Genomic DNA, 141,625 nt, shown 5'->3' on the forward strand with positions numbered 1-141,625 from the left:
ATGTGGGGCACCTTCTAATTCAAAGAATGCCCTGACTACTCAGGTACAGGCCACTGGACTCCATGCTGTGCAGGGGTAAACTGAAAACAGACAATCTATGAAGTTAACAATGTGGGGGTGCATACCTATAATCCTGACTACTTAGAAGGCACAAGCAAGAAAGATCATGAGTGTGATGCCAGCCAGCACAAGGTCAGCAAGACGTTATTGCCAAAACAGTAAAATCAAAAGGGCTGGGAAATGGCTCAAGTAGTAGATCATTTGCCTAGCATGTGGGAGGCTCTGGGTTTTATCCCCAGCCTTGAGAAAGGAAAAAAGGCCACTGATTGGACTTACGATGAACAGATCAAGGCCTTCCAGGCTGCGAGGCAGATGATGGCAAAATATGTCCAAACACTCCTTTTGTTGATTCCAAGGTCCTTTCATGACACTGTGAGTTCCATGCAGAGGGCAACTGCCATTCCTTTTCATACAAGGGATAGCAGTCTATCATCAAACAATTAACCAAACATCACACGCTATCTTTGCAGATGACCCAGGTTTTAAAAAGCCTCTGAAAACTAATATTAGGAGTATTGATTGCCACTTACTGAGCACTGACCTCTAGCTGTCAGAAGTTGAGCTTTATGAATGAGCAGCGTTATAAGGTTGCTTTATAGTAGACACCATTCTCCCAATTGAATACTGGGGGAAAAATGATTCAAAGAACATTAGTCATTGGTTCAATGTCACCCAGTTAAGTCAATGAGACAGCTGGGTGCCAGTGGCTCACGCCTGTCATCCTAGCTACTCAGGAAGCTGTGGATCAAGGATCAAAGCTAGGCTGGGTAAGAAAGTCGGTGGGACTCTTATCTCGAATTAACCATCAAAAAGGCAGAAGCAGAACTATGGTTCAAATGGTAGCGCACCAGCCTTGAGTGAAAAAAAAGGCGGGGGACAGCGCCCAGGCCCTGAGTTCAGGCTCCAGGGTCTGCACAACATAATAATTATAACTAGACGCGCAAAGAGAACGCGACTTCCTGGAGAAACGACTACGGGCGAGGAGGAAGCGCTCCGCGCGACCTCCCCGTCGGAGCCCCGAGGGGGCGCCCTCAGGACCCGCCCCCAACTCTCAGCGGTCGCCCTCCCCCAACTAAGGGCAAAACCAACATGGCGGTGCGCAGCCGACGTCGGAAGTGCCCGTCGCGTATACTGACATCACTTCCGCTCCCCACCAACCGCCCCGTGAGAGAGAGGCCGGGCTGACCAGCCGGACTGTCGAGCGCGGGAACTCGGGTAGATGGCATTGGTTAAACCGTGTTCGAGATTTTTTTGTAACGCTGCCCTTGTTAAGGGATTTTTGCAGTAGAGGCGAGAGATACAGTAATGAGCAATTCGAAATTTGTGGGCAGGGATCCGCCCATAAAATCTATACAAGGGTGGCAGGAATACTGTCCCCTTCCATGTCTTCACCCCTCAGCTCCCGTGGGCTCACCTGTCCTGGCACCTAGATTTTTCTCTGTTCAGGAGTAGCCAGCCAGAGCTTCCCTGCATTCAAAGCACTGCACGTTGCAGAAATCAGAATAAGCAATACCTGTACGTCTGTCCAACAGAAACTAGGTGACAATAACCATGTTGTCTTAATACACTGATTTTGAGCCAAAATTAGAAAGCTACATGTGTATAGACATGTAAAATATCTTTGTATGTATATAAGCGGGGATTGAACCCAGGACTTCATGCTTGCTAGGCAAGCATCCTACCACTTGCAGCAGACCTATACCCCTGCCCTTTTTACTTTTCTTTGGTTTTTTGCCAGTACTGGGGCATGAACTCAAGGCCTGAGCACTGTCCCTGAGCCTCTTTGTGCTCAAAGCTAGCACTCTACCACTTGAGCCACAGCACTACTTATGTCTTATTAGTTTATTGGAGTTAAGTCTCATGGGGACTTTTCTGCCCAGGCTGGCTTCTAACTGCAATCCTAATCTCAGCCTCCTGAGCAGCTAGGATAACAAGTGTGAGCCACCAATGCCAGACTCCAACATATTGGGTAGCCTGTTCTGTTTTGGAGTTTGGGTTTGTGTGTGTGTGTGGTAATGCTGGAATTGGAACTCAGGGCCTGCCTGTTATTAAGCTGTTGTGCTCAAGGCTAGTGCTTTACCACTTGAGCCATAGCTGCACTTCCTGCTTTTACTTTATGAAATACGGTCTTGCTAATTTTGACTGGACTGGCCTGTCCTCAAATTTACAATCGCTGGGGCTGGGAAGGTGGCTCTGTGGTAGAGTGCTTGCCTTGCATTCATTGAGGTCCTGAGCTCCATTCCTCAGCACCACATTGTTAGGTTTTTAAAAAGAGGTAGCTGAGTAAGAACAGCACCACCCACATGGTATTCAGGTAAGGGATAGGTTTATTCAGTAGACCTGCTGGGACCAGGCCAGGTTGGCACTCCATGCGGCTGGGAAAGACCTGAGAAAGAGAAAACTGGGAAAAGAGGTGGGAAAGAGAGAAAGCTGGGAAAGAGAGCAGGGAAAGAGAGAGCTGGGAAAAAGAGCTAAGAGAGCTGGGAAAGAGCTGAGAAGGAAAGAGCTGAGAAAGAACGTCTAGGCCTGGGCTAGGCCTTATCTAGGGTACGGGTGGAGAAAGGTGTGGCCACATCAAATTCAGCTGTGACCTCAGCGGATGCAGATGTGACCTCTTCCATGTGTGCCAGTTACCTAGGTAACACAGGTACTGGGTGGAGACTTTGCTGCGAGGAGGATGGAGTCTGCTCATCATCCAGGATTAGACCTTATGCACATAAGCAGAAAAAAGCTAGAAGTGGCATTGTGGCTCAAGTGGTAGAACGTTAGCCTTGAGCTGAAGAGCTGAGGGCCAATGCCCAGGCCCAGAATTCAGGCCCCACGACTGACCCTCCCCCCCCCAAAAAAATTCACAATCACCCTGCCTCCACTCCCAAGCAGCTAAGACTTGAGGCGTGAGGGGCCATGTTTGGCAAATTATTGCCTGCCTTTATACAAAACAATTCTATTAAGTAGACATTTCATAATTTTCCTTTTTTTCTGTTTAACTGGGGCGGAGGAGGTAGGAGAAGGGGTCTCCACCTACAGATGTTCCAATTCTAGCTTCTGCGTATCTTTGACAGCTGTCTTGATCATGCATTTTGTTGAAAAGGTTCAAATTCAGCCAAAATGCCAACTGGTGGAGAGGTAAAGAGGATCAAAAGATGTTATACACACATATATAAACATGGAATAGGCAGCATAATGTAACCCACCAGACAAGGTTTGAAAAAGGAGGAAGGGAGGAGATAAGGGAGGAATGGTAACATGATGAATGTATCCAAAGTATACTATAGCATACATGTATGAAATGCATGCTAATTCAAAAATATTAAAAGGTATGTGTCACCAATTTAATATATGTACACATTTTAGCTATTAACTTATAAATATATATTTATAAATATATAGACTAGGACCAACTAAACATTGATGAAGAAAAAGATACAAAACAGAAAGATAAGCCAGGCACTGGTAGTTCATGCCTGTAATCCTAGCTACTCAGGAGGCTGAGATCTGAGGATCACAATTCAAAGCCAGCCTGGGCAGGAAAGTCCATGAGATTCTTTTTTTTTTTTTTTTTGGGTCCGGTCGTGGGGCCTGAACTCTGGGCCCGGGCACTGTCCCTCAGCTCTTCAGCTCAAGGCTAGCGCTCTACCACTTGAGCCACAGCGCCACTTCCGGCTTTTTTCTTTTTGCTTATGTGGTGCTGAGGAATTGAACCCAGGGCCTCAGGCATGCAAGGCAAGCGCTCTACCACTGAGCTACCTTCCCAGCGCCGAGATTCTTATCTCTAATTAACCACCAGAAATCCAAAAGTGGCGCTGTGGCACAAGTGGTAGGGCACTCATCTTGAGCTGAAGAGTTTAAGGACAGTGCCAGGCCCAGAGTTAAAGACCATGACCCAAAAAAGGAAGAAAAAAAAAGGTATCCTATGTTTGTGGATTGGAATGATTAATATTATAAAAATGACCCTACTCCCCAAATTGATTTAGGGTTATATCTAATGGCATCCTTTCCATTCCAAAGATAGTTTTTTAATCCTAAAATTCAAACAAAACCATGAGGCTGCAAAAAGCAAAAGAAAACAGGTCTTGAGCAAGATCTATCTACATGAAAGCATCAAATTTTCCAAATTCAAATAATATCCCAAAGCTACAATAACTGTAACAGTGATGTACTGGAATCCAGGTAGTAGATCAATAACATAAAACAGAAAGCTCACCAACAACCATTTTTGACAAACATCCAAGTACAGAGAAGATCCCTTGTTAATAAATGGTAATGACAAAACTAGAATTGGACCACTATCTCCATGAGGCAATAAGATCATAAATGGTTAGAGAACACAGGGAAAGTATCATGACACAGGCCTTTGCCATTTTTTTGGAGTTTACCTAAAGGAGAGTCAACAGAAGCAAAAAGAATCACATAGGAAAACAAACTGGTAGCCAGGCACCAGTGGCTCATACCTGTAATCCTAGGTAAGAAAGCTGAGATCTGAGGATCGTGCTTCAAAGCAGGAAAGTCCCGGTGAGACTATTCCAATTAACCACTCAAAATCCAAAAGTGGTGCCACGGCTCCAAGTGGTGAAGTGCTAGCCTTGAGAAAAAAGAGCTCAGGGACAGTTCCCAGGCTGAGTTCAAGCCCCACAACTGACAAAAATACAACAAAAAGGGCTGGGAAGGTGGCTCAGTGATAGAGCGCTTGCCTTGCATGCATGAGGCCCTGGGTTCGATTCCTCAGCACCACATAAGCAAAAAGAAAAAAGCCGGAAGTGGCGCTGTGGCTCAAGTGGTAGAGCACTAGCCTTGAGCAGAAGAGCTGAGGGACAGCGCCCAGGCCCAGAGTTCAGACCCCACGACCGGACCCAAAAAAAAAAAACATGAAAACACACATACATGAAAAGGGCAACATGTGGAATGGAAAAAAATATTGGTAAACCATACATATAATTATGGGTTACATCATATACATGAATTATATAATACTTATCCTTAAAAGAGATGGAAATTCTGCCATTGGGAACACCAGAGATGAACCCAGAGGACATCATGCTAGGTGAAACAAGCCAGACACAACCAAAAATACCATGCTACATGATTGTTCTTAAATCTGGAATTTAAAAGACAAACCTTAGCCAGGCACCAGTGGTTCACACCTGTAACTCTAGGTACTCAGGAGGCAGAGATCTGAGGATAGTGGCTCAAAGCCAGTCTGGGTAGGAAAGTCTGTGAGACTATTCAATGAATCACTCCCCCAAAAAAAAGACCAGAAGTGAGGCTGTGGCTCAAGTGGTAGAGTGCTAGCCATGAGTGAAAAAGATAAGAGACAGTACCTAGACTCTGAGTTCAAAGCCCCAGTACTGGCAAAAAATAAAAGTCAATCTCACCAAATGAAAGATATAATTGGGGGGGCTGGGAATGTGGTTTAGTGGTACAGTGTTTGCCTAGCATGTATGAAGCCCTGGGTTCAATTCCTCAGTGCCACATACACAGAAAAACCTTGAAGTGATGCTGTGGCTCAAGTGTTAGTGCTAGCCTTGAGAAAAAGAAACTCAGGGACAATGCCCAGGCCCTGAGTTCAAGCCCCAGAACTGGCCAAAAAGAAAAAATTGTGTGTGTGTGTTGGGGTGGGTAGGATGAGGTCAGTCAATAACAACATCCTGTATATCTGAATCTGCTAAAACAGTGGAAAGTATTTCACAACCCCAAAACTAATGGGCCACCATATCACATATAAGATACTTCAATTATCCTGACTGTAGTAATCATTTCAGGATGGTGTGTGTGTGTGTGGACAATTCATTCTACATCAGATAGTATACCCTAAATCATTTCAGTTCAATTATCATGGATAATTATCCTGACTAGTAATATATACCACATCAGATTGTACCCTCTATAATTTTAGTTTTCAGTCACACCTTGGTAAAGATGAAAGAAAAGCTAAAGAGAATAAGAAATTACATTTTCAAACTGGTCACAAATACATATTTTCAAAACATTTCAAATATTGAAAGTGCAGGTAATCAAAATACATTTATAAAGCCATCAGTGAAGCCATGTCTCTGTCAGCTTAAAGGACTCAGGATTTCTTTCACTTTCTCTCAGTGAGAATCCTTGCCTATTTATTAAGGAATGATGTTAAGACTGGAAAATAAAATAGTGACTTCCCCACATTTCATCCTTTCCTAAGGACTTTCTCAGTCAACCATCAAAGAACTATGCAGAACTACACCTTGGCCATTCTCTATCAGTAGCTTTCTCTTCAATGGAAGGTATCATGTGTTTCTTCAGCTCCCAAGAAACAGGTAGGGCTTTCCATTCCTGACATGGCACAGCTGAAAGATGTGTGCTTGTCACATGGACTTGAACAGACTCAGCTTTTCCACACTCCTCCAGGTCCTGGGACAGGCAGAGAACAGGTTCTCCTGGGGACCCTGCAGTGATGGGGGCCTGAGGATACTGCAGAATGGCTTACACTGACAAGCTCTCTGGCCACTGTGAATCAGAATGCATTGTCAGGGCAAAAGGACTTCCTAAAGCCGTGTCCTCATTCTTTCCACCCAAAGGGCTCCCCTCCAGCGTGGTTACGCATCCTGCCAGAGGGGAAGCAGCACCCCGAGCTGGCCCCAAATCCTCACCTGGCTGACATCTCTCTGTACTGTGAGTCCGCACATGTTTATTGAGGTGAGAGTAAACAGCGAAGGCCCTGCCACAGTCCTTGCACGCATAGGGCTTCTCCCCCGTGTGCGTGCGCATGTGGATATGCAGGTAGGGAGAGCATGTGAAGGCTTTCCCACACGTGCTACACTCAAAGGGCTTCTCTCCCGTGTGGATCCTCAGATGGGCGATCAGATAGGATGATGACGCAAAGGCCTTCCCACACTGGTCACACTCGTAGGGCTTCTCTCCCGTGTGACTTCTTATGTGTTCCATGAGACCGGAGGAGGTGGTAAAGGCCTTCCCACACTCCTGACACATGTAGGGCTTCTCTCCCGTGTGGGTTCGTGTGTGTTTTGTGAGGCCTGAGCGCACTGTGAAGGCTTTCCCACACTGCTCACATTTATGAGGCTTTTCCCCGGTATGAATTCTCACGTGCTTACTCAGGTGTGAGGAGACCGTGAAGGCTTTCCCGCATTCCTTACACACGTAAGGTTTCTCCCCAGTGTGAGTCCGGATGTGGTTGTGGAGGTAGGAGGTACATGCAAACGCTTTCCCGCACACATGGCACTCGAAGGGGTTCTCTCCCGTGTGAGTGCGCAAGTGCTTCGTGAGACTCGTGCGCTCCGTGAAGGCCTTGCCACACTCCTTGCACGAGTAGGGCTTCTCGCCGGTGTGTGTGCGCATGTGGATACGCAGGTAGGAGGAACACGTGAAGGCTTTCCCACACACCTTGCACTCAAAAGGCTTCTCTCCCGTGTGAGTCCGCAGGTGGGTGATGAGGGTGGAGGAGGAAGCAAAGGCCTTCCCGCAGTGGTCGCATTCAAAGGGCCGCTCTCCTGTGTGACTTTTCATGTGTTTGATGAGGCCCGAGGTGGAGGTGAAGGCCTTCCCGCACTCCTTGCACTCGTAAGGCTTCTCTCCGGTGTGGGTAGGCAGGTGTTTGCTCAGGCCAGAGCGCCCTGTGAAGGCTTTGCCGCAGTCCTTACATTTGTAGGGTTTTGATCCGGTGTGAACGCGGAAGTGATCGTTGAGGCAGGAGGAACTCCGAAAGCACTTCCCACAAACTTGACATTCAAAGGGCTTCTCTTCAGTGTGGGTTTTTAAGTGCTGAGTTAGTGGGTAGCACCGAGAAAATGCCTTCCCACATTCCTTACACTGGTAGGGCTTCTCCCCTGTGTGGATTCGCATGTGGATATTAAGGTTGGCAGCATACTTAAAACTTTTCCCGCACTCCTTACATTCGTAGCGTTGCTTCCCGGGGTGTGCCTGAGCACTCGTAGTGTGGCTCATGGGCGGGGCCAAGGCCCCAGGCTGCTCTCCCCACTGGAAGGCCCCATCGTCACTACCAGCTCTCCCAGGTGGCTGAAGGTATAACCAGCCAACCAAGGCAGGCCCAAAGGCACCACATCCGAGGGATCTGGCTTGCACACTTGGTGCCTGGTAAGCATCACCCGAAGTCAGACTCGAGTCTTTTCCACATGGACTGAATGCCGGGAGTTGGTGTGCACCCATTTCCTGATGCAGAGTAGGAAAGTCTTGTCCACACTGGCTGCAGTCATCAGTGGCCCCTCCATTTTGAGGACTCCCATGCATCAGGGGACCCAAGTGTTCTCTGATGAGTTCCTCATGAGGCTTCAAGTCACAGAGCTCCTTTCTGTCCTGGCTATGGGCCTGTCCATGAAAAATGAACAGTGAGTAAAACGTGATGATGGTGATGATAATGGTACTCACTCATTCTACTCCAGAATTTCTTGTGGGTCCTTCAAGTGTGATAATCAGCATGGCCCGGGGTTGGCCCGGCCTGCTGGAGGGGGTGGGCCATCAAGAGGCTGACGTCATTGACCCACAGGGCGAAAGGGGGTGGGCATGCTGCTGGAGGGGGTGAGGTGTCATGCCCCACATGAGCTGCCTATTGGAAGTGATTGGACAGTAGGTAGCTTGGGAGAGAGCATGAATGGCAGTTGGAAACTATTAGTGGGGGAAGGGCACAGCCTATATATAGGCTACATGTTCCAAGCAATGGGGAAGTAGTCTCATTGGAGAGGAGTGGAGTAGAGAGTACAGGGGGAGTAGAGTAGAGTGGAGTGAAAGGGAGGTAGGGGGAGGTGAGACAGCAGGAGGGGAAAGCCTGTAGGAGCAGAGTAGGGCAGGCCAGTAGAGGTCAACCTGGAGAGGTCATTCAGGGCCTCCTCCAGAAATCATTTGGGGCCTTCCTCTAAAGAGGAAGGTATAACCACCTCTCTGTGAGAGGCACCTCCCAGAGCAGAGCAGGGCAGGCCTGTGGAAAGTGGAGAGGCCTGCAGACAAGGAAGAAGGGAGGAAAGGCAAAAGCCTTCCCCTTTGGAGGTCTGAGGTTTACAGACCGACTAATTGGTGTTTTGCAGACCAACTAATAAAGGTCAGGCTGCCCATTGGAGGCGTGGAAGTTTGGTGGTTGAGGCTGCTCTTGGTTCTGAGTATCTAGCCGAGAACAAGGTAGTCAAGGGCCCCCTTTCTGGTGTAAATCGTGTAAATAAATGTTATCTTTAACTGTAGCTTGATGGATTGTCTCGCTCTTTACAGGTCATAATTCAAGCATGCCCTATTTTTTTTTGCCAGTCCTGGGGCCTGAACTCAGTGCCTGAGCACTGTCCCCGAGCTTCTTTTGCTCAAGGCTAGCACTCTACCACCACTTTCGGCTTTGCTGTTTATATGATACTGAGGAATTGAACTCAGGGCTTCATGCATGCTAGATAAGCACTCTACCACTAAGCCACATTCCCAGCCTGAAATTGTTTTAAGAAGGGAGAAAAGAATGAGGGAGATTAATGGGAGGGGGAGGGGTTGTTCAGGGTTCATCAGACACATGCATAGAAATGTCACAATGAAACCCCCTTATACCATTAATGTATGGAAGGGAGGGAGGGAGGGAGGGAGGGAGGGAGGGAGGGAGGGAGGGAGGGAGGGACTCCACAAAACTCATTATCTAGTTTTAAGGTGGGAACATGTCCTTGAAGAACTCAATTCCCCTGCAGATTTGGGGCATCTCTCCAGAGACCCCATTCCCACACTCTCCAGTCTCTCTTTCTCTCTCTTGCACTGATATCATGGAAGACCCAAGCCCCCCTGAATTTGGAAAACAAGAAACAAGCCTTGTCTTACCAGCTGTATCTCTGCTAACATTTTTAACCAAAAAGTATCCCGCTGAACTGCTGTCTCTTTGGTGTTAAGTCTCATTGCCCATTCTGAAGTGGAAACAGAGAAATATACAGTTGCTTACAGAGGAAAGAGATGAGAAAAGTTAGGAATGATAGAACTCATTTGTACTTGTTTTCCTATTCAACACAATAAATTACAAAATTACAAAAATAAAATGATGATAGCTTTTGAGTAGTCTAGTTATTGCTTCAAATTTTAGGGACTGGGGAGGTAGCCCTGTGTGAGCATGTCCAAAGCCCTGAGTTCAATCTCTAGAATAATAATAATAATGTCACAATCATAAGAACACAATCAAAATCTAGAAATCTAAATGATGCCTTGTATTTTCTGAAATCAAACGTCATAGTGATCAGAAACTATTAGGTAAAAGAAACAGGGAAAAATAATTAGAAAATTATTAGGAAAAAGAACATATATATGAACTATTAACTCAAAAGTGAAGCCTGGTTGAGACTAAGAAAATTCTGGACAGTTGCAAAAGTACTACAGTGTTAGTGTTGATGACATGCCCAAACTTCTGAGTCCAACAGCTCCAGCTAACTCAAAGGCTATATTCCCTCAGCATAGAACACATGCCTGGCATGCTCACACCCTATTCTCAGAATCACAAAATACATATTACACACATATGTGCATACATATGTATACACATACATATGCACTCCACTATACTATACACACATCCAAGGTATACAGTATAATATATATACACACATACGTGTAAACATGCATGTGTGTGAACTGTATGTACATATATGTATTTTAGATTTTTTAATTCCTCATGCTCCAAAGGTTCTTAACTTCACATTGACTGCAGATGCCTTTCACAAACACTTACCTTGGAGAACACTTCTCTCTGCTGTCCTTAACTCCTCTGCCTCTAAACAGGAGATCAGGCTGGGCTTGACAAGCTGATATCCTGAATATTAGAAAGATACAGTCATGGAAGTAGCTCACACAGGACATGACAAACTCCCATGATTCAGAAATGATTATCTCTTTATTGTTCCTTTTTTCATTCATTCGTTTTCAATTTGGGAAACTACACTTTTTTTTTCAGTCCTGGGGCTTGAACTCTGGGCCTGGATGCTGTCCCTCAGCTCTTCAGCTCAAGGCTAATGCTCTACCACTTGGGCCACAGCACCACTTCCTGTTTTCTGGTCGTTTATTAGAGATAAGAGTCTCACAGACTTTCCTAACCAGGCTGGCTTTGAACCGTGATCCCCAGATCTCAGCCTCCCGAGTAGCTAGGATCACAGGCTTGAGCCACTGGCACCTGGCTTGGAAATTACACTTCTAATGACAGCCGTAAAGTGACTACTTAAGTCCTCAATACGAAATATCCCTTCAGTGGAGAATCAGTAGCTGACTGTCATCCTTGCTGTGGCTCAGGTTGAGAGTGTTAGCCTTGAGCAAAAAAGCTCAAGGACAGTTTCAAGCCCCAGGACCAGCACACTTGCACAGAAAAAAAGAAATGTCCCTTCATATATGTGTAAAGGCACTGACTTCTGATCTCCAATACCAATGTGATAGTTATGTAGACATTCACAAAGTATTATGGTTCTTTCTCTTTTAATTATTTGTCTTTTAGTTTTTGTTTTTTTCATATACACTCTCACTATGTAGCACAGGCTGGACTAAAACTCATGATCACTCTGCTTTGGTAATCATTAAATACTGTAGGCCCAGTGGATTCAAGTGTAAGGATTATTAAAACACAGATGAAGCCAGGCACCTATGGCTCATATCTATAATCCTAGCAACTCAATAAGCTGAGATCATAGTTCAAAGCCAACTAGGGCAGACAAAACTAAAATTTCTTATCTCCAATTAACCAGGAAAAAAACAGAAGTGAAGGTATAGCTCAAATGATAGAGCACCAGCCATGAAAGGAAGGCCAAACAAGAGCTTGAGGCTCTGAATTCAAGCCCCAGTAGCAGCATTAAAAAAAACTAAAAACAATAGCCGGGCGCTGGTGACTCACGCCTGTAATCCTAGATACTCAGGAGACTGAAATCTGAGGATCGCGGTTCAAAGCCAGCCTGGGCATGAAACTCCATGAGACTCCTATCTCCAATAAACCACTAGAAAACCGGAAGTGGTGCTGTGGCTCAAGTGGCAGAGTGCTCACCTTGAGCTGAAGAGCACATGAGCAGCACCCAAGCCCATTGTTCAAGCTCCACGACCGACAAAAAAAAAAAAAAAAAAAAAAAAAAAAATTAAAAACAAGAAAAAGACACAGATAGGGCCCAACTGAAGATTTTCTGATTCAGTATGTCATAAGAGGAGAGGTACCATTTTGAGAGACTAAGAGGGATACAGTTAACCCCAAGACCATACCATGAGAACCACGAGCTTGGGTAGAGTCTAGGCCTCACATTTTCCACTGTCCTCAGAGCTGACCCCACCAGTCCAATAACACAGTAAATAGGTAAGGGTGTGTGTGTGGGGTGTGTGTGTGTGTGTGTGTGTGTGTGTGTGTGTGTGTGTGTGTGTGTGTGTGTGTGTGTGTGTGTTCGTTTTTTAATTAGTCGTGGGGCTTGGGTGCTGTCTCTCAGCTCTTCAGCTCAAAGCTAGTGCTCCATCACTTGAGCCACAGCACCACTTCCAGTTTTCTAGTGGTTTATTGGGGATAATGGTCTTGCAGACTTTCCTGCTTAGGCTGGCTTTGAACCATGATCCTCAGATCTCAGCCTCCTGAGTAGCTAGGATTACAGGCGTGAGCCACCAGCACCTGGCTGGTGATATACTTTTGTTTCCTAAGAGGCTACAGGAATGCTGGCAGCCTTACCTACTGTGGCCAGGTGCCCATAGTTTTCCAGCATCACTTCCCAGTACAGCCTTCTCTGAGTTGAGTCCAGGAGCATCCACTCGTCCTTGGTGAAGTCCACAGCCACATCCTCAAAGGTTACCAGGTCCTAAACCATCACACACACACACACACACACACACACACACAACTGGTTTAAGCCAAGTAACAACTCCATCAAAGTTCATTAGACAGCCTAGATACTCAGGAGACTGAGATCTGAAGTGGTAGATGCTAGCCTTAAGCAAAAACGTTCAAGGACAGCACCAAGGCCCTGAGGTCAAGCCCAGAACTGTCATACCCCCACACACAAAAAGTTCATTACAGAATGAACACAAGGATCTCAATCCCTAGAGAGAGCGGAGAGTCCTCCCACTCTCCACCATAGGGTTCACTGGCCCTCAGGATAATTTGGTACCTACATTCATTGCTTCATCTTCTCCACTCTTCTAATGAACAACAAAAACAATGAACACCCATGACCAGACACTCTTCCTCCTTTTATGTGTCTCTCTATGTAAATATACTTGATAAGGGCGGTGAGGGAATGAAGGCTTCCCAAAAAAAAAGGGAAACATTCATCCACCTTATCACCTGTCAGAACAGCCAGAAAATCAGAGATGTAGAGACTGCGCTGTGGGAATGAAGATTCATGAGGAATTACTGAAATGCTGGGATGATTTTCAAAGTAAGGCTCCACCAATACAAGAGGGTCCACTAGCTGGGGAAATACACCTGAGAACTCAGATCTGAAGTATGCCTTTGTTTCCTTCCAGAAGCCCTAGAGACAAGTCAGCCTAGGTGGAAATGTGACTTCCTGGTAGATGCAAACATGCCATTCTGGCGGATAGCATTCATTCATTCATTCATTCCTACCTGATAACAATTTGTCAGCTGGTTAGCCACTGCCCTTTTGGCCTCTTCATGAAAGGAGACTGGACTTCTAGAAAACAGACCTAGGATGGAGGAAAAAAAGAAGGTGGCAAGAAGCCCCAAAGCTAAAACATAATCCTCACATTCATATGCATGGCTATTATTACAGCCTAGCTGGAAACCATGGTATAATCCAGCACACTCAGGAAAACACATACACACTACTGCCCCTATCCCTAAGCAGTCAGCCTTGTCCATAGGCAGAGAAGCCTTGGAAAGCTTTGCTACATAGGTGGAGTATAAGCATCTCTTGTACAGATGAAATGAGAAGTAAAAACCCCGAGAAGTATGACTTTATTTGCCCACTGTGATTTTTAAAAAAAAAGGGGGAGGGGGGCAGGCGCTGGCAGCTCACGCCTGTTATCCTAGCTATTCAGGAGGCTAAGATCTGAGTGCCGAGGTTCAAAGCCAGCCTGGGCAAGAAAATCACTGAAACTCTTATCTCCAATAAACCACCAGAAAACTGGAAGTGGCACTGTGGCTCATGTGGCAGAGCGCTGGCCTTGAGCTAAAGCGCTGAGAGACAGCACCCGGGCCCAGAGGCTGCTCAGCTCAGACCACTAGCATCCCTTCTGTGTGGGAAGGATAGCACTTACCAGGGGACACAAGGAGGGTTTCCATGCTGGAAGGCTGATGCAGAAATGCACCTTGATGCTCTCTTCTGTGACTCCAAGGACCACCAGGCCGCCTATGAATCCAGGAGGGCAGTGGCAAGCTGCTCCTCTTTGTAAGGTCATTTGCATTCCTGCAAAAGATTTACCATTCGATAAGAAGCACTAGTACCAATCCTCAACACCAGAATTACCTCCATCTCCGTAAGATGTATGTGAAAGCCCCTAGAAATGACCACTGGGTAACACAAGTAGTTCCACTAGGAGCCTTTACATATAAAGTATATGTGACTGTGCCTATATATATAATATACACGTATATATATTATATATATTAAGTCGGGCGCCGGTGGCTCACACCTGTAATCCTAGCTACTCAGTAGGCTGAGATCTGAGGATAAAAAGTTCGAAGTCAGCCTGGGCAGGAAAAGTCTGTGGGACACTAATCTCCAATGCCCAGCAAGTGGGGTTAGGGCTCAAGTGGTAGAGAGCCATCCTTGGGCAAAAACGCTAAGGGACAGCACTCAGGCCCTGAGTTCAAGTCCCAGGGCTAGCACAAAATAATAATGTCAACTGTAAGCACTGTACACACCTTTGGTCCTCAGCTCTACCCAGCCCTGAGCTCCTCCCAGCCCTGGAGTTCCTGCCAGACAGCTGGCCCCTCCCTCTCTCCACTCAGACCCACCTGAGCTCCCACCTACCTTACTTCCGACCCCCAGACCCTGCTGCTACCTAGATAGTGGAGGCGGCCATGTGCTCCCTATCTGGGGGAAGCATGGCTCCTCTAATAAACCTTGTAATAATCTTTCTCCTGGGCCTGCCTGCCTGCCTCTGCGTGGTCTCCTGGGATGGATGCGATGGATCCTTTCAACAACAATAATTATTACCGGACGCACAAGTTGGACCCGACTTGGTGGAGAAACGATTATTGGCGAGGTCAGGAGGATCAAGGGCTCCGGACGACCTCTGCGCCGAGCTCCGTGGGCAGCGCCGGGCGCCCGGGTGGAAGGACGCAGCCCCGCCGGAGTCCGCGGAGCTGCAGTCAGGGAAGATGTTCCTCCTTCCCGGGCTGGCGGGGGGTCACGACGGCAGTGGAGAATTCTGAAGAGGCGACAACCGACTTTCCGCGGACCCCGAAGGGGGAGTCTTCAGGTCCGAGCTGACAGCGGACGCCTCCCACGGGCCCGCCGCGCCCCCCCACACCCAGGGCAAAACTAACATGGCGGCGCGCGAACGGCGCCGACTTGCGGCGCGGTTGTGACGTCACCTCTCTCCCGGGCCCAACGGCCAGGTTCGCGCGAGACTTTGCTATAAACCAGAGAAACAGGTTTGTGGGAGCCTGGCTCCGGGACGCTTTGCCAGGCTGTCAAGCGCCGGCCCTGACTCAAACCCCCACCTAACCACGTTAGCTGTTTGTCACTGATGCCCACACTAGGAATAATTTAATGGGACTTTTTGCAGTAGAGAAACAGCAATGTGTAATTAAGAATTTGTGGGCAAAGATCGGTGCATGGGCAATTACTAAGGCAGAGGATGAATGGCTCAGATAAGCTGTGCTAAACGATTCTTGCTGAAGCAGATCAAAGTGATCTAGGGAGCCCGTCAGAGGGGCTGGGGTGCTGCTTAGAGAGCATTTGTCTTACCATGTGCAAGGGCCTGGGTTTGATCAAACCTTTTTTTTTTTTTTCACTTTGTGCCAATCAATAATGGGGCTTATATTCCAAGGCCCTGTGCTCTCACTAGGACTTTTCAGCCTCTGTTCTAGCTTTTTACTGTTTAATTGGAGGTAAGTCTCCTAGATTGGTTTGCCAGGTCTGATTTCAAACTGAGATGGTCAGATCTGTCTCCTGAGTAGCCAGAATTATATTCATGAGCCACTGGCTCATTAAAAAAAAATTTATATTTAATTTTTTAAAAGTTGAGGATGTAAATCAATAACAGGCCGTTTTTGGGGGGGGGGGAGGGGGGTTCGGTTGATGGACTTGAACTCTGGGCCTGGGCACTGTCCCTCAGCTCAAGGCTAGGGGCTCTACCACTTGAGCCACTGCACCATTTCCGGCTTTTTCTGTTTATGTGATACTGAGGAATCGAACCCAGTGCTTCATGCTTGCTAGGCAAGCCTCTACCACTAAGCCATATTCCCAGCCCCAGGCCAGATATTTTAAAGCAAGGCCACTACCTTCCATGGTCCCCCTCTCACACAGCCATTTCCTTTTCTGCTTTTCTGCCACGTTGAGATGATTCAGTCCATGGGGGGAGGGGGAAACTAAACACAAGGGGGTGTGAGATCTTGGATTTCCAGCCTCAGGTACCTTGTTATAACAGTGGAAAACGGACTGGTAAACCTAATCAAAATCTCTATGGCAACTAGGTACAATCTGGGCAGAGAATCCCCACAAGCTTTATCTGGAATTCTCACCACAAAAACCTTGGAGACCTATGCTTTGTAAGAACCTAAGCTTACTGAGACAGCAATGTATGAAAAAACATTCTCTAATCAAATGGTTATCTTTGAGTTAGAGAAGGGCAGGTTTTTTTGTCTGTCTTTTTCACTCAAAATTAGAGGGCTGGGAGCATTTGCTTAAATAACAGCACAGAAAAAAGTTTTCCAGTGAAGTTCATCCATTTCTTTCATCTACCTCTGATTTATTTACCCAATCTTCTGTTGATTCACATTTGGTTTGTTTCCAATTTAGGGATAGGTCAATACTGGTGTGAGCCAGGTGTGATGGCACATACCTGCAATCCCAGTACTCCGGGATCTGAGGCAGGAGGAACATGAGTCCAAGGACAATCTGAGCCACATAGCAAAACTTTGTCAAAAGAAAAGAAGGAAAAAAAATATGGGAGGAGGAGAGGCAGAAAAAATAGAAAACAAAAGAAGACTGGCCACTGGTGTCTCACACCTATAATCCTATTCAGGAGGCTGAGATCTGAGGATCACAGTTCAAAGACAGCCCAGGCAGGAAAGTACATGAGACTCTTATTTCCAATTAACCACTAAAAAGCCAGAAGTGATGCTGTGGCTCTAGTGGTAGAGCGCTAGCCTTGAACTCAAAAGCTCAGGAACAGTTCAAGTAACAGCCTTGAGTTCAAGCCCCAGGTCCAACATAAAAATTAAAATAAAATTGGAAGAACAAAAAGGAAAGGAAAGGACAAGAAAAAAAAAACTAAAGTGTGAACTTTGATCTTGATACATAAAAATGTAGGATTACCAGAGTCATAAAGCACACAAATGGCAGCTTTAATATACACTGCTAAGTTTTTGAAATTATTTCTCCAAAGTATTACCCCCAACAGAAGTAAATGCATTCTCATTAACTGTCTATTTAGAATCTATAATGACTTTTTCCACCATGTCCAGCGAGCTATATAACATTTACTGTTTAAAACAGTGTACTTTGTGACAAAGAACATATATTAGACATCAAGAAGAAAGCTAAATGAAAACAGTGATCCATTTAAAGGAAAAAAGGGAAAAATGAGATGACCTCAGTAAAATAAAACCTGTCAATACTTACATAACTGCACTGTGCTTCCACTAAATAAAGTTAGTGTTTGTTGTTTCTTTGTGCTGCTGGAGATAGAATTCAAAACCTTATACATGCTAAGTACGCTACCACTGAGCTGCTGCTGTTGCCTGATTCTTTTATCTCCTTTCACTTTCAGTCAACACCTTATGCCCTAAGGTAAAGCAAGCATACAGGTAAATATATCCCATTTCTTGATGTAGATTTTTGATGGCCGAAGTTAGTCCATTCACATTTAAGTAATTGTTAAAAGAACCACACACAATGATCAAGTGACATTTATCCCTGGTAGATGGAAAGATGGTTGAACATAAGCAAATAAATGTGCTATATCATGTTAACAAAACAAAGGGAAAAAATCACATTACCAATGCAAAAAATGCATAAAAATTGACAATATTAAACAACCTCCTATAACAATTCTTAACAAATAAGATATTCTAAAAGGCACCTCAACTAAGTAAGGGTCATATAACAAGCCCAAAATTATCATCACAAATGGTGACAAGCTCAAAATATTTCCTGTAAGATCAAGAACAAGACCAAAAAGAGCCCACAATTGCCACCCCTATCCAATCTAACACAGCAAGTCCAAACCACACAACTGTACAAGAGACAGGCATCCAAATCAGTCTTCATAGATGTAGAAAACAGTAGAGTGTATGAAATAACTACTTGAACTAATACAAATTCACAAAAGTTGAAGGGCTCAAGTCAAACATAAAGCATGGGGGTTGGAGATGCTCAGCCTCCAGTACCACCACACACATACAAACAAAAAAAAAAAAAAAAAATCAGAAACGTCCCTATACACTGTCAAGAAAAAACAAGAACTTACAGAAGCAATTCTATTTCCAATAAATAGCAAAAACAATGAAATAATATTTATGGTAGGTTGAAATGAAACCAGTACAATAAAAACTATAAAACACTGATGAAAGAAATTAGACACAAATAAATGAAAAGGACACCCTATGCTTATAGATTGAATGAATATTGTTGAGACACCCACATTCCCCAAAGAAATCTACAGATTTAACATGTCATCCCTTTCAACATTTTAATGGTATGTTTTCATGAAATTTTAATTTTTTTAATTTAGCACCAAGTAAGACTGAAAAGCCAAAGGAACTGAGAAAGAACAAAACTTGAGGCATTATAGTTCCTGATTTCAAATTATGCTACAAAACTACAATAATCCAAATAATATTGTACATGTATGAGGTCCTGGGCTCAATACTCAGTAACCCACACACACAAAAAAAAGTACTGAACTGGCATAAAAATAAGACATAGAAAGTTCAGAAATAAACATGCATATACAGTCAAGTAACTTCCAACTAAAGCACCAATACACAAATGGAGATAGTATAGTCTCATATAAATGTAACAGTGAAAACTGGATAATGTATATCCTACAGAACAAACTGGACCATGGTCTTACATATATGAGTCCATACTACGTAGGTTAAAGACTCAAACCTCAGGCTGTAAAGACCCACTTTTTATCCTAAAAAAAACTCCTGAAAGAAAATGTTTCTTGGCAATTTTTTTTAAGTTTTCACCCAAATTAGAGGCAAGAAAAAAATTGAAAAAGCTAGACTATATCCTTAGTGATGCAAAGGAAACAATCAAATGAATGACAAGGCAAAGAATGGAATGGGACAGAGTATTTGTAAACCATGCCTCTGGTAATATGTTCACACCCGAAATATGTAAGGAACACACATAAATCAACAGCAAAAGTCCCAACTAACCCAACTTAAAAATAGGCAAAGGACCAGGGTATTTAACAAGGACACACAAATGGCTATACAGGTATATAAAAAGATGCTGAGTCAGTGGTCACCAGGGATATACAAATAACCATGATGAGGTATCACCTCACACATTAAGATACCTATAATTGTTTTAAGTCAACAGTATTTAATGTCAGTAAAGATGATTTTTTAAGAAACACCTCAGTATATTGTTGGTGGAAATACAAGTGAGCAGTCTGTGCAAAAGGGGATATGCAGGCTCTTCATAATAAGAGTAAAGCTACAGCTGAGCCTCACTGCCACACACCTGTAATCCTAGCTACTGAGAAGGCTGTGATCATTAGATCACAAAGCCAGCCTAGGCAGGAAATCCATGAGACTCTTACCTCCAATTATCAAAAAGCCAGAAGTGGAGCTATGGCTCAAGTGGAAAGCACTAGCCTTGAGCAAAAAGGCTCAGGGACAGGCCCTGAATTCAAGCCCCAGGACTGGCACAAAGAAAAAAGGAAAGCTACAAAACTGTCCAGCAAACTGATCTCTGGATATGTACACCTAAGGAAATAAATATGTTCCTGCTGAAGAACAATTGCAGAAATACTTTTTTGTGGGATGGGAGCTCACTATGTAGCCCACAAGCCATACATACTCCCGCCTCATCCTCCAGAGCAGATGGGACTACAGGCACATGCCACCACGCACGTTGAGCTCAGCACCAGTAACTCCTAGGAGCCAAGGTATGGAAAAACACCTGTTGCCCTCAACACATGAACAGATAAGACATGGTGTATATATAAAATTTAATATTGTCTTTGGAAAAAGAAACTCTGCCATTTTGCAATAGCATCAATGATCCAGTAGGACATTATGTTAATACTAATTGAAAAAAGGCAGATTAAAAAAAAACCTAAACTAAAAGTATAAGTGTGGTGGCACATTCCTGTAATCACAGCACCAAGGAGGAGATGGGAGTATCATGACTTCAAGGCCAGTCTGGGAAACAAAACAATACCTACTTCAAAAACCCAAAACAAAACAAAACCAAAAACTCTTAAGACCACACCTAAAAGTGTCAAACTCACAGAAACAGATTGGAACAATGATTACAAGCTGGAGTTGGGGGGTGAACAGGGGAGGAGGAGATTAAAGGTACAAATTTTTACTCACTAGATGCATAAGTACTAGACATTATGCTATCAATAGTAACAATGTGCTATAAATATGGAACTTTAGACAATAGAAAGTATTTTTCGGGCATAACATTTCAAAGAATAGGAACTGGGGGAATAGCTCTGTGGCAGAATGCCTAACAAAGGTCCTGGACTGGAGCCACACCCACCCCACCCCCAACACTCAAAAATCTATCTGGTAGAGAAGGTGGTAGGGATGTAAGAAGATGGAGTTGCTAACTAGCTTGAGTAGGTTTATAATTTCACGTTTACATATATACACATCAGATTGTGCACCTAATACAATGACTTATCAATAAAGATGCTAAAAACAGAAATTAAAACTGTAGTGGAAATTATATAACCAAAGTTAAGAATACATACTCATAATGAAATATATAAAATATCCAAAACATTAAAATTTATCTATAGAACCATCTAAAAATCCAAGTCTGTCAGCACATAAGACTTCAGGACACATGGAAGCACTGCCCATATTCCACTCACGCAGTGTCTCTTCAGTGTGAATCACATCTACTAAAAGGAATATGTAAAAAAGAAACTTTCTAACTTTCATAAAGTCACTGTGAGATCAACCAGTAAACAACTACAACTTTTGCATGTATTATTATCTTACATCAATAGGATTTTACTCCAGCAAGTTCTCTATACCATAAGTGCCTCAGGGCTGAGTTCTTCCATCCATGTTGGATTGTGGGGAGATTCCAACAGCTCTCCTATGTTCATTATATTCATAGAGCAGAGTCAAGAGTCAGGTCTCCCATGTCTTCAAAGTGAACAAAGACATCTGAATGCTTTATACCTTGATAAGGTTTCTCAAGACTGTATTCAAATATGATTATTACAGACTGAGCACTTTACAGACTTTCCTCATTCCTTACATTCAAAGTGTTTTTTTTCATGGATGACTTGTGTTCATTAAGATCAGAGGAGCTAGTGAAGGCCTTCCCACATTCCTTCCATTTAGAGAGTTTATGCCTGGCATGAATTTTTAAATGGGTATTTAAGTGGGTGGAAGCAGTGAAGGCTTTTCCACATTCATTACATTCGTAGGGTTTCCTCCCAGTGTGAGTTCTTACATGTTTAGAAAGGCCTGAACACTCAGTAAAGGATTTCCCACACTCCTTACACATATATGGTTTCTCTCCAGTGTGTGTTCGCACATGCCTGCGAAGGTAGGAGGAACAGGTAAACGCTTTCTCACACACTGAACACTCAAAGGGCTTCTCTCCAGAGTGAGTCCTTAAATGGAGATGAAGAGATGAAGAGGAGACAAATGTCTTCCCACAGTGCTTACATTCAAAGGGTTTCTCTCCTGTGTGGCTTCGGAGATGTTGGATCAGGTAAGAGGAAGTACTGAAGGCTTTGCCGCATTCCTTGCAATCATATGGCTTCTTCCCCGTATGAGCCAGGGCATGGGTAGTAAAGCTGGTCCGCCCGGTGAAGGATTTGCCACAGTCCTTACACTTATATGGTTTTATTCCAGTGTGAATTCGAAAGTGAGTCTTAAGGCATGCGGAATTCCTAAAGGATTTTGCACATACTTGACATTCAAAGGGCTTCTCGCCAGTATGAGTTTTCATGTGTTCAGTGCGCTGTGAAAAGCTAATGAACGCTTTCTCACACTGCTGACACTGATAGGGCTTCTCCCCAGTGTGGGTTCTCAAGTGTTTAGTGAGGCCTGAGCGCTCACTGAAGGCTTTCCCACAGTCCTTACACTCGTAGGGTTTCTCTCCAGTGTGAGTTCTCATGTGCCTGCGGACGTAGGAGGAACGTGAGAACGCTTTCCCGCAGACTGTACACTCAAAGGGCTTCTCTCCAGTGTGAGTCCTCAAGTGCACAGTAAGGTAAGAGGAAGAGGCAAAGGCCTTACCACACTGGTGACAGTCAAAGGGTTTCTCTCCTGTGTGACTTCTCAGATGTCCAATCAGATGTGAAGACGTGGTGAAGGCCTTCCCACACTCTTTGCACTGATATGGCTTCTCCCCAGTGTGAGTCAGTATATGCGTAGTAAAGCCAGTATGCCCAGAGAAGGCTTTGCCACAGTAATTGCATTTATAGGGTTTTACTCCAGTGTGAATTCGGAAGTGCTTTTTAAGGCATGAGGAATTCCTAAAGCATTTTGCACATACATGACATTCAAAGGGCTTCTCGCCAGTGTGAGTTTTCATGTGTTCAGTGAGTTGACGAAAGCTAGTGAAGGCTCTTCCACACTCCTTACATTTGTAGGGCTTCTCCCCAGTATGTGTGCGGGAGTGTATGTTAAGGCATGAGCGCACAGCGAAGGTTCTCCCACACTCCTTACACTGATAGGGCTTCTCTCCCGTGTGAGTTCGCATGTGAATGCGAAGGTACGAGGAGCGAGTGAAGGTTTTCTCACACATGGTGCACTCAAAGGGCCTCTCTCCAGTGTGAGTCCTCAAATGTGCGATCAGGTAGGAGGAGGAAGCAAAGGCCTTCCCACACTGGTCACATTCGAAGGGTTTCTCTCCTGTGTGACTTCTCATGTGCTCAATAAGGCCTGAGGACTTAGTGAACACTTTCCCACATTCCTTACAGTCATAAGACTTCCTATTATGACTTCGTAAATGAGCAGTAAGGGCAGAGTGCACAGTGAAGGCTTTCCCACATTCCTTACATTCATAGGGCTTCTGCCAAGTGTGAGTTCCCAAATGATTATTCAGGTACAAAGGATATGTAAAGAAATCTCCACATTCGTAGGGCTCCTTTACAGTGTGTGACTGAACAAGGGCGGAACAGCTAGTGGACTGAGTAAAAGTTTTCCCACTCATATGCTCCCATTCATAGAACTTTTCTCCATTGTGAGCTGTGTCCTGGGCCTGAAGATGTGGTTGATTAACAAAGGCTTTTCCCCAATCACTGCACTCAAAGGATTTGTCTCCTGTGCATGTTTTCTGGTAATCAAGGTTTGGAGCCAGGGTGAAGGCTTCTTCCCGCTGAATCAACAGAGAAAATTTCTCTTCACTGGGGCTTTCCTGGACCAGTGGAAGGAAGTCTTTTCCATACTGATTACACTCAGAAGTATTCTCTATATTTGGAGCACTCATGTGTGTTTGCAGATCTGAGTGTCCAATAAAGACTTTTGTGATTTCCTTGGAGTCATAGAGTTCCTCTCCATTGTTGCTTTCTGCCTGTTAGTAAAGGGATAAATCAAGATCAAAGAACTTTCTAGACTTTGAGAGGAATGTATACTTGTGGGAACTCTGAAGTACCAAGCCTCACACTAGGTTTGAACATCTCTCCCTTGCAAGTCATGATCATTTCTTTCTTGTAGCACTCATTTGTACTGATTTTTATCCAGAAATTTCAAATCTTCTGTGAACTTGAAAACTAAAAAATATCCCTTATGGCTGTGTGTGGTTGACTCATGCTAACAGGCATGTTCAGGGGACTGAGATCTGAGGATCATAGCCCAAAGTCAGTGTGGGCAGACAAATCCAATTAACCAGTAAAAAGCTGGAACTGGAGGGATGGCTCAAATGGTAGAGTGCCAGCTGTGAGTGAAAAAGCTGAGTGGAACTGGGATTCCCTGAGTTCAAGCAGAATGAACAGAGGGAGGGAGGAAAAGAGAGGGAGGGAGGGAGAGAAGAATGGAAGGAGGGAAGAATGGATGGAGGGAAGGAAGGAGAGAGAATAGTCCTTGTGAATCTTACCAGTTGGATCCCGTTTGATGCATCTGACCAAAAAATATCCTGCTCAACTGCTGTCCCTTTGGTTTTAAGGCGCATTTCCCATTCTGTAATGAAATACAAAAACATTTTTAAAGATTTATAAAGGGTTACACAACCCTGAGAGCTTAAATGAGTTAAAAATTATAAGGCTGATTAGTATTATTTTCAAATGAAAAGCAATGGTAGAAGAAACAAGAGGGCTGGGAAGGTAGCTCAGCGGTAGAGTGCATGCCTTGCAAGCATGAGGTCCTGGGTTCAATTCCTCAGCACCACATAAACAGAAAAAGCCGGAAGTGGTGCTGTGGCTCCAGTGGTAGAGCGCTAGCCTTGAGCTGAAGAGCTGAGGGACAGTGCCCAGACCCAGAGTTCAGGCCACATGACCGGCAAAAAAAAAAAAAAAAAAAAAAACAAGAGAATCAGAAATGCAACACAGGAAACAGTTGCACAAATAGTTTCCAGGGACTAGAACAGGGACTGTTGAGATCACAGGGAAGATGGCCTAAAGTAAGCAACAGAGAACAGGGAGTTGAAGATACCCCACAATGTGCAGTCCCAAGACCTCAGCCTTCAGATACAAGGTGGGCTTTAAAAAGTCTTCCCACAGCCAGGCACCAGTGACTCACACCTATAATCCTAGCTACTCAGGAGGCTGAGATCTAAGGATCACAGTTCAAAGCCAGTCTGGGCAGGAAAGTTCATGAAATTCTTATCTCCAAAAAGCCACCAGAAAACCAGAAGTGGCACTGCGGCTCAAGCACTAGAGCACTCACCTTGAGCAACAACAACAACAAAAAAAAACTTTTGGGAAAGTTTTGGGAAAGACTTCACAACCTGGAACTTATCAATGACAGTATGACAAGGGAGAATACCATAGTTAACTGCTGAGAAGGGATGCTCTGGAGAGTGAGGAAAGTTCCAAGCAGCGGAGGAGGGGACTGGCTATCACTAACTCTGGATATATCTCAAATTATGCAAGTTTTCAAATCCTTCACCCTCTCAGGGGCTGTGAGCTGAATAGGTGGGCATGAGTGGGAGGAGGGATCTGAAGGGACACCAAACTGTTCTACTTATTACTTTCCCTCCATCTTCCGCCTATCCTGCCATGTCTACCACTCACTCAGCCCCCTTTTCTGGCTCCCTGACCTTCCAGATTTCCTGATGATCACTTTTATTTCCTTTTAATGTATTTATGCTTTGAGTCTTTCTTTGGAAGTTTCTATAGCTGAAACAACTCCATTCTGCTTCCAGCAGCTCTAAGGTATATTCCACTTCCCTTGGGGAAATGTACTACTTGTTTGGGGGTGGGTTTTTTTCTTTGCTTTTTTCTCCTCCTTTATTTGGGAAGGAGGAGGAACGGGGATAGGTGGTGGATTTTGCTTTTTTTTTTCTTCTTGATGTTTGCAAGCCAGGTGCTCTTTTTTTTTCTCTTTTGGTTGGCCATGGGGCCTGAACTCTGGGCCTGGGCACTGTCCCTAGCTCTTCAGCTCAAGGTAAGTGCTCTACCACTTTAGCCACAGCACCAATTCCAGTTTACTAGTGGTTAATTAGAGATAAGAGTCTCAAGGACTTTCCTGCCCAGGCTGGCTTTGAACCATGATACTGAGCTCAGCCTCCTGAGTAGCTAGGATTACTGGCATGAGCCACTGGCCCCCAGAACTACCTCTTTTTTTTTTTTTTTATTGTAAAGGTGATGTACAGAGGGGTTACAGTTACATAAGGAAATAAGTATCTTTCTTTTCATACAGTTACCCCTCTCTTGACAGAGTGTCTTGTGAGTAGCTTTTTATTAGCTCATTTCCAGAAGGTATAATTTTTTTAATGTTCCACAAATATAGTTTTGAAAATTAAAAAAAATTAAAAACATGTCTTTCACACTTACCATGAAGAACACCTTGCTCCATTATTGTTAACTTTACTTCTTCCTACAACCAAGATATCAACTTGGGTTTGAAGAGCCGACCTCCTATCCACAAAAAAAGGTACATCAAAGGAAAAGTCTCATATAAGATGACAAGTATTACCATGCAAGAGGAATTAACTTCTAATGAAACTGTGGGGGCATGGGGTGGTACTGGGGACTGAGCTTGTTAGGCAAGCACTGTATCATTTGAGCCATGCCCCTACATCTATTTGCTTTTCAGATCTGATCTTATATTTTTGTCAGAACTGCCCTGGACCACAATCATCTTACTTATGCCTCCTCTGTAACGGAGAATGCATAGCTGAAAGTGCATAGCTAGGACTGCTACCATGCCCAGCTTTCCTTGTTAAGATGAGTTCTTTTCTAATTTTCCTCCTAGGCTGGCCTAGAACCACAATCTCCCTGATCCTGAGAAGTTAGGATAACAAATGTGAGCCTAAAATTATTTTTAAACAGCATAAAATACAAGTATTCACTTTATGGGTAATCTCTGACCCCCTAGAACACATTCAGGCTTAAACACACATGTAAAAGTCATTAAGACTTTCCCTCAAGTTGGATATAATGAAGGAAAAGATCTTCCTTCTTTTAGGAACTTATTCCAGTAGTTATCAACCTTAGATAAAACATATTCATATGGGAGAATTATTACAACACAGGTGATTCACCATGTCCAAAGTGCAATCTCAAACTGCACATTTCTAAGAGTGATGGTAATGCTATCATAATCACCAACAATATATTAAACATGTTAGGGCAGGGACACTACCTCTGTTGTTTCCCACTGTATTCAGAGATGGCTTCACCAATCCAGGAATCTTTCTACTCCATATGGAATGTTTCTACTCCATAAGAGGCTACTACAAGAAATAATGACAGTCCTACCAGTTGCTGACAGTCTCCAGCATCACCTCTCTGTACAGATCTCTGAGGTGGGTCCAGCGGAATCCACTCTTCCTGTGTAAAGTCCACAGCCACATTCTCCAAGGCAACCAAGTCCTAAATCATCACACACACGCTACCTTGAGCCAAGTAGCTTCTTGACCAATAGCCACTGGAAAATGAGGAAGTAACACTGATGCCTATCTAGGATTCTAAGGTCTCCCAAACAATATCCCAGGGTTCAATCTTTCTAGGACATCTCTCTTTACACTCACTTGCTATTGTTCTCCCATCACATGGCTTTTGGCATCTCTTACATGTAAACTTATCTCATCACAACTAGACTGGGAGCTCCTCTCATCTTATTTCCCTGTAGTGGAGTACATTCCTACACACAATGTCTTTTTCCAGTAAGTTCTACTTAGAAGTATCTATGTATTCCTCCTTTAAACCTTTAACTTACATATAAAGTAAACAAAAATGTAATAAGGAACATAAACAATACCAATGATAAAACAGGAATCCTTCAATAGCACCAAAAGGGGGAAGAAAGAGAAAGAAAGAGAAGTGATCAAACAGAAGAAAATCTCAGAAGACTAGTTTGTTTTCTCTGCCAGTCTTGGGGTTTGAACTTAAGGCCTGGGCACTGTCCCTTAACTTTTTCACTCAAGGACAGTGCTCTACCACTTGAGCCACAGCTCTGCTCTGCTTCTAGCTTTTTACTGATTTACTGGAGCTAAATCTCATGGACTTTCTGCCTAGGCTGACTCCAAACCGAGATTCTCAGCTCTCAGCCTCCTGAGTAGCTAGAATCATAGGCATGAAACACTGGCATTCAGCTGGACTAGTTATAAAATACACAAAGGAAAAAATGATTGATGAAACTTTATATGGTATTTGTGAGGTGGAGTCAAAATGGAGACAGATACAGATAGAAGTGGTAAAATACTTTCCTAGCATGCACAATACCATGGGTTTGAACTCCAGAAGCATAGAACAACAGAAAAAGTCTTACATCTGGAAAAAGATGCTATTCCTCTCAAGATTCTCCAGTAAAATCAATGGGAACAAGCTATGAAATTATTATAACCAATCAAAAATCAAAAGCAAAGTCAGATACTGGTGGCTCACGCCTGTAATACTAGCTACTGAGGAGGCTGAGATCTGAGGATCATGGTTCAAAGCCAGCTTAGGTAGGAAAGTCCATAAGACTCTTATCTCAAATTAACCACTAGAAAAACAGAAACGGCATTGTGGCTCAAACTGGTAATGCACCAACCTTGACCACAGAGTTAAGAGATAGCGCTCAGGACCCACAATTTCAAACCCCACAACTGACATAAAACAAAGCACAAAAAAAAAAAAGCACAGAGGTACATGCTGAAACCAGCATGAGGGGGGAAAAAAAGCAAGTAACGTGAAGGACTTCCAAAAACAGCCACTAGCAGAACTATGACTTAGGAACTTATAGGCCAGGACAGAGTGGGAGAATATATAACAAGTGCTGAGGGAAGGGGAGTGGGGGATTACTAACCATAAAAAAAAAAAAAAAAAAAAAATCAATCTTACTATGCTAGTCCTTCAAAAATGGCAAAATATGTTGATAGTATAGGAGTGAGCAAAGCTGCCTTCCAAAATGACACAGAAAGACTTTCCAAGAAAAAGCACAAAAAACTCATCACCTTCCACAAGTTCGATGGCTGCTAATTACTAATGTAATAACCTGTGAGTGAGAAAAGCCACAGAGACAAGGACAAAAGTGACAAAGAAGTTTTATTTGTTGGTCTGCAACCCTGTCCTGGGTTATCTCAGAACCAGAAGCAGCTCCAACCTCCAAGGGGGCAAGTGTTTTTCCTTTTTCCTTCTTCCCACAGGCTTCTCCACTCTCTGCAAGCCTCTCTGCTCTCCACAGGCCTTTCCACAGGCTTTTTCACCTCTCTGCAAGCCTCTTCACCTCTTCACAAGCTGCTTCGCCTCTCCGCTCTCTGCAGGCCTCTCTCCGCTCTCTGCAGGCCTCTCCGATCTCCTCAGGCCTCTCCAATCTCCACAGGCCTCTTGCACGCCTCTCCGATCTCCTCAGGCCTCTCCTATCTCCACAGGCCTTTCTGCCTCTCAGCAGGCCTCTCCCATCTCAACATGCTACTCCACAGGCCTCCCCTATCTCCCCAAGCCTCTTAGCTCTTCACTGCCCTCTACACAGGCCTCTCGGCTTTCTGCAGGTGTCACTGTTCTTCACAGGCCTTTCTGTGGGCCTTTCTGCAGGCCTCTCCAACGGGGGGGGGGGGGGGGGGGGGGGGCGCGCCTGGGAGTGGGGAGAGGGACATGAGATGCGTCTCTTGCAACCTCTTGTGTCTCCTCTATCCCCCTCTTCAGAACACCCAGCATATATAGATATATAGATATATATATCCATCTGCACACCCAGCACCCAATCCGCCCTTTGACGCCCCCCACCACCACCCCCAGCGGCATAGCATGTGTGGCAGGACTTCCCACCCCTCTGGTTCTCACACTCACATAAAAACATAAGAGGGTTGGGATGTAGCTCAATGACAAAGTACTTGCCTAGCAAGTGCAACATCTTGCATTCAATCCCCAGTACCAAAAGACCAAAAATAAAAAATAAAAAAAGCCTATGACTCACAGATAAAAGTACAAAATTAAACTCAGAATACTCTATTACCCTAATGGTGGCATATTAGTCACATATAGTCTTTCTGTGAAGACTTAAAAAGCCAAACTATTGAAAATACTAATAGCTACATGATTTGTTAGGAGATATACAATATTAAAACACAAATTGTAAAGCCAAAAGTAAAAAATGTGAGAAAAGGCAGTTATTTTGCCAGGTGCTAGTGGCTCATACCTATAATACCAGCTACTCAGGAGGCTGAGACTTGGAGAACTAGGGTTGGAAGCCAGTCCAGGCAGAAAAGTTTGTAATAATTTATCTCCAGTTTAACAGCAAAAAGCCAGGCTGGAAGTATGACTCAAGTGGTAGACTGCTACCAGTGAGGAAGATAGCCAAATGAGAGCACAAAGCCCTAAATTCAAGCCTCAGTAGTGGCACACACACACCCCAAAATTGTATAGTTATGCAAGCAAAATTGGATAAACCTTTTTTTATTTTGATTTTCTGCTGGTCATGGGGCTAACTCAAGGCCTGGGAACTGTTTCTAATTTTTTTTTCTTTTTTTTATTGTTGTTTTTCTTTTTTTGCTCAAGGCTGGCACTTTACCACTTGATTCATAGCTCCAGTTCTGGCTTTCTGGTGGTTAATTAGAGTAACAGTTTCAGACTTTCCTGCCTGAGGCTGTCTCAAATCACAATTCTCAGATCTTAGCCTGAGCCACCAGTACCTAAGATTAAGTTTTTATTAAGTTTTTAATCACATTAAAATATGGCTATAAAATGTTTTATATAAGCTGCAGAACCAAAAAGCAAAACCTAATGGAGATACACAGGAAAAAAAATCACTAGCAAAAACAACACAAATCAAATCAAGAAACCAAGAAAAGGGAAAAAAAAAAAAAAAAAAAAGACCTTCAAAATGGCATTATCAGGTTTTTACCTACCAATAATTACCTGGAATACAATAGAATTACATTCCCCAATCTAGGATGCAGATATAGCTGACAAGGCCTTAGGTTTGGTCCCCACAAAAACAAACATAAGCACAACAGAAAATAGTATACAGGATTCTCAAAAAAATTAGAAAAAGCAGGGCACCAGTGGCTCAGGCAACTCAGGTGGCTGAGATCTGAGGATCTGGGTTCAAAGGCAGCCTGGGCAGGAAAGCCTGTGAGACTCTTGTCTCCAATAAACCACTCATAAAACTGGAAGTGGTGCTGTGGCTCAAGTGGTAGAGCACTAGCCTTGAGCTGAAGAGCTGAGGGGCAGCATCCAGGTCCAGAGTTCAAGCCCCACAACTGACCAAAACAAAAACAAAAAATAAAAAAAAATTAAAAAAAGAAGTTCCACAAAATTCAACAATTCCTGCATGTGTATTTTCAAAGCATATGACATCACAATGTCAAAGACATCTACACTACCCATTTATTACAGAACTACACATGAGACATTTCAGCAGCCCAAGTACACATTAAGATATGTTTAAAGAAAACACAGTATAATACTTATAGTAGATAGTTTTTAATAAGGAAATCCCCAACCTGTAATCCTAGCTACTCAGGAGGTTGTGATCTAAGGATCACAGGTCAAAGCCAACCCAGGCAAGAAAGTCCATGATACTCTTATCTTCAATTAACCCAGAAAACCAGAAGTGGCTCAAAGTGGTAGAGTACTAACCTTAAGCAAAAAAGCTCAGGGACAGCACCCAGACACTTAGTTTACGCACCACAACCACCAAAAAAAAAAGGGGGGGGGGGAATCCCATTCCAACTTCAGTACTCCCAAAAACACAAAGAAAATCCTAGGAAATCAGGAGGATGTCACTTTGAGGCCAGCCAGATAAAAAGTTACAGAGAACCTCTCCTATTTCAACCAACAGCTGGTGACATGTAACTATTATCCCAGATACAAGGGAAGTGAATAAAGGGAAGTGTAAATAGAAGGATCAAGGTCCAAGCTGGTCTGGGCAAGAAGTGGGCACGCTATCCAAAAATAACTAAAGCAAAAAGGGATGGGCGAGGCAAGGCTCAAGTGGTAGAGTACCTACCTGCCTAGCATGAGATCCCAGTACTCTCAAAAAAAAAATCTGTCCTCCCCTCACATTGACAGAGAAGCAATGCCAAGTTTGAGTTTAATCAACTCTTATCTATCCTGCCAGGCAGATGAGGACCCAAGGAATAAAGTGAGGATATGTTGGGATCTTTTTTAGAACTGTTGATTCACTAGTGAGTCAGTCAAGGAGAACCAAAAGGAAGACATGCAGCCAGGATCATCTTAATATACTGATCTACTTAGTTGCCCAAGTATAGCTCCCCATCTATTTGTAGGAAAGTTAAGAGATCAAGAAATTTTTTTAACATTCTAACATATTCTATTCTGTGATGCTTTAACATTCATTAAAAAATGGATTGGGATGTATACCACTCATGACTTAGATTGTGTACATGTTGAAACTGAGTGAGTTGGGTGGCAGTGGCTCATGCCTGTGATCTAGCTACTCACCACACACTACACACCACACACACACACTGTCTCTCTCTCCTCTCTCTCTCCCTCTCTCTCACACACACACAAACATACACACACACAAAACACAACACACACTGAGTGAGACAGACTAGCCACCAGACAAGATGACAAATAGAAAGAATGACACTCAAAAGCCAGGTATGGTGGCTCACACTTGGAATTCCAGCACTCAGGTGCCTGAGGAAGAAGGATTGGGATTCTGAGGCTAGCCTGAGCTCTGTACATAATAATACCCTGTCACAAAAACAAAGACAACACAAAAATATTAGATATATGACAACAATTTGGAACTCAGTCCACAACCAGGTAACCCCTTTGTCAAAAATAGCCAGGAAAATACATTCAGCATCTCTGAAATTAAAGGGAATCTTTTAATGCCCATTATGTTATGGCAGCTCTTTACCTCACAGCTTATATTCTTTGTACTTTGTACTATATCTGGGTAGGTACATAGAGCGGGAGGTACGCTAAGCTGCACAGAACCCTCCTTCTCTGCTAACATTCAGTCAAAGAACCAGTTACCTAGTTTTGTTTGTGGTTCTCTCTCTCTGTCTCTCTCTCTCTCTCTGTCTCTCTGTCTCTCTCTCTCTCTTTCTCTCTGTGTTGGGGTTTGAACTCAGGGCTCATGCTTGCTAGGCAAGCAATCTATACCACACCACACCTCCAGCCCTTCTATATATTAATTGTTTTGGAATAGTCTTGCTTGTTGCTCATTTCCTCACCTAGACCACGATCCTTATATTTATGCTTCCTGCCACAGCCAGGATGACAGGCCTGCACCACCAAGCCTATATTCTTTCACCAAGATGGAGTCTTGCAAATATTTTTTACCTGGTCTGACTTAAACGATATTGTTGGGCTGGGATCACAGGCATGCACTCCTGCTTCCATCTATTGATTGAAAGGGGGTCTGATCAACTTTTTACCAGGCTAGCATCAAACTGCAATCCCCTCCAACTCAGCCTCACAAAGTAGTTGCGATTATAGATATGAACCACCATACCCAGCTTCCAGTCCATTTGTGAAGTGGACTCAAGTCTGCTGCATAAAGTACATGCTGCCAGCAAGTACCTAAACTAAAAGAGACTTAGAAAGCTGTTGACCACTATGAGTTGACTTGATTAGACAAAGGCTGCCAATGTGTGATATGTCCTAGTGATAAGAAAAATAGTACATTTTCAATAGAGGGAAAATGGATCCCCAGAGGATGCAGAACTCTGGGCATCTCCAATGTACCAACTGCACATCAGGGTAGGATTTCTTTCACAACAGTAGCTATAGAATGGGTAAAGGAAAAAATCCCTAAGGGGTTGTGCTCATGAGTTTAGGCAACCGATAGTCCCAATGGAAATATCACAACTTAGTTAGTAGGAACATCAGTATACTCAAGGAGAAAGGAGGTGTTCTGGTCGTGCCTAATATTGGAGCTTTAGTCTTTATACAGAGGCTTATGTAGTTTTTATTTTATTTGGGCTGTGAGGTAAGATTCCAAGAGTACTTTTTCTTGTTTTTGCTTTGTGTACTTAAGGAGGCATTATTAGGCAATTACAATGTTTTATAATAAATGAAGAGAGGTGAACACTATGTTGCTTGAGGTATACAATAAGTTTTGCTCCCTATGTCAAAGTCCTAAAGGATGACACCATCAACACTCCATATAATTGGCACTCTGACCACCATGTATATTAGTTTGCATTCACATAGTCCAGGAACTACTGTTGTTGTAGTAGTGGCCCTCAGGAGAAGGTTCAAAAAGGGCTTCTGAGGCCCTCAGGAGAAGGGTGACCTCCTCCAGTACCCTAGCACCTGCCAAGTGACCGAAAATAGGGAGACACTCTCTCCTGCAGCTGCAGTAGACCAGAAGCTCCAAGTATGGCTCCATACCAGGCTAGACAGGCCTCCATAGCCATTATGGAGTACCTACGACACAGCACAGGAGGCAGCTGGGTAGGGAGAACATTTTCCAGTACAGCCATTGCTGTTGTCAAACATATGGCACGTAGCCATGAGGGGTAATTTCCTCCATCAGAATCCCTACAGCAACCAAAAGTCAGTGTAACTGCTCTCAGACTGCAGGAGGCACAAGACAAGGTTACCAAAGCTTTTAAAGTTGAAGATGCTTTTCTTTCAATTTTTGAATCTTGCTAGGTAGCCCAGGCTTGCTACAAATTCACAATCTTCATGCCTCAACCTCCAATCGCTAGGAATACAGGAATGTGCCCCTCACTAGGTTAGATATACTGAAGGAGTTTCTCAGGGCCCCAGTGGGAGTATCTGCTGGGATTCATTTGTAAATGAAGTATGTGTTCCCAAGAAATCCAAACAGAAGGCTGGAGGTGTGACCCTGAGTTCAGCCCCAAGTACCAGGAGGGAAAAAAGGACATTTTTAGAGCCCCAAAATACTAAAAGACATTGGGTTTATGTGTCATTACTAAATGTGATTATGAATGTCACTCTGGAGGATACCATTATCGATGTACTATCATACCTGCTGCTCTGTACAAGAGTGGATTCAGTAAGATGCTGTTTGCAAATTGTTATGGGAGCCCTGTAGTAGCCTGGAAAAGGTGTAGTCCTCTCTGCGGTACAGGCACACTGGGCTGGGAAGCTGCTGAAATAGAAAATGAATATACAGGTTAGACAACACAGAAGGAAGGATAGCATTTGTATTTGTGTGTGTGCACACACACATGTGTGTGCCAGTTCTGGGTTTTAAACTCCAGGCCTGGGCACTGTCCCTAAGCTTTTGTGCTCAAGGCTAGTGCTTACCACTTGAGCCACAGCTCCACTTCCAGGTTTTTGGTAGTTTAGTAGAGATAAGAGCCTCACAGACTTTCTTGCCAGGGCTGACTTTGAACCTCAACCCTCTCAGCTTCCTGAGCAGCTAGCTAGGGTACAGACATAAGCCACCAGTGCCCAGCAAGAATAGCATTTTTATCATGTACTGAACATAAAATCAGCAAAATTTTTTATTTAGTATTATAAATTTTTCTTGTTGCCAAGGATTGGTGTGTGCTCTACAAAGACCCTATCACCAAGCTACAGTCCCTGACTGTAATCAGTGATTTTAATAATATTGAGCATTCATTATCTGCACCATCAGTTAAATAAAAGAAGCATGTGGTTGCTAATCCATTCATTAGGAGACCTTTGCTTGGATTCAGATTCAAGAACAGACAATGGTGACAGGTCATCCACTTATGAAGTTTAGTCCTTGAAGACCCTATGTTAATGTATATTAACTATTATAATCAGGCCCATAGAGCTCCATGTATGAATGTAATCCTAGCAACTCAGGACGCTGAAATGTGAGGATCATGTTTCAAAGCCAGCCCAGCAGGAAGTCCATGAAACTCCTCTCTCCAACTAACCACCAAAAAGCCAGAAGTGGCTCAAGTGGTAGAACTCTAGCCTTGAACACAGCTCAGGATCAGCGCCCAGGCCCAGGTTCAAGCCCCAGGACTAGCTCAAAAAGAGAAAAAAAAGCCAATTATGAAAAGAACAAAAGTTAAATCACTATTTACTATACAAGAGCATATATTGGGACTATTTTAGGACATTAAATATTATTACTATAAAACATGTCATCTTAGATGCTTTTTAAAGACAACAGGGAAAACAATGCTTAAATTTAGCAAGATTCTCAGGCGTAACTATGAATCACAGGATAGTGTTCATGAAATTTTATCAAATGTTAAGTGAAAGCCTACATCATGCAGGAACAATACCTGACCAGTACTCTTTTGGTACTGGATTTTGAACTCGAGTTTCATACTTGTTATGCATGTACTCTTAACACTTCGCCACATTCCTAGTCTTTTTTGCTTTAGTTATTTTTCAGGGAAGGTCTTTTACTACCCCAACCTTGTACCAGCTGGCTTCCGTCCATGACCCTCCTTCTTAAACTACTCATGTATCTAAAATTGAAGTTTTAACCCACCATGCCCAGCTTATTTGTTAAGGGGTTCTCATTCACTTCTACGCATGGCTGGCCTGAAATGACAATCTTCCCACAGGTGCCCCATCTCCCTTTTATTTTTTATAATACGCAAATACAGTAAAGAAATTCTAGGCCAGGCACTGGTGGCTTATGCCTGTAATCCTAGCTACTCAACAGGCTGAGATCAGAGGATTGCAGTTCAAAGCCAGCCTGGGCAGGAAAGTCTGCAAGACTCTTATCTCCAATTGATCACAGAAAAAGCCAGAAGTGGTCCTGTGGCTGAAATGGCAAAAGTGTTAGACATGAGCAAAAGGAGCTCAGGGAATGGCACAAAAAAAAAAAAAAAGAAAGAAAAAGACATTCTAGATTTTCAAATGAATCAAATTACGGAACTTCTTTTACTTAATCTGTTAAATACTCATTTCATGCTATGTATAATCATCTAAGACACATACACAACCCACCTAAGTTACTCTGGCCCTATTCACAGGATATCCAATTCCTTCACATCTTTTTCTTATTCTCATATGCAAGACTTTCTATAGACTAAGCCAGGTGCTACTCAGGAGGCTGAGATCCTGAAGACTGCCATTCAAAGCCAGTTCAGACCCAAAAGTCTTTGAGACACCATCTCCAACAAACCAGCAAAACGAGAGAGTGGGGGTGTGGTCTAGCAGTTGATGCCTTGAGTTCTGGCCAACATACTGGCACACACATGCGCACTTGTGCACACACACAAGATTTTTCATAGCTTGTTTCTCCAGGAAGCTAAAGCCTTTTCCTCCCTGGTTATGTAACTGACAAGCTCCTGGTAATCCTAAGCAGCACAAATTAGCCTCCCTCTCAAGTGTCACTATCAGTCTTAAAGGGGCTGGGCTCTACTTCCAAGACAACAATAGTGGTTTCAATTTATCTCTTTAATTCCTTATTTTGCTACAAATTAAAGCAAGAGACTATTACCTGCTATTTAGAGGCAGCAGCATGGCTCACATCATAAAACTCTTGCCTAGGAAGCGCAAGGCCCTGAGTTCAAACTCTAGTATGACCCCAAAAAATGTTTAAAATGAAAAACACAGGATAAGAAGAATAGAAGGGGTGAATATAATCAAAGCACTGTATATATATGCATGGATATATGACACTGAAATTCCTCCCTGTGTGTATAACATCCATCCATAAAAATTAGATTTGCAAACAAATGTGACAGTACAGACACATGCTCCCTCTTATGTCTGTTTAAACCACTTTTCAGTCACCAGAAGCTACAAGAGTATTCAAAAGGCACACAATCTCTAAAAACCATGACAAGATAAGAGGTACTGTCTAAAGTGGTGCTTAGAGCCAACCATGAGAGGGGCAAAGAGGCTGCCTGGAGCAGAGTAAAGTTGAAGCAACTTGGGAAAACCTGTGGGAAAGGCCAGAGGTGATTCAAGTGAGACTGCAGGACTTTGTAAGTCTGTCCCCGTTTGTCTGCTTTTAGGTCACTGTGTTGTCACAAACTGGGAAGGTAGAACATACAGGACCTCTCGGGAAGCCCTATCTCAACATAAAAGCTAACTCTGACCAACTGTATCTGTTTGGATGACTCTCAGGTTTCCTGAATCTCAATTTTCTCATCTGGAAAGAGGACAGAATTACTTCGTCCTCAGAGTCATGACCTTTGAATTGGTGATGCACAGATCTAGCACTTTATGTGTTGAATGAAGGCACTCTACAAGTTCACCATGCTCCCAAGTCCTTCCCTCCTTGACCCCCAGGCCTATGCTACCCCGGTATTCTCATATTAATCTCTGACACCTCCATTTTGAGATATTCAGATGAAAAACCCTGGAACCATCTTTTACTCCTTTCTCTTGTCTAGCCTATTGTAGCTCACCAGGAAATCCCTCCAGGGCCAGGCATCAGTGGATCACACCTATAATCCTACTCAGGAGGCTGAGATCAGAGGATCCTGCTTTGAAGTCAGCCTGGGGAAGAAAGTCTGTGAAACTCTTATCTCCAATTAACCACCCAAACTAAGCCAGAAGGAGCATTGTAGCTCAAGTGGTAGAATGCTAGAATTAAGCAAAAAAGCTAAAAGGACACTATCTAGGCCCTGAGTTCAAACCCCAATACTGGCATTGAAAAAAATCCATCCAGCATCCTACACTGCCCTCCATCTTCATACTACCTTGGTCCTTTTCAGCACTTTTTCCCCTCAAAACTACAGGGATAGCCTCCTAAGTAGTTGTTCATCCTGTCAGCTGAAGAATGGAGAACTGAGACCTGCCCCCATGGTTCAGACCACATTTGAGTAAAAGCCAGAGCCTTTATTGTGGATTATAAATCCTGATCCCCTGCTATAATATGGCAAACCAGTCTCTTAGCCTGTCCTCTGACATACTTGGTAACTGTCATGTGGGCCCCTTCACTGGTCCTCAAAACTGCCAATTAAGTAGCCATCTTAGGAGCTTTGCACAATTTCTCTTAGCCTGGACCACTTGTCCTCCAGATATCTGAATAGCTCACTCCATCTTCCTCCTTCAGAACCCCGCTCGTACATCTCTGTAAACCTTTCCTGCCTACCTCACACCAAGCACCTCCTTCCATTAAATGCCAGACACTCACTGGCTAACATATATTACATATTCAGTCACTTCCTACTACAACATGAGCAGTGTGACATTGGAGACTTCGCTGTGCTCACTGCTATTCATCCAGCATCTAGAACATCACAAAACATCTCCTAATCAATTGATAAAATATTTGTCAGATTCAGTTATTGAGCAAAATGTGAGGGGTTTATAACAGGTATAAACAATAAAGGTTAAAAATAAGTCTTTTTTTTATGCTAAAACATTGATTCTCCTGCCTGAGCTGGCTTCAAACTATGATCCTCAGATCTCAGCCTCCTAGGTATCTAGGATTATAGGTGTAAGCCACTGATCTCCACCCAAATCTTTCATTTTAAAGTTTAAACTAATATGACAAACTATATATTTGTTCCAAATAGTATGCCATGATAATCACAATTAATGTGTGACAATATAATGAATAATGGCAGTGGCAAGGAAGAGGATGGACAGGACACCTAGCCAATGATCAGCATACAAAATGTGAAGCTAAAGTATACATACACTTCCAGTCTGGTAATTTCTGTGAAGGTTTCTATCGGAATAAATTATTAAAATCCTGACATAGGTAAAAAGCAAAGGTATATAGGTAAAAAGGCATCTAGATAGGTATATAGATAAAAAGAAAATAATACTATTAAAAAGGGTTAAAAATGTAAAAAAAAATGCACATATTTCCTCATTCACTGGTGTTAGTTTATAGCAACCAACCACTCTATTTCCTCCTAATGTCTGTGTCATCTGAGGTAAATTTGTAATTTTCCTTTAAGGTAACAAGATTCAGTGAGACTAAGTTTAAAGAGTTATATGGCCTATTATGGCAAAGCAATGACTGGGCCTATACATCTCACTTTCAGGAAAGGTGAGAACTTTTTCACCTATATTCTTTTGAGTCCGGTCGTGGGGCCTAAACTCTGGGCCTGGGCGCTATCCCTCAGCTCTTCAGCTCAAGGCTAACACTCTACCACTTGAGCCACAGCGCCACTTCTGGCTTTTTTTTTTTTTTTACTTTTTTGGGGTTTTTTTTGTCGGTCGTGAGGCTTGAACTCTGGGCCTGGGCGCTGTCCCTCAGCTCTTCAGCTCAAAGCGAGTGCTCTACCACTTGAGCTACAGCACCACTTCCAGTTTTCTGGTGGTTTATTGGAGATAGGAGTCTCACAATCTCTCCTGCCCGGGCTGGCTTTGAACCGAGATCCTCAGATCTCAGCCTCCTGAGTAGCTAGGATTACAGGCGTGAGCCACCAGTGCCCGGCTTTTTTTTTTTACCTTTTGCTTATCAGGTGCTGAGGAATCGAACCCAGGGCCTCATGCATGCAAGGCAAGCACTCTACCACTGAGCCACCTTCTCAGCCCTTCACCTATATTCTTAGATTAAAAAAAGAACTACATAGAGAGACAGAGAGACAGAGAGATGTGGGGAGGGTATGTGTGTACTGGAAGCCTGTGTACTATCCCCTTAGCTTTTTTTGCTCAAGGCTAGCGCTCTAACAATTAGGCCACATCTCCACTTCTGGAATTTTGGTAGTTAAAGAGTCACAAACTTTCCTGCCTGGGCTGGCTTCAAATCTCAATCTTCAGATCTCAACCTCCTGAGTGGCTAGAATGACAAGCATGAGACACTGATTCCGAGTTGTTCTACAATTTCAGCCATACACCCTTAGACTTCAGGAAGAAAGACAGAAGGACTGCTGGCTCACGCTTGTCATCCTAACCAAGTCAGAGACTGTGTCCTAGGCAGCCTGAGAAAAAAATGTGAGCCCCCCCATCTCAACAACAAAAAGATCTAGGTATGGTGGTATGCTCCTGTCATCCAAGCCATGGCAGTAAACAAAATAGGTGGATCATGATCTGGTCCTGTCTGAACAAAATGAAAGACTTTTATCTCAAAAAAAAAAAAAAAAAAACAAGGCTAGGGGCATGGATCAAGTGCTAGAACAACTGCCTAGCAAACCCAAGGCCCTGAATTCAACCATGGAAGAGAAAGGGGCTGGCAGGGGGAAGAGCACAAGAGACAGAGAAGGAAATGGGAGGAGGGAGAAAAATCCCTTACAAGAGGTATTTAAGACTTTTTTAATGTACTCTGAGGGATAAGGCACCAATGTCTCCATGGGGAGTGTGAACACAGGCTTCAGTCATGTGTAGGGCTGAGTGAAGAGGGGCAGGGCTTGGGCTGCAAGCCTGGGAGAAGCTGGGTGGAAAGTAGTCTTATATCTAGTCCCAAGGAGAGCTCCCAGGTTAAGGGATATCTAGGGAAAGGACTATCCAGGCAGAAGGAGAGGGCTTTGTGTGGTAGGATGAATCCAAGACTAAAGAGTCCATAAATGTAGGCAGAAGAAAAGAAGTACTTAAGGTTGAGGACAAAGTATCCATAAAAACCACAGTAAGACTCAAGTGGGAGAACACCAGCCTTAAGCATGCAAGCCAAGGGAAACCCCAAGCCTAGTAACAGCAGAGAAGGGGAGGAGACAGGATGGAAGGGATGGAGGGAGTGGAGGGGTCTCAGCTCAAGAGGCTGAGACCTGGAGGATCTGAGTTTGAAGCTAGTCTAGGAAAAAAAAAAGTCTACAAGACTCCATTTCCAAAACAACCAGCAAGAAAATGAACTGGAAGTATGGCTCAAGTGGTATAGTGCCAGTCATGAGCAAGCAAGTTGGGCAAGAGGCTTCAGTACTAACAAAAAAAAATTTTTTTAACTGTGGATCTAGATCTAAAATGGCAACAATAATGGGAAATGAATGTAATTGGGGGACTAAGGGGAAAGGATATGGGGGAACCAGCAGGAAGGGGAAGAGGAAAATAAGGTATTAGGTAGAGAAGAGGATAGCAATACATTATGGATCTATGTGAAGATAGCATAATAAAACCCAACTAAAGCTTGAAAAGGAGAGGCGTAGTGTAGGGGAAATTAAGGACTAAAACAGAGTGGGTGTCGGTCACCAGTGGCTCAAACCAGTAATCTAAGGTACTCAAGTGGCTGAGATCTGAGGATCACGGTTCAAAGCCAGCTCAGGCAGGAAAGTCCATGAGACTTATCTCCATTAACCATCAGAAAACCAGAAGTAGCACTGTGGTTCAAAGTGGTAGTACAAAAAAACTGATACAGCACCTAAGCCCTGAGTTCAAGCCCATGAGCAACAAAAAAAAGAGAGGGTGACTTGTTCAAAGACACTGTAGGAATCTATGGATACTTGCACAGAAATACTTTCATATTATAAATGTATTACAATAAAAATAAATTGAAAAAGAAAATCAAAACAAATAAATGAATATTGGAGTATCTCAACTCTGTCTAGTGATTGCCCAGGTACTCTAAGAGAAAAAAATTGCCCTTACTGACCATCAACCATTCATCATTATGATAAGTGACCTACCACCTACAGGGCTCTCATAGAAACACAAGATCAGACAGCCACTGAGCCTGTGACCCTCTATAGCCAGCTTGTACATCATGCTATGCACATGGAAACATCCAGGTTTGGCAACTAACAAAGGCTTCATTTTAAGGATGAATCTATAAAATCTTATCTCTCTCTCTCTCTATATATATATATACACACACATGTGCACATATATTTTAGTATATATAGAATATTATCAATCCACAAAGAAATTATAATTTTTCAGGAAAATGGATCAAACTGGAGATCATCAAGTTAAATGAATCTGGGTTTAGAAGATAAAGATCACATTTTCTTGCATATGCAGAGTCTGTAAAACCTAAAAGAGATACTCATGTGTATACATGCACATATACATGTGCAGTATATATGTATATATGCATGTATGTACATACACACATATGTATAGAGTACATGGTTACAATTATGAAACCATTTCAGGGTAAGTGGAAGAGGAGAAGGGAATGATGGATAGTGAATATGGAAATACATTGTGTCCATCTATGAAGGTGACACAAGGAAACTCACTAAAAGCTGTTAAACAGAGAGGAAGGACAGACTGAAAAGAGAGAGCAATAGAAGGGGTTAATCTGATTAAGGTATGTATATGTGTGTGATATACCATGACAAAATTACATTGTGCAATTAATGTACATATTTTTAAAAAGTATAACAGGAGGGCTGGGAAGGTAGTTCAGTGGTAGAGTGCTTGCTTTGCATGCATGAGGCCCTGGGTTCGGTTCCTCAGCACCACATAAGCAGAAAAAGCCGGAAGTGGTGTTGTGGCCCAAGTGGTAGAGTGCAAGCCTTGAGCTGAATTGCTGAGGGACAGCGCCCTGACCCAGAATTCAGGCCCTATAACTGACCAAAAAAAAAGGATAACAGGAATATAAAAAAGATTGTTGGACTCAGGTGCCGGTGGCTCACGCCTGTCATCCTAGCTACTCAGGAGGCTGAGATCTGAGGATCGCGGTTCAAAGCCAGCCCAGGCAGGAAAGTCTGTGAGACTCTTATCTCCAATAAACCACTAGAAAACTGGAAGTGGCGCTGTGGCTCAAGCGGTAGAGTGCTCGCCTTGAGCTGAAGAGCACGGGGACAGCATCCAAGCCCAGAGTTCAAGCGCCATGACCAACCAAAACAAAAAAGTTGTTGGGGGTGAGCAGAAGGGGAGAACAGAAAGTGCATACAGTCAAAAGTACTTTATAAATGTTTGAAAATACAATAAAACCTATTAAAATTGTTTTAAGACATGAGAGGGAAGACGAGGTGTGACAGATGAATTTGTTCTGTGTGTTCTATGTATGCATGAGAAGAGCACAATATAACAAACCATATGCTAACACAAATGTTAAAAAAAAATACAAATTAAAGAAGACAGAATGGATCCCAAGCATAAACTGAAATATCCCACCTGTGGTAAGCAGCAGTTTCTATCCTTGATCCTGGCCAGGTGCCTGTGTGCTAGACAAGATTGCATGTGGACACCAGTAGCTCACACCTGTAATCCTAGCTACTCTGGAGGTTGAGAATGAGGATGCAGTTCAAAGCCAGCCCAGGCAGAAAAGTCCCCATGAGTTTCTTATCCCTTATTAACCAATCAAAAACCAAACTGGTGCTGTGGCTCAAGTGGTAGAGCACTAGGCTTGAGGACAAAGAGGCTCAGGGACAGCACCCAGGACCTGAGTTGAAGCCCCACAACCAACAAAAACAAAATACAAACCTGCATGTGCTCAAGAAATCTGGCTAGACAACCCTTTGGTATGAACTGAGTGAAACAGTGAAGGGGGTAGAACATACCCACCTAACTGCTGACCATCAGATGTGAGTGAGCTTACTGGAATACTACAGCTTTCTAGTCATTAGTGAAAATGTCCCTAATAAAGGACAGAACCCCAAGAAACAACACACTTGGTTAAGTATCAGGCCACTGATCATCTTAACAGTGCATGCCCTGGTCAATAAATGATCCCATCTCAACAACGCACTTATAATGATAGGGCCACTGCCAAAAAGAAATGTCCCTTTCAAAGTAAAAAAAAAACTCTGGATTCTCTACTGACACCCAAAATATAGGGCAAAATCTCCTATACAAAGACCACAAAACAAGACTTTGCCAAACACTCCTTGCTGCCTTTGGAGATCAAACACCAGACATCACTAGTCCCCAGGTTCAGCCAAGAATTTTAGTTCCTTGAATAATTTCATTGTAATTTTTAAGGTAATTTACAAAGGGATTACCATTTCACTAAGTAATGAGTATAATTCTTTTTGGACAATGGGCTAGAGTGTGGTTCAAATAGTAGAGTACTTTACCTAGCAAGTACAAGGCCCAGAGTTCCAACCCCAGCACTGTCAAAAATATTTTTTTAAGTTAAAAAAAAAAAACTTGCAGGGCACCGGTGGCCACACCTGTAATCCTAGCTATTCAGGAGGCTGAGATCTGAGGATCTCGGTTCAAAGCCAGCCCAGGCAAGGAAAAGTCCATCAGATTCATCTCCAATAAACCACTAGAAAACCGGAAATGGGGGGCTGTGACTCAAGTGGTAGAGTGCTCGTCTTGAGCTGAAGAGCTAAGGGACAGCGCCCAAGCCCAGAGTTCAAGCCCTATGACCGGGGGAGGACGGGACAACTTATGCCTGTTACTGAGATGCACTTTTTTTTTTTTTTTTTGGTTGGTCGTGGGGCTTGAACTCTGGGCCTGGAAACTGTCCCTCAGCTCTTCAGCTCAAAGCTAGCACTTTCCCACTTGAGCCACAGCGCCACTTCCTTATGCCCGTTACTGAAAGCTCTTGCCTGTAACCCTAACTACTCAGGGAGGCTGAGATCTGAGGATCTCAAGTTGAAGCCAGCCTAGGCAGATAAATTTGAGTCTTATGCAATTAACCAGTAAAAAGCAGGAAGTAGAGACATGGCTCAAGTGGCAGAACACTAGCCTGAAGCAGATAAAGCTAAGCAAGAGCACAAGGTCCTGAGTTCAAGCCACATACACACACACACACACACACACACACACACACACACACACACACACACACACACACACACACACACACACACACACACACACGACACTGGGGATTCATGCCTATAATCCTAGCTACTTAGGAGACTGAGATCTGAGGATCACAGTTCAAAGCCAACTAGGGTTGGAAAGCCCATGAGACTCTTATCTCTAATTAACCACCCAAAAAGTGGAAGTGGAATTGTGGCTCAAGTGGCAGAGCGCTGGCCTCGTGCACAAAAGCTTAGGGACAGTGCTCAGACCCCATGACCCATGGGGGGGTCAAGCCCCATGACCAACAAAAAAAAAAAAGTATTCATGCTTATAGTGTGAAAAAGAACAATAAAATCTCCCTCTGTACAACCAATATAAGCTAATATTTTATATATGTTTACCATATTTTGTTTACATCATTCCAATACTTCTTTCGTTTGTATATTGAAGAACAGATTCAACTTTTTTCACATAGAAAAGGACTTAAGTATTAAACTTGGAAGTAATCTGATGTACTTTCCGATCTCTACAAAAGCAATGCCAGTTCACAGAGCTTTCACTACTTCTTACTCCCTCCCCTTTCAGCATGGCTAACTATTCTACCTTTTTTATTTTGCTTTTGTTCTCCTTGTGGCTCTGGGAATGGACAGAGCCCCTCCACTCACATTAGCCAAGTGCTCTACCCTGAGCTGCATCTCCAGCCCCACTTCATCTTCTATTTTAGGTCTTGGATTAATCATGGTGTAATCAGTTACACCCAAAGACAGAAAACCACACTGTCCTCTATTGTCCAAGCCTTCATACATTTGTAATGACCTGTTCATTTCCTTGGTTACCTGTCAGCTTCTGCCAGTAGTTTACAAGATCTAAAAGAACATCTGAATTGAATTTTGTCACTATGCCTTAACAAGCCATTGAGGCACCCAAGTTTACAGGTCACACTCACACACACACGCGAAGGAACAACATCTGAGGACCACAGTTCCAAGCCAGCCCTGGCAGTAAAGTCTGTGAGACTCTTGTCTCCAATTAACCAGCAAAAAGCAGCACGTGGAGCTGTGGCTATGGCCCAGCCTTGAGCCTGAAAAATAAGAGATAGGAGCCCCAGGACTAGCTCAAAAGAGAGGAATGGGATAAGGGAGGCCAATAGATGGGGGAGGGCTGATGGGGGCACACTGCTTACAGGTGTGATGTCACAAGTAACCATCCATGTATAACTAATGTCTGCGAATGATGTTTAAGTTTTGGCTATCATAAAGTATTTAAAAGCTCAACTTGTATGCCTGCAACCAAATTACTTCCTTTCAAATAGTTCACCAAAAGTGTGTTTTATTTTTCTGAAAAGAAAAAGAGCATAGGAAGAGGCCAGCCCCGGGTCAGGAACGATTTGCCATCTCACCATCACACAGCTTATTTTTTAATCTTTTTCACCACTTTTTCTTCCTCCTTAAACACCAAGCGCTAGAAGTAAGGCTGAGCGGGGAAGAGCACGGCCGAGAAAAGGTGCCCGGATGGCGGCCGCGGCCCGCGGGGCCCGGCGGCGACTTGGCGGCGCTCACCTGGCCGCGCCCCGCCCAGGCCTGCGGGGCCGGCCGCGACCGCGCCGCCGCGGGTCCCAGCCCAACAAGTTCAAAAAGTTTGTCGAGAGCGAGCCCAGAGCCAAGAGGCCGCGCCGCCACCAACCCCGACGGGGCTCCGGAGAGGACGGGCGGCCTGGAGGCGAGGGGGGGCGGGGCGCGGCGGCGCCAGGAGGACGCGGTGGCGGTGGCGGCGCCGTGTGTCGCCGAGGTCGCGGCTGCGCGGCCCGGACCCAGCGCGGCCTCTCCCCTCCCCCCCTCGGCCGCCGGCCAATGCCCTGACCCCACCTCACCGCGGCCGCCCGGATGACCACTGAGGAGAAGAGGAACTCGGCGGTCCGGAGCCAGCGCCGGAAGAGGCCGAGGCTCTTCTATGACGTCACTTCCGCCCCCGAGCGCCGGCCGCGTGGGCGGACGGCGGGGGCTTCGGGGCCGGCCTTCAAACTGGTTGAACGACTCCCCGTGGATAAACGAGTCTCCTCCCACCCGGGGGGGGCGGGTCAGGAGAGGGAGGGGGGGCTGGAGCACAATGCTGAGTCGACAATTAGGCCTGGGGGCGGGCTGCGGCTGGGGCACGCCCCGCCCGACTCCCGCGGGAAAGCGGCCCGCCAGGCTCTGGGGGCTCTGGGGGCTCTGGGGGCTCAGGCCTGTGGCTCCAGCTACTCGGGAGGCAGAGCTCGGGACGGTAGCTCGAAGCCAGACGGGGCAGGAAAGTCCAGGGTGAGACTCTTTATCTCCAGTTCACCACCAGAATACGGAAATGGTAGAGCAAAAAAGAAACTGGGCTCAGGCCTGAGTTCAAGCCCAGCCCCAGGACCAAAAAGAAAAAAAAAGAAAAAATAGGATAAGGAAAGTTCTACTACTTACCCAAGCTGCTGGAGCAATTGCATTGATCACCACCTCACCCCCATCATGAAGCCTGACAATCTTCCCCCATCCAAATAGTCTTTTTCTTTTTCTTTTTTTTTTTAATCTTGCCATTGAAGTCAGAGCCTGGGAAATACCCCTTAGCTTTGTGCCCAAGGCTAGCGCTCTAGGTTCCACTTGTGGCTTTTTGGTGGTTAATTGGAGATAAGAGTCTCACAGACATTCCTGGCTGGACTGGCTTCCACCTTTGATCCTCAGATCTCAACCTCCTGAATAATGTGAGACACCTTGATTTCCTCTTTCAAAAAGGTTTTAGTTTGATGCAATCGCATTTTTCAAGTCTCTCCTATTTGCTCAGCCCCTGAATTCCTGCCTCTGCCAATAAGTTCTATTCTTTCCTTTTTGATCCAAACCTAGAACTCAAACTCAGAACCTGACAATTTCACTCATTAATTAGTATTCTACCGAATGAACCACACCTCCAGCCACAAGCCAATAAGTTCTAAATGTTTCTCCTACTCCTTCCAGTATTATTGTTAAAGTTTCAGGTCTAACATTGAGGTCTTTGATCCATTTCAAATAGATATTAACAACATGGCAGACAGGGATCCAAGTTTCAGTCTTCTACATATGGATGTGCAGTTTCCCCAACCATTTGTCAAAGAGGCTGTATTTTTTTCCAACATATATTTTTGACTCCCTTGTCAAAAATCAAATGGCTCTACGCATATGGGTTTATTTTAGGGTCTTTTAGTCTGTTTTTGTACTAATACCAAGCTGTTTGTGTTACTATGGCTCTGTGGTAAAGTTTGAAAGCTGGAATGCTGATACCCCCAGCACTGCTTTTTTTTTCTTGATTAAATCAAGCTAAAAAGTTTCTGCACAGAAAAGGACAGTTCCTATGCTAAAAAAGAAGGGTACAGGATGAGACAAGATCTTTGCCAACTGTACTCTGACAAGGGCCTAACATCCAGAAAATACGAGGAGCTCAAAACTAATCACCCAAAGAATCAATATCCCAATTAATAAAATTGGCAAAGATCTAAACAGACGTCTCCAAAGAAGTAAATTGGTCAATAAACACATGAAAAAAAAGAGCATGCATCACTGGCCATGAGGGAAATGCAAATCAAAATAACATTGAGATTCTATCTCATCCCAGTAATTAAGAATGGACATCAAAAATACGACTCTAAGTCCCAGTGGTTCATGCCTATAATCCTAGCTAATCAGGAGGGTAAGATCTGAAGACCACAGTTCAGAGCCAGCCCAGACAGGAAATGCAATGAGACTCTTATCTCCAATTAACCACCAAAAAACTTGTGGTTCAAGTGGCAGAGCTCCAGTCTTAAGTGAAAAATGTCAGGGAGAGTGCTCAGGCCCTGAGTTCAAGCGCCAGCACACACAAAAAAATTCATCCATCAGGAAGAACAGGAAGAAAAATAAATGGTATTATGTCATTTGCAGGAAAATGTACAGACCAGGAGAAAATGCAGGCTCAGAGAGACAAAGGACACATTTTATCTTATATGTAGAAGTTATATCTAAATTATAAACATGTATGAAAATATATACTGGATCAATGCATACACACACACACACACACACACACAAAGAAATTGGCTAAAGTATGCTATACCAAGGAGAGGATCCTAATGGTGTAACTTCTTTGAACAACTAACTTACAGTTTAACAAAATGAATGCCAAGAAACTGAAACATTTGGGGGGTAAGGGGAAGAGCTCAGAGAGAGAGGAGCAGAGAAATGGAGAGAGGAAGAGTGGGTGATGTATGCAATGCATGCATGTGAAAATGGAACCAGGTAACTTAAGGAGATGGAGTTGGGAGAAATGGGGAGAAAAGAGTGGCATTGTAAAGGTGCGCTGTTCTTATAAACTGACATGTTAAATTGAAACCCCTTTGTACAACTAAACATCTTTTAATTAAAAATAAGTAAAATAAGCCAGGTGCCAGTGGCTCATGCCTGTAATCCTAGCTACTCAGGAGACTCAGATCTTCGGATCACAGAAGCCAGCCCAGGCTAGAAAGTCCGTAAGACTTAATCTCCAATTAACCACAGAAAACCAGAAGTAGTGCTGGTGTGGCTCAAAGTGGTAGAACACTAGCCTTGAGCAAAAGAGCTCAGGGACAGCACTCATGCCCTGAGTTCAAGCCCCACGACCAACCAAAAAAAAAAAAAGTAAAATAAAAAGGTTTTAGGACACACCACTGAAAAGGGGGGTGGAAAGGAGGGGCGCAACATGTTCATGGTGGAGGGAGTAAAGAAGTTCAAAGCACACTATATGCATTATAGAATTATCACAGTGAAACTCCTTCAGATTAATGTATTCCTAAAGGAAAAAATTGTTTTAATTAAAAACAAAGTTTTAGAGGTTGGGGCATGGCTCAAGTGACAGAGTCTGCAAGAGAAGAAATGTGATATTTGTCTTTCCCAGCTTGCCTCATTTCACGTAATATGATGATCCCTAATTACATCCAATTTACTTCTGTGCCAATACAAAAGTACTTGTACTTAACTCAGGGCCTGGGCTCTATCCCTGAGCTTTTTCCACTCAAGGCTGGTGCTCTACCATTTGAGCCACAGCTCCACTTCCAGATTTTTGGTGATTCACTGGGGATAAGAGTCTCACAAACTTTTCTGCCCGGCATGGCTTTGAACTGTGTTCCTCAGATCTCAGCCTCCTGAGTTAATTAGGATTACAGGTATGATCCACTGGCTTCTGTCATGGCATCTAGACTCTTTTACTTCATGGAAAAACTTTTGGTATTCATACAGAGAAATATCCAAACCTAAGTGCCTGAACTTTTCGTTTTCAAAAGTAAATACAAGTCTTGCAACAACAATGCCAAACTGTCGGACGAAACAGCTACAAACACAGGATGACAATCCCCCTTTGAGAGAGCCAAGGAGAGCCTCACACCTGCAAATCCCAGCTATTCGGGAGGCACTAGTAGGAGGATCGAGGACAGAGGCCAGCCCCGCCCCCTTCCCCAGAAAAGCCAAGATCCCGAGAACTAAAGCCAAAGAAGGTCTGGGGGGCGTGGCTCAAAGGTAGAGCTGCTGGCCGGCCCTGAGTTCAAATCCTAGTGAGGCAAGAAACAACAAAAAACAAAAAAACAAAAAAAAACCTTAGAAACCACGTTCACCCGGAGCTCACCAGAAAACGGCAGAAGGACCCCGGAGGCTGTTCTGCACCGACCTCAAACCGCGGCTATTCGGTCCCTTCAGGAAAACAATTAACAAAAGGTTACTTAAGACCAGGTGTAGGGGAGGAGGGACGCACGGCGGGCGAGAACCCCCCGCGCATGCGCACATCGCGCCGCGCCGCGGCCCAACCCTGGCTCCTCGCTGGGAACCCAGGCCCTGGAGAGCGCCGGAGCGGGAAGGACCCGGATGTCGGGGGCCTAACGTACCGAGCCTAAGAACGCTCGTTCTGAGTGAACCCCGTTATCCGTCGCACACATCTTCCATCCCCCATCTTAATCACAAGGTTCTCACCCGAAGCCGCCCCAGACTGGATAAGCACCGAAAAAGAAAAATAAATTAAAAAATTAAAAATAGCAGTAAGGGGGTTGCGGAGGGGCGGGGGGGGGGGGAGAGGAAGCGTTGGTGACGTCACTTCCGCTCACCACAGAATGAATCCGGGCTGCAACCCGCCTAAGGGCAGCGAGTTTGGACCGCCTCTGGAGAGAAGTCATTGGTTCCTACTGGGAGGGGACCGGTGTTCCACGGAGGCTTCTCCGTGAGTGGGCTGCCCGCGGAGCCCCACACACACGGCAGGCTGAGCTTAGAGCGAGGACGCTCCAGACCTAGTGCATGGATCCTAGAACAGAAAGGCAGGCGTTGGGGTGGGATCACCCCTAGGATGCAAACAAAAACCTCTCTCCAGTGCTCTGCATTTTTCAGCCTGTGATTTTTTTCTTTTTTTGTGGTTGTCATGGATGTTAATCTATGAAATGGTCTATCTTCTACATTCAATCACGATGTTGATTTTTTTGTCTTTCGTGGGTCTTGAACTCGGCCTGGGCGCTGTCCCTCAGCTCTTCAGCTGGAGGCTAGCGCTCTACCACTTGAGCTACAGCGCTACTTCCGGCTTTTTTTCTGCTTCTGTGGTGCTGAGGAATCGAACCCAGGGTCTCATGCATGCGAGGCAAGCACTCTGCCACTGAGCCACCTTCCCACCCTGACTCCTTTTTGTCCCGCTTCCGGAGCTGGGATGGAACCCAGAGCCTCCTGCCTAAGCTCAACGCTGAGCCACAGCCCCAACTCATTTCTTCAGCCCTAATGCTTGCTCCTTTCATTTCTCAATACTTTTGTGTGTTTTACAAGCCAACTTTTTCAAGTTCTTTTTTTTTTTTACTTTTCTTTTTTGATACTTTTTTTTTCTAGTACTCATGTTTGTTGTGATTTCAGGTGCCTGGCCTTTTCAGGGGTTCAATAAATTTATACCAGCCGGGAGCCAGTCGTTCACGCCTGTCATCCTAGCTACTCAGTAGGCTGAGATCTGAGGACCACGGGTTCAAAGCCAGCCTGGGCAGGAAAGTCCGTGAGACTCTTCTCTCCAATAAAACCACTAAAAAACCGGAAGTAGTGCTGTTGCTCAAGAGGTAGAGCACTCACCTTGAGCTGAAGAGCTGAGGGACAGTGCCGAAGCCCAGAGTTCAAGCCCTACGACCGAGCAAAAAAAAAAAGTCAATAGCACATTTTATCGAGAACTGTTCACGATATCAAGTGTTTTACACAACTGTCAAGATCTTGTCTTGCTTTTTTTTTCTTTGATGTACAATATATCATTATTCTGTAGCTACTTAAAGCTTCTTCTGGTTTCCAACTTTGCTTAAAGCTTTTTTCAGCTAGGCAGCAGTAGCTCACTCCTATAATCCTAGCTACTCAGGAGGCTGAGATTTGAGGATCGTGGAAGAAAGTTGGTGAGTCTCTTATCTCCAATTAACCACCAAAAAAACATAAGTACAGCTGTGGCTCATGTGACAGAGACAGCACCAGACCTTGAGTTCAAGCCCCAGAACTGGCACCAAAAAAATAAGCTATCTTCAGGTAAAACAGGTTCTGATGGGGGAGATCAGCTACCAGTGGGGGAAGGGAGCGACCAGTTAAGAGAGAATGAGGTTGAATATAGTCAAGTTTATTTGCATATATGAAAATAGAACAATAGAAACTGTTGAAACTTTTAAGAAAGGGGAGAGGAATGAGGGAGCATCACAAAGGAAGGAGAGTGGATCCAAATACATTATTGACATATTTGGAAATATCATAACTAGCTAGCTAGTAGCTCCCACCTATCCTAGCTACTCTGGAGCTGAGATCTGAGAATTGCAGTTTTGTTTTTTGTGTTTTGTCAGTCACGGGTCTTGAATTCTGGACCTGGGCACTGTCCTTCAGCTCTTCAGCTCAAGGCAAGCGCTCTACCACTTGAGGAACAGCGCTACTTCCAGTTTTCTGGTGGTTAACTGAGATGAGTCTCACAGAGATTCCTCCCCAGGCTGGCTTTAAATGACAATCCTCCAGATCTCAGCCTCCTGAGTAGCTAGGAATACAGGTGTGAGCCTCCGGTGCCCAGCAGGATTGCTGTTTAAAACCAGCCTGGGGAGGACTCATCTCTTGTTAATCAGGAAAAAGTCAGAGTTGGATCTGTCTCTCAAGAAGGAGAGTATCAGCTTTGAGTAAGAAAATGTAAAGGACGACACCCAGGAACTGAGCTCAAGCCCCATCATTGGCACAGGAAAAAAAAAAAGTAATGAGTGTTATATTCCCAGTGGCCTCATACTCCTGCTAGGAAACTCCAATTCCTGCTCAGGAAACAATAAAATCACAATATAATTACCTTGCATAGACAAAAGCTTCGATGTAAACTTTGAGAATTTCCATGACATACAATAATACAGGATTTTATGATGAAGAAAAAAATTCTTGGGCTGGGAATGTGGCTTACTGGTAGCATGCTTGCCTAGCACACATGAAGCCCTAGATTCAATTCGTCAGTACCACATACACGGAAAAAGCCAGAAGGGCACTGTGGCTCGAGTGGTACAGTGCAGCCTTGAGCAAAAAAAGCTCAGGGACATTGCCCAGGCCCTAGGTTTAAGCCCCAGGACTGGCAAAAAGAAAAATTGTGCTGAAGCCTGAATTCAAGGCCTGGGCTCTGTCCTTGAGTTTGTTTCTATGCTCAAGGATAGTGCTCTACCACTTGACCCACAGGCTCGACTTCCAGCTTCTTTAGTGGTGAATTAGAGATAAGAGACCCATGGACTTTCCTGCCCCAGCTGGCTTCAAACTTTGATCCTAAGATCTCGGCCTCCAAAGTAGCTAGGATTACAGGCACGAGCCACCAGTGCCTGCCCAAATATTTCTAATACTTAATCTACCATTTTGACAGTGCACCAATATGGTTATCAAAAGCTTTACATGTCATTATGAATATATTGGTTGTTTTTTTTTAAGGAAGGCATTTCTAAAAACTTTTCTAGGGATTCACATCTGTTATATGTGTGCTGTATGTGCAAACACAGCTACATAGGTGTATTGGGCCTGAACTCAGGGCTTCTTGCTCTCACATAGCCATTTTTCACAAGGTGGATGCCCCACCTGTCTTTTTTGCTTGTCAATTGGAAATAAGAGTCTCAAGGATTTGTCTGCCCTCACTGTTTTGAACCATGATCTCAACCTCCTGAGTAGCTAGGATTACAGACATGAGCCACCAGGGCCCAGCTTCAGGTGAGTATTCTTTGGAGAGGTACTTGGTACTCTTCCAACAGGCTTAATGAAGGGGTCATGTAGCAATCTCTGCAGGTTATCATCTAGGGTGCAGTCAGCCTTGAACTGTGGGCAGTAACTCCTATACCTGAAAGAACTGAATGAGTCCCAACACATTCTTCCAGAAACCATGATCCCAAATCCCAATAAACACCTTTGCAGCCATGTGTGGAGAAAGAAAATAAGCTGAATACAGTGGCTCCTACTTGTAGTCTCAGCTTTTTGGGAGCCTGAATTTAGAAAGGATAGCCATTTGATACAGGATGGTACAAAACAGCTAATGAGACCCCATCTTAGTCAATAAGCCAAGCAAGGTAATTCATACCTGTGGTTCCATATGCTACAGCTAGAACTACAGTCTGAGGCCGGTCCTGTGCAAAAAACCCAAGGCCTTTTCTGAAAAATAACCTAAGCAAAAAGGGCTGGTGTGGCTCCAGTTATAAAATACCTGCTTAGCAAGCCACAGTACCCTTAAGTGAAACCTCAGTACCTTTTCACAGAAAAATCTAGGTACCAGCCGGGTGCCAGTAGCTCACGCCTGTAATCCTAGCTACTCAGAAGGCTGAGATCTGAGGATCGTTGTTGAAAGCCAGCCTGGGCAAGAAAGTCCGTGAAATTCTTATCTCTAATAAACCACCAGAAAACAGGAAGTGGCGCTGTAGCACAAGTGGTAGAGCGCTAGCTTTGAGCTGAAGAGCTGAGGGACAGCGCCAGCCCTGAGTTCAAACCCCACAACTGACCAAAAAAAAAAATCTAGGTACCAAACCAGACACTGTATGATAAATAAGACCCAAAGAACAAAGGTTTTAGGGTAATGGAGTGCATAAATTCCCAAGACTTGGGGGGTTGGGAGGAAGGGTACCTAGATCTGAAGATAGAGAGCTACTGCCTAGGCAAGCCAAGTTCAAAACCCACTAATGAAAAAAAAAAAACCAACTGGGAAGTTGGCTCAGTGGTAGAGCACTTGCCTTGCATGCCTGAGGCCCTGGGTTCAATTCCTCAGCACCACATAAGCACAAAGAAAAAACCTAGAAGTGGCGCCTCAAGTGGTACAGCGCTAGCCTTGAGCTGAAGAGCTGAGGGACAGCGCCCAGGCCCAGAGTTCAGGCCCCATGACCGGACCCAAAAAAGAAAAAAGAAAAAAAAATCCAGACAAGATAATGCAGAGCTGATCCAGTCACAACAAAGCTGAGATTGAAAGCACACCAAGACTAAAGTCCATTCAAATTCATCACATTTTAATTAGGAACTACAAATTCCATCAAGTGTGTTAAGCTTAGTGTGTATTTTGACATTATTGTGTTAATGCAATATGGGATTATAACTTCGAAATCATTGAGGCAGGCCACCTTAAGCTACCCAGTAAAACCCTGTCTAAAAGACATAATATATCTGATCCTGGCCTCGGCCAGGATGAGAAAATGCTAGGGTCTAACAACCTTTCATCATGTCTTCTATAAAGACAAACCTCGTGATGTCCCCGTGCTTGTGGATGAGTTATTCTGTAGTACAAGTCTACAAGGTCTGTTCGGCCTAAAGTCTAGTTCAAGTCCATTTTTTACTTGGTCTTGCTAAAGTGTCTCCTACTCTTGTTCTTCTATACTTGTTACTTCACCTTACAGATATGTTAATATCTGCTTTCTACACTTGAGTATTCTATATTTTGGTTCATATATATATACAAATAGATTTCTTTGGGGGTGGGAGAGAGGTACTGAATTTGAATTCAGGGCCTTATGTTTGCTAGACAACTGTTTTACCACTTGAGCCAGACCCCTGGCCCTTTTTCACTTTTGTTATTTTTCAGAGAGGGTCTCACATTTTTCTGACCATGCAATCCTCCTATTCTTCTACGTAACTGGAATTAAAGGCATGAGCCACAATCCCTGGCTTATTGGTTGAGATGGGTTCTTGCTAACTTGGGGATTGTGCTGGCCTGAACTCCAGTCCTCCCATCTCTGCCTGCCAAGTACCTGGAACTACAAGCATGAGCTACCATATCCAGCTGAATCCATACACATTTATAACTGTTACATTTTGTTGACATGACCACTGTGTCACCTTTCATCTTTCCCTCCATTTTCAGGTTGTTCTTGGGAAAAAAAATCTAAAGACTGAATAAATTGAAATCCCATGCTGGGCCTACTATCAAGTGTGGAGACCTGATTTCAAACCCTAGTATCTCTAAAGAAAAATGACAACTACCCTACAGAAAGAAACCCCTTTCTGAGTTTCGAACTGAAGACATAAAACCACTGTTCATACTGCTACACCCATAGCAGCAGTATGAAAACCACCTAAGTACTCCTTGACAGAACAATGAATAATAATAATAATAATACGTGGTCTTCAACAAAATAGCCAGAGAAGAAGAAAGCCTGTCATTTGCCATAACACAGTTCAAGCTCAAAGACATTATATTAATTCAAATAAGCTAGATACAATAAGACATAGATCTCTGAGAACCTGGTGGGATTTACAACAGAGACTAAACAAAGTCTTCCAGGGTCTTGGGAGGGACGGGCGTGATGGGAGAAAGGGTACGAATGACACTGGTCAAAGATAGCTGTGAAATATTAAGGTGTCAATTACAACATGGGGAGCTGAGTTAATGCCAGGGCAGCACAAAGTGCTCCATGAGACCACAAAGAAACAGACAATGTGGGGCACAGACACCCGGAGATCCTATGTCATCGCTTCACAATGTCTAAGGACCTGCTACCACGGGGGGGGGGTGGTCCTAGATAAAAACAAGTTTCCAATCCTCTCAAATAGGGAAATTTTAAAAAGGAAAGCTCCAGTGAAAACTAGAAATGTAGAAGGAGGTCATAAAAATACACAAATCTAGAAATACTTGAAATATTTAAAAATTTATCTGTAGAACCACCTAGAAGGCCATGTCCTCTGTCATACCAGATTTCAAGACACAGTGACGCCAAGCCCATATTATGAACGGGTACTTTCTGTTCAGTGTGAAGCACCACTCAGTCAAAGGGACAAGTGAAGTCTCAAATCCCATCAAGCTTCTGTCCACTGTGAGACACTGGGTGAGAATGGCGTTTTCTATGCCTGCATCAGTAAGTTCTCTTTGCACTACCTCCCGGATCTAGTAAAGACTTGCATGAGGACTAACACTTCACCTGTTTCCAGTGAGAGCAGGATGACTCAAGCACAATCCCTAGATTCATGGAGTACTGACAGTTTTCATGTCTTAGAAGCAAAAAGCAACAACTGATTGCTTTTATATATATTGCTAATAGACCTAAGAGTCCTTAAGACTGTCAGTTCAATCTCAATTACAAAGAAAAGGGAGGATGGCTTCCCCTCACCTCTCACCCCGCCCCCCAAAAGAAAACAAAAACCCACAAGACTTTCTGACGGCCTTCCATTCAAAGGGCTTCTTCTCTCCAGGAAGGATTCTCCTGTTCATTTGCAGCAGGATCAGCGAAGGCTGGCTCACAGTCCTTGTAGTCATAGGGTTTCTCTCCAGTATGTTTTCGCACATGCTTATTAAGGCCTGAGTGCTCGGTAAAGGCTTTTCCACAGTACTGACACACATAGGGCTTCTCTCCGGTGTGGATGCGCATGTGCACACGCAGGTAGGAGGACCACAGGAACGACTTGCCACATATCATGCACTGGAAGGGCTTCTCGCCAGTGTGCGTGCGCATGTGGACGGGCAGGTACGAGGAGCACGTAAACGTCTTCCCACACACAGTGCACTGGAAGGGCTTCTCCCCCGTGTGGATTTTCAAATGCACATTGAGATAGGAGGAGGAGGCAAAGGCCTTCCCGCAGTGGTCACACTCGAAGGGCTTCTCTCCCTTGTGACTTCGGATGTGTGCGATGAGGCCTGAGGACGTGGTAAAGGCTTTGCCACACTCCTGGCACGCGTAGGACTTCTCCCCCGTGTGATTCCGTAAGTGGATCGTAAGGCCAGAGCGAGCCGTGAAGGCTTTCCCACAGTAACTGCATTTGTAGGGTTTGACTCCAGTGTGAATTCTAAAGTGGGTCTCCAGGGATGAGGAGTTACGGAAGGACTTGGTGCACACCTTACACTGAAAGGGCCTCTCGTTGCTGTGGGTTTTGATGTGCACAGTGAGCTGGGCAAAGCTGGTGAAACCCTTCCCACACTCCTTACATTCATAGGGCCTCTCGCCAGTGTGTGTCCTGATGTGCTTGGTAAGGCACGAGCGCTCGGGGAAGGTTTTCCCGCACTCCTTGCACTCGTAGGGCTTCTCGCCTGTGTGCGTGCGCATGTGGATGCGCAGGTAGGACGAGCGCGTGAACGTTTTCTCGCACAGGGTGCACTCGAAGGGCTTCTCCCCGGTGTGGGTCCGCAAGTGGGCTACCAGAGACGACGAGTGGGCCAAGGCCTTCCCACACTGGTAACACTCGAAGGGCTTTTCGCCTGTGTGGATCCGGATGTGCTCCACGAGGCCCGAGGACGTGCCAAAGGCCTTGCCGCACTCCTTGCACTCGTAGGGCTTCTCGCCATTGTGGATGAGGACGTGCTTGGTGAGGCCCGAGCGCGCCGTGAAGTCCTTCCCACAGTAAGTGCACTTGTACGGTTTTATCCCGGTGTGGATCCGAAAGTGGGTCTTAAGGCAGGAGGAATTGCGGAAGGTCCTCGCACACACCTTACAGCGGAAGGGCTTCTCACCCGTGTGAGTCTTGATGTGCTCCGTGAGCTGGGCGAAGCTGGTGAAGGCCTTATCACACTCAGGGCAGGGGTAGGGCCTCTCTCCCGTGTGCTTGCGCAAGTGGATGGTGAGCCACGAGCGCCCGCTGAACGCCTTCCCGCACACTTTACACTCATACGGCTTCTCTCCGGTGTGAGTTCGAATGTGCCCCAGCAGGTAGGAGGAGCGCGTGAAGGCCTTCCCGCACACATGACACTCGAAGGGCTTCTCTCCCGTGTGCGTGCGCAAGTGGGTAGTGAGGTACGAGGAGGACGCAAAGGCATTCCCACACTGCTCGCACTGAAAGGGCTTCTCCCCCGTGTGGCTTCTCATGTGCTCGGTGAGGCGCGAGGGCTGGATAAACGCTTTGCCACACTCCTTGCACTCGTACGACTTCTCGCGCGTGTGTTGCCGTAGGTGGACAATGAGGCCCGAGCGCTCAGGGAAGGCTTTTCCACACTCCTTACAATCATAGGGCTTCTCCACGGGGTGGCTTTGCATATGGATATTCAGGTAGATGGGATGTGTGAAGAACTTGTCGCATTTCTTACATTCATAGTATTTCTTTCCAGTGGGCGGCTGACCACATCCATCGTGGCTTGTGCGGCGAGTTAAAGCTTGCCCACATTCCTCGGATTTGCAGACATTTTCTCCATCGTGCATTTTCCTATGGGCCTCGAGGTGTGACTCATCACCAAAGGCCTCCCCACAATCGCTGCACTCAAAGAATTTATCCAGAGGGAGCACGGCCCCGTTTACACTCTGGGACCCCAGAGAAAGTTTCTCTTCAGCAGACCTCTCCTTGAGCGGCAAGAAGGCTTTCCCACACCGACCACACTCTGAAGTGTGCTCTGTATTTGCACTACTCGTGTGTGTCTGAAGATCTGAGTGTTCACCAAAGACTTTTCCAGCTTGCTTAGAGTCACAGAGCTCCCCTCCACTGTGGCTTCCTGCCTGCTTGTAATAAAGGGACGAATGAATGATGGTTAAAGGATTTTCCAGACCCATACAGAACTGGGTACTTGGGGTGATTCACACTAGGTTTGGGGCATCTTTCCATGGAAACTGTTCCCCTGAATCAGTGTTTAGAATCCCAGCCCTCAGAGGTTGAGTCAATAATCACAAAAGTTCCCAACCAGCTGGGTGCCATTGGCTCCTTCCCATAATCCTAGCTACTCAGGAGACTGAAATCTGAGGATTACGTTAGAAGGCAAAACAAGGCAGGAAAGTTCTTGAGACTCTTAGCTCCAATTACCCACCAGAAAACTAGCAGTAGTGCTGTGGCTCAAGTGGCAGAGCACTCGCCTTGAGGTGAAGAACTCAGGGATAGCACCCAGGCCCAGAGTTCAAGCCCTACAACTGACAAAAAAAAAAGGAAAAGGAAAAGTTCCATGCCAGCCCGGGCTACATAGAAATTGAGAAATTACAAGGTCAGACAAGGTTATAAAGCAAGGAAGGAACAAAGTGGGAAAGGACTACTTTGTTCAAATTATCTTTCATACTGATTTCTACTAGGGAATTCCCAGTCTTCCATGAACTTGGAAATTAAGAAGAGAACACTTGTGAATCTTACCAGTAGTTTCCTATTTGATGCATCGGACCAAACGATATCTCGTTCAACTGCTGTACCTTTGGTTTTAAGATGCATTTCCCATTCTGTAATGAAATACAAAAATATGTCTAAGGGGCCGGGCGCCAGTGGCTCACACCTATAACCCTAGCTACTCAGGAGGCTGAGATCTGAGGATTGCTGTTCAAAGCCAGCCTGAGCAGGTACCTTTGTGAGACTCTTATCTTCAATTAACCACCAGAAAACCGGAAGTGGTGCTGTGGCTCAAGTGGTAGAGACCTAGTCTTGAGATGAAGAGCTGAGGGACAGCACCCAGGCCGAGTTCAAGCCCCACGACTGACCAAATTAAAAAAAAAAAAAAAAGACAAAACTCAATTCTGTGTTCTTACTAAAAATGCTAAATAATAATATAAGGATAGTCTCACACAGTTTGCCTACATCTAAAACTGGCCATCATGAGACTATGGGATCAAAGTAAGTTTATTAACAAATTTCCTATGACAGTGAACTGTAATGGTAAATCAGCTGCACAAAGAGAACCATAAACTCCAAGTGGAAGAGAAGAGGCCACTGCTGAGATCACAGAAAAGGCAGCCTAGAGTGGGGAGTTGAAGACATCCCATAATCAGTCCAATGACCTCAGCCTTCATTCACGTTGAGCTTTAAAAGATTTCAAACACACTACCAATGTCCAAGTCTTTCACAAATGCTTACCTTGGAGAATGCCTTGCTCCACTACGGTCAACTCCACTTTTTCCTCCAACCAAGAGATCAGGCTGGGTTTGAACAGCTGACCTCCTATATACAGAGAAATTTGAATCAGTGGGTGAGACAGAAAGCTATCTAAGGAGGGATAAGAATGATTCCTATGCAGCTCAAAATACAAATATTCATGCTTTAGTGTCATGAACAGATTCCTTTTCTCTGACTCAAGAAACCCATGTCCAAGGCTTAAACTTCTATTTACTCACTCCTATTTACATGGGTGTAATACACCCATAGTCTTAGTCATTTACTAATAGTGTTATTTTAAAGAACCAATGCCCACCAGTACTTTTCTTCTATTAAGTAGTAAGTGAAGTCACTTTTTTTTTTAAATCACAAATATTAGGCAAGCACTCTTTCAATGAGTCATATTACCAGCCTAAGTTTTCAATCTTAAAGGGAAAAACAACAACCCTGGTTCTGATCTTGAGTGAAACAGATCCACATGGAAAAATTAGTAAAAACATGGACAGAATTTCCGAGTGCGTATTTGTAACACAGCACAAGTGATGTACATGGTTCTGGAAGCATGGTTAGTTGAGAACCACTGTAACAGGTGGCACTGCTAGGGAATCTGTTATTTCCACCTGTATTCTGAGCAGACATCACTAATGCTGGGACATTTCTACTCTCTCCAGGGCTGCAGGGAAAGGTGCAGCCCTACCCACTGTGGCCAGGTTCCGGTAATTCTCCAGCATCACATCTCTGTACAGGCTTCTCTGCGTCGGGTCCAAGGACATCCACTCCTCCGGGGTGAAGTCCACAGCCACATCCTCAAAGGTCACTGAGCCCTGTATGAACCCAGACATGCCAATTTAAACAAAGTAGCGTCTCCACCAATAATTACTGAAGGAGAAGGAAAGGACACCAATGCCTATCAAGGATGTCCTAGAACATCACTCTCTCTGCACACTCACTCACTATGGTCTCCTCCAACCCATGACCTTTGGCATCTCTTACAGGCCAACATAACTTTGGCCTATTTTCCCCTATAATGAGCACACTCCTGAGCACAGTGAGAACTGTTCAGAAATGACAACACATGAACACACCCTGTGGGAAAAAATAATTTTGATCTTGCTTGAACACCAAGAAAAACAAACAGCTAACTGGCATTGGGGAATTTAAGACTCCCATAACTCCTAGAATACTGACATATTTTCCACTCCCTCAATAACATGTGATGTGTGCCATTTTCTGGAAATTCAACCAGAGATTCAGCCTTGGCATGGGTCTTTTTCAGTTCTAACCAGTTTGAGACAGATATCTACAAGAAAATATGGACCTGGCTTATAGGTTTAACTACTCCATATGAAAGGATAACATGTTTCACATTAACTTTGGACACTCCTACATTCTTCATTGATAGAATGAATCTTCAGAGACTTTGTTCCATGCCCTCAAATGTGAAACCTATTTCTCCAAAATACCTCTCCATGTCCTAAACAGAATCCTTAATTTTGCCTCAATATATAAAACAGAAAATATACTTTGCTAAACTTACCCTTTGTGTACCTCTACAGGTATGGCCGGTAAAAAAGTCTGGCTGAAGCACTAAATCTTTGGTTTGTAGTTGCATTTCCAACTCTGAAATTAAACCCCAAAAAAAAAAAAAAAAACAATATTAAATAATTTATGTCTAAAGAACAAAATGGGAGGACTATAGGGAGCAGCCTTATGATTATAAAAGGGGCACTATTTGGGGGTGGGGAAACAAGTAGGAGTGGGAGGAGAGAGGGAGGAAAAAGGAGAGTATGATAGCGGAAAATATGTTATAGTTATGTATAAAAATAGCATAATGAGCCAGGGCCAGGTATGGCCCACACCTATAATCCTAGCTATTCAGGAGGCTGAGATCTGAGAATCTGCCCTACCTGAGCAGGAAAGTCCCTATGGGATTCTTCTCTCCAATGAACCACTCAAAAACCTGAAGTAGGGCTACAGCTCAAAGTGAAAGAATGCTAGCCTAGCTCAGGGACAGTACTCAGGTCATGAGCTCAAACCCCATGACCAACCAGGAAAAAAAAAAAGATAATGAAACAAACCCACAAAGAACTGTTAAAGGAGGCCAAGGAAGAGGGCTAAGAAGTAATATAGGATGAGCACTGATGGCCCATGCCTGTAATCCTAGCTACTCCAGAGGCTGAGATCTGAGGATCACGGTTTGAAGCCAGCCCAGGCAGGTAAGTCGATGAGACCCTCATCTCCAATAAACTACTCAGAAAAAGTGGGAAGTGGCGCTGTGGCTCAGGTGGCAAAGCTCTGGCCTTAAGCAAAAACAAATTCAAGGACAGTGTCTAAGCCCAGAGTTCAAGTGTAGTGAATCTGTGCGTAAATATCATATGAAACGCCTTTCTTCAAATAATTTGGGCTAATCATAATTCAAAGAATTTGCAAAGAATTGCAAAGCTAGCCTGGGCAGGAAAGTCCATGAGACTCTTAGGGCTCATGTGGCAGAGCGCACTAGCCTTGAGCACAAAAAGGCTCAGGGGCAGTACCTAGGCCCTTAGATCAAGCCCCAGGACAGGCAAAAAAAAAAAAAAAGGCTTGGTGCAGTGTTTCCCATTTATAATTCTAGCTACTACAGAGGCAGAGATCAGGAAAATACAGTTCAAGGAAAGTTCAGACAAAAAGCTTGCAGACTCCATTTCAATCTGGGTATGGCATCCTAGACATATGGAAGCATAAATGAATAGGAATGAGGTCCAGACTGGTCTGGGAATAAAGGGGAGCCTCTATTTGAAAAATAATAAAAGCAGGGCTGGGAAGGTGACTCAGTGGTAGAGTACCTGTCCGGCATGCATGAGGCCCTGGGTTCAATTCCTCAATACCACATAAGCAGAAAAAGCCAGAAGTGGAGCTGTGTGTAGAGCACTAGCCTTGAGCTAAAGAGCTAAGGGACAGAACCCAGGCCCAAAGTTTAGGTCCCATGACCGACAAAATAACAACAACAACAACAGTAATAATAAAGGCAAAAAGGGCTGGTGAGTGTGGTTTAAGTTGCGGAAGGATCGCCTGGCAAACACAAGCCACAAGGCCAAAGCCCTGTAATAGCAAATAAAAAAGGCATTTCTCAAGAAAGATACAACATGAGAACTCAGAAAGGAGTCAAAGGTCTTCTGACAATGCTTCCTTGCTATGCTTCCAATATGCTGAACCTGCCACTGAGCAGGACTATCCTTCACACTCCTTTACCCTGGGGAGCTCCGCTCTGCACCACTGACTTCTCTCCCTTCAAGGACAAAGCTCTGGGCTTGTTGAGCTTCTGGCACCCTACACATTAAGAAAGACACACTCATGGAAAAGACTTGACAAGCCTTTGTATGATTCAGCTCTGTATTTCTAATGGAAGCAGTACAATTATGTCATAAAGGCTGGAAAGGCAAACAGCCTCTTTCCATGATCCAAATGACCTTATGACCATGTTCATATTTCCACAGCTAACATGTTAAATCAAATGGGAGATAAAATAAGCAAACCAAGGAAATCTGTATCAGGCAATAAAGTCAAACAGTCACTCATCAACACTTCAGTGTATGCCATGCAGGTGGAGCCATTGCTAAGACACAGTAGATAGGACCCCAGCTAGAGAATCAGAGACTTGGAATGTCAAAGAAGTGACTTAGCCAGTTGCTGGTGGCTCATACCTGTAATCTTAACTACTCAAAAGGCTGAGATCTGAGGATCATGGCCCAAACACAGCTCCAAGAGATAACTCTCAGAAATAACACAAAAACAGAACTGGAGGAATGGCTCAAGTAGTAGAAAGCCAGCTGTGGGTAAAAAACTAAGCAATAGTGCAAGGCCCATAGGTCATTCCAGTTCTGGCAAAGAAAAAACAAAACAAAAACAAAGAGATGTAGGACACATATGGCAACAAGACTAGATGATGCCACTGACGACATATGAAAACTACCACAGCAGGCAGGTGTTGGAGCACAGGCCCAGAAAGCATTAGGCCCTGCCCATAAGGCAGCCCCATCAAAAACATAAAACAACAAAAACTCACCGCAGTGGATTAAAATGTATTAGGGACACCACCATCATGGTTAACCATCTTCAGTGCAACATTAGAGATTCCAGAACACTTTGAACACAACACATGAACCTGTTCCCTGTCAGGCTACAGGGAATGCCCATTGTCTTACCTACTGCGGCCAGGTTCCGGGGCTTCCTTGCCATCACATGACTGCAGAAGTTACGCTGAACTGTATCCTCCTGGGTGATGTTCACAGCCACATCCACAAAGTTCACAGAACCCTAAGCCATCACACACATGCTGGTTCAAACCACATAATCATTCCCCTGATTGGGGGTTGGGGGAGAAAGCAGGAGGGAGATAATCCCCCAATGCCTAAACATGTCAATTTCCTCACTGTCTAACCCAGGATTCCATGGGCCCAGGGGCTGACTCCTGTCTGTAACTGCCCTTTCTCCCTCTTCATTTTTCACCTTAGTCTTGTGGCTTTAACAGCAAAGCTCAAACATGAACCCAGCTCCCCACAGATAGGCACCTCTTTTTCACTTTATTTAACTCTTTCATTAAATACCTGGATATATTGTGTACATTTAATAAATGGCAATGGAAGTGGAGCTTGTGCCTCAAGAGGTAGAGTGCTAGACCTGAGCAAAAAAAAAAACAAACCTCAGGAACAGTGCCCAGACTCTGAGTTCAAGGCCCAGGACCAGCACAAAAATAAATAAATAAATAAATGGTGAAAGCCTGGAGCCAGTAGCTCACATCTACTCAGGAGGTTGAGATTTGAAGATCATGATTCAAAGCCAGCCCAGTCAAGAAAGTCCATGAGACTCTTTTTTTTTTTTGGCCAGTTATGGGGCCTGAACTCTGGGCCTGGGCGCTGTCCCTCAGCTCTTCAGCTCAAGGCGAGTGCTCTACCACTAGAGCCACAGTGCCACTTCCAGCTTTTTCTGCTTATGTGGTGCTGAGGAATCATGCATGCAAGGCAAGCACTCTACCACTGAGTCATCTTCCCAGCCCCCATGAGACTCTTATCTTCAATTAACCACTAGAAAACTGGAAATGGCAGAATGTCTCAAAGTGGTAGAAAACCGGGCACTGGTGGCTCATGCCTGTAATCATAGCTACTCAGGAAGCTGAGATCTGAGGATTGTGGTTCAAAGCCAGCCAGGGCAGCAAAGTCCATGAGACTTTTATCTCCAATTAAACATGAAGTGGTGCTGTGGCTCAAGTGGTAAAGCACTTGCCTTGAACTCTGCGCCCAGGCCCTGAGTTCAAGCTCCAGGACCAACAAAAAAATATATCTATTATCATGTGGTAGAGTGCTGTCCCAGACCATTTTTTTCTCCGGGACAGCACCCAGGCCCTAAGTTCAAGCCCCACAATCAACAAAAAAAATTAAAATAAAATAAATGGTGAATAATGGGTAAAATTGAGAAAAAATATTTCAACTTTATTACCACTTGAGGTAATTGAGCAAAACAAGAAACATCCACTTGAGACCATGAGAATCAGACTAATTAGTAATTACAAAAATGCTGTAGTGATTGTCAAGATAGTCTTTCGCCAGTGAAAGGTGGCACTCCCTGGTGGAATCCAAGGGAGGACTTGGTCCTTGCACAGGTTTCATTTCCTCCCATAGGCTTCAAAAGAAGTCTTTCTAGATGGAAAGGCATCTGTCTACACACCACATGCATGGACATCAGTTTATAGAAGGAAACAAGATCTTCATACCTGATTTTGTGAGCAGTCTGCCACTGTGCTGTTAGCCTCTGTCTCTTCTTCTTGACTACAGATTGGGTTCCCAGGAAGTAGAGCTTCTGGAAGAGAAAGACACACAACCCTCAGCTGATCAGAAGCCTGAATTCTCATACATGAACCTAATTCAACTCTAAATGAATATCTAATTAACTCATATATAATACTAGAGAAGTTCTGGGTTATACATGCAGCCAGAAAAAGTGATGGGGAGCTGTGCTGCCCAGCAAGAAAAGAATACAAGTATCATTTTAAAGGTAAGGAAAACTAAGACTTGTTTTGTGTGTGATGGTCCTGAGGCTTGAACTAAGGGCCTGGGCTCTGTCTCTGAGCTTTTCTGTTCAAGGCTTGCATTCTAGCCCTTGACCCAATCATCTACTCCTGGCTTTTTAATGATTAGTTGGAGAGCTTATGATAAAAGAAAAGATAGTGATACAGGAGAAGAAAAAAAAAAAACCAGACTTTCCTACCTGGGCTGGCTTTGAATCAGACCTCAGATCTCAGCCTTCTGAGTAGCTAAGATTACAGGCATGAGCTACAGGCACCTGAGTAGAAACCTGACTATTAATTTGCTTGTGGTGACAGATTGCAGCAATGAGATTATGCAGTGTCTCCTCCCAAAGCCAGCACAACCCGAGGGCAGAGGAACACAACAGCTCTCTCTGGCTCACTTCAGCACCCCCACATGGGCCAGCAGTACAAGTGCGTCAGCCTAGATATCTGAGCTCTAAAGCATGTAGAGGAGACCTCTAGAACTGGCAGTAACAGGACTCACCATGGGAGGAACTGGCATCATCCATCTTGTTAAGTCTTATAGGGAAACATGCATGACCGCACTCCTCTGTGGTTCCAAAGACACGTCACAGGTCTAAGTGGATAGTTACAATACCCCTTCCTTTTAAAGCAGGACTAGTTAGGATTCCTGTTGACATCAACATTAACACACAAGCATTACTCTGTAGTCAAGACACTAGACACTGACACTGGGCTGGTAATGCATGTGAAAGCCACAACATAACAATACACTCACAGCCCAGGACGATGGACACCATCGCCAATGCACTGCAAGTTACACTAAGAGCTTTGATATATGTATTTATATGTACATGGTTAGTTATATATAAATATTTTTAGTACTCCTTGGAACATTTAAAATCTATTTATCAAAACAAATTCCAAGAAATAGAAACATGGATTTTTGTTGGTGGTAGTAGTAGTGATGATGTTGTTTGCTTTACTCTAGGGTATTTTTTTTGTTTTTTGGTCTTCTTAGGGGGAGTTAAAGGGAGACACAGAAATGGAAGGAGGAAGAGGAAACAAATGACATTATGGTACTCAGTAGAGACTATGTGGAAAATGAACTAAGCATTTGTGGGGAGGAACAGGAAGGGGAAACTAGGGGAAAGCCAAGGAAGGGGTGACATTGTCCAAAAAGAATTGTACTCCTTGCCAGGCACCAGTGGCTCACACCTGTAATCCCAGCTACTCAGGAGGCTGAGATTTGAGGATCGTGGTTCAAAGCCAGCCGAGGCAAGAAAGTCTGTGAGATTTTTATCTCCAATTAACCACCAAAAAACCACAAGTGGTGCTGTGGCTCAAGTGGTAGAGCGCTCACCTTGAGCTGAAGAGCTAAGAAACAGCACCCAGGCCCAGAGTTCAAGCCCCATGATCGACAAAAAAAAAGAATTGTACTCCTTGCCAGACTTATGAAATGGTAACCCCTCTTCTGTACAACACCTTAATAGCAACAATAAAGCTATTATTTTATTATACTATTTACTTAATTACTCTATCATCCTTTCTCAAGACATATCATCATACAGCAATGAGAAACCTAGAATCAGAAAACATGAGTAACTCTTCCAATGTCACTATGATCCTCTGCATCTCAGCCTCCTGAATCCCTAAAACTGTTCCAATTTTGTCCACTTTGGTTCTCAAATTTCATCTTCTATGGCTGCCATTACACTCCAAAATAACCAAGTAACAGACTCAGGAAATGGCTACCTGAGTTACTTAAAACTGTTCACATTGTACTTTTGACAGTAGGGCATTTCAACCAGAATGTCAAGGTTTTACAAGTGGTAGAATGCCTATCAACCACTGTAGGGCATCACCAGAATACTAGTGCAGAAGGGCCAAGCACTCTGAGTTCTGCACAGTGCCCACAGTGGAAAGAAAACATCTGCACCAAAACAGTTTGCCAAACAACAATTATTTGCTGGTCTTCCAAATGAAACACTTTATACTATTACTAATGAGCTCTTTTTCCAGTGATTTCTGCTTATATTTTGGTGGTTTTGTTTTTACTTCTTCCTTTAAGATTTGGACTGCAAAAGAAATTTAAAAATGAAATAAAGAACATATAGTCACAGGGGATAAATGAAAATAGAATAAAGAAACTTTTTGATATTTATAGGAAAGTGATACAACAAATTCCTAATTTATATAGGACTTTAACAGGAACTAGAAATCTTTTGCTCTTTTTTGCCAATGCCAGGGCTTAAACTCATTACAGCTTGCTTGACTTGCTTGCTAATGGCTCACTACTTGAGCTATACCTCCAATCCAGCCTTCTGCTGGTGATCTTGGAGGTAAGAGTCTTCAGGACTTTTCTGCCCAGGCTGGCTTTGAACTATGATCCTCTAGATCTCAGCCTCCTGAATCCCTAAGAATTATATGTGTGCGCCCTCAGTGCCTAGCTAGAAACATTTTAAATGTGGAAGGCTATAGGCCTGCTCTATAGCACCACCACAAAAAAATGATAAGGCAAGACAGAGCAAAGAAAATCAAAGTCACAGTGAGCACCCTAAAGGCAAATGAGAAAAAGAAGCAAGTCACATGTGAGAGATTTCCAAAAAAAAAAGACTATGAGCAGACTTGTCACCCAAACTTTCAGGCCAAGACAGTGAGAGAATGCATAAATGGCTTTAGGAAAATACTGTCAAGTCATCATGCCAAATTTAGCAAAGCCATCCTTGAAAAATAAAAGAGTGAGGATGTAGCTCCACAGTAGAGTACTTGCCTGACATGCATGACACCCTAGGATTTATCTAAAGCAGAATGGGGAAATGGGGGTAAAAAACACATTTTTTTGTAATGGAAAAGTACATAGTTTAATTCAGGACATTTTAATACTGTAATCCTTAGCAAGAAAGATGAAAGTCAAAATTAAATGCTAATAAGCTATAATAATATATTAAGGGATATACAATATAAAGACATAATCACAAAATCAAATTCATAAAAATGCAAGGAAGTTGAGATAGGGGAATAGCTGGAGTGGTAGAGCACCTGACTACCAAATACAAGTCTACACCCAAGTACCACCAAAAAAAAAAAGGCTTAACATCGGTGTACTTATAAACACAAAGCAACATCCTACCAAAGATGCATACATAAAAGACAAACTCTTCCCTTGCATGCCTGAGGCCCTGGGTTCGATTCCTCAGTACCACATAAGCAGAAAAAGCTAGAAGTGGTGCTGTGGCTCAAATGGTAGAGCACTAGCCTTGAGCTAAAGAGCTGAGGGACAGCGCCCAGGACCAGAATTCAGGCCCCATGACTGACAAAAAAGAAAAGACATCAAAGCACATCCCTAATACCAAAAGGGCCAGGCATGATGGCTCACAATCCCAGCTGAGTAAGCAGCTCCAAGATTAGAAGGATGCAAATTCAACAGCAATACCTATTTCAACAAGAAAGACTTAACTGGTGGCAAAAACCTGTAATTCCAGTTACAAAGAGGCATAGGTAAGAGGATCACAGTCTGAGACCAGTTGAGAACCAAAATTTAAGACTTTACCCAAAAATTAATGAAAGCAAAAGAGCCTTGGGGTAGGGGCTCAGTGGTAGAAAACATACACACACACACACACACAGGGGCTCAATGGTAGAAAACACACACACACACACACACACACACACACACACACACACACACACACACACACACACACACACACACACACACACACACACACACACACACACACACACACAGTCATGAACAACAGAATCAGTATCATGTCATACCTGTGGTCCTGGAGGAAGATGGGTATGGTGAGGATGTTGGCTCCAAAGACTGTGTGTGGTAAGAACAGTGTCCCTATGGCAGCCCAAAGAAGAGGAACTATGTCCCTTTCGTGGTAGAGTCACGCTGCATCCAAGGGGCTGTCAAAATAGGCAATAAACAGAGTAAGTCAGGCAATGTATAGGAGCAAAATACCATCTGTTGACTACCCAGATACAGAATTGTAGTGACAATGAATTCTGGACTTGGGGACCTCATGAATAGAATTACAACATTAAAGTTGCAGAAATACACTATTAGCACCATTAACTTACGTATTTATTTTCAGATTTAACAACTTATAATGACAGATGAACAGATGAATAAACTGTGGAGATATTATTAGTTTGGGGTTTTTTCTTATTTTTTCATTGTACTAGTCCTGGGGCTTGAATTTAGGGACTGGGCACTGTCCCTGAACTTTTGTGCTCAAGACTAGTGCTCTCTATCACTTAAGCCACAACTCCACTTCCAGTTTTTAGGTGGTTAATTGGAAATAAGTCTAACAACTTTCCTGTCTAGGCTGGCTTCAAGCTGTGATCCTCAGATCTCAGCCTCCTGAGTAGTTAGGACTACAGGAGTAAGCCACTGAGCCTGGTTTTTGCTTTGTCAGTCATAGGATTTGAACTCAGAGCCTGGTGCTGTCCCTGAACTTTCTTTTTCTTTTTTCCATTGGTCGTGGGGCTTGGACTCTGGGCCTGGGCACTGTCCCTCAGCTCTTCAGCTCAAGGCTAGTGCTCTACCAGTTGAGCCACAGCACCACTTCCAGTTTTCTAAGTGGTTTAATGGAGATAAGAGTCTCACTACTTTCCTGCCAGGGCTAGATTTGAACCACAATCCTCATATCTCAGCCTCCTGAGTAACTATGATTACAGGCGTGAGCCACCACACCAGGCCTGTCCCTGAACTCAAGACTAGCATTCTACCACTTTGAGCCACTATTGGTTTTTGAGTGGCTCATTGGAGAGAAGTCTCATGCACACTTTTCTTCCTGGGCTGGCTTCAAACTAAGATCCTCACATTTCAGCCTCCTGAGTGATTACAGACATGAGCCACCAGCAACCAGCTTGTTTTTAACACTTAATCCTTTAAGATCTTGTTTTAATTTACAATGGACAATATTAACTGCTTTAATCAAGCCTCCAGGAGATCAAAAAGTCAAATACAATTCACAAGAATTTACCTTAAATTATTTTTACTACATCTGAGCACATATGAGAACTATTTGGGGACAGTGATCATTGTTACTATAAGAAACAACAGATGCTGGGCACTGGTGGCTCACGCCTATAATCCTAACTACTGAGGAGGCTGAGACCTGAGGATTTCAGATCAATGGCAACCAAAGAAAGTCCATGAGATTCTTAACTCCAATTAACCACCAAAAAGCCCAAAGTGGAACTGTGGCTCAAGCAGTATAAGACCAGTTTCCCCCCTGTTATATTAGCTACATTTTTAGAAATAAAAGAGAAACAATGTTCAATGTGGTACTCCAGGTGTTAACTATATTCTCAATCCCAATACCAAAGATCACCTTTTGTTCTTGGGGCCTTTTTTTTTTTTTTAAGTCAGTCGTAGAGCTTGAACTCAAGGCTTGGGCACTGTCCTTGAGCTCCTTTGCTCAAGACTAGCACTCTACCACTTTGAGACACAGCTCCACTTCTGGTTTTTGAGTGGTTAATTGGCGATAAGAGTCTTATAGGGACTTCCCTGCCAAGCTTGGCTTTGAACCATGACCCTCAGATCACAGCCTCCCAAGTGGCCAGGATTACAGGCATGAGCCACTGGCACCCAACTCTTGATGCCTTTATAAAATGCTCAAAGGGACTAGATGCCCATTTTACACAGTGCCCTTTTATCTTCTGTCATATATCAACTTCCTACATAAATCTGGATTTCCAATGAGCTCAAAGTATACAACATCTTTATTTTTCCTACATATAACTTGCCAGATATTAAGTTCACATTATCTACATTAAAATATGGATAACCTACTTAATGTACTTCTACTTCATCTACTGGGATCTAGAGGGTTGATATTAAATTACTAACTGATCTAGGGCTACCATTATCTTTGCTCCACATGGCATCTGCCCAGCAAGCAGCTTACGGTTCCTTCCTCATCATCCTTGGGCTCTAAGCCACCTAGGGTGGGCAGTCTTCCTCTTCTCCCTCCCCTGCCTTTTCTTTACTTTCCACAGGATCTAGCTAGATAGGCAAGGCTGTGCACCGCTACACCAGCTTTTCTGTTGGATTGGTTTTTGCCACCTTTCTATCTAGGTGCTTTGCTTCTGTCTGAGGTAAGAGGGAAAAGGGGGAGTGCCAGGTGCCTTGTCACCCTCTCCCTCCTTTGGAGGGCCCCTCCCACAGGATGGTTTATTCCTTCTTTCTGTTCTTATTCTCTCATGCCCAAGACCTTTTACAACACACTAAAAGCTGAGGTTCCCTCTAGGTGGCTGATTTCTTACATCTAGCTGCTTAGCTCTTAGTTCTCCCTAAGCAGCTAAACCAGCTGCCCTCCCTGAAGGGCTTTTAGTAATCTCACAGGACTGGACTTCACACCTAGGAAAGCAACGGGGACCTCACTTTCTCTCTTTAAACCCTGACCCTCCGTCTCCCCCCTTACCCCATTCCATTTTTTCCTTTCCCTTTTCTTTTCTTTCTTTTAATTTAATGGGTGGTACCAGCCAGTCCATCCTGGATAGGATCTGTCATCACCTTGGAGCTACAAAGCTGGGGAGACAATGAGCAATGACAGGATATAGCCGGGAAGCATGCACTGCTGGAGGCTGACCATCTTGGCTGGAACACATGCCTGCTCTACACATGGCTGAGCTCTGCAGGCGCTGCCATCTGTGCCTCACAAAAGCCTCGCCCACAGCCACAGCATCACACAGCTGATTCTCACTAAGGAGCCCTTGGCACTAAGGGGAAGGGCGCTGGTGGAGCACTGTCCAATCACAACCTTCCTCCTGGCAGAAGCAGCTCATCTAATGAAAGCAGGACAGCTCAGGCACAGGGCCAGGTGGAGATGATCCTGAGAGAACAGTATTCTGTAGTACAACCAGATCTATGCTTTGAACAGGACAACTTCCCATGGTTCTGGCCAGCTCAGCCCAATTTTTTTTTTAATTTTTTTTGTCCGTCATAGGGCTTGAACTCTTGGCCTGGGCACTGTCCCTCAGCTCTTCAGCTCAAGGCTAGCACTCTACCACTTGAGCCACAGCTCCACTTCTGGTTTTCTGAGTGGTTTAATGGAGATAAGAGTCTTACTACTGCTGGGCGCCGGGCGAGGTGGCTTGCGCCTGTAATCCTAGCTACTCAGAAGGCTGAGATCTGAAGATCACCGTTCAAAGCCAGCCGGTGCAGGAAAGTCCATGAAACTCTTATCTTCAACAAACCACCCAAAAACCGGAAGTGGTGCTGTAGCTCAAGTGGTAGAGCGCTAGCCTTGAGCTGAAGAGCTGAGGGGCAGCGCTCAGACCCAGAGTTCAAGCCCCATGACTGACCAAAAAATAAAAAATAAAAAAAGAGTCTCACTGCTTTCTAGCCCGGGCTGACTTTGAACCCGATCCTCAGATCTCAGCCTCCTGAGTAGCTAGGATTATAGGCATGAGCCACTAATTTCTTTTTTTTTGGGTCCAGTCGTGGGGCCTGAACTCTGGGCCTGGGCACTGTCCCTCAGCTCTTCAGCTCAAGGCTAGCATTCTAGCACTTGAGCCACAGCGCCACTTCCGGCTTTTTTCTTTTTGCTTATGTGGCGCTAAGGAATGGAACCCAGGGCCTCGGGCATGCAAGGCAAGTGCTCTATCTACCACTGAGCCACCTTCCCAGCCCCTCAGCCCAATTTCTTTAGGTCTGAGAATGACAGGTGAAGGTGAAACTGGCTAGACCAACAAGAATGTTGTTTCTACTTCCAGCCACTCAGAGCACTGCAGGTTTACAGATCTTAGACTCTAATGGGGAAAGACTCCTCTCCCCAACCCTACCCCACACCACCCAATTAGTAGTTCCAACACATTAGAGGATGAGATTGCCACTTGGCCATGAGTGTCATGTAGCAATAAACCAAGAAGGGAAAAGGGGGAGAAGGGGAAATCTACTAGCTGAAATTCTCTATCCCATTGAAGGGAAACCACAGTACTATACAACCTTCTAGACCTTCTATGGTGCATAGTCCAGGCTAGGGGAAACATATAACTAAAGACAGACAGGATAACAGTGTTAGACCTTTAACAGGAAAGGTATAGGCATGGAGCAGCTCAGGTTCTAACTAAGGACAAGAGAAATATGGAAATGACCACTGAAGTAATGAATCATGGAGGAGCACTGTTGACTCATACCTTTAATACAAGCTACTCAGAAAGATGAGATCTGAAGATCAAGGTTAGAATACATTACCAAAAGAAAAGTCCATAAGATTCTTATCTCCCAACTAACCAGCAAAAGGCCAGAAGCAGAGCTGCGGCTCAAGTGGTAGAGCACTAGCCTTGAGCCTAAAAGCTAAGGCACAGCATCCAGGCCCTGAGTTCAAGACCCAAAGTCCCAGGACTGGCATACATACACAAAAACAGAAGAGTGAAACAATCTGGTTTTTTTGTTTTGTCGGTCATGGGGCTTTTACTCTGGGACTGGGCGCTGTCCTCAGCTCTTCAGCTCAAGGTGAGTGCTCTACCACTTGAGCCACAGCTCCACTTCCACTTTCCTGCTCGGGCTGGCTTTGAACCGCAATCCTCAGATCTCAGCCTCCTGAGTAATAGGATTACAGGTGTGAGCCACCAGCAGCCGGCAGAGTGAAAAAATCTGGTGGGGATGTCAACACCAGTGGGAGGGAAGGTCTAAGAGAGGGTGAATGAGTATAAACAAAGTAGCTTATTTACATGCATGGAAATAGAATAATGAGACCTGCTGTAATTGTTTTAAGAAGATGGAGTAAGGGAGAATAAGGAGGTAAATTTGATCAGGATACATTGTACATGCACATAGAATATCACAATAAAGGGGCTGGGAAGGTGGCTCAGTGGTAGAGCGCTTGCCTTGCATGCCTGAGGCCCTGAGTTCGATTCCTCAGCACCACATAAGCAAAAAGAAAAAAGCCGGAAGTGGCACTGTGGCTCAAGTGGTAGAGCGCTAGCCTTGAGCTGAAGAGCTGAGGGATAGCGCCCAGGCCCAGAGTTCAGGCCCACGACTGGACCAAAAAAAAAAAAAAAGAATATCACAATCACAATAAAACCCTTCATGTACAATTAATACATGCTAATAAAGAAAAAAAAAACATGGATATTGCCAAGTCATCTGGCTCCTTAGAAGCTAACTGTTCCAAGATGCCAGTTTTCTTCTCATTTCCTTATGGAATTATTATTTGAGGGCCAGTCCTAGGACTGGAACTCAGGGCCTAGGTACTTTCCCTGAGGTTGTTTTTGCTCAAGGCTATGCTCTACCACATGGGTCATAGCTCTACTTCCAGCTTTTTGGTGGATAGCTAGAGAGGAAAGCCTTATGGACTTTGCTGCCGAGGATGGCTCTGAACCTCCATCCTTGGATCTCAACCTCCTGGGTAGCTAGGATTACAAGAAAGAGCCACAGGCACCAGCCCTATCGAGTTGATTTGAACTCCCTAGATGTATGACCCTATTTTTCAGTGCTCAACTTCTGTTTTGAATTCCTCAAATTAATCTCCTACATGAGCTGAAGACACTCATACTATTTCATTTTGATTCGTCTTAATTCAATATATATGCATGAGTTTTCCTGTTAAATTATATAGAGTAATACATTCATTCCACCTGTTTTCTGAAATGTAGAAAATAACTCTTGGCATAACCTGAGAGCATGCCTGGACACATTCATCCCCTTGTCTACCTAGAAATATAATCAGTCACGCCAGGCGCCAGTGGCTCACACCTGCAATCCTAGCTACTCAGGAGGCTAAGATCTGAGGATCCCAGTTCAAAGCCAGACCAGACAGGAAAGGCTGTGAGACTCTTATCTCCAATAAACCACCAGAAAACCGGAAGTAACCCTGTGGTTCAAGTTGTAGACCACTAGCTTTGAGCTGAAGAGCTGAGGGAGAGCGCCAGGGCCCAGAGTTCAAGCCCCACCACTGACAAAAAAAAAGAAAGCAGCAAACAAAGGAACAAAGAAATACAATGAGTTCAGAATATTTTATATAATAACTATAATAAATAAATCAGAAATATAATCCTTTTCTCCTTCTGCTTCCCTTGCAACATGGCTAATTCCTACCACTTCTATTTGGGGCCCTGTCTTAATCATTACTCTCTCCTTAGCTTTACCTATGTCCACATGAAGAGCACAAAACCATCCTCTACTCTAAGAAACTCCTCCATTTGTAATAATGCATTTATTTGCCTGGATAGATGCCAAACCTCCTCCACACATTTATAAACTTCCTAAGAACAATTCTAGATTGAATTTATTCTTCATGCCTTCACCATTTTGGCAATCATAAAGTAAGTACAAGAAATGAAGGGAACATTTAAGCACACCAAAATACAAGAAATATTTTTTTTAAAAGATGATTTTCTGAAAAAAAAAAATTCATGACCGATACAGTGGCTCATGCCTGTAACTACTTGGTAGGCTGAGATAGGGAGAACTACAGCTCAAGGCTACCCAACAAAAAGTTCCTGAGACCTCCTTCATGGTGTCACACACCTGTATCCTAACTGTGAGGAACACAAACAGGTGAACCATGGTCCAGGAAGCAAGAGTCTATCTTAAAATTAATCACTACAAGCCTGGCACCGATGGCTCATGCCTGTAATCCTAGCTACTCAGAAGGCTGAGATATGAGGATTGAGGTTCAAAGCCAGCCAGGACAGGAAAGTCCTTGAGATGCTTATCTCCAGTTAACCACCAGAAAACGGGGAGTGGCTCTGTGGCTCAAGTGGTAGAGTGCTCACCTTGAGCTAAAGTGCTCAGGGACAACACCGAGGCCCAGAGTTCAAGTCCCATGACAGACAAAAAATAATAATCATCATCATCAGTACAAAAGGGCTGGAAGCCAGGCACTGGTGGCTCATACCTGTAATCCTAGTTACTCAGGAGACTGAGATCTGAGGATCACGGTTCAAAGCCAGCCCAGGCAGGAAAGACCATGAGACTCCTATCTCTAATAAACCACCAGAAAACCAGAAGTGGCACTGCAGCTCAAGTGGAAGAGCGCTCGCCTTGAGCTGAAGAGCTGAGAGACCGTGCCCAGGCCCAGAGTTCAAGCCCCATGACCGACAAAAAAAAAGGCTGGAGTTATGGCTCAGCAGAATGAACACCTAGCAAGTATGAGATAGTTTAAACCCCACCCCACCCCCCCCAAAAAAAAAAACTCAACATAGCACTTGTTGTGCTCAAGGACAAATTAAAACCACAGCACCACCACCACCCTCTCAAGAAAAAGACAATGAAAAAAGCCATCAGATCAAAAGCTTCTAACAAAGAATTCCAAAGAGATATTCTGGAGGAAAGAAAACATTTGCTGCTGCAAAAATCAGTTGAAAGATGTATTTATTCATGTATGACAATATTGAGACTTAAACAGGCTGGGAGTTGTCCCTTAAGCTTTTTTGCTCAAGGCCAGTGCATGACCACTTGAGACACAGCTCCACTTCCAGCTTTTTGGCAGCTAATTGGAAATAAGACCCATCGATTATCCAGCTCAGACTGATTTCAAACGGAAATCCTCAGATCTCAGGATCTAGGATCACTAGTGTGAGCCACCTGCACCAGCTCACAGATGCCATTTTCTATTACAGAACCTATCAAATAGTTTATCACAGAATGAGAGTGTATGTAGCTCTGTACTTGAGCTCCATACATGAAGCCCGGGATTCACTCCCTAGCATAGAGAGAAAAATGTTCTCCAAAATGAATAGAACTAGAGATCATCATGCTAAGCAAAAGAAGCCAGGCTCACAAACACAAAAATCATTGTTTTCCCTCATATGTGGAATCTAGATAAAACAACTGAATGATGACTGTTTGGGCAGAGGGGAGAAGACACAAAAGAGCAATGAGAGTGAAATGGCTGAAGCGTATCATAAGCATGGATAATGAAACCCACTATCTCATACAACAATGATACATTGGTGATACATTGGTATTTTAGGTTTTTGGCCAAGCAATAAACTATCTTCACACCTAACTACTCAGGAGGCTGAGATCTGAGGATCACAGTTGGAAGCCAGCCTGGGCAGATAAAAATCTGAGACTAGCCAGGTGCAGGGGTTCACGCCTGTAATCCTAGCTACTCGGGAGGCTGAGATCTGAGGATCGTGGTTCAAAGCCAGCCCGGGCAAGAAAGTCCATGAAACTCTCATCTCCAATAAGCCTCCAGAAAACCGGAAGTGACACTGTAGCTCAAGTGATAGAGAGCTCGCCTTGAGCTGAAAAGTTGAGGGATAGTGCTCAGGCCCAGAGTTCAAGCCCACGACCGACAAAAAAAGAAATCTGTGAGACTCTTCATCTCCATTCAATGAGCCAGCAAAAAGCCAGAAGTGGAACTGTGGCTCCAGTAGCAGAGCACCAGCCTTGAGGGAAAAATGCTAAGGGACAGGGCTCAGGCCTTGAGTTCAAGCCCCAGTTCCAGAACCAAATAAAGTTGTTTAAGCATTTTTCTTGAAGACTGTATATGATCAAAGGTAGCAAAACTAGGCCATTATCCTTGAGTTTCGAGTCTGGTTTTGAAGCTCTATGGGGAAGTATATTCTTTTGTTGTGTTATTTTGGGCTGGTCCTGGGACTTAAACTCAGGGTCTGGGCACTGTCCCTGAGCTGTTTTACTCAAGACTAACACTCTAACACCTGAGCCAAAGCTCCACTTTCAGCTTTTTGGTAGTTCATAGTACTTAAAAGAGTCTCTTTTGCAGGTTGGCATCTAATCACGATCCTGAAATCTTCAGCCTCCTGAGTAACCAAGATTAGCGGTGCAAGCCACCAGCACCAGGCTTCTTTTCTAAAGAGTATGTCTATCAATTTTATAATAACAACGAAAATTTTTTTAATTGAAATTAAAAGAAAGTATATCCACCCTAGAAAACTATTTAAAAAATCTTTCTACCAAATGTAAACGTAAACATATGACAATGCAAAAACAAAGTCAAATTCAAAGATAATACCTGCATTAGTAAATAGCAAGACTGGAAACACCAAATAAATCTTCTGGAACTAAGTCCTTCCCCTTCCCCATGCCCTGCTCACCCGGCGGGGACTGAAGGTAACTGACAGGCGCCAGGATCGCGGGGTCTGTGGAGGGTCGTCAGAGCCCCACTCTTGCGGCAGAAGTTCTTTGTCTATTGGGGAGAAGAAAAAGAAAGAAAAAATTACTACAGAGAGGTTTTTGATGCAGCAACCCATATGCAGGAAATGACCCCGAGGGCACGCCCTGAAGAAGTACAACCACAGGGCACCGCTGGGCAGCACCTTCCAAGAGCAATGGTCCTAACCCGGGGCCGGTGGCTCCCGCCTTGAAATCACAGCCACTCAGGAGGCTGACGTATGAAGATCGAGGTTCGAAGCCAGCCGGGGCCAGAAAGTCCGTGAGACTCTTTATCTCCAATGAGCCACCAAAACGACGGAAGTGGAGCTATGGCTCAAGGTGCTAGAGCGCTAGCCTTGAGTGGAAATAAAGGCTCAGAGACAGCGCCCAGGCCCTGAGTTCAAGCCCCAGGACCGGCACCCAAAAGAGAGAGACAGAGACAGAAAGCCGTGGCCCGAATGGCGCGTCCAGGCCCCGGAAGCACGGAACGGACCAGGCCGCTCTCCAGAGTCTCCTCGGCGGCTTGGGAAAACTTCTCCACCCACTACCCACCTCCACCTCCGCGCCGTCCCCTCGCCCAAACTCACCAAAGTCGTTCCAGCCAAACCTTCCCTTACCCCGGAGGGGGGGGAGAAAAAGAAGGAACTCGGCCGCGCGAAGCCCAACCGGAAGAGACGGGGAGTCGCCGTCTGCGGCGTCACTTCCGTCCCCCGAGCTCCGGACCGGAAGTGCTCCCGTTGGGGGCGGGACCTCAGCGGCGTCGGGTGCTGTCGCGCCAATTTCTAGCTTTCTCCCGAATGGAGGCCGATTGGTGGCCCGCAGGGTGGGGGGGAAGAAGTCATTCCCAAGGACCAACCAGGTTCGGATTACTACCACGCTTCTGAGCGACGGCGGAGTCGGAGGTGGGACCAGACCCAGCGCGTGTCTCTTTGTTTTGGTGGTGGTTGGGGTTTTTTAATGCTGATCCCTGGGGTGTCTCTCTCTCTCTCTCTCTCTCTCTCTCTCTCTCTCTCTCTCTCTCTCTCTCTCTCTCTCTCTCTCTCTCTCTCTCTCTCCCTCCCTCCCCCTCCCTCCCTCTCCCTCCCTCTCCCTCCCTCCCTCCCTCCCTCTCCCTCCCCCTCCCTCCCTCCCTCCCTCCCTCCCTCTCCCTCTCCCTCCCCCTCTCCCTCTCTCTCTTTCTCTCTTTCTCTCTCCTTAAGGCTGGTACTCTGCCACCAGTTACAGCTCCACTTCTGGCTTTTTGGTGCTTCCATGAAGGTAAGAGTTTCACAAACTTTCCTGCCCTGGCTGGCTTTGCACTTCGATCCTCAGATCTCAGCCTCCTGTGTAACTAGGATAAACAGACGTAACCCACCAGCCCCTGACTATAATATATTACTTTTCAAAATATTTAGACCTTTCATCCTTGTGTGAATGATTTTGGTTTGTTGTGTGAGCAGTGGATCCAATTTCTTTTAATCCCTCCAGAAAGATAAGCAATCAATGAAACCTTTGACTTACTAATTTAAAATGCCATGAGTAGGCAGTACATTCCTACATATACAGTTACTCTCCCCTATCTTATCCTAAATGATCAAACCAAATTCTGTTCCAACCCTAATATTGTTTACCTTTGAAGATTCTTTATCTTTCTGGACTGTAAACTAAAAGTTTTTCCTCTGCTGGCCTAGCAGGGACTGATTGGATCTGCCTGCCTGAATGCCAAACAGATGGTTGCCATGGCAACCGGAAAGAACCATAAAAGTAGTAACAAAGACTCTTTGTCACCTAGAATTTTGGTAGACAATACATTTAATCTGTAGAGCAACTTGGGGGTTATTGCCACCTTAATAATATTAAGTAATCCAATCCATGAACATGGACTTCCTTTCCATACCTGATGTTTTATTTTTCTTGTTTTTAATTTTTATCTTGGCTGTACAAGCATGTGAATTCAGGGCCTCATGCTTGATAGTCAAGTGCTCTACCACCTGAGCCATATCCTAGCCCAACAGTTGTCTTTATTTCATGGGCATTTTGTGATGGTCAACATGTAAATCCTGCACATATCTTTTAATAAATTTATTCCTAGTAGTTTTATGTTTATTATCTGTAGAATCATTCTTTTGTTTTGGGGACAGAGTTGGACAGGGTTACATTATGTACCCCAGGGTACTCTAGGAATCACTGTGTAACCCAGTGTCTGGCAAGATTTGTTTTAGTGCCAACCCTGAGGCTTGAATTCAGGGCCTAGGGGCTATCCCTGAGCTTCTTTTGCTCAGGACTGGCACTCTACAACTTGAGCCACAGTTCTGCTTCCAGCTTTTGTTGTGGTTAATTGGAGACAAGAGCCTCACTGATTTTCCTGCCTAGGCTAGCTTCATACTTGGGTCCTCAGATCTCAGCCTCTTGAGTAGCTAGGATTACAGGCATGAGCCTCTGGCACCTGGTATGAATGTACTTTTTTTTATTTTTTTTTTTTTGTTTATATGGTACCAAGGAATTGAACCCAGGACCTCATGCTTGTTAGGCAAGCACTCTACCACTAAGCCACATTCCCAGCACCTTGAATGTACTTTTTTAACTGGGCAGTTTGCCAGTTCAGTTCAGCTTACAAGATACAATCAACAAGCCAGGTTCCAGTAGCTCATGTCTGTCATCTAGACTGTACTGCCTGAAAGGACTCATCTTTCACACTTGAGTTCTCAAGGTCAATGTTACATCTCACTGCCATTAAAAGACTTCTTGGATGCTAGGGTCAAGAAAAGGGGGGAAACAATCACTTCAGCATTGATGACTCTTTGTTCCATTGAACATATGATAATAACCAAAGAAACACACACATATATTACATGCTACAAAGCCTCTGTAACTAAAACTATGTGGTACCAACACGTGGCAAAGAAACAGAGGAGTGAAATTTCTAGAAATCTACCCAAGAACACATACCTATAATCTCAGCACTGGAGAGGGTGAGGCTGGAGGATCATGAGCTCCAGGCCAGACTGGGCTAACAGACTCTGAGAGAGAGAGAAAGAGAGAGAGGAGGGGGGAGAGAGAGAGAGGGGAGAAAGAAAAGGGAAGGAAGGAAGGAAGGAAGGAAGGAAGATGCCGGTGCCAATGGCTAACACCTGTAAGTCTAGCTACTGAGATCTAAGATTGCCGTTCAAAGCCAGCATGGGACAGAAAAGTCTGTGGGACTCTTAATCTCCAATTAACCACCAGAAAGCTGAAAGTGGAGCTGTAGCTCAAGGAGTAGAGCACTAGCCTTGAGCACAAATGCTTTTGGACAGCACCCAGGCCCTGAATTCAAGCCCCAGGACTGGGTGCACGCGCGCACACACACACCACACAATCTACACCTGATGACACATACAATAAACTCCAAATGCATCAGAGGTCTAGATGTGGGGGGAAAAAAATCTATGTAGGGAAGTCAAGCGATTTCTTGTCTAGTTAATAAAGATATGCCCAGTAGATGGCAGTAGCACACAAGCTTTATTTGGACAGAGCTTTGACCCAAGCTGCGGTTAGATCCTGATGGGATCTATCCGTCCACAGGCTTTGACTTGGAAGTCAGGACTCAAAAAGGGACTAGGGGATAGAACTCAGCAGAGAAAGGATTCAGGAGGGAGCTTTTATAATTACGCTCAACAATTTCATAGGGAGCTTCTGGGTCAGAAAGACTGGAAAGGCATCAGACACATGGGGGTTTATAACTGCAGAAATTATTTTATTAAAGGCTAGTAGTATTGGGCTATATAAAGGGATCTACAAAGCAAGTGCTCTATGCATGGCACTGGTGGTTCATGCCTATAATCCCACTTAGGAGGTTCAGACAAGGATCACGGTTCAAAGCAAGCCTGGGCAGGAAAAGCCCATGAGACTCTTATCTCCAATTAACGACCACAAAACTGGAAGTGGCGCTGTGGCTCAAAGTGGTAGAGTGCTAGCTTGAGCAAAGGAGCTCATAGACAGCACCCCAGCCCTAAGTTCAAGCCCATGACCAATAAAAAAATAAATTTGTTTGAGCCATTTCAAATGATAAGGTATTATAAATAATGGTGCTGTGAACATTGCTGTGTCTTTTTTGTGTTTTGCTCTCAGTAGTTTGGAATCACTAGATCATGTATTTGTTGTTTTATTTATAACAGACCTTGGGTTTGAACTCAGGGCTTGGACACTGTTCCTTAACTTTTTTGCTCAAAGCTGGTACTCTACCACTTGAGCCACACATCCACTTCTGGTTTTTTTGCGGGGTGTCTGGTCGTGGGGCCTGAACTCTGGGCCTAGTGCTGTCCCTCAGCTCTTCAGCTCAAGGCTAGCGCTCTACCACTTGAGCCACAGCGCCACTTCTGGCTTTTTTTCTTTTTGCTTATGTGGTGCTGAGGAATCGAACCCAGAGCCTCATGCATGCAAGGCAAGCACTCTACCACTGAGCCACCTTCCCAGCCCCAAAAAAGTCTTTTTTTTTCCTTTTTTTTGTCGTGGGGCTTGGACTTTGGGCCTGAGCACTGTCTCTCAGCTCTTCAGCTCAAGGCAAGCGCTCTACCACTTGAGCTATAGTGCCACTTCCAGCACTTCTGGATTTTTAGTGGCTAACTGAAGATAAAAAGTCTCATTGACTTTCCTGCCCAGGCTGGTTTTGAACCTTGATCCTCAGATCTCAGCCTCCTGAGTAACTAGGATTACAGGTTAAACCACCAGCACCTGACTGAGACTCTTATCTCTAATTAACCTTCAAAAAGCAGGAAGTGGCACTGTGGCTCAAGTGGTAGAGCACAAGCCTTGAGGAAAAAAAAAAAAAAACCACGGCACAGGGCCCAGACCCTGAGTTCAAATCCCAGGACTGGCATAAAAAAAAAAAAGTACATGTTATCATTTGGCTTTTGTTTCCAACAAAGGGACCTAAAACTCGATCACTGATTGAGCTATAGCAGTAATTCCTAGAAGCCAACTTGAGTCTGCACTTACAGAGCTCAGTTCTCATTCCTGTTGGTCAAAGCAAATCACAAGACCAGCTCACATAAAAGGGGAAAGGAAACAGACTACCCCACCTTCTTGTTTTTAGAGACTAGGACTCACTCGTATCCTGGGCTGAACTGGAATTCTCAATCCTCCTCCTGCCTCAGCATCTCAAAGTGCTGAGATTACAAGCATGCAGTACCACACTCCTCCTTCAGATGCAAGTTACCACAAGAATTGGTGTCTGTAATCTCTCTCAAGATATGCTGGTCTGTCAAGGGGTGTATTGTTTTTCCAATTTGATCTGTTTAGTGGATTCTGTGAGGACATACATGTGAGTATGCAGGTGTGCTAGAAAAGAATGATGGGCATCTATGCAAAGAGTCTAGTGCACTTGGTCAGAAAGACACAAATATTTTTAAGACTTACATTGTTAAAATGAATTTAATGGCTTAGGGAAGCAACTAAAAGAAAAATAACGGAGTCTGTAAGTTTCAAGCATCAGGAATACAATATCAAGGAAAAATATTACCACAGAAAGGAGTCCAGTGAGACAAATGCAGGAAAAGCAAGACGGTACAAATTAATCCAGATTTATTACTGATTACAATATATGTCATGGACTAAGGTCTTCAGGTAAAAGGATGGTTAGTTGGGAATTTTTCAAGTACTTAGAAGTTTTTGAAGTCAAACTAAAGTATGTATAGAAAGATACAAAGTCTTAGATTTGACAACTGGTAAGTTCCCCTCCAAAAAAATAAAGACACATCTACAAAGAGTACAGAAAGACTAAACAATAAAAGCAAGCTGACAGCTCATAGAATCAATTGAATTAAAAAAAAAAAAATAGAAAGTTTAAAAAGTTCAAGCCAAAAGTCTACTTTTTTTTCCTTTCAAACCACTTACCAGGTCCCCAATTCCATATGGGCACACCTGTTTTTTTGTTTTGTTTTTTGTTTACATATGGTTTTGCCATATAGCCCAAGCTGGCCTTGACCTCCCTATCTTTAGCCCTTAGCCTCTTGAGTGCTGAGATTACAGGAGTGTGTCACCATGCTAGGCTTTCCAGACAAATACTCTTTGAAAGAAATCACAAATGGAATAATTTCTGCCAAGATTAACACTTGGGATCAAATGCACAAAGAAAACATTACAGAAGGCAAAACAAGGCCCAAGGCAAAATTTAATTATCTGACCTGGAACATTAAAAAATATATGACCTTCTGCTATACATGTGAACATGAAACATGTCTAGAAAAATATACTCACAATGTTTAATACTAGAAATCTTCATTGTCCTATAACTATAAAAAGCAATTGAACAAATAGCTTAAAACCAGTATAGAAAAGGGGTACCCAAAACAGTAACAATTATTCTAGACGAGAACAAATATACATGTCAAAAAATTAGGGAAAAAAATGGATTACACCTCCAGCAGGTATATAACACTGTAATAATGTACATCTAAATACTATTCAGTTCACTTTTATTTTGGTGATGCTGGGAATTGAACCAAACTAACCATGCACTCGCCTGGTTATATAAGAAAAACTACACAGGCTGGGCCTTGACTCAAGTGGTAGAGCACCTATCTAGAAGTATTGGGCCCCGATTTCAAAACCCAGTGTCGCCATAAACCAAACCAAAAAAAATGCTGATGTTATTCAAACTTATCTATGCAAAAAGCTTTTGCAACATGTTAGTAAACACAATCACATGAATTATTTTACAAAATGATCCAGCAGGCTAGGAACAAAACTTAGTAGCAGAGTGCTTGTCTCGATGTGTGAGGCCCTGAGCTTGATCACCAGCACTGCCAAAAAAAGAAAGGAAAAAGAAAACTAAAAGTAATCCCATATGTCCAAGCAGAGTATACCTAGAAATGGGAGGTTAACATTACAAAGCCAATAAATAATCCTAGTCAATAAATGAGCACATTTATTTGAGCCCTTTCACTCATTGACTCATTCAAGTATTTAGACATGGAGGACCAGCTACAGGTGGAGGACTTGAGTGTTGTCCGGAGATGGTTATCACTGCAGAGGATACTGGGAAAGCAACGACTAACTCCCAGAGGAATTGAGCCTCATGGACATGAATTTCCAACAAATGGAATTCTGCAAACACGGGGAAGAACATCTTTAAAATACCCTCAAACAAGACAGGCAATGAGGCTGGGAAGCAGTGGCTCACACCTATAATCTCAGCTACTCAGGAGACTGAGATCTGAAGATCGCAGTTTGAAGCCAAACCAGGCAGGAAAGTCAGTGAGACTCTTATTTCCAATTACCAAACAGCTAGAAGTGGAGCTGTGGCTCAAGTGACAGAGTGCCAGCCTTGAGCAAAAGAAGCTCAGAGGAGAGCCCAGGCACTGAGTTGAAGCCCCAGGACCGGCACCAAAAAAAAGAAGGAAGGAAGAAAGGGAGGGAGGGAGGGAGGGAGGAAAGAAGGAAGGAAGGAAGGAAGGAAGGAAGGGCGAACGAAGGACAAAGACTAGTTCTTAGTCGGTACTGGTGGCTCACACCTGAAGCCTAGTTACTCAGGAGTAGTTACTCAGAGCTAGTTACTCAGAGCTCAGGAACAACACCCAGGAACTGAGTTCAAGTCCCACAACCAACTAAAAACAAAAGCAAAGACAAAAGTAACTTCTGTACCTTTTACCTCCATCCCTCCCAGCTCAGTAATTAGGACCAATCTCAGCCTTATGAATATTAGGCAAGTGCTGTGCCACTTAATTAAACCTTTAGCCTTAAATTTTATTGGAGGGGAGAGGAAGGGTAGGGTAAGGAGAGGAGGGGAAATTTAAAATGAATGTATAAGCCAATTGGTCTGTGGTATATCGTTTTGGCAGCCTAACCTGAAAATACCACAGATTTTGGTATTGCAGTAAAAATTACCTAAAAATGTGCAAGGTTTGAAAGTTGGATAATAGGTCAAAGGTACTCTGTTGAGAATTCGCCTGGAAATCTAGAACACATTATTAGAAAATAAAGAAGAGGCCAGACACTGGTGTTTACACCTGTAATTTCAGCTACTCAGGAGGCTGGGATCTAAGGATCACAGTTCAAAGCCAGCAGGAGCAAACAAACTCAAGAGCTTCTTATCGCCAATTAACCAGCAAAAAGCACATCTGGAAGTATGAATCAAGTGGTAGAGCACCAGTCACGAGCAAGAAAGCCCTGAGTTCCAGCCTAGTATTGGTACCTGCACGCGCGCGCACACACACACACAGAGCAATCCTTGGTTGATATTCAATGGTAAAGAATGTGGCAGAATTGTTTTGTTTTTTGGTCGGTCTTGGGGCTTGAACTCTGGGCCTGGGCGCTGTCCCTGCACTCTTCAGCCCAAGACGAGCGCTCTACTGCTTGAGCCACAGTGCCACTTCCCATTTTCTAGCAGTTTATTGGAGATAAGAATCTCACGGACTTTTCTACCTGGGCTGGCTTTGAATGGTGATTCTCAGATCTCAGCCTCCTGAGTAGCTAGGATTACAGGCATAAGCCAGAGCGGCACCTGGCTAAGAATTGTATTCTTGAATTCTGTGGAAGGTAGGATTTGAGAATGATAAAATCAAAACTTCATTTGAGATCAATACTGTTGAAGGAACAGTTTTATTTTGTTTTGTTTTCTGAAGGAACAATTTTTTAGTAAAATACAAAAAAGAGAATCAGCCAGGCACTGGTGGCTCACACCTATAATCCTAGCTACTCAAAAAGCTGCGATCAGAGGACTGAGGTTCAAAGCCAGGCCAAGCAGAAAAGTCCATGAGACTCTTATCTCTAAAGAACCAACTAAAAGTCAGAAGTGGAGCTATATCTCAAGGGGTAGAGCACTATCCTTGAGCAAAGTGATACTGCCCAGGCCCTGAGTTCAAGCCCCAGGACCAGCACCAAAAAAAAGGAAGCAGAACTTGGAGACATGGAAAACTTTCCTATCTGTATTGCAAAATCTGGAGACACATTTTAAAAGGACAATGCTGATGGAAGGGCTGAGCAAGCACCTGACAAAGTTCATGAGTAGCATCCCTGGACGAAGTCAGCAATGTCAGAAGAAGAAAGGGCCTAAGACTGGCTTACACTAGCATTACAATGCCATTTAAACCACAAATGGACACAAAAGGTGGGACAAGAATAGACTTTGGCCAAAGTTGATGGCTCAGGCTGTAATCCTAGCTACTTGGAAAGCTAAGATTTGAGGATCGCAGTTCAAAGTCAGCCCAAGCAAGAAAGCTTGTGAGCCTCATCATCAATTAACTACCAAAAACGCTGAAAGTGGAAGTGGCACTGTGGCTCAAGTAGTAAAGTGCTAGCCTTGAGCAAAGAAAGTTCAGGGACAGGGACCAGGCCCTGAGTTCAAGCCCTAGGACTGGCACAAAAAAAGGACTTCTAAGAAGGGGGTAGGGTTGGGCACTGGAGGCTCATGCCTGTCATCCTAGCTACACAGGAGGCTGAGATCTCTGAGGATCATGGTCCAAAGCCAGCCCAAGCAGAAACATCCATAGCATTCTTATCTCCAATTGACCACTAGAAAACCAAAAGTAGCTCTGTGGCTCAAGTGGTAGAGCCCTAGCTTTGAGCTTAAGAGGTGAAAGACAGCACCCAGGCCCAGAGTTCAAGACCCATGACTGACAAAAATAAAAAGGAGAAGGAGGAGAAGAGGAGGGTAGGGATAACTGGCTGGGAGCATGGTCTAGCCATTGAGGACAGACATGGGCTATTCCATTCCGGCTAAGCTCAGTAGGATCAATGAGGTCAGAGATGCCTGGAAATACATCTTTCAGCAATCCCCACATCCCAGAGCACCTTGGCTGCTGAAGAATGGCACGTGAACAAGCCACGCTGGCAGCACTAACCAATGAGGGACAAGACCAGATCAACTCCACTTACCTTACACAGCATTTAGTAATACTCCAAGTACCACCAGCCCAAGCCTTGAGCATTCAGGCTCAAGTGCACAAATGGGTTTGGGGGGGTGGGGGGGGTGGCGGGAGCGGGCAGGAGGCAGGCAGGTAGCTCAATGGTTGAGTACTTGCCTAATATGTATGAGATCCTGGGTTTGATCCCCAGCAATGCCCCAAAGATTAAAAACTATAAGAGAGTCCCAGGGGGAATGGACAGATCTTATTCAGCCAATCAGGATGGCATCTAAGAGCAGTCAGCTGCTACAAACTACACAAGGCAGTTAAGACTAATTTAATCTAGCCAGGCACTGGTGGCTCACACCTGTCATCCTTAGCTACTCAGGAGGCTGAGATGTGAGAATCGTGGTTCAAATCCAGCCTGGGCAGGAAAGCCCAGAAGACTCTTTTTATCTCCAATGAACCATACAAAAAGCCAGAAGTGATGGTGTGGCTCAAGTGGTATGCCATGGTATGCCATGGGCATAAAAAGCTCAGGGGTAGTGCACCCAGGCCCTGAGTTCCAGCCGTAGGACCGGCAATAATAATTATTAAAATCATTATAATAATAAATAATAATCTGATGCTCTTTGGTGGCACTGTTGGCATTGAAACATGGCAGCAGGTGGGCTAAATGGCGACCCCCATGCCCTCACATTCGTAGGGCTTCTCGGTAGTGTGGACCCTCGCGTGTTTCCTGAGGCGAGAGTACACCGCAAAGGCTTTCCCACACTCCTTGCAGATGTAGGGTTTCTCGCCCGTGTGCGTACGCATGTGGATGTTGAGCGACGTGGAGTAGATGAACGCTTTCCCGCAGATGTTGCACACGAACGGCTTTTCCCCACTGTGGATTTTCAGGTGCTTCGTGCGATGGGATGAGGTGATGAAGGTTTTCCCACAGTGCACGCATTCAAATGGCTTCTCCCCGGTGTGGGTCCGCACATGGTGGATGAGGCCAGAGGTTCTGGTGAAGGCTTTGCCACATTCCTTGCACGCGAAGGGCTTCTCTCCGCTGTGGATGCGGACGTGGGTGGCAAGGCCCGAATACTGTGTGAAGGCTTTCCCACACTCCTTACACTCGTAGGGCTTGATGCCCGTGTGCGTCCGCAGGTGCTCGGTGAGCTGCGTGGATCGCGAGAACGCTTTGCCACACTCCTTACACTCGTAGGGTTTCTCTCCCGTGTGAACTCGGACGTGCTCGGTCAGGCCGGACCAGCGCAAGAACGCCTTCCCACACTCCACGCACTTGTACGACTTGACGCCCGTGTGGATCCGCACGTGATCGTTGAGGTACGAGATGTTTTTGAAGGATTTCCCGCACTCCTTACACACGAAGGGTTTTTCTCCACTGTGCGTTTTCACGTGGGCAGAGAGGCGGGAGAAATTAGCAAAGGACTTCCCGCATTCCTGACACGTTTTGGATTTCTCGTGGGTACGAGGATGAAGGCTCACGTACTGGGGGAGGTGTGGGGAGACGCCCAGGGCTCCCCAACACTGCTTGCACTCACAGACCTTGTCTCCTGGGCAGAGTCCCATGGGGTTCTGAAGGCAGGTGAAGTACGGGAAGTCCTTCCCATAGTCCTCACACTCGTAGGGTTTTCTCATGCTGAGAACTGGAAGCCGCATAGCCAAGTTGGAGTGAAGGAATCCACTCCCGTATTTTCCCCACGCGTGAGGATCTCTACCCTCAGTCCTCGTGTCTGGAGGAAGGTAGGCCTGTTTTAAGAAGGCGTCACCACAGTCTGTGCACTCGAAGCGTTTTTCTCGCATCTCGCTTCTCTGGTATATAATGTTCCGGGAGAGGCCCAAGGCACTTCCACACTGATTAAACTCAGACTCCTTCTGTCCTGGATGCATTTCCTTAAACAAAGAAAGCACATCTTTTCCATACCAGCTGCACTCAGACGTGAACCCTGGATCCTCCCTTCCCACAGGGCTATGAAGGTGCACTTGTCCACCCAAGGCTTCTCCACACGGTGGAAGGTCACCCGGCTCCCCTCTGTGGAAGCTGCTTGCCTGTGAATGAAGGATGGATGGGATTAAGGCACTGTGCAGACATAAACGTACACTTTACCACCTGAGGGCAGAAACGTTTTTTTGGTGATCCCTATGACACTTCCGATTACACACCATCATTTCCAAAGCTCTTCATTCCTTTCAGAAAAGATGGAGCTCTTAAAAAAATAAATAAATAAATAAATAAAATTAAAAAGATGGAGCTCTTGTCCAGAATGCAGTGACTCTGGCTCTAATTGTAATGAGACTGTGTAAATTCTCATAAAACTCCTATGTATAGTAGCATTTGCAGAACTACAAAGCAGTGGCTTCATGCTAGTTTATTTGTATTTTGGTGTGTGTGTGTGTGTGTGTGTGTGTGTGTGTGTGTGTGTGTGTGTGTGTGTGTGTGTGTGTGTGTGTGTGTGTGTGTGTGTGTGTGTGTGTGTGTGTGTGTGTGTGTGTGTGTGTGTGTGTGAATTCTGGAGCTTGAACTCAGGGCCTGGGCGGGTCTCTCAGCTTTTTTGCTCAAGGCTGGCACTCTACCACTTGAGCCACAGCTCCACCTTTAGATTTTCTTTTTTTTCTTCTTTAATGGTTAATTGGACATAAGAATCTCATGGACTTTCCTGCCCAGGCTGGCCTTGAACTGTGATCCGCAGATCTCAGCCTCTTGAGTAGCTAGGATGACAGGGATGAGCCACTGGTGCCCTGCCATGCTAGGTTTACAGCACCACCCCACGTTAGACTTACGACATTACTCCACACTAGGTTTATGGTACCACATCACACTAGCTTTACGGCATCTCTAAACACACGGTGCACAGCACCTGTCCAGAGGCAGTGCCGTGTCCCACTGGGTGCACAGTACCCCTCACACAGCTCCTACTGGATTTTCCACAAAGGAATTCCCAGAAAAGAATTCTCTTTTGTGAGAGCAGGAAATAAGAAATTCCCCTTTGCTGACCTTACCGTTGATATCCCACTGGAAGTTGGTATCCTAAAATAATTCTGAGGCTCTGATCCACAGGTTCTAGGTTGCTCTTCTAATTCTGAAGTTAAACGGAAAGAAAAATATCAGGGCTAATGGAAATCAATGGCAGGCAAAAGGAATTAAAGTAATAAGGGTTATTTGTTCTTGTTTGGAAATCATATATAAGAGAAAGAGTAAGCCAGAAGTGGTGCACACTTATAATCCTACTACTTGTGAGGCTGAAGCAGGAGAATTAAGTTCAAGTACAGCCAGAAGTACTGAATGAATTCTGTTGAGAGGAAAGAAGGAAAAGGAAGAGGAAGGGGAAGAGAAGAAAAGGACAGATTACTTGAGCATTTTGCTATGTAAAACTTGCAAGCCAAGCCAGGCTCCGGTGGCTCACGCCTGTAATCCTAGCTACTCAGGAGGCTGAGATCTGAGGGTCACGGTTCAAAGCCAGCCCAGGCAGGAAAGTCTGTGAGAGTCTTATCTCCAATAAACCACTAGAAAACCAGAAGTAGTGCTGTGGCTCGAGCAGTAGAGCACTCACAGTTCCAAGCCGGCCCAAGAAGGTAAGTCTGTGAGACTTATCTTCAATGAATCATAAGAAAATTGGAAGTGGTACTAGGGCTCAAAATGGGAGTGCACTAGCCTTGTGCAAAAAGCTCAGGGACAGTGCCCAGGACCTGAGTTCAAGCCCTGAGTTCAAGCCCCACAACAGACCAAACACAAACAATCTGGGCAGACAAAACCACCAAACTTATCTCCATTTAACAAGCAAAAAGTTGCAAGTAGAAGCATGGCTCCAGTGGTAGAGTATCAACCTTGAGCAAAAAAGCCAAGCTAGAGCATGAGGCTCTCAGTTCAGTACCCATACCAAAAAGTAAATTCAAACAATTAAAGTAAGCCATGCACAGTGGCTCACACCTGTAACCCTAGCTACTCAGCAGGCTGAGATCTGAAAATTGAGATTCGAAACCAGCCCAGGCAGGAAAGTCTGTGAGACTTTTTTTTTTTTTTTGGGTCCAGTCGTGGGGCCTAAACTCTGGACCTGGGCGCTGTCCCTCAGCTCTTCAGCTCAAGGCTAGCGCTCTACCACTTGAGCCACAGCACCACTTCCGGCTTTTTTCTTTTTGCTTATGTAGTGCTGAGGAATCGAACCCAGGGCCTCATGCATGCAAGGCAAGCGCTCTACCACTGAGCCACCTTCCCAGCCCTGTGAGACACTTAACTCCAATGAACCACCAGAAAATGGGAAGTGGCGCTATGCCTCAAAGTGGTAGAGCACTAGCCTTGATCAAAAAGAGCTTAGGGGCAGAGCCCTGACCCTGAATTGAAGCCCAATGACCAGCAAAAAAATTAAAGTAAGAATTTAGCAATAGCACCAGGTGGTGTGGCTCTATAGTTAAGAGCCTGTGTTGTATACGCAAGACACAGGGTTCCCTTCCCAGCAATGCAGGGGAAAAATAACAAAGACATAAAGACGTGGGTGGAGGGGCAGTCAACATGCTAGCAAGTTCATACAAACTAAGTCTATGAAAGTGGAAGTGGAGATGACTAGAAAATGAAAGGAAGAAAGATCTGGGAAAGCAGCCCACAGGGTTCCCCAGTAGAAGCAGACCAGGTAAGCTGTATAAGGCAGAGCAGAGGGTTGAGTAGACAGTGGCTTCCACCTCCTGACACCAAGTCCATCTGGAGAAACGTCAACAGTGGACGCAACACCAGAGGAACTCATTCACAGATACTCACCCTGAATTCCTGCGCTTTCCACAGGCCCCAACACTTCTTGTGTTAACCAGAGGATCACACGAGGCATGAAGAACTGACACCCTGTGAAGGGATGGAGGCGGGGAGGGGGGAGGACGAGGACACAAGAATGGCAGAGGCTCATGGAGGTGACTGATAATAACCTTCATGGACTAAGGAGAGTGCAGGCCCATCCAAAGCAATGACACCCATTCCAAATGTGTGCCAAGGCGCACACTAGGGTCTAGGGGTCGAGTGCTTGCTCAGCCAACTGCAGGCTGATATCTGCTCTATACATTTACAAAGCACAAAGACTTTCATTCCAGGGCTTAGTGGGAGAGCTCCACCTACCCCACCCCTCACAAACACACACAGACATAATGAATACTGACAAAATGGATCTACTTTGTGGGGAATGGTAGCACATGCCTGTAATCCCAGCACGAGGGAAGCTAAGGAGGCAGGATCATTAAGTTTCACTGTGTTCAGACAGTAAGGCCCCCAGTGGGTTCTGGGGTAGGTTAGAAGGAAGGACGCAGCCTTACCCAAGGTAGCCAGGTTCTTGTAGTTCTCCAACATCACGTCCCTATACAGGGTTCTCTGAGCTGAGTCCAACAGCGTCCACTCCTCTGGTGTGAATTCCACAGCCACATCGTCAAAGGTCACGCAATCCTAAACCATCACACATACACACAGACACATGCTGCTTTGAGCCAACTGTGAGCTCTGCTGGTATTCGTGGAGAACAAATGCCTAGATGTGGCTCTGAAGTCTCCCCAAAATCCTTTCTTCGGGGGGAGCAGGTATCAGGCTAGGGGCTCTCCTTTAACGTCACTCACTGTGGCCTCTGACCCCCATGTCTTTTTTTTCTTGGTCTCTGGGACTGGGCACTGTCCCTCAGCTCTTCAGCTCAAGGCGAGCACTCTACCACTTGAGCCACAGCACCACTTCTGGTTTTCTAGTGGTTTATTGGAGATAAGAGTCTCATGGACTTTTCTGCCTGGGCTGGCTTTGAACCATGATCCTCAGATCTCAGCCTCCTGAGTAGCTAGGATGACAGGCGTGAGCCACCAGCACCCAGCCCTCATCTTTGATAGCACTCCTGTAGCTTTATGCTTTTGTGCCGGTACTAAGGTGTGAACTAAAGGCCTCGGAGCTGTCCCTTTGCAGTTTTTCATTCAAGGCTAGCACTCTACCATTCTGAACCATAGCTCTACTTCTGGTTTTCTGGTGGTTCATTGGAGTCTCATGAACTTTCCTGTCTGGGCTGGCTTTGAACCACAATCCTCAGATCTTGGAGTCCTGAGAAGCTAGGATTACAGGCATGAACTACCAGCACCCAGCTAACAGCACCTCTAAACATGACTTTACAGCAGCACTTCCAAGCTAGGAACCCATGTCTTGTTTCTCTATTGTAGCAAGTTCTGAGCACACTGAAGTATCTGGGAAATGTTAAAGACTAAATCCTTAAGCACAAAGATACTGTCATCTGCATTACTACCTGTCCAAGCACACAGCAAATCAAGAAATGTGGAAGAGCACTGGCCTTTAGCAAAAAGGCCAAGCAAGAACTTAAGACCTGAGTTCAAGCCCCAGTACCAGCATCAAAAAATAAAAAAGTCAGTTATGTCATCACATGAGGCTTAAGACTAATTAGGAGGAGCCTGGGATAGCAGCTCATTCCTTTAATCCCAGCACTGCACTGAGGAGGCTGAGGCTAAGCTGGGCTACAAAGCGAGTTCCAGGTTAGTATACATGTCCAGAGCCTGTCTCAAAAATAGATAGATAGAAGCCGGGCGCTGGTGGCTCACGCCTGTAATCCTAGCTATTCAGGAGGCTGAGATCTGAGGATCGCGGTTCAAAGCCAGCCCAGGCAGGAGAGACCATGAGACTCCTATCTCCAATAAACCACCAGAAAACCGGAAGTGGCGCTGTAGCTCAAGTGGTAGAGCGCTCGCCTTGAGCTGAAGAGCTGAGGGACAGCGCCCAGGCCCAGAGTTCAAGCCCCACGACCGACAAAAAAAAAAAATAGATAGATAGATAGATAGATAGACAGACAGATAGATAGACAGCCTACCTAGCATGATATAATCCTGGGTTCAATCCGCAAGAGCCCCAGGACAAATTATGACTTACTAACAATTGGGACAGCCATGCCCGCTTTCCATTCCTCTAGTGCAGTTTTCTATGGAACCCTGTCTACATCAAACCTTTATCAGCACTGAACTCAGCCATGAAATATCATTTATCACTACTGGCATGATTTTTGAGACCAATATAAGGCTGAGCTCCCTGGAAAAATTCAACTACAGACTCAGTCCTTTTGGTGAGATTGTATTTCCTTTAAGAAGTTCTGGCCATGGGTGGAGTTGATGCCTTTCATCTTAGCTACTTAGGAGGTAGCTCTGACGACTGCAGTTCAAAGCTATCCAGGGCAAAGAGGAAGACTCCTCCCCTCCCCACGGCCCCCCTCCCCCACCCCCCCCCCCCAGCCACACCATCATCTCAACAAACAAGCTGGGGGTGGCAGTACACATCTACAATTCCAGCTACGCAGGACCCGTAAGTAGGATCGCAGTCCAAGGCTTATTCAAGCTAAAAGTGCTAGATCCTATCTGAAAAAAAGTAACGAAAGCAAAAAGGGCTGAGGACATGCCTCAAGTGATAGAACACCTGAGTGCAAGGCCCTGAGTTCAAACCCCAGTCCAGGGTGAGTAACAGAACCCTGCAGGTGAGTATATCCAGAAGGAAGGTGTGTAGCTTGTGGAAGGAAGAGCTTGCCTCTGTAGCATTGCACTCTCGCTTGTACCTGGGAACAGCTTTCCTGGCGGTCAGCCACTGTCCCATCTACTGCTGACTCTTCTTCATACACATGGACAGGCTCTCTGAAAAGAAGGCCTGGAAGGAAACACAGAGAGAATCAGAACCCAGAGGGGCCTTTAAGGGTGGGGCAGTCCTTGGGCTTGAACTCAGGGCCTGGGCACTGTCCTTGAGACTTTACACTCACGGCTAGCACTCTACCCCTTGAGCCATAGCTCCACTTCGAGTTTTTTGGTTGTTAATTGGAGATGTCTCGTGGACACCAGGCGTCCCATGGCTCATACCTCAGGAGACTGAGATCTAAGGATTGTGGTTTGAAGCCAGCCCAGCAGGAAAGCCTGTGAGACTCTTATCTCCAATGAACCACCACTTCAGCTTTTCTGAGTAGTTTATTAGAGTTAAGAATCTCACAGACTTTCATACCTGGGCTGGCTTCAAATTACAATCCTCAGATCTCAGCCTCCTGAGTAGCTAGGATGACAGGTGTGAGCACTGACAACACAGTTCCAATTCAGCTCTTGGTAAAGGAAGCAGCTGCAGAGCCTCGCCCATGGAGGCCACAAGGAGGACTTACCATGGCAGAGATCGATGGCTGCCATCTTCTACGGAGCCCACACACTCCCTTCCCTGGGGCCAAGGCGAGCACAGCTTAGGAGTCCAAGTGGACAGTGGCATCCCCCATTCCTCCGTACTCAGGGTGACATGGAGTCCTGTTCACATTCAGTGGTCAGCAACAGCAAATATCAGTCAATAAACATCACACATGGGTTCTTGCCCTATGAAACTAGTATTGTCTACTCGAGAACTATGATATTACATCAGCTAACTTTGTGTGTGTGTGTGTGTGCGTGCGCGCGCTGGTTCTGGGGCTTGAACTCAGGGCCTAGGCATTGTCCCGGCATGGCTTAGTGCTCTACCACTTGAGCCACAGCTCCACTTCTGTTTTTTTCTGGTGGTTAACTGGAGATAAAAAGTCTCACAGAATTTTGCTGCCTAGGCTGGCTTTGGACCTCGATCCTCGGATCTCAGCCTCCTGAGTAGCTAGGATGACAGGTGTGAGCCACCAGCATCCAGCTGTACCACCCTTTTTAGTTTTGGGGGGGGGAGGTCTGGTCGTGGGGCTTGAACTATGGGCCTGGGTGCTGTCCCTCAGCTCTTCAGATCAAGGCTAGCACTCAACCACATGAGCCACAGCGCCACTTCCGGCTTTTTTCTTTTTGCTTATGTGGTGCTGAGGAATCGAACCCAGGGCCTCAGGCATGCAAGGCAAGCTCTCTACCACTGAGCCACTTCCCAGGCCCGCCCCCCTTAGTTTTTTTCTACCTCAAGGCTAGTGCTCTACCACTTGAGCCAGCTCACTTCCAGCTTTTTGCTGGTTAGTTAGAAATAAGAGTCTCACAAACTTCCCAGCCTGGACCAACTGAGACACAATCCTCCTATCTCAGCCCTCAGAGTAGCTAAGATTACATGCGAGAGCTACAAGCACTCACTCCCAAGGGCTGGGATTATAGGCATACCACACCACCCAGCACACAGCACTACTTGTAAGAAATAGAAACTCACTTCACTGCAGAGGAATTGTAACACATGCACATCTGCACAATCAGGTGGTTATATCAGATGCCTAATGGACATGAGGTAGAACTTCAAAATGAAGGCTCAGACAGGGCAGAGGGTGGAGCTCAGTGACAGAGCAATTGCCTAGATCCTCACATAGGAACATGGCTTCTACTCCCAGAGCCATAAAGGGAGAAACTGTCAGGCAAGGTAGCTCACACCTGTAATCCTAGCTACTCAGGAGGCTGAGATCACAGTTTGAAACCAGCCCAGGAGGGCAAGTCTGTGAGACACTTATCTCCACTTAAGCACCAAAAAGCCAGAAGTGGAGCTGTGACTCAAGTGGTCAAGCGCCAGGCCCAGAGTTCAAGCCCCAGACAACTCCCTTCCCCCAAAGAGCTAAGGAAATACCCACATAAAGTACACCTTGATACCAAGTACAGAAGCAGGAACTATAGGGATGTATTTTCTCTCTTTCCAATTATTTCAATCAATCTATTTATTTATTCTTGTGCTGGTCTTGGGGCTTAACCTCAGGGCCTAGGTACTGTCCATGAGCTTTTTTTTTTTTTTTTTTTTGCTCAAGGCTATATCACTCTACCACTGTGAGTCACAACTGCATTTTATCTTTTTGCTGGTTTATTGGAGAAAAGAGTCTCACAGACTTTCCTGCCCAGGTTGTCTGAGAACTGCAGTCCTCACCTCTCAGCCTCTTGAGTAATTAGGATTATAAGAGAGCCATCAGGTCCTGGCATATGTGTGTGTGTGTGTGTGTGTGTGTGTGTGTGTGTACACATATATATACTTACATATACACATTTATTTCTACATAGTTATATATATATTTATTGTTACATGTTTGTGTATATTTTTAACACAAATATTGCAGGTTAACTTACAATTTTAGTCTTGAGCTGTACTCCCAACCCTTTTGGCTTTAGTTTTTTGTTTGTTTGTTTGTTTTTGGTTGGGACTTGGACTCTCAATCTTCCTTAACTTTCTCTGGTAGCTGTGATGACAGACACACATTACCACCCACAGACTTCCTGTTGAAAAGGGGTATCACCTAAATTTTTGCCTGAGTTGATCTGGACCTGCAATCAATCTAATCTCCGCCTGCCAAGAAGCTGGGATTACCAGTGTGCACCACCACACCCCAAAACACTGGTTTAAGTAGTTCTCCTTGGCCCTGAACATGGTAATTTTTGTCTGCAGGGCTGGGGGAAAAGAGGTCAGTTGGTAATAGTGTTTGCACTGCACACCTGAGGCCCTTATGAAACACCCCCACCACCACAAAAAATAAAAGCAAAACTTTAAACCGGGCACTGGTGAGTCATACCTGTAATCCCTGCTACTCAGGAGGCTGAGTTCTGGGGATCAAAGTTCAAAGACAACCTGGGCAGCAAAGTACATGAGTCTCTAAAATCTCCAATAAACTACTCAGAAAAAGCTGAAACTGGCCCTGTGGCTCAAGTGGTAGAGCGCTTGCCTTAAGCAAAATGAAACTCAGGAACAGTGCCCAGACCAGCTCACATAGACACAAATTTTTTCCCAGTAGTGGGACTATTGGAGAGACATTAAAGGAGGGAAAACTTCAGCTAGACAGGCTTCAAGTGGAAGAGCACCTGTCCAACAAGGTTGAAGCCATGAGTTCGAACTCCAGTACTACCAAAAAGTAAAAACATTATCCAGACACCAGTGGCTCACACCTGTAATCCTAGCTTCTCAGGAGGCTGAGATCTGAGGATTTCGTTCAAAGCCAGCCAGGGACAGAAAAGTCCATGAAATTCTTATCTCCAATGAACCACCGAAGAACCAGAAGAGGCAATGGAACTCAAGTGGTAGGGTTCTAGTCCAGCAGTATGAGGCTGTGAGTTCAAACTCTAGTACTGCCAAAAATGAGGCAAATATGGTCTAATGTCCAGCCAATGTCAAAACATCTCTTCAGAGCCCTTGCTGCAGGAAAGTGGTCCCTTCATTTACTGTGGAATTGATTCCACAATCCCACACAGAATGGTCTAGAACATTCCCTGGGAAAATGGGAGTCCTAGTTTGGATAGGCAGAACCCCAAAGTGAACTGAAAGCCATTCAAAGAGGCTTTGACAGTTTATAAATACAAACATGTCCTAAGATGAATACTTCTCTTTTTTTTCCTTTTTTGTTGTTGTTGTTGGCTGTGGGGCTTGAACTCTGGGCCTGGGCGCTGTCCCTCAGCTCTTCAGCTTAAGGTGAGTGCCCTACCACTTGGGCCACAGCGCCATTTCTGGTTTTCTAATGGTTTATTGCAGATAAGAGTCTCACAGACTTTCCTGCCCAAGCTGGCTTTGAACAGTGATTCTCAGATCTCAGCCTCCTGAGTAGCTAGGATTACAGGCATGAACCACCAGCACCCAGCTTTTCTCTTTTTTTTAACCTTGGTGCTGGCACTGAGGCTTAAATTCAAAGCCTGGGTGCTGTCCCTGATCTTTTTTTTATGTTAATGTTTTTTGTGGGGTTTTTTGTTTTTTGTAGGTCATGGGGCCTGAACTCTGGACCTGGGCGCTGTCCCTCAGCTCTTCAGCTCAAGGCGAGTGCTCTACCACTTAAGCCATAGTGCCACTTCTGGCTTTTTCTGCTTATGGGGGTGCTGCAGACTCGAACCCAGGGCCTCATGCATGCAAGACAAGCACTCTACCACTTAGCCACCTTCCCAGCCCCAATGTTACTGTTTTTACTACTTGAGCCACAGCTCACCTTCCAGCTTTTTGCTGGTTAATGGGAGATTAAGATTCTTGTGGACTTTCCTGATCAAGTTGCCTTTGACTATGGATCCTTCAGATCTCCATCTCCTGAGTAGCTAGGATTACAGGCGTGAGCCACTAGCGTGGCCCAGCTCCTTCCACCTTTCAGAGACAGTCTCACAGACTTTTCTGCCCCAGTATGGCCTCCAACTAAGCTTCTCTAGGTCTCAGCCTCATCGGTAGATAGGATGGACCCATGGGTGCCCAGCTAATACCTGTAATTTTCAACTGACTGTCAAATAGTTCACCAGAGGGCTAGGAATGTGGCTTCGTGGTAGAGTGCTTGCCTAGCATGCAGGAAGCCCTGAGTTCAGTTCCTCGGTACCACATACACAGAAAGAGCTGGAAGCGGTGTTACGGCTCAAGTGGCAGAGGATCACGGACACAGCCCAGGCCCTAAATTCAAGCCCCAGAACAGGGGGAAAAAAATAGTTCATCAGAAAATGTATTTTCATCAGTTAACTTCATCAATAGTAGCCTAACAAAGCCGCCATTCTTTCTCCCAGAAGTCTTGGAGTGGTACAAGCCTAGCATAGCTTAGTGCTGGGGTAGGAATGTGGCCACGGATTTCTTAGCATGCATGAAGCCCTGGATTCCATCCCCAACACACACAGCCAGACACACACACATGAGAGAGAATTGCTTAGTATTCTTGATTTTCTGCAATAAAGAGACGAATTTAAAGTCTCTGCAGGTTTATATTTGCATAAAGGCATCATGCAACCTACAGGCTTCCGGAGAGAAAGTTATTTAACTTCCTACTAGAATGCAATGTGCCCCCCATTAAACACAAGCCATCCAGAGAAAGCGCAAGTTTCAGATGAAACATTCATTCCCCTGAAAATGAGAGAGAGAGAGAGCGCGAGCGCGCGGGCGCGAGGTTCTCCTGACCCACCTTGCTGCTGAAGGGTGCAGTGCCCGTTCCTCCTGACTCCAACCCAGGCAATTCAATTCCTTGAGAGGAAGGGGGGCGGGGGAGGGGGAATAAAAAAATTGTGCAAGGTTACAGTGGAGGCTTTAGAAGGGTGGCCGCGAGGCTGCGGAGGACGAGCCCTGATCTCACTTCCCGCCCCGGCACCTGGGGTGGGGGTGCGGTGGGGGTGGGGTGGCGGCCTGAGAGGCCCCTCAGACACGGTGGTCACACCGGGGGCGGGGGCCGGGGCGAGGGAGCCTGCAGCCCCCCGGGGCACGCCGTCCCGACGCGTCGGGCCTCTCCGAAGAGATTCCTCCCATCACCTCGGGCCAAACGCGTGCCTTCACTTCCCCTTTCTCTTCAACCCAGCCTCACCCAGGCCCCGCCGGAGACCCGCGACCATCACGGAGGGCAGCGTCCCGACAGCCGAGCCCAGGGGGCGGGGAGAAAGGCGGCGATGGGGGGGCGGGGAGGAGTTGGTGACATCACTTCCGCTTCCGGACCGGGGGGCGAACCAGCCACGCAGGACCTTTTCAGGCAGAGGGAGTCTCGTTTCTTTAGTGGTCTCCGATGTATGTGTGTTGGGGGGGGTCAGTAGGGAAGGGGTGGGCAGCTGGACTTCCCCCCTCCATCCAGAGGGTGGGCTCAACGGAGGGAGGGAGACAAGGCTGAAAGAGACCCCGAGGCCCAGCTGGAGGTCAGAACGTGGCGGGGGAGGGCGGCTCCAGAGGGGGCGGTGGGCGTGGTCTTGTGGCTGGGCGTGGTCTTTGTGGTGGGCGTGGTCTTGAGCCAGTGCTGTGTGGATGGAGAAACCTGTGGGGCGAGGATGAGGGTGAGGATGGGGGTGGGGAGGGGGGGATGGCCCCTGGGGATGCTGACAAAAGCTTTTCCGCCCTGCCTCTCCCCACGCTTCCCCGCGGCCTCCAGGTAATCTGCTGTCACGTTGCTTAATCTGCCAACCCGGTAGAATGACCTGTCTCCATTCAAGCAATAGCAGGCCATCTTTAACATTTATTATTATTATTTCAAAGCCCTTCGCTGGTGGCTCTGATGCCTGTAATCCTAAACCACTCAGGAGCCTGAGATCTGAGGATCATTTGGCATGCCTTGGGCAGGAAAAGCCTGTGAGACTTGCTCTTTGGACAGTCCTGGGGCTTGAACTCAGGGCTTGGGCACTGTCCCATTGCTCAAGGCTAACACTCTACCATTTGAACCACCGCGCTAATTCTGGCTTTTTCTGTTTATGTGCTACTAAGGAATCAAACCTAGGGCTTCGTGCAGGCTAGGCAGCACTCTATCACTAAGCCACATTCCCTGGCCCTTAAGACTCTTCTATCTCTATTGAACCACCCAAAAAATGCTGGAAGTGGAGGTGTGGTTCAAGTGGTAGAACACCAGCCAGAAAAAGCTAAGGGACAGACCCCAGGCCCTGAATTCAAGCCCCAGTACTGGTACAAACACAAGCAAAAACTTTATTTCAATTTCTTTTTTGTAATATGCGAAAACCCTAATTGTTGATTCTGTTGTATTATTTATATATATATATATTTTTTTTTTTTTTTTTTTTTTTGGGTCCAGTCATGGGGCCTGAACTATGGGCCTGAGTGCTGTCCCTCAGCTCTTCAGCTCAAGGCTAGCGCTCTACCACTTGAGCCACAGCGCCACTTCTGGCTTTTTTCTTTTTGCTTATGTGGTACTGAGGAATGAACCCAGGGCCTCATGCATGCAAGGCAAGCACTCTACCACTGAGCCAACTTCCCAGCCCTTTATTTTTAATATTAAGAAAGTACTTTTTATACACTCAGGTTTGGGTGTTTTTCCCCCCAAAATTTTTCCCCCCACATTTTTCAATTGTGTGCTTCTCGCTCTGTTTGTACTCTCTCTGTTGGCTTTCATTACTTGTGACTTAAACAGAGGACTCAAACCCCCCCCCCCATGCCATGTTACAAAATAACTACATTTTTCCATTGTGCAGCAATGGTTTCTAAAGTTTCTTCTCTCCAGGAATCATGTTTGCTGTGGTTTTTATTGGGTGTCTTTTGTGGCATTCTGGTTATGTTAAATACTGGCTTACTAGCATATTTCATCAGTAGTTGGTGTGCATTATCAAATCAGCCTTAGGAAACTGCCAAATTTGAGCCCATTGTTGCATCCTCTGCTGTACCCAATACTACCTTTTTGTGGTATGCTTGTATTAGAGCAGGACCTCATGCTCTCACTGAGCTTTTTTTTCTCTCCCAGCTGATCCTCTACCACTTGAGCCTCTCAGTTCTCTATCATAAAGCTGCTTCCATTTTGCTGGAGATGGATTCTCATGGTCTTTTCTTCCCGAGCTGACTTTGAGCCAAGATTCTCTGGGTCTCAGCCTAGAGGATGTAAAAATATTAAATATCATGAGCCACTGTTAAACAGCTACACATTTTAGGGTTTTTTTTTTCGGGGGGTGGTGTTTGTTTTGGTCTGTCATGGGGCTTGAACTCAGGGCCTGGTTGCTATCTCTGAATTCTTTTGCTCAAGGCTAGTGCTCTACCATTTTGAGCCACACCTCCACTTTGGGTTTTCTGATGATTAACTGGAGATGAGAGTCTCAGGGCTTTTCCTGCCCAGGTTGGATTCAAACTACAATCCTCAGATCTCAGCCTCATGAATGCTAGGATTACAGGTATGAGCCACCAATGTGCGGCTGGAGGGGGTGGAGGGGTTAAGTGGGTGCCCTCTGGAGTTGATATGCACATTTGTATTATAAACCAGATACAATCCCAAGCTAGCCCTACCAGCAGCAGGACCCACAGCCACAACAGACTGGTGTGCAGCTGCTCTTAACAATTGTTTGGGGATTTTGGTGGAAGTGTAATTGTGAATGGGTCCCTCAACAAATGGCAGCTGGGCCTGAAACGTGGGGCCAGGTAGGAAAGTCAGTTATCTCTCCAGTCTCTGTGAGCTGGGGGTAAAATAGAGACTTCGTAAAGATAAGGCCTTAGGCAAAACATGAACTTTGGAGGTTCATTGATTTACTGGAGATCACAGGAGTCTCCCGGAGTGGTCTGTGAGGTCTGGCTTTGCACTGTTAAATTCAGATCTCATCCTCCTGGGTAGCCGAGATTACAGGCATGAGCTACCAACACCCAGCTAAAGCAGGGATCTTGAAAGAAGTCTTCACGTTTCCATCTCTCCAATTATCCATGCTTACCAGCCTCAGTGTCAAGGCCTGTCTCTTGTCCCAGAGCATTAGGACATAAATTAGGACCCTAGACAGCTTCACTGACTTCCCTCTGCCCAGCAGCTCCCATTCCAGAACTGAGAGTGGGTTTTGTTGTCTCTTGTACTAAGGGCTGGGGGCGCTGCTTCAGCCCTAAATAAAGCGCACCTGAAGGGGAATCTGTCTACTGCCTCTTCACTGTTATCTTTTTGTTTTTCCTTTTGCAATATGCAAAAGAGCTCACTCTAGCTCAGCTTGCTTGCTTAATCTGGTGTTCTACCACCTAGGCCATGTCTCCAGTCTTGTCTTTTGCTGATTATTTTGGAGATAGAGTCTCAGGGATTTTTCTTCCTGGGCTAGCCTTGAACTATGATCCTCTAGGTCTCAGCCATCTAAGTAGCTGGGACTATACATGTGAGCCTCTGGCTTTCTTTGTTCTTGAAAAAATAATCTGTGTTCTTTCTTTTTTTATTTCAGTACTGAGGCTTAAATTCATCCCCCAACCCCGGTTGTTGTTGTTTTGGGTTTTGGGTTTGCTTGTTTGTTTGGTTTTTTTTTTTCTTTTTGGTTGTTGTTGTTTTTTAAGACAGGTCTCACTACATAGCCCAGGCTGTCCTGGAACTGGGAACTCTTGACCCACTTCCTGACTGCTGCAATTATAGATTTGTTCCACCATACCCAGCTTCCTTCTTTATATATATATATTTTTTCCTTTTTCTTTTCTTTCTTTTCCCCAGCAAGCACAAGTCCCTGGGTAGCCCCAGTATCAAAAGAAAAATAAAGGCCATGACCACAACTAGGCTCAAAGGATCGCTCATCCGCCTCTTGGCCTCCACATGGAACAGAACAGAATCACCCCTTCTGTATCCTTCTTGGAGAAAAATGAGTTCTTCACAAGGAGGAAAGCCTAAACCTGTCAAACAATCCACGAGGAAGCCAGAGTTACCAGTTGGCCGGTTTGATGCACCAGAGGATTCCCACTTAGAGAAAGAACCACTGAAAAAATTTCCAGGTGATATAAATCCAGTCACCAAAGAAAAAGGTGGACCCAGAGGCCCAGAACCTACTCGCTATGGAGATTGGGAACGGAAGGGACGTTGTATTGATTTTTAAGTCAAATATTCATTAACTTCATTTTCTGAATCATCTGAATTGCCTATTTCTAATTATTTTCTGTGTCTTTGTGTAAGTCATCTAATTTTTATCATGTATATAATGGCTTTGGAAGAAAGTATGCTGCTATAACTAAGAACAGGAAATATTTTTATGTTAGCAGGTTAACTAATAAAAATGTATTGGGGTATATAAAATAAAAAGAAAGAAAGAAAAATAAAGTTTTTCCCCCCCTAAGCGTAGCAAGAATTTTCTCAAGAAACCATCCCAGAGCCTCCAAATTAGGATTATGCCAACTCCCCCAAAGAATGACTCAAACAAGTCCGACTTAAATGAGGTAAATGAGTTTTAGCATGTTCACTTAGGGGAGCAGTGAGACTGTAGGGGACTTTTTACCCAGCCAGCTTAGGAACTCCCCAGGAGATGTCACACACACACACACACCACACACCTGCTTACACACACACACACACACCTGCTTCCTGAAACACCAGAACACTCCATCCTATCTCACTGTTGAATTCACTCCTGATTCACTTGGCTCTGAAGTCCATAGCAGAAAACTGAGCTAGAGCGCCTCCTAATGTCAGCACAGCAGCAATAACTCCAAGTCAAATGCAAAGAGGACCTTGGAGGAAATGAATGAATGATGTGCTCCTCTCCCGGGTCTTGCTGACCTGTGACCTGTGCAGACACTGTCCTATCTTAGGAGTTGTCGTGCTGCAGTCTGGCACTTAGAATAGCTAAATGGCACCGTGCTGCAAGATGAAGTCTGGATAGGAATCAGAGGACCTGTCCCATTCCTAAATCAATGAACTTCCCCAAATTGAAGTGCTTTTTCTTTTTTCTTTTTTTTTTGCTTTTGTTTTTGCTTTTTTCTTTTCTTTTCTTTTTTTGTCGGTTGTGGGGCTTGGGCACTGTCCCTGAGCTTTTTGCACTCAAGGCTGGCACTCTGCCTCTTGAGCCACAGCTCCACTTCCCAGTTTATTTGGAAGTTTAGTGGAGGTAAGAGTCTCACAGACTTTCCTGCCTGGCCTGGCTTCGAACCGTGATCCTTAGATCTCAGCCTCCTGAACCACTAGGAATATGCTCGTGAGCTCACCGGAATAGGTGCTGCTTTAAATGTGAGGTTTTCCTTCAGTCACCTACTTTTGATTTTGTGGAGTCCTCCAGAGCTGCTGTACGCGTTCTGCCCAACCTTTCCAGAGCATAGAATGCAAGACCCTGCAAGCGCTCTACCATGTATACATTCCTGTGAGGCGTACATGGGCCCCGCCCACTCTGGCCACGCCCAGACATGACCCCACCCATATGCGGTCTGTGTCCCATATCTGGCCCCGCCTCAAATATAGACAGCTCCCAGCTCCACGGCAACTTCCCCATGGAAGACATAGCCCTGCCCTATATGAACCACGTCCCGAGACCCCACCCCCAGGGTAGCCCCGCCCCCGAGTAACCCCGCCTTCCATGTGGCCCCTCCCTCGTGGGCATCCTCCCTTGTTTCTGGCTCCGCCCACACGCGTGGGCCACGCCCCCGACTCGTACCGCCCCTGCATTTCCTATGGCCCCGCCTGCTCGTAGCCCCGCCTCTCCTGCTAGCCCCGCCTTCAGTGTAGCACCCGTTCCGCCCTTATTCCCATCCGGTAGGTCTGAAGTTTAAACCTCATCCTCTGAGTCTATTTCCGTACGGGCCCCGAGCCAAAGCGCGCCAGAACCGAGTCAGTTCTTCCCCTTTACTCCAAGGCAGAGGAACCGCAGGTCCTGGCCCCGCCCCGCTGCGGGCCCCGCCTCCGGAAGTGACGCCGCAGCCCCCGCCGCGGCTGCCCCTGTCACGGCGCGCACGCGTGGGCCGTTAGCGGTGTCAGTTACTGCTTGAGGGCGCGCGTGTGACTCGCAGAGTTGAGGCGTGGAAACGAAGCGACGCAGGACACGTCTGGCCGCGGAACCTCGACCGCGGTGGACAGGCCTGGCCCGGTGCTGATGATGGAGACCGCGCGGGCGGTGGGGAGGTGGGGTGCTCCCGTTCCCTGGGATCCGCATTGGAAAAGCCTCCAAAGCACCATGGCGGATTTTTGTTTGCCCAACACTTTTCGCCGCTCGGATCACGGTGACAGCGGCCCAGCGGCCCGGCCTTGCGTTTCGGTGAGCACCGGTGCAAGGTGGTCGGCGGGGTCTCCCCTGCAAGCCGGCGGCCCAGCCGGGAGCCTGGCGTGGAGGGCCCTCCGTTCATCCTGCTGCACTGCATCAAGGCGGGAAAATTAAAGAGCTGTCTTGGGTGCCAGCGGGCCGTGCTTCCCGCTGAATGCTCTCTATCCTCCGGTGCTGGGATTTGAACTCCGGGCCTGGGCACTGTCCCTGAGCTCTTTGACTCAAAGCTGGTGCTCTGCCACTTGAACCAAAACCCCACTTCGGGATTTTTGCTGGTTAATCGGAGCTAAGAGTCTCACGGACGTTCCTGCTCTGGCTGGCTACAAACGGTGATCCTCAGAACCTCGGAGTAACTAGAATGACAGGTATGAGCCGTTGACGTTGGTGTTTCTTTTGGAGGGGAAAAAAAAATACATCCCCACTCTCCCCCAACCTCTCAATAACAGAATCTAGTGTTCTGAGCCCAAGTAGTTTCCCAGGGTTAGTTCATGTTGGAGCCACTGAGCTGGCTACGGAAGTCAGAAGTCAGGCCTGGAACATGCGCTTCCAGGAGAAATGCTACCCCAGTGTGTGGCATTACATACCTATAATCTCATATTATTCCCAGCACTTTGAGGACCAAGCTCCAGATTACAGTGAGATCCTGTCTCCAAAGCAAACAAACAAAAAAGTACTGCATAATCCATGAGACTTGGCATCAGGACACATGAGTCACATCTCCTGGCTCTGCAGGCCTTCTTACCTGTAAAGTGAAGCTGGGTACACTTTCTCCAGTGGGCAACATAGCCCCTATGCCCATACCTACCTCTAGCTGAGACAGGACTATCCTGGCATAGATGGGCAGTACTGTGTATGTGCCGGATCACAGGATGCCTTACTCAGAAGGAATGGTTTTCTAGCCCTGCGTGTGTAGGAATTATGGCAGGCTCTGGGTTCTCAGGTCTCCTTTCTTTTTGTAGATGGAAAGGATGCTGACTGACTTCCCAGCACATTATTATCAGGTATGTAGAAACTGACCTGCATCATTTCATACTTTGCCACACATAGACAAATTTCCTTTGAGGAAGCCTTGATCTCTACAGCTTATTTATGTGTGTCTGTGTCTGTGTGTGCCTGTCCTGGGGCTTGAACTCAGGGCCTAGGCACTGTCCCTGACCTTCTTTTGCTCAAGGCTAGCATTCTACCACTTGAACCACAGCACTACATCTGGATTTTTTTTTTCTGTGATTTAAGAGTCTCACAGACTTTCTGTCCACGCTGACTTCAAACCACAATCCTAAGATCTTAGACTCCTGAGTAGCTAGGATTACAGACATGAGCCATCAACACCCAGCTCCTACAGTGGCTCATGTCTGTAATCCTAGCTACTCAAGAAGATGAGATTTGTGGTTCAAAGCCAGACTGAGCAGGAAAGCCCACAAGACTTATCTCCAGTTAACCACCAAAAATAAATAAACCAGAAGTCGAGATGTGACTCCCTAGCCTTGAGCAAAACAGTTCAGGGGCAGCTCCTTGAGTTCAAGCCCCAGGACTGGCACCAAAACAAACAAACAAAGGAGTACTGCACTGGTTGGTTATAATAGAGCAATTCATGATCAAAGGGTTCCCAGCCCCCATATCTGGGGCAGATGGACAGGAAGCTGGGGGTGGACATAGGACAGAGCCCCTGTCCTCCCTGAGCCCAAACCCTAGGGCTGACAGTGGGATGTCATTTTCAATGCGGGGATGGTATTGTTGCTTGTGCTTGAGGCTAGTGTGTATGTGTGATTGTTTAGGACTTGATGACCTTTGAAGATGTGGCCGTGGGCTTCCCCCAGGAGGAAGGGAACTTACTGGATCGAGCTCACAGAGATCTGTACAGAGAGGTGATGCTGAAGACCTACAAGAACTTGGCCTCCCTTGGTAAGACTCCATCCTGCCTGAGGCCTCTTGGGGTTAGGGAAGGAAAGTTCATGAAACTCTTATCCCCAACTGGCCACCAAAAAGCCAGAAACAGAGCTATAGCTGAAGTGGTAGAGTGCTAGCCTTGAGCAAAAAAACTTAGGAATAGTGGAGGCTTGGATTCAAGCCACAGGACCACCACACAAAAAAAAGGAAGTGTTATTTTTGTTTTGAAACTGTGTAATAATCACTACTTTTTGGTTTCAGAGAATTGGAGAAACTGGAGGGGTGAAGGGGCGGTGATATGAGGTGATATGGAGGTTGGAGATGTGGCTCTGTTGGTAGAGCACTAGCCAATGAGCAAAAGCATCAGGTTGAGTCCTCAGACCTAAAGCTCAAGTCTCAGACCTTAAAAAGAAAAAAAAAAAAAAAAGAGGTAATGTGTTCCTTTGTAGCCCTTCTAAAACAGCTTGCTACTTTAAGAATAGACACCCCTGACTTATACTGGGTCATCCACTCTCTTGCCTGAACTTTTCCCATGCATAGGATGTCAGCCCACCAAACCCAGTCTGATCTCCTGACTGGAAGAAGATGAGGACATGGGGACTGTACAGAGGGGACATCTACCAGGTGACCATGGAAGAAATGGGACACAGAAGATTAAGGCTGTTAAGTCTGGCGTGGTGAGGTACACCTGTAATCCCAGCTGCTCAGGAAGCAGAGGCAGGAGGATTGAGAGAGTTCAAGGACAGCCTGAACTAGGTGAGACCCTACGTCCAAACAAAGGACAGAGTATGGCTCAAGTGGTAGAGTGCTTGCCTAGCCCATGCAGGGTCCTGAACCAGTCCCCAGTACCCACCCTACTGTATTTGGAGATATATATAATCTCCAAGTCATTTGTCTGACAAGTTAGGGTATCTTCAGCTTTCCATTGTTCTTTGCTTTCTGTCTACTCAGACTTTCCTCTACTCTTGCTAAACAAACCCAAGCCAGTAGCTCATACCTATAATCCTAGCTCCTCAGGAGGCTGAGATCTGATAAATGAACCTTCTCACATTCTCTTCGAAATTCCCTGGATAGTGTTAGGAGGCTTTCTGAGTTCGTGTGTGGTTATTGGGACTTGAGGATTACGTGAACACACGTGTGCATATCTTACAAGCATACGGCTTCTCGCCAGTGTGGGTCCTCTGGTGCAAGATTGGAGCAGTGGGCAAAGGCCTTGAAGCCACACTGCTGGCATCTGTAGCAGTGCTCTCGCATATGCATCTTCCTGGGTCAGGTCTGAAGTAGCACTGTAGGCCTTCTGCATGCCTCACACTTAAAGGGTTTCTCTCCGAGTTGAGTTCTTAGGTGCTCAATGAGACAAAAAAAAAAAAAAAACCTGGTGAAGGCTTTGCCCCATTGCTTGCAGAGGAAAAGCTTCCTTCCCATGTGCTTTCTGGTATGGGCCACGAGACAGGTGGACGTGGTGAAGGCTTTCCCATAGAGCTTGTGTGCACTGTGAGTGTGCATGTGCTGGGAGAGACCCCAGTACTGAGCGAAGGCTTTGCCGCTCTTGGGGCCTGTGGGCCTCTCCCCAGTGTGGGTTCGCACATGCTTGCCCAGGTAAGTGGGGTCTTGGGAACGCTTTGCACACGGCTCGCATCTGTAGGGGGGCTCCATGCAGAGGCTGGCCACGTGCACGGCAAAGTCCCTGGAGAGGAGGAAGGGGCCCCCACTGTCACTCCCTCCACACAGCTTGTCTTCACCCTGAGTTCCACGAGGGCCTGGACAGGGATGGCCAGGCAAAGGCGTGCCCACTTCCCCTGTGTCTAGAGGTTCTTCTCGCAGGCAGGCAGTTCTCCGGTACTTTCGGGGTGGGGATGAGGGTTTCTGGGTTGTCAGCAAGTGCAGAGAGCATCTCTGCAGTAGAGGTTTTCACCTGCAGGGTGAGGAAGGCTTTTCCACCTGGATTGGGCTCACAATTGTTCCCTGCAGCTGGAGTTCTCTTGTCTAGGTGCTCGCAGGCATGCAGTTGAGTAGCTTGGCTCCCACTTTCCTGTTGATAAGATGGTGAGGGAAGGTTAAAGCTCGTGATTGGACGATGGTAATGACCTTGAGGACTTTCAGTATGACTTTCAGCATGGTGGTACATTTGTGCAGCTCTGTGACAAAAGTCACAGAAACAACACAATGGTCAGAGCGTCTCCTGGTGTCTCTATTGGGGAAACACTGCTTCGCTCACCTAGTTTTTTTGTTGTTGTTGTTTTGTTTTTGTTTTTGTTTTTTTGTTTTGCTAGTTCTGGGGCTTCTACTCAGGGCCTGGGCAGTGTCCTTGAGTTTGTGTTGCTCAAGGCTAGCACTCTACTGCTTGAGCCACAGTGCCACTTCCGGCTTTTTCTGTGTATGTGGTACTGAGGAATTGAACCCAGGGCTTTATGCATGCTAGGCAAGCACTCTACCACTAAGCCACATTCCCAGTCCTCACCTAGCTCCTGTTTGGGCTGATTTCCTAAAATGGAACTCTCTGTGGTTTTCTGAGTATAAATAAACAGGAGACATTCTTCCTTGATCTTACCATCTGTATCCTGCTGCAGGCTTGTCCCTTCAAAAGCTCCTGTGCATGTGTGGGCTCACTGGTACTAAGTGGTTTTTCATATTCTGAAGACACACTGGAAAATGGAATTAAGATTTGCATAAAGAAATGGTCAAGGCCCAGAGTTCAAGACCCACGAACGACAAAAAAGAAAAGAGAAAGAAATGGCCAAAGCTGGGCACTGGTAGCTCATGCTGCAATCCCACCTACTGAGGAGGATGAGATCTGAGGATCACAGTTCAAAGCCAGCCTAGGCAGGAAAGTCCATGAGACTCTTATCTCTAACTGATTACCAAAATGCTGGAAGTGGAGCTGTGGGCCAAGTAGTAGAGAAAGCATCGGCCTTGAGCAAAAAAGCTCAGGAAAAACAGCTGGGTGTCTTCAAGCCATAGGAGTAGGGGAAAAACAAACAAAATGAAAAACCAGCTGCAGGAGTTAAAATAACAAAACTGATTTGTATTTGTTTTCAAATTAAAAAAATTTTTTTTGTCAGTCCTGTGGCTTGAACTCAGCCTGGGCGCTATCCCTGAGCTCTTCAGCTCAAGGCTAGTACTCTACCACTTGAGCGACAGCGCCCACTTCTGGCTTTTTCTGTTTATGTGGTGCTGAGGAATCGAACCCAGGGCCTCTTACATGTGAGGCAAGCACTCTACCACTGAGCCACCTTCCCAGCCCCTAAAAAAATTTTATTGCGATTAAGTGATTACATGAATTTCACAAATTTCACAGTATTGTGATACTTAAAGTATCAAACACATTCTAACCTTCATGGGGCAAATTGTCTTTTCATGGTCTATGAAGTTTATGAGTTCTATGAACTTTGAAAATACAGTTAATTCTTACACATGGAGTGATATGTACATTTCTTTCCTTTTGCATAGTGTCAGCTGTTCCCTCTTTCCCGCTCATTCCCTCCCTCCCATCGCTGCCATTGAGTTGCTTAGTTTGTTTTGATCAATGTTCAGTGCAGCTGATGGGTCCCACTGTTGTATGTTTTCCAGTTTCCCTCTGTTTCTGTGTCCTCTTTCTAGTTTCCCTCCAATGTGCACAAGCACACACACACACATACACATATATACCATACAGGTGGTCATCAGCATGGGGTCATTTAGTAATGATTCAACCAAGTGAGTGGAGGTCCTTTGTTTCTCCAGTCTTGTTTACTTTGTCATATCTCCTTACATTTTGGATTTAATAACCACTTATCAAGGAGACCATATGCCATTTGTCTTTTTGCTCTTGGTTTACCTCACTCAACATGATTTCTTCCAGTTCCATCCATTTCCCTGTGAATGCCATTATTTTGTCCTTTCTAATGGCTGCATAATATTCCATTGTATATAGGTACCACAACTTTTCTGTAGTGGGGCATCTGGGTTGTTTCCATATCCTGGCTATTGTAAACAGGGCTGCAATAAACATGGAGGTGCATGTGTCCTTGTATCCTGGTTCCTGTTGTTCAAGATCCTAAAAATGTTTTTTATGGTACTTTTAGGGTTTGAACTCAGAGTCTGAACATAGTCCTTTAGCTTTTTCTCTAAGGCTAGTGTTCTACCACTTAAGCCACAGTTTAACTTCTGGCTTTTTGCTGGTTAAGTGGAGATAAAGAGTCCCATGAATTTTCCTGCACAGGCTGCTGGCTTTCAGCCTCAATTGACCTGACCCATCCAGGAGGATCCATACAGGAGAGCACCCCTATAATACCAGGAGTGTGGCTTCAAGGCCTTTGCCCACTGCTCCAATCTTGCACCAGAGGACCCACACTGGCGAGAAGCCGTATGCATGTAAGATATGCACGCGCATGTTCACGTATTCCTCAAGTTGCAATAACCACATACCAATTCACAAAGCCTCCTGACACTCTCCAGGGAATTTCAAGACTGTGAGAAGGTTCATTTACCACATTCTTTGTTCTCTTGTTGGTCATGGGGCTTGAACTTGGGGCCTAGGCTCTGTCCCTGAACACTTTTGCTCCAGGTGAGTGCCCTACCACTTTGAGCCACAGCTCCACTTCTGGTTTTCTGGTGGTTCATTGGAGATAGAGTCTCATGGCTTTTCCTGCACAGGCTGGCTTCAAACCATGATTCTCAGATCTCAGCTTCCTCAGTAGCTAGGATTACACTGGTGAGTCACTAGTGCCCAGCTATTTACCATATTCTTGATGGGTTCCATGCTATGCCACCCTGGTGAACAGCTGCTGGAATGTGAACGGAGGGGCAAGGCTGTCAGGGACTGACGATGTCATCCTGGAAAGAAGCCTAGGGAATGAATGTCAGGCCACAGAGACTGGCAAGCTCACTGGTGATGCTGGTTCCTGCAATTGTGTGCCATTGAGAAAAGTTCCACCTTGTTCCTTTAGCAAGGCTGCTGTGTTGCTTCTGCTCAGGTGTTGAGCAGCACAGCACTCTATTCTGACTACACCTTGCTTTTGTAGTCAAGATGTGATGTGATGTGTAGATATTTGACAGTTCCAAGAACTGTCCTCTGTTGTTTGAGCATCATTGGGTTAACTGTCACTGAGTAAAGTTCTCTCTGTATTTAAAATGTGTGTGTGGTGAAAAGCAGCGTAAGAACAAAAAGGATGAAATAAAATGTAGTTTATTTTCACGTTTATTTATTTATGGCAGTACTGAAGTTTAATTTTAGGCCTGCTCAACGTTCAGCCTCAGGGCCAGCACTAAAAAAAAAATAAAAAACCTAGAAACTGATAGACCTGTAGATCAAGTGAAGCATTGGTTGGCTTAACAACAGAGAGGTCTAAAAACATGGGCAGTTAGGGAAAAATCTTTTCTGGGCATCTCTTAAGAGCAAGTCCTCACTCCTCGGCACCCCGGCCCCGCCCTGGGCATGGACTCCGCCTTGCCCCAGGCCCCGCCCCCAGGGAGGCCCCGCCCCCGAGACGTAGCCACGCCCCTGGCGGGCCCCGCCCCGACCTCTGGCAATTTTGTCTTCCAAAGTCCATTTGGAGCCTTTCCAAAGGTAACAGGCTTTCCCTTCCTGCGAGTCCCCAGGGGCTGCGTCCCGAATGCCACGGGCTCCACGCGTGGGCCGGAAGCGGAAGTGACGTCAGCGACCCGCGGGTTCTTTGCCGGCGGCGCTGGCTGCGCTCGGCGGTCCCGAGCACCCTCTCCTCGTGGTGGGTGCGTCCCTCATTTGGGTAAGTTCCAGATGTGCTGGGGGGCCGCGGAGGGGCGGGGCCTCGGGGCGTCCACACGGCATGCGGACCCCACCGAGGCCTGCTTCCACCCGGGCGCGCGCGGCCCTGTCAGGCCCTCGGGGGAGCGGGCGGGAAGTGTCCCGGCTGCCGGGCTCGGGGCTTCGTCCACGGGGCTCCTGTCGCCATCCAGCGGCGACCGAGTGCGTCAGAAACGTGCGCCCGAACACAGCGACAGGGTTGATGGGTTCGTTGTTTTTCACGCACATGCCAGTGAGAAAGTTGAATTCGCAACTGAGGTCCAGTGACCGATGAAATGCCCAAAATACACTAGCGACACAGGCTGCAAATCTCTCAGAAATACCTATGTATATATAATATACGTGCATGCATGCGTACATGCGTGTATGTATACATGTTACGTGGTGGGGATGTACCTTAGTGGTAGGAGGCTGGTGGCCTAGCATTAGGCCCCGGTGTCAGAATTTCTTGGTTAACACATTTACAAGGTTACATCACTTTTGTTGGGGTTAAACTTTTTCTTTCTTTCACAGCATTGGATTTGAACTCAGGGATGTTGGCATGCTAAGCAAGTGCACTACCACTTGAGCCATGCCTCCAGTTCTGATTTCATTGGCTTTGATTTGCCTAGTACTGTTGACTTCATAGGGTATTCATGGCCATTGGCTACCACAGGTACGTGTGTGTATGCTTGAACTCGTCCTGGGTGCCCGTCCCTGAGTTTTCTCAAGGCTACCACTCTACTGCTTGAGCCACAGCTCCACTGCTAGCTTTTTGGTGGTTAATTGGAGATTAGAGTCTCATGGGCTTTCTGAGTCTTCAGATCTCAACCTCCTAAGGAGCTAGGATTACAGGCTTGAGCCCTGATGTTTAGCTGCGGTAATTTTTTAATCCATTATGTATCAGTCTGTGCCTTTGTGCTGGATAGATGGTGGTTTAATTGCACAAATAAGTAGGAGAGTTGGGCCAGGCACCCGTGGCTCACCCCTGTAATCCTTGCTACTTAGAGCCTCATCTCCACAGGTCCCTTTCAGAAGCTTCCAAAGCCACCTCTCTGCGTTGTTTCCTACAAGGAAAGGAATTTCCAGTGCTTGGTGAGGCTGACTCCATTCCCTGCTTCCTCCCATCTCGCAGATATATTGATCCCAGTGAATTCAGGTGAGCAGGTGTGAAGTGGTTCAAAATTCTCTTCCTCCTCCTTCCCCGCCCTCCTCTTCCTCTTCAGTGTATCTGTCCTAGAGCTTGAACTTAGGGTACTATCGTTTAGCTTTTTTGCTTAAGACCAGAGTGCTACCACTTGAGCTACAGCTCTACTTCAGGCTTTTTGCTGGTTAATTGAAGATAAGAGTCTCACACACTTTCCTGCCCGGGCTGGCTTCATTCTAGTTGATTCTCTGATCTCAGTTGATTCTCTGATTACAGTTCTGAGCCACTTGGTGCCCTACTGTAGACATATTTTTGTGACTATTTCAGGAATTGGCTCAAGTGACAGAGTGCTAGCCTTGAGTGAAAAAGCTAAGAGACATTACTCAGCCTCTGAGTTGAAGCCCCAGTACTGGCATACAGAAAAAGAAAAGAAAAAGAAGGAAGGAAGGGAGAGGGGGGGAAGAAAAGGGGAAAGGAAAGGGAAGGGGAAAGGAAAGGAAGGGAAGGGGAAAGGAAGGGAAGGGGAAAGGGAAGATTGGCTTTGGATTTCAGGGGTCCAGACATGAACACTTGGCTCTGTTTTTTCTGGGCCTGGGGTGATACAATAACATGATGAGCAGCTCAAGGAAAGACAAAGCTCACCTCGTGGTGGCCAGGAACAGGGACAGAGAGCAGAAGGGGTCAGAAAATTACACCCTTCAAGAACACGCCCCAGTGACTTACTTTCTCCAAGGAGACAAACCAGACATTTCCACCACCTCCTAGTATAGGAATCCATCAATGCATTGAGCCATTCAGAAAGATCCAGACCCACTCCCCTTTCCAAAGTCCTGGAGGACCAAGTCTTCAGTACATATGAGCTTATGGGGATGTTTCAGGCCCAACTGATAAATGACCTTGTATAGGACAATTCCAAGTATGTGTGTTTTGAAAAAAGATGTTACCACTGGAGGTGTGGCTCAAGTGGCAGTATGCCTGCCTAGTGAGCAAGATGGGGGAGATGAGAGTTCAATCCCCAATGCCACTAAAAATAAGAAAGAGGAGCTAGACACTGGTGGCTCATGCCTGTACTCCTAGCTAATCAGAAGGCTGAGATTTGAAGATAGCAGGTTGAGATTGGAGGATTGCGGTTCAAAGCCAGCCCAAGCAGGAAAGTCTGTGAGACTTTATCTCCAATTAACCACAAAAAGGCAAAAGTGGAGCACTAGCCTTGAGAGAGAAAAAAACAAAACAAAACTCAGGGATAGCAACCAAGCCCAGAGTTCAAGCCTCAGGACCAGAAAAAGAAAAGAAAAGAGGTCCTATATTATTATTGTGATGATAGCCACGGTGGAATATAGTGTTACATCTGGCCAGAGATTTCCTTACCAGTAAAGTGAGGCTAGTGCACTTTTCCCCAGTGGACAGCACAGCCCCTGAGCCCTCACCCAGTTCTAGGTGAGACAGGACTTCCCTGGCATGGATAAGCAGTAGTGTGTGTGTGTGCTAGGATGGAATGGTTCCTAGCCATGCAGGTGTAGGAATTATGATGGGCTCTGTGTTCTCAGGCCTCCTATCTCTTTTCTTCCAGGTGGTCGTCTTTCTAGAGGCCTGAAGAAAAGGCAAAGGTGGAGAGGATGGTAGCTGATTGCCTGACACATTGCTACGAGGTATGCAGAGAAAGCACCACGATGCCATGCCCTTGCTAGGAACACATTGGCCTTCTAGGCAGGCTGGGCTCCAGAGCTTTCTCCCACTCAGGCTAGTGCTGGATCACTTGAGCCAGGCTTCAGTTCCAACTCCAGAGCTTCTAAAGCCAGTAGAGAGCCCCACTCAAAGACTGAGCTCCCAGGACAGTCACCTCAGGAAACAGCATCTCTCCTCATGGTGGGCTAATGCCTGAAAATCATGCCAGGACCTCAGTAATTCTGAAGTAGTCATAGCCCTTATGGCACAAGTGCACATTTGGTATGTTGCCAAGTGCTTTGTTCAATTAAGAAACACAGAGTGAAGCCAGGTGCCAGTGGCTCACGCTTGTAATCCTAGCTACTCAGGAGGCTGAGATCTGAGGATCGTGGTTCAAAGCCAGCCCAGGCAGGAAAGTCTGTGAGACTCTTATCTCCAATAAACCACTCAGAAAACCAGAAGTGGTGCTGTGGCTCAAGTGGTAGAGCTCTTGCCTTGAGCTGAAGAGCTGAGGGACAGCACCCAAGCCCAGAGTTCAAACTGCACAACCAATAAAAAAAAAAAGAAAGGAAAAAAAACAGAGTGTCCATTTCTTTTTTCTTTACATAGTTGTACAAAGCAGTTGACATTCAACAAAGCAGTTTATGAATACAATACATCTTGACCAATGTCACCCCAAGTGTCCTTATCTTGAGTATTTATTCAACAATTTATCCAGTGCATGTGCAGGAATGTTAAACTATAATTTACAGGAGGGGGGCTCTGGTCCAGTGGTTAGAGTTGTTCATGACCAAAAGGGTGCCAGGCACCAGTAGCTCACACCTGTAATCCTAGCTACTCAGGAAGCTAAGATCTGAGAATCATGGTTCAAAGCCCAAGCAGAAAAGTTTCCATGAGAGGCTGGGATGGTGGCTCAGTGGTAGAGCACTTGCATTGCATGCCTGAGGCCCTGGGTTCCATTCCTCAGCACCACATAAGCAAAAAGAAAAATTCCGGAAGTGACGCTGTGGCTCAAGTGGTAGAGCGCTCGCCTTGAGCTGAAGAGCTGAGGGACAGCACCCAGGCCCAGAGTTCAGGCCCCACGACCGGACCCAAAAAAAAAAAAGTTTCCATAAGACTCTCATCTCCAATTAACCACTCAAAAACGAGAAGTGGGACTATGGCTCAAGACTTGAGCACCAAGAAGCTCAGGGACAATACCCAGGCCCTGAGTTCAAGCCCCATAACTGACAAAAAAAAAAAAAAAAGGTCACTAGCCCCCACGTCTGGAGCAGATAAACAGGAAGCTGAATGTGGATTCAGGGCTGACTGGGATGTCATTTTCAATGTGGGGATGGTGCTGTTGTTGCTTGTGCCTGAGGCTGATGTGTGTGTGTGTGACTGTTTAGGACTCGGTGACCTTTGAGGATGTGGCTGTGGGCTTCACCCAGGAGGAATGGATCTTACTGGATCGGGCTCACAGAGAGCTATACAGAGAGGTGATGCTGGAGACCTACCAGAACCTGGCCTCACTCGGTGAGACTCCATCCTGCCTAGGACCTCCTAGGGGAGGGCGCAGTCCCATGCTGGGTACACTACAGGATCTCTGGGCTCCACTAAACACACTGGGAGGATGCATCCTGACACAGTACCACTCTATCTGCAGGGATCTGTCCCAAGACCCCCAGGGGATTCCGACCACAATCTGGAGTAAGTCCTTTCCATAGAGTTTCCCAGGTGTTTCCAGGTGTTGCAGTAAAACCAGCACAAATTCCTTTTCCCTCTCCATAATTCCACACATGGATTCCTTCCCACAGTTGATATGAGCAACCTTGGCAGATAATTTTTTTTCCTCTCCTTTCTGAGAAGCCTAGAACTTTTCACCTAAGCAATTTAGGAGTTCTCTTTACCACTGATCACCACGATCACTACTGGGGGGAGGGCTACTTGAACCCAGGCACTGCTGTGTAGCAATGAGTGATCTGTTGCAAGAAGGCTGCTGGGTGACTAATGTGCAGGTAGCATATACAGCATGGCAATTTGGACACAGATGATTCATATTTGAGGTGTGACACAAAGGAAAACTGATCAAAAGTGTACCATTTAAAACTTTGGACTTTCGGGGCTGGGAAGGTGGCTCAGTAGTAGAGCGCTTGCCTTGCATGCCTGAGGCCCTGGGTTCGATTCCTCAGCACCACATAAGCAAAAAGAAAAAAGCCAGGAGTGGCGCTGTGGCTCAAGTGGTAGAGTGCTAGCCTTGAGCTGAAGAGCTGAGGGACAGCGCCCAGGCCCAGAGTTCAGGCTCCACGACTGGACCAAAAAAAAATAATAATAAAAAAAAATAAAACTTTGGACTTTAGCCGGGCACCAGTGGCTCACGCCTATAATCCTAGCTACTCAGGAGGCTGAGATCTGAGGATCGTAGTTCAAAGCCAGCATGGGCAGGAACATCCGTGAGACTCTTATCTCCAATAAACCAGTAGAAAACTGGAAGTGGCACTGTGGCTCAAGTGGTAGAGCGCTTGCCTTGAGCTGAAGAGTGCAGGGACAGTGCCCAGGCCCAGAGTTCAAGCCCCACAACCGGCCAAAAAACAAAAACAAAAAATTTTGGACTTGGGCTGGGAATATGGCTTAGTGGTAGAGTGCTTGCCTAGTGTGCATGAAGCTCTGGGTTCAACTCCTCAGTCCAAATAAAGAGTAGAAAAAGTGGGCTGGGAAGGTGGCTCAGTGGTAGAGCGCTTGCCTTGCATGCCTGAGGCCCTGGGTTCCATTCCTCAGCACCACATAAGCAAAAAGAAAAAATCTGAAAGTGGCGCTGTGGCTTATGTGGTAGAGCGCTAGCCTTGAGCTGAAGAGCTGAGGGACAGCACCCAGGCCCAGAGTTCAGGCCCCACAACCGGACCCAAAAAATAAATAAATAAATAAATAAATAGTAGAAAAAGCCAGAAGTAGTGTTATGGCTCAAGTAGTAGAGGCTAGCCTTGAGCAAAAGAAACTCAGGGACAGTGCCCAGGCCCTGAGTTCAAGCCCCAGGACTGGCAAAAAAAAAAAAGAAAGAAAGAAAGAAAAAACTTTGGAAGTTTTGTTTTCTTTTATCAGTTTGTGGGGCTTAAATTTAGGGCGTGGGTGCTATCCTGTTTTTGATCAAGGCTAGTGCTATACCATTTTGAGCCACAGCACCACTTCTGATGTTCTGGTGGTTTATTGTAGATAAGAGTCTCATGGACTTTCCTGCCTGCCCTGTCTTTGAATTGTGATCCTCAGATCTCAGCCTCCTAAGTCGCTAGGATGACACCATGAGCCACTGACTCCCAGCACAAAGTAAATTTATATTTAATATTTTCTTGTAGGGCAGAAAGCCAAATCATAGATATGTGGGCCTACCATTTACTTTGCTGTGATAATTCTCAAAATGCGGTCCCAGGTGACGTTACCTTTTTCCCATCAGAAATGTAAATCATTGCACTAGGTCGTAGCTTAGTGATAGAGCCCTTTCCTGAATGCACATAACGCAATCTCCAACAGTGCAAGAAAGAAAGGAAAAAAACTATAACTTAATGGCTTTCTCTTTTTACAGAATTAGCAATTGTGTGTAAATCCCATTTGTGTTGGCTCACCATCTAGATGACTCTGTACTGCACTCCGTAGCAATCACTGATCGCTGACCGTTTGTTTTCCAGAACAAAAACCTTTTCTTTGTTGCACTTCATTTTCTGTTTGTGGCTTGTTAGTGGGTACTCAGTAGATGTTTGGGCTTCAGGATTGAGGAGTATTAAATCACAGGAAGAGGCAATATCAGCAATGTTTAGCCTATGAAGAATTCCAATGCCTCCATTAGAAGCATGGCTCCTTGCCAGGCACCAGTGGCTCATCCCTGTAGTCCTCATTATTCAGGAGTCTAAGATCTGAGGAGCCCAGTTTGGAGCCAACCTAGGCAGAAAAGCCCATGGGACTCTTATCTGCAATTAACCAGCAAAATGATGGAATGGCTCAAGTGGTAGAGCACCTGCCACAAGTGGAAAAATGCCAAACAAAAAAGTAGGCCCTGAGTTCGAGCTCATGTCCATACACACACACACACACACACACACGCACGCGCGCGCGCACACACACACACACACACACACACACACACACACACACACACACACACACCCCATACCAAAAATAAGCATAGCTCCTCAATTTGTCCTTAAGTGTATGGCTTTGGCTCCAACCTTCCCCATGAAAGCATATCTCCCCATGTACAGGACGTGAACCCATCAAACCTAGTCTGATCTCCTGGCTGGAAGAAGATCTGTGGCTTGTACAGAGCGGAGCCCTCCATGGTGAGTGTTTGGAAAGAACACGTTTAGAAGTATAGGGAGGAATCTTTTTCTTTTTTTTTTCTTTTCCCTGGTCCTTGACTTGAACTCAGGGCCTGAGCACTGTCCCTGAGCCTTTGTGCTCAAGACTAGTGTTCTACTACTTGAGACAAAACTTGCTTCCTGCTTTTTGTGGTTTATTGGAGATAAAAGTCTCATGGGCTTTCCTGCCCAAGTTGGCTTTGAACCGTGACCCTCAGATCTCAGCCTCTTCAGTGGCTGGAATTATAACACCTAGCTAAGGGAGGAATCTTTTAAGACACCTTTGAAGGGACAAGGCTTGGGCCACTGACCTGGGAAGAAGGGAAATCCTCAGCTTCTCCCATTCCTACTTCTGTCCACTGAGTCTTCCCTGTGATTGTCCAAGATATCATGTCCTCTTCCTTTTTTAGCATTTTTTGTCCCATGTTCTTTGTCCAGATCTGTGTTCCTTGTCGTCTCCATCATCCATTTGAATTTTCAAAGGATCAGCTCATAATAAACTGCCAAAAACTATATTTGTGGCTCACACCTGTAATCCTAGCTACTCAGGAAGCTTAGGTTGAGGATCATGGTTCAAAACCAACTCAGGCAAGAAAGCTCTTTAGACTCTCATCTCCAGTAAACTACTCAGAAAAGCTAGAAGTACAGCTGTGGCTCAAGAGGTAGAGCTCTAGCCTTGAACACAAAAGTTCAGGAAAAAGCCCAGAGTTCAAGCCTCAGGACTGACACACACAAAAAAAAACAAAAACAAATAAATCCTTTGAGTCACATTCTTAACAATGGCCAATAATTGGCACGGTCAAAACACTTCTACTTTCCCTTCTTTCAGCCAGATGCAATTTGAAATCCTAGACAAGTTGGGCTCTATCATTTTTACTACAACATTTTTTTTGGGGGGGTCCAGTCATGGGGCCTGAACTCTGGGCATGGGCACTGTCCCTCAGCTCTTCAGCTCAAGACTAGCGCTCTACCACTTGGGGCTCTATCATTTTTAACTCTTGCAATTGACCATTTATCTCCAAACATTAATTTTTTTTTCTGTTTTATCTTCAGACTGGGAAATGCAACTTAAAACTAAAGAGTCAACAGTTCAGGAGGACTCTTTGAGGAAACACACTTCCAGTGGGATACGAACAGTAAGATTAACAAGAGATAGTTGTTATTTTCTCACCCAAAATAATATTTCCAATTCCATGTTAGAAAAAAATGTATTATTCACTCAGCAGGGAGCAATGTGTCTGAGAAACACTCACACTACAATGAATTTGGGATGTCCCAAATTTACAAGGGGATGGAGAGCTTGGCTAAGTGGTAGAGTGCTTGCCTGTGTTTTGTCTTTAGTATTTAAAAACCAGTCTAAGCCAGGCTCTTGTGGCTCATGCCTGTAATCCTAACTACTCAGGAGGCTGAGATATGAGGATTGTGGTTCAAAGCCAGCTGAGGCAGGAAAGTCTGTAAGACTCTTATCTCCAGTTAACCACCAGAAAACCAGAAATGGCACTGTGGCTCAAGTGGTAGAGCACTGGCCTTAAGCTGAATAGCTCAGGGAAAGCACCCAGGCCAAGAGTTCAAGCCTCATGACTGACAACAACAACAACAAAAAACAATCTAGCTGTTGAGTTCCGTAATTCCAGAACTCGTAATTCCAGAACTCAAAAGGCTTTAATGGAGCCGGGCGCTGGTGGCTCATGCCTGTAATCCTAGCTACTCAGGAGGCTGAGATCTGAGGATCGCGGTTCAAAGCCAGCCCGGGCAGGAAAGACCGTGAGACTCCTATCTCCAATAAACCACCAGAAAACCGGAAGTGGCGCTGTAGCTCAAGTGGTAGAGCGCTCACCTTGAGCTGAAGAGCTGAGGGACAGCGCCCAGGCCCAGAGTTCAAGTCCCACGACCTACAAAAAAAAAAAAAAAAAAGAAAGGCTTTAATGGGAGGATCAAGAGTTCCAGGTCAGCCTGGATAGAAAAGTACACAAATCCCCCATCTTCAAAACAATGAGGAAAAAGCTGAACTGAAGGTGTGGCTCATGCGGTAGAGCACCAGCCGTGAGTGAGCAAGCTGACCAACATCAAGGCACTGATTGCAAACTCCAGTACTCCCACCCCCAAAATTTTTTTCCTTTTTTTTTTTTCTGTCAGTTGTGGGGAGTGAACTCTGGACTTGGGCGCTGTCCTTCAACTCTTCAGCTCAAGGCTAGCATTCTACCACTTAAGCCACAATGTCACTTCTGGCTTTTTCTGTTAATGTGGTGCTGAGGAATTGAACCTCATGCATGTAAGGGAAGCATTTTACCACTGAGCCATCTTCGCAGCTCCCCCTCCCCCAATTTCTTCATACGTATACAGACCCACAGTTTAGACATCAGATTTTTCAAGCAATTTGTGAATACCTGTACAGCAGCTTTAAAATTAAAGCAGATTTAAAATTAAGGCCAGGTATCATGGTTCAAAGCCAGCCTAGGAAATTTCCATGAAATTCATCTCCAATTCACCAGCAAAGAGCTGGAAATGGCTCAAATGGTAGAGCACCAACCATGAGCACAAAAGTTTAGGGAGAGTGCTCAGGCCCTGAATTTAATCCCCAGGACTGGCACACATACATACACACACACAAACACACACACTAAAGCAGGTGGCTCAGAATTTGGGCGCCATTTTTGTGTGGCATCATTCCATGACAAAGAATATTGTTGGGAAAATGTCATAAAAAGGCAAAAATTCCGAATCATGGTCTCAATGACATAGTTTATCATTCTTCTTGCATTATCAGCATGGAGGAAGCAGTAGCACTGGGGAATCCGGAGGTTAATGAGGGAAAACCCTGACTTGCCTTGGAGGAAGTCAGCCGAAGGAGAATGAGAGACCAGAGAGAAATAACTGTCCCCTCGTGGGGAGGGGGCGGGGCGTCCCAGCAGGGGTCCCTGATAATCGCGCTCTTGCCTCAGGTTTCAGGTCCTGCCAGTGCCCGCCCCTGAGTACTCAGGATAGGTTCCAGGCGTGGCTCAGTGGTAGAGCCCCTGTCTCACAAATCCAAGGCCCTCAGTTCAAACCCCAATACCAACCATAAAGGAAAAAAAATCTTATTAAAACAGACAAGAATTAGTCCATGGTTAGAACAAGATAGTTTGGGGTTCTTGTGTAAGGGTTCCCCATTCAACTCAAATGCACAGGGCAGGGAATGTGGGCCTGTCAACCAAAGTGGCAAACCACCACCATCATCATCATCATCATCATGATCATCACGCTGTTTCCGTCATCATGTCGGTAAACCCCTTAGTAAGTGTGAACATGTCTGTGATGCTCAACCGCCCTTTCTTCACCAGGCAGGAAGCCACCTCGCCCAGGCCCTCCGTGATCACGCGCAGGGCGGAGAAATCTTCAGTGAGCACTCGTATTTCAAGACACCCGTGAAGACACAGCACGCGTGGCCCCCGGCGGCCCCCGGCGGCCGCTCCAGCGAGGCGGCGGCGCCCGTGCCCCTGCACGCCCTCCGCACCTACGCGTGCAAGCTGTGCGGCAAGGCCTTCGGGCGCTCCTCCAACCTCAGCCGGCACATGCGCACGCACACGGGCGAGAAGCCGTACAAGTGCAAGGAGTGCCGCAAGGCCTTCACCACCTACTCGCGCCTGGTGGAGCACTTCCGGACGCACACGGGCGAGAAGCCCTACAAGTGCAAGGACTGCGGCAAGGCGTTCAGCAAGCGCTCGGGCCTCATCACGCACCTCCCCACGCACGCCTCGGACAAGCCGTACGCGTGCGAGCAGTGCGGGAAGGCCTTCGCCTCGGCCCCGCGCCTGGCGCAGCACACCCGCATCCACAGCGGCGAGAGGCCGTACATCTGCAAGGAGTGCGGCCGGGCCTTCCTCACCTCGTCCTACCTGCGCAACCACGTGGGCCGCACCCACAGCCGCGAGCGGCCCTACCTGTGCGGGGACTGCGGCAAGGCCTTCCACTCCTACTCCTACCTGCGCCGCCACGTGCGCATCCACAGCGGGGAGAGGCCCTACCTGTGCAAGGAGTGCGGCAAGGCCTTCCTCAACTCCTCCTACCTCCACAACCACGTGCGCAAAACGCACAGCGGCGAGAGGCCGCACATCTGCGGCGAGTGCGGGAAGGTCTTCCACGCCTCCTCCTACCTCCGGCGCCACGTGCGCACGCACAGCGGGGAGCGACCCTGCATCTGCAAGGAGTGCGGGAAAGCCTTCCTCAACGCCTCCTACCTGCGCAAGCACCTGAGCACGCACGCCGGGGACCGGCCCTACGGCTGCACCGAGTGCGGCAAGTCCTACAGCCGATCGAACCTGCTGCACGACCACCTGAAAACGCACCTGGTGGAAAAGCCATTCGAGTGCGACGTGTGCGGGAAAGCCTTCCAGTACTTCTCATACCTCACCAAACACATCCGCATTCACACCGGAATCAAGCCCTACAAGTGTAAGTACTGCGGCAAAGACTTCACCACGTCCTCCAGCCGCACGGAACACGTGCGGACCCACACCGGGGAGCGGCCCTACGAGTGCAAGGAGTGCGGCAAAGCCTTCAGCTCCTCCTCCAACCTCATCCACCATGGCAAGATCCACAGCAGAGAGAAACCTCTCGTTAGAGAGGTAAAAAAAACCTCCACTAGCTCCTAACTGAGCACTTACTAACTGACGCCAACAGCAATGGCTTGGGACGGAAGGAAGGCTGACAATCCTGTAGGAATTCTCATCTTACAACATCACACTGCAATGTTCCCTGGGCTTTCTGCCCAGGCACTGGTGGTTCACACCTGGAATCCCAGTTACTCAGGAGGCTGAAATCTGAGGGTCCGCAGTTCAAAGCCAAACCAGGCAAGAAACGTCCATGAGGTTCATTGTCTCCAAAAGCAAGAAAGCAAGCAAGAAAGAGAAAGAGAAATCTACTCCAGAAAAGCCAGACATGAAGTGGTAGCTCTAGTAGAGCACAAGCCTAGAGCAAAAAATAACTAAAGATAAGGAATATGGGCCAGCGCTCAGTCAAGCCAGTTCACTTGAAAATATGAATTGAACCTGTGTTCTCACAGCTCCCCATGAATGTAAGCAAGAGAGCAGGAAATCCCTCACTTGTTTCCTGGGAAGTTATTAAATACAGTTATTAAATACCATGGAGGGAGAGAACGCTGGTGTAAATAATAAGGTTGGATCATGGCTGTACAAGATATTTCCATCTTCCCTTGTGCTTTCAGTGGCAAACACTGAAGGTAAGGAACAGTGGGAAATCCCTTTCATGGGGCATGAATCCTCCAGCTGACTCCACCAAGAGATGACTCTAAGGGAAGTGGAATTTGCCCCCCACCCCCAATCAGTCCATCTGGATGGTGTTGGTGTATTTGGACCATTTTTTTCCTTCTGTCCTGGTCTTTTTTTTTTTTTTTTTTGCTAGTCCTAGGGCTTGAACTCAGGGCCCAAACCCTGTCCCTGAGCTTCTTTTGCTCAAGGCTAGCACTCTACCACTTGAGCCACAGTGCCACTTCTGGCTTTTTCTGTGTATGTGGTGCTGAGGAATCGAACCCAGGGCTTCATGCATGCTAGGCAATCACTCTACCACTAAGCCACATTCTCAGCCCTGTCCTGGTCATTCTGAGAGTGATGTGGCTTGCTTCCCACAGCAACACCAGTCCATTCTGGTTGCCAAGTCTTCTGGAGGGGAGGGGGCACAACTTGGTGGAAAGGACCTTAGGGTAGAAACCTGGTGTGATTGCCCAATGTAGATCTCTGCTTGGGGTTGTCATTCTTTTGCACACCGTACTCCTATAGCAGTCAAGTTTGGCTGAGAATATAGCTTTCTGTGTTCTGGAGAAATGTCCATGTTACTCTTTCACATGTGGTCCTTTCAGATAAAGGTTGGGAGCAAGAGGAGGAATAAGGAGGGAGTGAGGGAATAGTGAACAGTAGATCTGAGTGTGGAGGAGAGTTGGAACCCTCACTCCTGAGGCTGAGGGGTTCCCACAACACAAGCAGTAGAGGGAGGGACCATAAGGCGTGAGTTCCCCGTGTCACCTCTGCACTTGCTCTACAGATTGACGAAGCATCAGCTTCACCCACAATCTGCTCTTCTCCACATGTTGTGGAGACAGAAAGGCTGCTAGAAACATGGCTTGTCAGGGTCCACGAATGTGTGTGTGTGTGTGTGTGTGTGTGTGCTGGTCCTAGGTCTTGAACTCAAGGCCTGGGCACTGTCCCTGAGCTTTTTGCTCATGGCTGGCACTCTACCACTTGAGGCCCACCCCCACTTCCGGCCTTTTTAGTAGTTCATTGGAGGTAAGAGTCTCCAGGACTTTCCTGTCTAGTTTTGACCCGTGATCATCAGATCTCAACCCCCTGAGTAGCTGAGATTATAGGCATGAGCCACGGGCACCAGCACAGTCCACCTTTTTTTGGTCGGTCGTGGGGCCTGAACTCTGGGCCTGGGCACTGTCCCTGAGCACTTCAGCTCAAGGCTAGCGCTCTACCACTTGAGCCACAGCGCCACTTCCGGTTTTTCTGCTTTTTGTGGTGCTGAGGAATCTAACCCAGGGTCTCATGCATGCAAGGTAAGCACTCTACCACTGAGCCACCTTCCCAGCCCCTAGTCCACCATCTTGACTAGCACTGCACCCCCTGAACAGGGTCTGGGGTTACAGACCTGCAGATCTCCACTACTAGACTTCAGTCTACAGAACCAAATTGAGACACTTAACTCGAGCAGCCAAAGGTTATATCGCATGTCATCACGGCTACAGCCACTTGATGGTTCTTCCTGTGGCTCTTAGGCTAATGTGATGACCCACAACCACTACACAAGAAGATCCTGAGAGGGAGACCTGTGTCCCTTTGTGTATGTGCGTATTGCTGCCTTTAATTTTGATAACCACTCAGAGGTCATGAGTCTTTATTCCCTTGTGTGGGTTGTAACAGCTCATAGACTATCATTAGGCGCCATCCAGATTGTCCTAAATAAGGCAAGAGGGGCCAGGTACTGGTGACTCACACTTGTCATCCTAGCTACTCAGGAGGCTGAGGTCTGAGGAACACTGCTCAAAGCTAACCCAGGTAGGAAAGTCTGAGAGACTTATCTCCAGTGAACCACCAGAAAACTGCAACTGGCACTGTGGTTCAAAGTGGTAGAGCGCTAGCCTTGAGCAAAAAAACTCAGAGACAGAGCTCAGGCCCTAGGTTCAAGCCCCACAACTGACCAAAAAAATATAATAATAAAATAAAGTTTGGTGATTTTCCTAGAGACTTGGGCAAAGTGAGCAGTGTAAGTTGGCCTCAAACTTGGGCTTAGATTCCTACTGACAGTATTAACAACATCCCAGTGTCCCTGGCTGCCTGAGTTCACTGCTGGTGAGGACATCATCCTGCCTCAAGGCCTGTCCAGGGGAGATGAATTCCGTCTGCACTTCACACTGGCAAGGTTTAGAACCTGCCCTGTAGCAATGCTACACGCACACACAGCAGCTTGCTTTCCTTTCTTTGATAAGTTGGGTCTGCTGTGGGCCCAGTCTTGCTGCTGGCTTCTCCTGGGATTCCTGAGAATCCTTGGATTCTCAGCCTTTATGGGCTTTGTAGCCCATGGCTGTAGGAAAGTCGGATAAGGTTAGTGTTATCTGTGCAGTTCTAAAGGTTGGCAAAACACAGGGCACTGGTGGCTCATGCCTGTAATCCTACCTACTAAGGAGGCTGAGATCTGAGGATCAAGGTTCAAATGGCAGGAAAGTCCATGAGACTCTTCATTCCAATTAACCACCAGAAAACCAGAAGTGGCACCATGGCTTAAGTGGTAGAGGGCTAACCTTGAGCTGAAGAACTGAGGGACAGCGCCCAGGCCCAGAGTTCAAGCCCCACGACCGACCCCCCCAAAAAAAGGGGGGGAGCTGGGAAGGTGGCTCAGTGGTAGAGCACTTGCCTTGCATGCCTGAGGCCCTGGGTTCGATTCCTCAGCACCACATAAGCAAAATGAAAAAAGCCAGAAGTGGCGCTGTGGCTCAAGTGGTAGAGCGCTAGCCTTGAGCTGAAGACTGAGGGACAGAGTTCAGGCCCCACGACCGGACCCAAAAAAAAGAAAAAAAAACAAGCAGCGAGTGTGACAATGTGCAACAAACATTAACTATGACTGTGTTTTTACTCCAAAATATGAGAATTTGCTATAAAACCATCAGGAAATGGGGGGTGGAGATCAGTGGTAGAGTGATTCCTTAGCATTCATGAAACCCTAAGGTTCAGGTGTGCAGCAAAAGCTGCAAAAGTTTGAAATCCTACAACCAAAAGAGTATGATAAAAAGCCAAAGCTTCAGGAACAGTACCCAAACCCTGAGTTCAAGCCCTAGGCCCCAGAACTGGCACACAAAAAGTATGAATGAGTGAATGCCTTACTGGCCTAGAAGGGTCTAGATGCATAACTGTATAGGAAGCATTGTTTAATAAAGGTGAAATTTCAAATCAAGAGTAGTTTATCAATATGTGGACTTCTGATAATTGGCCATCTTTCTAGAAAAGAAAATATTGGATCCACTACCCCACAGTGCATGCCAAAATACACTGTTAAAAGATGATAGAGCCAAGTGTTTTGGCGTACAACTATAATCCCTACATTTCAGAGGCTGAGACAGAGGATTATGAGTTTGAGGCTAGCCTGAGCTACACACTAAAATCACAATGAAACCATTATATGGGGGGAGGGGCCTCCACCCAATGGTAGAACACATGCCTAACATTTGGAAGTCTGATCTTCAGTACCATAAGAAAAACAAGTTGATGCTGGGTGCTGTGGTGGGTCACACCTAACCTTATCTACTCTGGAGGCTGAGATCTGAGGATCATGGTTTGAAGCCAGCCCAGGCAGGAAAGTCCACAAGACCCATATCTCCAGTTAACTATCAAAAAAGCAGAAGTAGAGTTGTGGCTCAAGTGGTAGAGCACTGCCATAGGACAAAAGAAGTTCACAGACAGTGCCTGGGTACTGAGTTCAAGCTTCAGGTCCAGCACAAAAAAAAAAAAAAAAATAGTTGAGCCGGGTGCCAGTGGCTCATGCCTGTAATCGTAGCTACTCAGGAAGCTGAGATCTGAGGATTGTGGTTCAAAGCCAGCCAGAGCAGGAATCCATGAGACTCTTATTTCCAATTAGCTACTAGAAAACCAGATGGGGTGCTGTGGCTCAAGTGGTAGAATGCTAGACTTGAGCTGAAAGCTGAGGGACAGCACCCAAGCCCAGAGTTCAAGCCCCACTACTAACCAAAAAAAAAAAAAAAAGGTTGAATATTAGCATAGCAAAATAGTATTAATTGTGGCTGCATAGGGCTGGAACTGTGGCATAGTAGTAGATTGTTTGCCTAGCATGCATGAAGCCCTGGGTTTGATTCCTCAGTATCACATAAACATAAAATCAGGAAGTGGCGCTGTGGTTCAAGTGGTGGAGTCTAGCCTTAAGCAAAAGCAGCTCAGGGACAGTGCCCAGACCCTGAGTTCAAGCCCTAGGACTGGCAAAAAATATGTGGCTGCATAAGCAGGTGGCATACATAAATGAAGAATTCTCTATGTGTTAGCAAATCTATATTTGCATTTTTTTTGACAGTGTTGGGGCTTGAACTCAGGATCTGCCCCACCTTGCTTGCTCATGGCTGGTGCTCTACCACTTGAGCCACTCCAATTCCAGCTTTCTGCTGGAGATAGAATCTCTTGTCCTTTTTTTTTTTTTCAGCCAGGCTTTGAACTGTGATACTATAGATCTCAGCCTCCTGAGTAGCTTGGATTACAGGTGTGAGCTACCAGCACCAGCTTATACCAATACTTCTTTTTTTAGAACCTTTTTCTTTTCAAATTTTTTATTGTGATTAAGTAGTTACATAATTTCCCAAATTTCACAGTATTGTAGGATACTTATATTGATGCTTAGTTAAAGTCTAATTTTCATGGAGCAAATTGTCTATCATGGTCTTTAATATTTATAAGTTCTATGAGCTTTGCAATAATTATTTCTTCCACATTGGGTGACATGTACATTTGTTTTGTTTTGCATAGCATTAGCTGTTCCCTCTTTCCCACTAGTTCCCTCCCTCCCATCACTGCCATTGAGTTGCTTAGTTCATTTTGATCAATGTCCAGTGCAGCTGATGGGTCCCACTGTTGTATGTTTTTCCCTGATTCCCTCTAGTTCTGTGTCATCCTCCTGGTTTCCCTCCAGTGTGCACATATATACCATATATGTGATCAGCAGCATGGGGTTATTTAGTAGTGATTCGACCAGATGAGAGGAAGTCCTTTGTTTCTTATTTTGTCATATCACCTTACATTTTGGATTTAACATCCACTTATCAGAGAGACCATGTGCTGTTTGTCTCTTTGCTCTTGGCTTACCTCGCTCAACGTGATTTCTTCTAGCTCCATCCATTTCCCTGCAAATGCCATTATTTTGTCCTTTCTGATGGCTGCATAATATTCCATTGTGTATACATACCACAATTTTTGGATCCATTCATCTGTGGTGTTGTACCAGTACTTTTAGCAGAGCTGGGGATGTTGAGCAGTGTGTAGATTTACGTGTAGTGCTTAACATGTATGAGGTCCTGGGTTCCATGTTCAGAATACATACAAACATTTACTTTTCTAAGCCAGAAAGTTGCCCACAAAAAAACTCATTTTTTTATAATTCTTACTGAATAAATGAAGAACGTGTGATAGCTACTATTTTTACCATCTGTCCTGAATCAGTAAGATCAATCTTTTCTTTGAAGAAAAAAAGTAGTAATACAACTCAAAACTTTTTTTTGATAGGATGTTGGGTTTGAACTCAGGGCCTGGGCTCTGTCCCTGAACTCTTTTGCTGAAGACTAGTATTCTACTACTTTGAGCCACAGCTCCACTTCTGGTTTTTGAGTGGTTAATTGGAGATAAGACTCTCATGGGGACTCTTCTGCCCAGGCTGGCTTCAAACCTCCATCCTTAGATCTCAGCCTCTTGAGCAGATAGGTTTGTAGGACTGAGCTACGATTCAAAATTTTTAAGTCATAGAACATTGAGGGCTGGAGGGGTGGGACTCCGTTAGTAGCGTGCTTGCCTAGTATGAGCATGGCTCTAGTATTGATTCCCAGCACCAAAAATAATCACATCACCTGTACATAGCATTATGTACAAATTGTATAGTATATAATAAATTACATATGTTCACTGTTGAACTGTAAAGAAATGTTCCAGTGCTACCCAGGGGCAGGGATTCTCTCTCTCCAGTCCCTACCTAACTTAAAGAGAAACTAACCCAATGTCTGGAGCCCTTGTCCTGCAAATGAAGGCAGGGAATGCCCTCAATTCCCTTGGCACCAGAACCCTCTTGGATGGCACCAAGCTTGACTTCTGGATGGGACAGGATTCTACAGAAGGAAAAGTGATGGCATCTACATCATAAATCTGAAGAAGGCTGAGGAGAAGCCGGTGCTGGCATTTGGTGCTGACCCAGCCTCGGTACTGCTATCTCCACAGCCACTCTGATTGCTGCCTCCTTCACACTGGGGAAAGCCTTCACCAGCCTCATCCAGGCAGCTTCCCTGGAGCTTTTGGTGGTGACCCATCTCAGGGTTGATCAGAGCCTTTCCCAGAGGCTCATCGCATCGACCACTGCTCTGTATGTCATAGATTTCTTCCTGCTGGACCAGAAGGTTCTGCATGCGGTTACATTCTTGAGCAGCTATGCTTGACCTCTGCCTCAATCAGAGACCAAAAGAGGAAAAGCAGCCTGCTGCCACAAAGCCAGTGACCCAGGAAGAATTGCAGGGCAAATGGAGTGCCAGCTTCTGAGTTCACTACTACGCAGCCTTGAGGTAGTTGAATGGTTTGAGGGTGTGCAGATGCTATCTGTCTGTGCCTATCCAGCAGGTCCCAATTGAAGACGAAGTAAAGGCCTAGCCTCCAATGGTGTCCAGGGCCCATGGTTCAGCCACTGATACGGTAGGAACAGCACCAAGTGGTCCTAAGCTCTTTGTCTGCAGACATTTCAGCAAAACAGAAGAAAGGTTGATGGGAAAGGAATACCAGTTTCTTAGAGAATGTAAAGGAACTCAAATGTGGTTTGGCAGGATATGTAAGAAAATAAAAGGAAATAAAGAGCTAAAGGTTAGATTGAGTATATAGAAGAGATAGATCATTTCATAGACTACCAGGTTTAGTATCACAGGGAACTGTAAGGGATCTAAAGACAGATGCGTGGTTTATAAGAAATGTTTTTGATAAGCCGAAAGTTCGTGAGATTCAAATCTCCAAATGACCACCCAAAAGCCTGAAGTAAAGCTGTGGTTCAAGTGGTAGAACACCAGCCTTGAGCACAAAAGCTCAGGGCCAGCATCCAGGCCCTGAGTTCAAACCCCAGTATTGCCCAACCACACAATTTTTTAAAATACGAGCATCCCGTGGTCCATTCTGCTGGCCACACCCAGTTCGATTCCCGCCTAGTGCCCTATCGTAACCTCGCGGGGCAGTTCGGCCTTAACTTCCCCACCTGAGCGAACCCCTGGGTCTTTCCGGGCCGGTGCAGGAATATATAACTTTCCAGTCTAGCTGGACCGAGTTTACCTGAGGCTGGAGGATTCCAGCCTTCTCGCCCCGCCCCCTCTACGCTGCACCACGCCCACCATACGCCTCTCACGCTGTCACGCCCCCTTTGTTTACCCTGCCCCTCTTCTGTTGTCCGCCTATTATCAATCCCTCCCGTCCATCCCGGCCACGCCCATCTTCGCTTCGCCCTACCAGTTGGCCTCGCGCCTGCCGCTCGCCCCGCCCCCTCCCCCTGCCTTGCCAACCAGCGGCTAGAGGAAGTGACGTCATATTACGTCATTGTGACGTTTTCGGCTCCCGCTTGTGAAGGCGTTGGCGGTTGTGCGGGGCCCGGGACGGAGAGGACGCGGAGGAGAGAGACCTGTTAGAGGACGGGCCGGCTCGGGCCTCCCCGGAGCCCCGGGAGGAGGCCTGGAGGCCAGCCCGCGTCCGCCCGATCCGCAGGTGCCGTGGGGAGGGCGGTGGCATCGTCGCCGTGCCCTCCGGCCTTGGGGACGCGGGCCGCGCCGACACCGGTGGAGGGCCGGCGTGGAGGCCCGCCCAACTCCCCGCAAGCAGAGAAAAAACCATTTTCCATTAGGTGTCAGTGTTTCTTCTAAGAATTGCCCTTTTCCTTTTTGCATGTATTTCTTTCCTCTATTTTCTCAGGCCCAGATCACTGAATTCTTTTCACTAGCGAGGCGTTGTGTCGGGAAAATAACCAAGTCACACAGTAATGAATGGTGCTCTTATCTAGAATCTCGACACGCTGGAGGCTGAGACTGAAGGATCAAGAGTTTGAGGCCATCCTGGCTACAAAGTGAATTCCAGGCTAGCCTGGACTACATCATGAGACCTGGTCTCACAAAATCAAAATGAAAGGGCACGGTGGCGCACACTCATAATCCCAGCTACTTTGGAAGCTAAAGTTGGAAGATTGTGGTCCCATACTGGCCCTAGAGGAATAAAGTGCAAGGCTATCTGAAAAATGAACTAAAGCAAAGGGGCTGGAGCATCTGGCTTCAATGATAGAGCGCCAGCCTATCAAAGCAAAGCCTTGAGTTCAAACTTCAGTACAGAGGGCAAAAGTATCAGACATTATTGCCACCGTTACACTCTAGCAAGGAAGATAAATGGAAGTAATATATTGTGATCTTTGGCAATTATGTTATATAGATTTGTACATAGCATTTGCACCTGGCTCAAGCTTGTTATCATAGCTTCTCAAGAGGCTGAGATGTGAGGATTATGATTTGAAGCCAGTCCAACGCATTCATATCTCCAATTAACCACCAAAACATCAAAAGAGCTGTGGCTCAAGAGATAAAGCACTAGGTTTGCAAAAAAGTTCAGTGACAGCACCTGGGCCCTCAGTTCAAGCCTCAGGACCAGTGCACATGGGCACACACATGCATGCACATGGGCACACACATAAATTTTAAAAACCAAGCAAAAAGGGCTTGGGGATGTAGCTTAAGTGGTACAGGACCCTCATAGCAAACATAAGGCTCTGAATTCAAACCCCAGTATTGTAAAATAAAAAACCAAGGGGAAGGAAGAGAGCTGTGCAGATCCCATATGAGAAACTCAAGACAACATACCTACCTTTAAATGTCCTTCCCCGGATGCCAGAGACCCACACTAGTAATTCTAGCTACTCAGGAGGTTGAGATCTGAGGATCATGGTTTGAAGCCAGCCTGGGCAGAAAAGTGCCCATGAGACTCATCTCCAACCACTCAAAAACTGAAAGGGCTGGTAATGTGGCTTAGTGGTAGAGTGCTTGCCTAGCATGCATGAAGCCCTGGGTCTGATTCCTCACTATCACATAGAAAAGTGTGGCACTGAGGCTCAAGTGCTAACCTTGAGCAAAAGCAGCTCAGGGGCAGTGCCCAGGCCCTGAGTTCAAGTCTGAGGACTGGCCAAAAAAAAAGTGGCACTGTGGGTTAAGTGGTAGAGAGCTAACCTTGAACATAAGCGACTCAGGGAAAGTGCCCAGGATCTGAGCTCAAGCCCCACAACCAACCAAAAAGACAAGGTCCTTCACATACCTGGGAAGCTCTGCCTTGGCACCATTATTGATTAGATCATCACCAAGTCAAACTTGGTGATGGCCACTCCCAGGCCCACAGGCTAATATAGGAAAGCTGGCATGAGGATCTCCAGTTCAACCTTTGAAAACCTGTCTAGTATCACTTCCCGTCGTTCCTGCTCTAACCACCATTACGCCCATGCTCACCTACTAGTTTTCTTCCCATTTTGTGAAAATGGAAATTATTCGGTCAGCTTTTTCTGTTGTACTTAGCAATGGCTTAGATATGAAGTTCTTCACTGCCCTCCCCTCCAAAAAAAAGATTCTTGCTTGGTTCCCCAATGTAACAGTGTTCAAAGGTGAGGCTTCTAAAAATGATTGGATCCCTAGAGCTCTGAATGCATCAGTGGATAATCTATTGATTTAGAACAGAATGGGTATGGACTGTTAGGAGGAAGAGGCCTGGTTAAAGGAAGTACACTACTGGGAGTGTGTCTTTGAGGAGCATTTCATGTGTGTGTGTGTGTGTGTGTGTGTGCGTGCGTGCGCGTGCGCGCACATGCACAGGTGCATGCTGGCACCAGGAACTCAAGAGCCTCATGATCCTGTCTTGTTTTATTTTTGCTTGAGATAGTCCTATTTCCACATAGCCACTCCTCCCAGTTCAGCTTTTTGCTGTTTAGTTGAAGAAGGAGTCTTTTCTACCTGAGTTATCTTTTACCTGGGAGTGTCTTGAGTAGTTAGGATTACAAGCTGGCACCACTAGGCCCAGATGAAGTTAATGTCTTCCTATGTAATTCCTGTGACTGGACTGAAATTGGGAAGGGAAATAAAGGGGTGTCATGTATTGATTTTTTCCCCAAAGCCCCAAAGTAGACAAAGAATATTGTAGATTATGAGATGTATAACTTTCCATAATGACTCCCTTTGGGTCCAGCTACTCAAAAGAGGTTTATATTCTGTAATGTTATAATTTCTTTATAAATGTATTACTCTAGTCAGCAAAACTTTTTTTTGCCAGTCCTGGGACTTGAACTCAGGGCCTAGGCACTATTCCTGAGCCTCTTTGTGCTCAAGGCTAGCTTTCTACCATTTGAGCAACACCGCCACTAATGGCTTTTCCTGAGTAGTTAATTGGAAATGACTCTCATGGACTTTTCTACCCAGACTGGCTTTGAACCATGATCCTCAGATCTCAGCCTCCTGAGTAGCTAGGATTATAGGTGTGAGCCACTGTGCCCAGCTCTAAACACAATTTTTAAGACTTTAAAAAGTTTTAAAAAAATAAAATAAAAAAGTTTTTTGCGTGTGATGATTGTGTATGCCAGGCAAGTGATGTAATGCTGAGCTATATCCCTAACCTAAAAAGCTCACATTACAGGTGTGTATTACCACACTCTGTTCGGTGACCCCTTTTTTTCTTTTTGTCGGTCATGGGGTTTGAACTCTGGGCCTGAATGCTGTCCCTTAGCTCTTCAGCTCAAGGCTAGCAGTCTACCACTTTAGCCATGGCATCACTTCTGGTTTTCTGAGTGATTTATGGGAGCTAAGAGTCTCACAGACTTTCCTGCCCAGGCTAGCTTTGAATTGTGATCTTTAGATCTCAGCCTTCTGAGTAGCTAGGATTATAGGCATGAGCCACCGGCGCCTGGCAAGAAGTTTTTGAGGCAGGCTTACTTTGGTGCTCAGGTTAGTCTTGAATTCCCAGACTCAAGTGATATGCTACAGAGAGACTATAGGCATGTACCACTGTGCTTAGCTTAGGATACGTTACTTTTAGCAAGGGGTGTGACTCACTGGTAGGTGTTGCCTATACCCTCTGGAGGCAGACGTGAAAAAAGGGGGTCACTGACGGCGCCAGTGGCTCACGCCTGTAACTCTTAACTATTCAGGAGGATGAGATCTGAGGATCAAGGTTCAAAGCCAGCTCGGGAAGGAACATCCATGTGACATGAGACTCATCTCATGTGGTAGAGCATACAGCACCCAGGCCCAGATTTCAAGCCCCACAACTGACAAAAAAAGAAAAAGGGTCACCAAACTGAGTGTGGTAATGCATACCTGCATGTCAGCTTTTTTTTTTTTTTTTTTTTTTGGTCAGTTGTGTGGCTTGAACTCGTCCTGGGCGCTGTCCCTCAGCTCTTTAGCTCAAGGCTAGCGCTCTACCACTTGAGCCACAGCGCCACTTCTGGTTTTCTGGTGGTTTACTGGAGATTAGAGTCTCACGGACTTTCCTGCCCGTGATGGCTTTTTTTGTTTTTTTGGGTTTTTGTTTTTTGGGTTTTTTTGCCAATCGTTGGGCTTGAACTCAAGGCCTGGGCACTGTCCCCAAGCTTCTTTTGCTCAAGGCTACGACTCTCCCACTTCCTGCTTTTTCTGTTTATGTGGAATCGAACCCAGGGCTTCATGCATGCTAGGCAAGCACTCTACCACTGAACCACATTGCCAACCCCCACCCCCCTTGCTGGCTTTGAACCATGATCCTTAAATCTCAGCCCCCTGAGTAGCTAGGATTACAGGCATGAGCCACTGGCGCCTGGCTTATGTCAGTT

At 45.7% G+C, this 141,625-nt stretch overlaps 6 protein-coding genes across 11 annotated transcripts; 2 read left to right on the plus strand and 4 right to left on the minus strand.

Moving 5' to 3' along the window:
* Positions 1-5,691: 5,691 nt before the first annotated feature.
* LOC122119696 (zinc finger protein 345-like) lies at positions 5,692-15,466 on the minus strand. The gene is made up of 7 exons (XM_042693728.1): positions 15,147-15,466; positions 14,245-14,393; positions 13,592-13,671; positions 12,698-12,824; positions 10,745-10,825; positions 9,850-9,932; positions 5,692-8,379 (listed from the first exon to the last, which is right to left on the minus strand). The coding sequence occupies exons 2-7, from the start codon at positions 14,267-14,269 to the stop codon at positions 6,520-6,522; spliced, it is 2,256 nt and encodes a 751-aa protein (XP_042549662.1). The 5' UTR covers positions 14,270-14,393; positions 15,147-15,466; the 3' UTR covers positions 5,692-6,519.
* Positions 15,467-19,995: 4,529 nt separating this feature from the next.
* Positions 19,996-51,091, minus strand: LOC122119695 (zinc finger protein 26-like). Of its 2 annotated transcripts, XM_042693726.1 has the most exons (6): positions 50,959-51,091; positions 34,880-35,002; positions 27,235-27,403; positions 26,308-26,391; positions 24,411-24,493; positions 19,996-23,888 (listed from the first exon to the last, which is right to left on the minus strand). In XM_042693726.1, exons 4-6 carry the CDS (start codon positions 26,327-26,329, stop codon positions 21,594-21,596), a joined length of 2,400 nt encoding a protein of 799 aa, XP_042549660.1. In that variant the 5' UTR covers positions 26,330-26,391; positions 27,235-27,403; positions 34,880-35,002; positions 50,959-51,091; the 3' UTR covers positions 19,996-21,593. The 2 variants fall into 2 exon arrangements, with proteins under 2 accessions (XP_042549660.1, XP_042549661.1); XM_042693727.1 differs by lacking the exon at positions 27,235-27,403.
* A 4,698-nt stretch (positions 51,092-55,789) lies between these two features.
* On the minus strand, positions 55,790-81,327 carry LOC122119694 (zinc finger protein 26-like). Of its 3 annotated transcripts, XM_042693722.1 has the most exons (13): positions 81,259-81,327; positions 80,614-80,705; positions 71,362-71,499; positions 68,102-68,248; positions 67,303-67,388; positions 65,738-65,849; positions 64,785-64,862; positions 63,094-63,176; positions 62,254-62,380; positions 61,539-61,622; positions 60,828-60,910; positions 57,944-60,208; positions 55,790-57,890 (listed from the first exon to the last, which is right to left on the minus strand). In XM_042693722.1, exons 4-12 carry the CDS (start codon positions 68,124-68,126, stop codon positions 57,962-57,964), a joined length of 2,925 nt encoding a protein of 974 aa, XP_042549656.1. In that variant the 5' UTR covers positions 68,127-68,248; positions 71,362-71,499; positions 80,614-80,705; positions 81,259-81,327; the 3' UTR covers positions 55,790-57,890; positions 57,944-57,961. The 3 variants fall into 3 exon arrangements, with proteins under 3 accessions (XP_042549656.1, XP_042549657.1, XP_042549658.1); XM_042693723.1 differs by lacking the exon at positions 64,785-64,862; XM_042693724.1 differs by lacking the exons at positions 68,102-68,248; positions 71,362-71,499; positions 80,614-80,705; positions 81,259-81,327 and having other exon boundaries at positions 65,738-65,868; positions 67,303-67,382.
* Positions 81,328-91,031: 9,704 nt separating this feature from the next.
* LOC122119697 (zinc finger protein 561-like) lies at positions 91,032-103,713 on the minus strand. The gene is made up of 8 exons (XM_042693729.1): positions 103,674-103,713; positions 103,281-103,339; positions 98,622-98,757; positions 98,037-98,125; positions 95,773-95,899; positions 95,231-95,311; positions 93,481-93,560; positions 91,032-92,529 (listed from the first exon to the last, which is right to left on the minus strand). Exons 3-8 carry the CDS (start codon positions 98,644-98,646, stop codon positions 91,144-91,146), a joined length of 1,788 nt encoding a protein of 595 aa, XP_042549663.1. The 5' UTR covers positions 98,647-98,757; positions 103,281-103,339; positions 103,674-103,713; the 3' UTR covers positions 91,032-91,143.
* Positions 103,714-103,785: 72 nt separating this feature from the next.
* Sdhaf4 (succinate dehydrogenase complex assembly factor 4) lies at positions 103,786-107,832 on the plus strand. 3 transcript variants are annotated; one of them, XM_042693799.1, is made up of 2 exons: positions 103,786-103,870; positions 107,235-107,832. In XM_042693799.1, exon 2 carries the CDS (start codon positions 107,284-107,286, stop codon positions 107,608-107,610), a length of 327 nt encoding a protein of 108 aa, XP_042549733.1. In that variant the 5' UTR covers positions 103,786-103,870; positions 107,235-107,283; the 3' UTR covers positions 107,611-107,832. The 3 variants fall into 3 exon arrangements, with proteins under 3 accessions (XP_042549733.1, XP_042549734.1, XP_042549735.1); XM_042693800.1 differs by lacking the exon at positions 103,786-103,870 and adding an exon at positions 103,898-103,995; XM_042693801.1 differs by lacking the exon at positions 103,786-103,870 and adding an exon at positions 105,946-105,960.
* A 9,356-nt stretch (positions 107,833-117,188) lies between these two features.
* On the plus strand, positions 117,189-129,888 carry LOC122119557 (zinc finger protein OZF-like). The gene is made up of 7 exons (XM_042693549.1): positions 117,189-117,371; positions 118,413-118,547; positions 120,106-120,184; positions 121,589-121,715; positions 124,430-124,507; positions 125,579-125,661; positions 127,846-129,888. The coding sequence occupies exons 3-7, from the start codon at positions 120,152-120,154 to the stop codon at positions 129,154-129,156; spliced, it is 1,632 nt and encodes a 543-aa protein (XP_042549483.1). The 5' UTR covers positions 117,189-117,371; positions 118,413-118,547; positions 120,106-120,151; the 3' UTR covers positions 129,157-129,888.
* The last annotated feature ends 11,737 nt before the right edge of the window (positions 129,889-141,625 follow it).

The sequence above is a fragment of the Dipodomys spectabilis genome, unplaced genomic scaffold, assembly GCF_019054845.1.
Source record: "Dipodomys spectabilis isolate Male_0828 unplaced genomic scaffold, ASM1905484v1 ptg000173l, whole genome shotgun sequence".
Classification (NCBI taxonomy): Eukaryota; Metazoa; Chordata; class Mammalia; order Rodentia; family Heteromyidae; genus Dipodomys; species Dipodomys spectabilis.

Bases quoted from the DNA above. Each gene is read 5' to 3' on its own strand.
- LOC122119696 (XM_042693728.1), bottom strand. From the start codon at position 14,269: ATGGAAACCCTCCTTGTGTCCCCTG. The intron at 10,826-12,697 runs GTAAGGCTGCCA...TCTAATATTCAG, and splicing joins TGGGCACCTGGCCACAGTAG to GATATCAGCTTGTCAAGCCC. The intron at 8,380-9,849 runs GTAAGACAAGGC...TTTCATGGACAG, and splicing joins TGTTAGCAGAGATACAGCTG to GCCCATAGCCAGGACAGAAA.
- LOC122119695 (XM_042693727.1), bottom strand. From the start codon at position 26,329: ATGGAGCAAGGTGTTCTTCATG. The intron at 24,494-26,307 runs GTAAGTGTGAAA...ATTTCATTACAG, and splicing joins GGAGCAAGGTGTTCTTCATG to AATGGGAAATGCGCCTTAAA. The intron at 23,889-24,410 runs GTAAGATTCACA...CTTTACTAACAG, and splicing joins CATCAAACGGGATCCAACTG to GCAGAAAGCAACAATGGAGA.
- LOC122119694 (XM_042693722.1), bottom strand. From the start codon at position 68,126: ATGGATGATGCCAGTTCCTCCCATG. The intron at 64,863-65,737 runs GTAAGACAATGG...CTTAATGTGTAG, and splicing joins CCGGAACCTGGCCGCAGTAG to GGTGCCAGAAGCTCAACAAG. The intron at 61,623-62,253 runs GTAGGGCTGCAC...CTCTGTATATAG, and splicing joins CCGGAACCTGGCCACAGTGG to GAGGTCAGCTGTTCAAACCC.
- LOC122119697 (XM_042693729.1), bottom strand. From the start codon at position 98,646: ATGGCAGCCATCGATCTCTGCCATG. The intron at 93,561-95,230 runs GTGAGTATCTGT...GTTTAACTTCAG, and splicing joins GGAAAGCGCAGGAATTCAGG to AATTAGAAGAGCAACCTAGA. The intron at 92,530-93,480 runs GTAAGGTCAGCA...CTTCATTCACAG, and splicing joins CTTCCAGTGGGATATCAACG to GCAAGCAGCTTCCACAGAGG.
- Sdhaf4 (XM_042693799.1), top strand. From the start codon at position 107,284: ATGACCACAACTAGGCTCAAAGGATCGCTCATCCGCCTCTTGGCCTCC.
- LOC122119557 (XM_042693549.1), top strand. From the start codon at position 120,152: ATGGTAGCTGATTGCCTGACACATTGCTACGAG. The intron at 124,508-125,578 runs GTGAGTGTTTGG...TTTTATCTTCAG, and splicing joins ACAGAGCGGAGCCCTCCATG to ACTGGGAAATGCAACTTAAA. The intron at 125,662-127,845 runs GTAAGATTAACA...TTTCTTCACCAG, and splicing joins CTTCCAGTGGGATACGAACA to GCAGGAAGCCACCTCGCCCA.